General features: G+C 39.6%; 2 protein-coding genes and 2 non-coding genes across 7 annotated transcripts; all 4 read right to left on the bottom strand.

Annotated features, from left to right (window-relative positions):
• Nucleotides 1-1,944: 1,944 nt before the first annotated feature.
• HAUS6 (HAUS augmin like complex subunit 6) lies at nucleotides 1,945-41,075 on the bottom strand. The gene is made up of 17 exons (XM_043891065.1): nucleotides 40,663-41,075; nucleotides 36,961-37,056; nucleotides 34,058-34,136; nucleotides 33,233-33,365; nucleotides 30,264-30,411; nucleotides 29,209-29,274; nucleotides 28,853-28,901; nucleotides 25,972-26,142; nucleotides 23,085-23,278; nucleotides 22,232-22,358; nucleotides 21,656-21,758; nucleotides 14,734-14,815; nucleotides 8,666-8,732; nucleotides 8,168-8,353; nucleotides 6,147-6,282; nucleotides 3,538-4,581; nucleotides 1,945-2,084 (listed from the first exon to the last, which is right to left on the bottom strand). The coding sequence occupies exons 1-17, from the start codon at nucleotides 40,788-40,790 to the stop codon at nucleotides 2,023-2,025; spliced, it is 2,871 nt and encodes a 956-aa protein (XP_043747000.1). The 5' UTR covers nucleotides 40,791-41,075; the 3' UTR covers nucleotides 1,945-2,022.
• On the bottom strand, nucleotides 5,158-5,229 carry TRNAC-GCA. The gene has a single exon. It is a non-coding gene; the product is annotated as a tRNA-Cys (tRNA).
• LOC122686358 lies at nucleotides 8,814-8,947 on the bottom strand. The gene has a single exon (XR_006338726.1).
• A 5,879-nt stretch (nucleotides 41,076-46,954) lies between the features above and the next one.
• On the bottom strand, nucleotides 46,955-61,655 carry PLIN2 (perilipin 2). Of its 4 annotated transcripts, XM_043891056.1 has the most exons (9): nucleotides 61,547-61,651; nucleotides 60,523-60,577; nucleotides 60,239-60,434; nucleotides 58,329-58,411; nucleotides 57,241-57,526; nucleotides 56,096-56,277; nucleotides 54,846-54,980; nucleotides 53,297-53,587; nucleotides 46,955-47,348 (listed from the first exon to the last, which is right to left on the bottom strand). In XM_043891056.1, the coding sequence occupies exons 2-9, from the start codon at nucleotides 60,550-60,552 to the stop codon at nucleotides 47,208-47,210; spliced, it is 1,344 nt and encodes a 447-aa protein (XP_043746991.1). In that variant the 5' UTR covers nucleotides 60,553-60,577; nucleotides 61,547-61,651; the 3' UTR covers nucleotides 46,955-47,207. The 4 variants fall into 4 exon arrangements, with proteins under 4 accessions (XP_043746991.1, XP_043746988.1, XP_043746987.1 ...); XM_043891053.1 differs by lacking the exon at nucleotides 46,955-47,348 and having other exon boundaries at nucleotides 52,757-53,587; nucleotides 61,561-61,655; XM_043891052.1 differs by lacking the exon at nucleotides 46,955-47,348 and having other exon boundaries at nucleotides 52,757-53,587.
• Between the last annotated feature and the right edge of the window lie 51,392 nt (nucleotides 61,656-113,047).

The raw sequence follows: 113,047 nt of genomic DNA, 5'->3' as shown, positions 1-113,047 counted from the left end.
ATAAAATAAGTACAATATCACTATCTTACACAGGTTTAAGAATTAAATGATATAATTTGTATTATTAAGTATCTAATACATATTATTAGGTATCTGGGCTTCCCAGGTGATGCTAGTGGTAAAGAACCCACCTGCCAATGCAGAGTACATGAGAGACTCGGGTTCAATCTCTGGGTGCGGAAGATCGCCTGGAGGAGGGAATGGCAATCCACTCCGGTATTCTTGCCTGGAGAATCCCACAGACAGAGAAGCCTGATGGGCTGCAGTCCATAGGGTCACAGGAGTCTGATATGACTGAAGCAACTTAACATGCACACATATGAAGTATCTAGGACGGCCCTGGCAATTTGTAGATGCTAGTATGATAGCTGCACCTTCTCCTTAACATGTTAATTTTGAGCTTACCAGTACTGGGTTTCTTAAGACTAGAGAACAGTTTCCTAGCAGACCTGCAGAGTCCCTATTTGTTCTATTAACTAATAAAAGAATATGGCACCTGAGGAGAAGCTTTTCTCTTCCACTTTCTTTTCCACTGCTAATAAAGTAATTGTAGGTACTTTTCTTCTGTCTTTTCTCTCTCTCACACACACATGACTGGCCTTCAAACTTGGATCAAACAAGCAACACAAAAGAAAATAAGCCAAGATGAGTAATGAAAGATGAACTATTAAGCCCATCTACTTCCAGAACTCTCTCCTTCAACTTTTCTCCTCTTCTGGCCAATTTCTTGGCAAATGGACAAAGCTGTGATGGTTAAGAGCTGGCGTTAGACACAGGGGTGCTGTAGGTGCTATAACCCTTCCAGCATGTACTTAACCTCCTGGTTCACAGAGGGTAATGGCATGTATTCACCTGAATGCTAAAGACAAGCCTTTCTCTTGGCTGCGAGGCCTGACTAAATCAGGCAGGACACTGTACAAGAGACCTCACATCTGACTCCCATTTAGAGTCCATAAGGCCCACTCCTGCAGCCATATCCTACACCTTGGCCTTTTAGTTCTGAGAGGTCTTGTTGGTTTATTAAGGAAGGAAAATAGGGTCAAACCCTAGCTTCATCACTGACTTAGCTGTATAACACTGAACAAGTTATTTAACCCCAAATTCAGTTTTTTCAAGTTAATTTGAAGCTATTCTATAGGTAGTTGGGGAACTTATGGTTTTTGAGGAGGAAAGTAACAATACAAATTAGCTCCCCCCAAAATGGTGCCCCTCCAAAAAAATAAACACAAACTAATTTTTTAATTTTTTCTGTTAAAATAAAAAACTAGAGTTAAATTCTTAAAGTCTAAATTAGACTAAACATAAAACAGCTATACAACCCACTGAATGGATTTATAGTTATTGTCCCTCAAAAATATCTAGTCATCTTCCACCTTTGTCTTTTTTTCTAAATTCATTCTACCCCAGTTTTCACTATTATCACATGCACTTTATTCCATCAAACATCATTTTCAGGATCAACCTACTTGAATAATCATTAAGCCTCTTTAGAGCTTTCCCAAACTTAAACTTTGTCATTTTGACTATACATTACTCTCCTCACTTAATAAAAGTTATTTCCCTAAAAAGAAAGATCAGTATATCTAATAGCTATTAAGTTAACCACTTGATAAAATTACATCAAAAACTACTCATCTTTATGTTAATTAACTGAATTAGGACATAATAAATTAGCCTACTACCTTGTCATTTACTTCATGCTTACAATATTACTCGGGCTTCCTGGGTAGCTCAAATGATAAAGAATCTCAAGATTAGTCAAGAAACCAAAATGGCTTCACATAACTTGATATTTGCTTTCCAATACTTCACATTTCAACCCCCTATCCATACAAAGAAAGAAAATCCAAACACACTCTCCTTACCTAAAAACAGTAGAAAAGGCTAACATGCGTTATTTAAGACTTTTTAGACCTTGAAAAACAGTTACACTTCCCATGTGTATTTAAACTGCAAATTAGTTTTTATTTTGTGACATTGCTTCAACTTGTGCATCATAGTTAAACTGACTGGACTACTGCTTCATCTTGTCGAGTCAGATGGAGATACTTTTGCATCAAGGCTCTTATTCAAGATTTCTTCTTCTGCAAAATTGATTTTAAAAAGAGAAAAAAAGGATAAACATTATAAAGAAAAAGTATGTCAAATTCCATGTAATAGCAAACTTCAGTCTTCAGAAAAAGTTCACAGGCATATACGTAACTGTGATAAAATTACCATTATTCTCACTGAGGTACCTCTTTGCCAGAGGTACATCTCTCCTAGAATACTTTTAAACACACTAGTGTTTAATTATCATGGGCAAATCAGAATGATTTATAATCTGTCTTACCAGATCTATATCTGTTCTAGCATGCTTTAAGAGCAGTTTTTGTTTTGTTGAAGTACAGGTGATTTACAATATTGTATTAGATGTAGGTGGACAAAGTGATTTATATATTTCTTACTACCTATATTATATTGATTTTCTATTTTTATAACATATACATTATACATATTTTATACTATATTACATATTTTTTTATTATTTCCCATTATAGGTTATCATAAGATATTGAATACAGTTCCAAGAGCAATTGTTTTTAACTTTTTATGATGAGCCAAACTTCTCTGCCATCCAGCTTAAATAATTATTAATACTAATTGTTACAAGTTGAACTGTGTCCTTTCCAAAAGAAGTTCTAACTTCTGTACCTCATGTTGAGGTACAAGTTCTGTACCTGATGTTGAAGTTCTAACCCCTGTACCTCAGAATATGGCTTTATTTGGAAATCGGGTCACTGCAGATATATTCAGTTAAGAGTAGGATGGGAGCACAATGGGCTGTTAGTCTATACGACGAGTATCCTTATAGGAAGGTACATAGAACACAAGGGGAGAATGCCATGTGCAGATGGAGGCAGAGATGAACTATGCTGCCACAAGCTAAAGAACACCTGAGAGTATCAGAAGCTAGAAAAGTCAAGGATCATCCTCTGTGATCTCAGAGGGAACATGGTCATGCCAACACCATGAGCCTGAATACCACCCTCCAAAACTTGTTTCCTCCAGAGACAAAAAAATTTCTGTTGTCTTAAGCCACCAAGTTGTGGTACTTTGTTATGGCAGTCCTAGGAAAGTAGTACACTGACCCATCTTGTCACCACACCCCCATCAAATTACTTCAAAGCAAATCATAGATACTGTAAGTTTTGAGATATTTCTCAACATTTTTCGAACCATCTTCCATTAGCAAAGATTTTGACATGATCTATTTTCAGTAGTTTGTATTACAAAAGCAACAGGTTCCAGGTTTTTGGTTTTGTTTTCCATCCCTGTCCCATAGCAGTTGTAAGCTATATACATCATCTCATCACAAGAGATTCTGAAAGTACCCATAAAAATGATGGGTTCACTTTTCTCATCCTGACTGAAGGAATAAGGAATATATTCTGTCACATTAACAAGATTGTGTCACATTCATAGAATACTATTTTTACAAGAAACTGAGAGAAAACTTTCAGCAGGTCAATATGCCCACATCTAGTTAAATCTTACCTGTTAAATCAGGTAGAAGTTCTCCAAGGTTACATGGTATTGTGGTCTTCAATCTTTGTTCCACTGGAGAAAACTTAATTAGTGGTGAAAGAGACCGTTTTCTTTCACCAAGGGACATGCGTGAAGATGGTTTTGTATAGTCAATGTGCAAATCATGAATGCCCAAAAAATTAAGCATATCATCAGTCTGCATGTTTTGGGGAGTAAGGTTCAATTCTGGTTTGTGTCTTTCAAGTATTTCAGGATTAGAGAGGTAAATTTCCTCCCTTTGCTTGGACGGAGAATTCTTCAGAGCCTCATATCCACTGCAAGTAGCCTGTAAATTGAAGTCTGATTCTGGAGTAGTCTTTCTTTCTCCCACAACATCTTCTGTGAAAATGCCACTGTGAATAGGACTGTTTGGTTCCAGTTCAAAAGTGGCCTCTGTACTACTGGGGCTAATAAGACTTATGCGACCAACTTCTGGAAGAGTTTCATGTAATATGCCAAAATCACCATCTTTAAAACTGGAACTAATTCCACTTGATACCTGAAAACAGCTCCATAACATACTGTTATGCATGGAAAAGTCTTCGTAAGAAGCTTTCGATTGGTCTAATATTTTAATATTATCTTCTTCACTGCTACCTAACACATTTCTTCTATTGCCTACAGCAGGGGAAAATGTCTCTATTTGTCTAGTTTCTAAAAGTTTGTTCTGTAAAGTTGTACAGTCCAAATCTTGTATACAAATTATATCCTTATTTAACAAATCTGATGGATCTTGTGTTGTTTGTTCACCTATGCAAGTGGTCACCACAGGTTTCTGAGGCACACACTCGAGACAACCTGAAACAACTTTCTCTTCAGGCAAATGAGAATGACTAGAATCGGATACAGTGGCTGCTGACAAGAAACTGGCCATGCTAAACTCTTTTTGATTATGCACCACAGGTAAGGATTCTGGCAATTCTTCTCTATGTTCAGTATCCACTTGGATTGGTTCTGTACTTCTGTTATCTTCTGTTTCAACAGCTTTTCTCCATGAGCTCCGAATTTCACTTACTAATTAAATGAAGAGGGAAAGAACACAAGTTGCTAATAAATTCCCAAACAGAACATGCAATTAAACATTTCATTTCTAGTGCTCACGATAAAGCTGCTGACTCAGTATATGTTCATAGGTACGCCAGCTGAATGACAAGACTCCACAATATGCCAAAGCCCAACAACATCAAAGAACCCCATCTCCAAATGATCACACAAAAAACAAAAGCTGTTCCTGAAATATGTATATACTTTCACACAGCACACACAAATTACATGTGTTAAAAAGATATGTTCTTGTCCATCTAGGCCAGGGCTCAGCAAACTTTTTCTATAAAGGGCCAAATAGTAATACATCAGGTTTTGCACAGCATCTTGTCAGTGGCAACTCTTCAGTTCTGTCACTGTTGTGTGTGCGAAAGCAGCCATAAAAGATATGCTGACAAATGAACAAAGAAACAAAGAAAGTGAAGTCGCTCAATCGTATCCGACTCTTTGCGACCCCATGGACTGTAGCCCACCAGGCTTCTCCGTCCATGGGATTCTCCAGGCAAGAATACTGGAGTGGGTTGCCATTTCCTTCTCCAGGGGATCTTCCCAACCCAGGGATCGAACCCGGGTCTCCCGCATTGCAGGCAGACGCTTTAACCTCTGAGCCACCCGGGAAGCCCAGCAAATGAACAAGGTTGTGTTCAAAACAACTTTATTTATAAAAACATACAGTGGGCCAATGCGGTTTGCAAGATGTAGTTTGCCAAACACCAACCTATACAGTGGCTAGGTTCAACCTGAACTGAATCCATTTAACTTTCAATATGTCATTTCTAGTAGTATAATGGAAATTACACTTACTCACCCAGGATGATGTGCCTACATGAGGACAGGAATATCAGAACTTTGCCCACACAACATAGGTTGTTAAGAAGAGACTACTGGAGAGTCTGCCTAGCTCGGGAACAGTAGATGGGCTCTCTGTACACACAGTTTTTGGCTGATGCTGCTGGTTGTTGACTAGAAGAATATAGCCTCCATACTCTCTAAGTGGGCTTCCCAAGTGACTCAGTGGTAAAGAATCTGCCAATGCAGGAGACACGGGTTTGATCCCGGGTCAAGGAGATCCCCTGGAGAAGGAAATGGCAACCTACTCCAGTATCCTTGCCTGGGAGATCCCATGGACAGAGGAGCCTAGCAGGCAACAGTCCAGAGGTCACACAAAAGAGTCAGACACCACTTAGCAACTAAACACCTCTATAAATGTTGATCACAAATCAGATGTGGAGGCAGAGGATTTTTTTTAAGTAATCAACTAAAATATTTTCCAGGAAAAAGCCAAGTAAAACAACAAAAACAAAACTGTATAGTTATCAGGGCAAAATAATACTGCTGAAGGACCGCCATATAAGTGACAGTGCTCACAGTATTTCAATAAAAGTTCCCCACATCAAAACAAACAGAGCCAATGCCACTAAACTGAAAGATACAGAAAACAATTTTAAAAGTGAATTTCAGCAGATCTGTCAAACCATGGTTCTAACAATAGTATATCGAAGAAAGAAAAATAACCAAAAGCATTATTAACTTACTCAAGTTTTCTGGAGTTCGAGGAATTTGACTCCTTGTTATGAATGGGTTAGATATTAGAGAGTCAACTAGTTCCTCTAATTTTACTTCTTTTCCTTCAGAGAGCTGTGGTGAATTAGATAAAACTGCCCTTGCAACCTAAAACAGAAAAGAAAAAGTAAAGCAAAAATATAAAGCCCACTGGTAGACTACAACAAAAGCCATAATAACAGCAACATGCACAAAAATAAGCTCAACAATGTAGCTCCCAGACACTTCATAAAGACTATATAGGCACAATCCTATAAGGTGAAATCAAACCCCAAACCCATTTCCTCCTTTCTTATCTTAAATGAATATCCTGTTACACTGAGAAAAAGATAAATGTTTATACCTAGAAAGATTTAGACAGAGATAGTTCTGACTGCAGTGATCTGAGCTATCTGCCACACTTATGAGCTTCACAATTCCATATCTGCTAAAATGACTAGTTCTAAAGCATACAGGTTCTTCTTAAAGTCCACTGAACAGCAGCATCTCTATTAACAGAGTACATTATGGTGACAACATACTTCTTTCCCAGTAACCTCATCATCAGACATAAATTAGTGAACAAAACATAGGAATATATTTTTAAAATAAAGAAAAGTACAATATGAAAATAGCACTCTATACTAAATTTTAATAAAACCAGAAAACAAAAATAAGCAAAATAAAATCTCTGTGCCCTGAGATCCCTAAAAAAGAAACTGCCTACAACCATAATCAAACTGACTCCAGTTCACCCTCCTCCCTGAAAACAGATGGCTTCTTAGAATTCTAACACTAAATATTCCTTGTCTTAAATACCACAATGGTTGTTGTTTAGTCACTAAGTTGTGTCTGACTCTTCTGCAACCCCCTGGACTGTAGCCCACCAGGCTCCTCTATCCGTGCGATTTCCCGAGCAAGAATACTAGAGTGGGTTGTCATTTTCTTCTCCAGGGGATCTTCCCAATCCAGAGATTGAACCCGCGTCTCCTGCATCGGCAGGCAGATTCTTTACCACTGAGACACCAGGGAAGCCCTGTCATAAACACTATTAGAAGTAATTTCACTTTTCAGAGCTTTATGAGATGTTAGGACTCTCCTCTTCCATCCCTTCTCATACCACTGCTACTATCAATTCCTTTAGCCAAAAAACATGCCTTTCCTCCCACATTAGGAAAGAAAAAAAGAATGACTAATCATCTGTTCTTTAGTACAGAGTCAATCATCTAATACAGAGAAACAACAGAATTTTAGAGATTTAAAAATATTTAGAGACCATGAAACAATGAATGAATCAATATGCACTAAACCAAAATTTTCTTTCAGATGCTCAGGAATGTAAAATAGCTGATATACTTTCTGTCTGTTTATCCAAATTCAAATAATGGGAAATATGTAACAAAAATAACATTAAAGAATAGCCTAGCCATTTAATTTATGTAAACTGAGTTCTAATACTCAGCATTAGTAGTATTATATGGTCACTTACCAGTGAAAAGTAGAAAAGTATTAAGGAACAGAGCTAGTTAAGAAAACTGAGATCATAAACAATCATGTATTTATTCACTTCTGAAATATTTGAAAAGCAGAACAAAACCTTTGCTTAGTGATAATATATACTGTATAGCCTTTGTTCTAAAATTCAAAAACAGACGAAGCTCAGCTAAGAAAGAGATAACAGAGTAATTTAATAAAGTATAATCATCAGGTGTTATCTATCCAATAATTTACATAATGATTAATTCAAAAAATATTATACATGTATTATTTTTACACTTTTGAATAGTTATAGAATGGAACATTCTATACCATGAATGTAATCTTAACTAAGTAAGTTTACTTCATTATATCTTTCCTACTTTAGGAGAGGACAAACTTTGCTTTTTTTATTATCTGTGACCTCCTTTCCAAAAATACCCCCAGTAAATCAATAATTAACTATATTTCACTTATAATTCCAACACCATCAAGAAAATAACATATTTCAGTATACTTATTACAATCTTTTTCTAACCTCTTCTACCAGATGATCTTGCTCTTTCTGGAATGGATTGCTTTTTTTAGCTGGCAGAGACCTTCCACATGCACTACTATCTGTATTCTTTGCAATATTTGATGATGAAGAGTATTCCACTTTAAATTCTGGTGTTTTCTTAAGAACTGTTTCATTTTTCTCTCTAAGAGTTATCAACTTCGTGTCCTGAAAAAGATAGATGTGTAATGTTAAAAACTTAATAATGGTACCTGATCTTGATTAGAGGTTCTAGAGTTATCATGAACCTATAAAAAGTTGTTAACGTTACTATAAAAACTATGTTCACTAATGCAATTTAAAAATTCCAATATTCCCATTTAGAAGTAATAAAAAATGTATAAATAGGAATGGTACATAATGTTCACAAACAGGGAAGTGTGAAAACAGAAATTTAATTTGAGAGATCAACAAAAGTAAATAATATTTTATCGTAAATAATTATGGTCAGAATTAATTTTAAATTGTTTTAAAACATACCTTTGCAAGTAATGTAACAATGTCTCCACCTAATGGTGAAACCGGCTGTAACAGAAAAGAAGCAGGGCTAAAAGGAAAAATATTATTAAATCCAAGTTATGAATAAGAAAGAATTCCATTCACTTGATATATCTGAATATTCTAAAGAAACTGTCTGCCCCGTATCTGTCCGTTACGATTTCTCTCAATTCGTCCCGGTCATCAAAAGGCAGTGTGTTATTCTAGGGAGGTATAGTGACAATTAGAGCAGTACTTCAGCCCAATTTGTGTATCAGCCTCCCAAATTTGAACATTTTCCTTACCCATTATGTATTTTAAGCCAATAGCATTTTTTACACAGGTTAGATGACTTGATGAACACTCAGAAACTTGAGTACAGGGTAAAAACAAATTCAGTTAACTAGAATCACATTATTACCATGTCCTCAGGCTTCAGATAACAGAAGGATTGTAGCAGAGACTGTAAGCTTCTTTGGATATTTCAGGTCCAAAAGCAATTTCTCTTATGTTGAATTTTCTATGGCAAATGTATTATAGTAAAGTCATAAAACCTTAATTTGTGACATTCTACACTTGTGTGCATGCTAAGTTGCTTCAATTGGATCCAACTCTTTGTGACCCCGTGGACTGTAGCCTGCCAGGCTCCTCTGTCCACGGGATTCTCCAGGCAAGAATACTGGAGTGGGTTGCCATGCCCTCCTCCAGGGGGATATTACCAAACCAGGGATCAAACCAGCATCTCTTAATGTCTTCTGCATTGGCAGGTGAGTTCTTTACCACCGAGCCACTTGGGAAGTCCTATTCTACATGTTTTGGCTTGTCTCAGGTCAGATTTGGAGAAGGAAATGGCAACCCACTCCTGTATTCTTGCCTGGAGAATCCCATGGACAGAGGAACCTGACAGGTCATGGCCCATAGGGTTGCAGAGAGTTGGACACAGCTGAAGCGACTAAGCATGCAAGCACTCATTCTACACATAGTGTTCCTTAATCTCTTAGATTCTCTTGCTCCTTTTGGTAAACATGAAAACCTTACGTATCTTTTCACTACAATTACAAAAGAGGGTAATAAATATTTTTTAAGCCTTCAAAGTAATGATAACTTTAATCATTTATCTTCATCTTGAAAGTGCTTTCAAATTCAATCATGGATTGGGTCTGCTCACTGACCAAAAGCTTTACAGGTAAAATGAAAGGTAGGATTACCACTTTCAATATCAAGCATGCTAATTTTTTCCTTTCTGTTCATAGAAAAGGACAAAACTAACAGCTTTGCAAATATTTTACAAAATAGCAAATATACCTTTCAAACTTTTTCAAATGTGCCCTTCTCGAAATCTACCTTCCAAACATAATTCAAAAAAATCACTGAAATTGCTCAAGCTTCAACTTTGTCTTGACAGGATATAATCTAGATATCTAGAGCAAAAGATGAGTAACTACTATCTAGTGTGACTTCATCCAAATTCTTCACCAAACTTGACATGAAAATGATCAGAAAGCCCTTTAAAGCATGGCCAGCAAGTTATGGACAAACACCACTAAGATGCCACCAAAAGACTGGTGAGCTCCTTGAGGACAAGACTATGTCTTACCAAAGGCTATTCCCAAGTCCTAACATAGTGCCTGGTACTTGGTAGTACCACACATACTTGTAACTGATTAATGGATGGATTGATCAATGAATAAATGCCACTTGAAGATGAGGTTCTATAGATGCCACCAAATTTTTCTACTTGAATCATTCTTGCAGAGTCTCATAATAGAGAAAAATGGAACCACATTCTATACCTCCTCTCTCTGATTTCTGAAGTGGCAACATGCTGTTAGTCTTGCTAATACCTCAATTCAACTTTAAATTGAATTGAGCCCTGGCTCAGTCCTTACTCTCTACCCACTTGCAATGCCAAAAGTGAGGCCCAAGAAATCCAGATAAAAAGCGTACTGACCCCGTTGTGGAAATTTACCCTAAAAGCACTTCCAAAAGAAAAAAGACACACTTTTTTAAGGAAAACCTAAAGTCTAAAAATAAATGAAATATTACAAAGCTATTTTAAGTGGTTATATAATGTTAAGCACATACACAAACTTTAAAAAATGCATTTATGCTATGATAATGTTGAGAAAATTTTGTATTTTAGAATACAAGACTATATTCATGCTTTGATTAGAACTAAAATTATAAGTAAAGTCTAAAAAGAACTTGGGAAAGAATCTGAAAAGTGATTTGTTAGAAATTTTAGCTAGTTTTTTACAATTTTCATTTGTTGTTGTTATTCCAATATGTCTACAATTAACAGAGAAATAACTAAAGAAGGAAATAATAAAATGAGATTAGAATTCAATTTCTAACTCTAAGGATGTTCATTTGAAATGCATGCAATATCACACTGCCCTATCTTTGAAATGCAATAAAGGAGAAACTCTAGAGGTTAAAGGTCTAGAAGAACTGCATCACCACCACTAGAAATATCATGGAAACCTCCTTTCCAGAAACCATTGCAAAGAAAGATACTACCCACAGTGTGCAGCAAAGGCATCACCAATTATTGAATTCTGATTGTAGGTATAGTGAAGCCTCCATCACTCTGATCAAAACCAAGCCAGGAGATTCATGGAGAGACTCCTTATATTTTAGTATTTGTGAAAAGTCAAACAACACACTTACTCTAAAAACTACATTCATTTCATGTTTTTTAAGTGACTAGCTTAACCATTTTCACATATGAATTTCCCAATTAACTACATTGACATTGATGTAAGATGATGCCTCTATAAATATTTAGTGTAACAGCTGTTCTCTATGCCCAAAAGGGGTATTTCTTTAAGTGCAATCTACCCTCATTACACATGAAACATTTTATTACAAAATACCTTTTTTAATAAACAATCTTCTGAGAAGAAATTTTACTTCTACATCTCAGTAACTCAACTCTTCACCTCTCTTCTGTTCCTCTGTTAAGCAGTAATAAACTTTCATTTCCCATTAAGCATTTATCCTTCATCACCAAAAGCCTTCCTCTACCTTCTTTTAATATCCCAACCTATAAGTAAAATTAAGTATCACAAGACAGTTAAAAGCTCCAGTAGCTTGAAAGAGGATAAATGAGGAACTGAAAATTATTTAAAACAACTTTTTCCTATTTTAAGAGAATTCTATTTGAATCAAATTTTTAAGGGCTAAGTGTCTGGCTCCTGTAGAATTCTGATAGTACATCTTAGTACAAAATTCTACCTCAAGAAAGAATTTTAAGGTTCATGTTGTTCAAAAATAAAATCAGATTTGTAAATTAATCTACTAACTCCATAATCTTTAAGTCCAGCAAGAGACATTAATCAAAATTAATTTGCTCTCTCAAGAAAAGACATGAAAAAAATAACAGACTGGGAGCACCAACTATTTCCCTCTAAGAGGCAGGCTTTAGAACAATTGTGATAAGAGGGTAAAATTAGCAAGCCCAATAACTTCAGTTTCTTCAATACCAGGTCTTCACTGAATATTTCATTATATTTCATTAGGTACTTAGAAAATCAACATCACATCCATATGTAAAAACAAAAATAAAATTCTTTCACAAGTAGCCCTGACCTTCTATGAACAGAAAATTACTGCAGAGGAAACTGCCAATAGCATAATTTCACATTTAAGTTTTGACTCTGGTTATGGTGTTTTCTTTGACTGTGTGGATCACAATAAACTGTGGAAAATTCTGAAGGAGATGGGAATACCAGACCATCTGACCTGCCTCTTAAGAAACCTGTATGCAGGTCAGGAAGCAACAGTTAGAATTGGACATGGAACAACAGACTGGTTCCAAATAAGAAAAAGAGTACGTCAAAGCTGTATACTGTCACCCTGCTTATTTAACTTATATGCAGAGTACATCATGAGAAACGCTGGGCTGGAAGAAGCACAAGCTGGAATCAAGATTGCCAGTAGAAATATCAATAACCTCAGATATGCAGATGACACCACCCTTATGGCAGAAAGTGAAGAGGAACTGAAGAGCCTCTTGATGAAAGTGAAAGAGGAGAGTGAAAATGCTGGCTTAAAGCTCAACATTCAGAAAACTAAGATCATGGCATCTGGTCCCATCATTTCATGGGAAATAGATGGGGAAACAGTGGAAACAGTGGCTGACTATTTTTTGGGGCTCCAAAATCACTGCAGATAGTGACTGCAGCCATGAAATTAAAAGACGCTGACTCCTTGGAAGGAAGGTTATGACCAACCTAGACAGCATATTAAAAAGCAGAGACTTTACTTTGCCAACAAAGGTCCGTCTAGTCAAGGCTATGGTTTTTCCAGTGGTCATGTATGGATGTGAGAGTTGGAATGTGAAGAAAGATGAGCGCCGAAGAATTGATGCTTTTGAACTGTGGTGTTGGAGAAGACTCTTGAGAGTCCCTTGGACTGCAAGGAGATCCAACCAGTCCATCCTAAAGGAGATCAGTCCTGGGTGTTCATTGGAAGGACTGATGCTGAAGCTGAAACTCCAATCCTTTGGCCACCTCATGCAAAGAGTTGACTCATTGGAAAAGACTCTGATGCTGGGAGGGATTGGGGGCAGGAGGAGAAGGGGACGACAGAGGATGAGATGGCTGGGGCATCACCGACTCAATGGACATGAGTTTGAGTAAACTCCAGGAGTTGGGGATGGACAGGGAGGCCTGGCGTGCTGTGATTCATGCGGTCGCAAAGAGTTGGACACGACTGAGCAACTGAACTGAACAGATGGTGTTTTTGAACTGAGAGTCCCTTGGATGGCAAGGAGATCAAACCCGTCAATCCTAAAGGAAATCAGTCCTGAATATTCACTGAAAGGACTGATGCTGAAGCTGAAACTCCAGTATTTTGGCCACCTGATGCGAAGAACTGAAAAGACCCTGATGCTGGGAAAGACTGAAGGCAGAAGGAGAAGGGGACGACAGAGGATGAGATGGCTGGATGGCATCACCGACTTGATGGACACGAGTTTGAGCAAGTTCCGGGAGTTGGTAATGGACAGGGAAACCTGGCCTGCTGCAATCCATGGGGTCGCAAAGAGTCAGACACGACTGCACAACTGAACTGATGGTGTTTTAATTTATTATAACTTACTAAGAGCATACAAAATGCAGGAGGCCTGAAGTCTCTTAAAATTTAGAATCTTATTTTTAGAATTATTCTAAGTATTTTGTTTCCGTACCTGTGCCTCATTAATATGGGGAAAGTGAACTAAAAGACACCCATTTAAATCAAATGGTAATCAGAAAAACAATAAAAAAGGAATCTGTCTAGCATGTCGTGTTTGACTACTAGTTAATAATGTTTATTTAAGGAGAAACATATACACATTTAGAGATTTTTGCTTTTATAATCTGACGTCAGTTTATTTAAGGGCCAAAATAGAATAATACAGAAAAAAGGCAATAAATAAAATAAGACTACTATTAGTTAGCTACAATAAACTAACTAGGTTCAGCTTAATCATGCTAAACTTGGGGATTAGATTAAATCAGAAGTCTTCCCCCCCAAAAAAAATTTTTAAGCATAGAACTCTTTTTATCAAATGGCATATAAAACCCCAATATACAATACAGATAAGAGTAAGCTGCTCAGGTTGAAGTGGCAAAGGATGGAAAAGCCACAGACTAAGTCTGACTCATCCTTAGCATCAGAGGGCGCTGCAGAACACAGACTGAAAACCACCAACCAGGTAATTTCAGAAGTCCCTAAACACTTGGATTTAGTCAACAGTCACAAGTGATTTCAAAGTTCACAGACACAAAAATGCAAAAATTCCCAAACTTGTATTAGATAATTTTCATATATATCTTTCTCTTCAAAAATTAGGTAACCCCCATGAGTCTCAACATTTAGATAAGAATAGAAAAGGAAAAATTGCCCATGCATCAGAAATGTTGACTCTTTCCAGAAAAAGGGGATCCACAGTGGGAAAACACCGTCTGATTAAGAGAAGAAAGTTATAAGCTATCCCATACTAGCGAAGCTTGAAAACTGGCTGAAGATGGAACTAAAACTAATGAAGATGAAAAAAATCAATACGAAAATCAAATCTGTTTTACCTGTTGGCTGGATCAGATTTAGTTTCCAGGGTATCACTTGCTCTTCTGCAATTATTTTCCTGGATATGTTGCTTAGGTGTAACTAAAGGAATAGAAAAATTAATTACTCTTTAATTACACTTGTACATTCTAATATTTAGAGCTCTCTTAAAGTTCTAAACAGAAGAAAATAAAAAAATATATAAATGTTAATAGGAAAAGATAATTATTCAATTATTAACTATAAAGTAATACACATGACAGTGATGGAGAATATGTACAATAGGCTCTCCTAAAAAGATAGCTCAAAGTATCCCCAAAAGGGACAATCCTCAACTCTTTAGTGTTATATATAGCCATGTTTCATGTTTAAGTACACAAACAATGCACTTATCAAATAAACCAGTCAAAAAGTTACAATACTTAGCACATTTTAGCTCAGCACCTACAACATCAACTGCTATGTATTTATTCTACAACATACCATTTAATAACTATGTCACTGCAATACTAACAATGGGGAAAAAATTTTTTTTAATGGAGACCTGCCTTCAAGAAATCAGTAGAGGAGAGACTATTGATAAGAAAAGCATTATGACATACTGTTACAGTATTATAATACAAGTATGCACAGAATGCAAGAAGGCAGAAAGGCACCTGGTCCAGAGTAGGGAACGTGAAGAAGCCACGAAAGTACCAGGAGAATAAGGTGCACGTTTGGTGTACCAGAGCATAGCATATATCTAGTGGAGAAGCATGACAGGAAATAAAATTGAAGGAAGTCATGGCTATATTTCAGAGGATTAGATATTCCAGAAGCTCCTCTTCTTTCAACATGTTTGATTCTGAAAGATTATACATGTCCAAAGTGTTACTGTATAAGAAACCAATGTGTATTGTAAAGTTTTCTTTTAATTCATCATAATGCCACCTTTTAACATTTTCAATATCCTAAGCTTTTGAACTTACTAATGATGATGTAGCTTCTGTTATTTATAAAACATTCCAGGGTTTCCCTGGTGGTTCAGCAGTTAAGAATCTGCCTTCCAATGCAGGGGACATTGGTTTGAGCCCTGGTCTAGCAAGATCCCTGGTCCAGGAAGATCCTACATGTTGTGAGGTAACTAAGCCTGTGTGCCACAACTACTAAACCCACCCTCTAGAGCCCATGAGCAACAACTGCTGAGATAATGTGCTGCAACCACTGAAACCCACATGCCCTATGGCCTGTGCTCCACAACAAAGAGTAGCCCCTGTTCACTGTAACTGGAGAAAGCCAACACAGCAACAAAGACCAAATGCAGCCATAAATAAATAAACAGACAGATAGAAAACTCTTTTAAAAAATAAATAAATGAAAGTCTTAAAAGCAACCAGAGATCAAAAATTACCTACAAATGAATGACAATTAGACTGACAGCAAATGTTTCAAACAGAAGGCATTAAGTAATGATGGCATATTATCAAAGTCTCAAGGAAAAATTAGTCCTTGATCTTGAATCCTATAACCGATCTATCATTCCTGAGTAAGTAAAGACATTTCTCCAAAGAAGACATAAAGATAGTCTATAATAGACACATGAAAAGATGCTCAACATTGCTAATTATTAGAGAAATGCAAATCAAAACAACAATATCAACCTCACACTGGTTAGAATGGCTACCATAAAAAAATCTACAAATAATAAATGCTGGAGAGGATGTGGACACAAAGGAACCCTCCTACACAGGGGAATGTAAACTGGTGCAGCGACTATAGAAAATATATGGAGATTCCTTACAAATCTAAAAGCAAAACTACCATTTGATCCAGCAACTCCACTCCTGGATATATATGCAGAAAAAACAAAAATTCTAATTTGAAAAAACACATGCACTTCAATGTTCATAGCAGCACTATTTATAATAATTAAGACACGGAAGCAAACCAAGTGTCCATCAACAGATTACTGGCTTAAGAAGTGGTATAAATGTGCATATATATGTATATATGTGTGTGTGTGTGTGTGTATGTGTATATATGTATATATACATGTATAGTGGATATTTTGGGCTTCCCCAGTGGCTCAGCAGTAAAGAATCCGCCTGCAACGCAAGAGCCGCAGGAGACTCAGGTTCATATCCTGGGTGGGGAAGATCCCCTGGAGGAGGGCATGGCAACCCACTCCAGTATTCTTGCCTGGAGAATCCCATGGACAGAGGAGCCTGGCAAGCTACAGTCCATAGTGTTGCAGAGTCAGGCACAACTGAAGCAACACAGCACACACACAGACATAATGGATATTTATATGAATATTTCTCAGCCATAAATGAGTGAAACATTGCCATTTCCACAACATGGATGGACCTAAAGAATATTAGGTTTAGTAAAATTAGTCAGAGAAAGACAAATACTATATACTATCACTTACATGTGATTTCTAAAAAGTAATGGAAATTTCGTCTAACTCAATGAAACTATGAGCCATGCCGTGTGGGGCCACACCACTGGAGAAGGGAATGCAAATCACTTCAGTATTCTTGCCTTGAGAACCCCATGAACAGTATGAAAAGGCAAAAAGATACAACACTGAAGGATGAACTCTGCAGGTCAGTAAACGCCCACAGAAGTGTGGAGAATAACACCAGAAAGAATGAAGAGACAGAGACAAAGCAAAAACAACACCCAGTTGTGGATGTGACTGGTGATGGGAGAAAAGTCCAATGCTGTAAAAAACAATATTGCATAGGAACCTGGAATGTTAGGTCCATGAATCGAGGTAAATTGGAAGTGGTCAAACAGAAGATGGCAAGAGTAAACATCATTTTAGAAATCAGAGAACTAAAATGGACTGGAATGGGCGAATTTAATTTAGATGACCATTGTATCTACTACTGTGGGCAAGAATCCCTTAGAAGAAATGGAGTAGCCATCATAGTCAATAAAAGAGTCCAAAATGCAGTCCTTGGGTGCACTCTCAAAAACCACAGAATGATCTCTGTTCATTTCCAAGGCAAACCTTAAATGTCACATTAATCCAAGTCTATGCCCCAACCAGTAATGCTGAAGAAGCTGAAATTAAACAGTTCTATGAAGACCTACAAGACCTTCTAGAGCTAACAACCAAAACAGATGTCCTTTTCATTACAGGGACTGGAATGCAAATTAGTAAGTCAAGAGATACCTGGTCTAACAGGCAAATTTGGCCTTAAAGTACAACATGAAGCAGGGCAAAGGCTAACAGAGTTTTGCCAAGAGAATGCACTGGTCACAGCAAACACCCTCTTCCAACAACACAAGAGACAACTCTACACATGGACATCACCAGATGCTCAATACTGAAATCAGATTCATTCTATTCTTTGCAGCCGAAGATGGAGAAATGCTATACAGTCAGCAAAAACAAGACTGGGAGCTGACTGTGGCTCATATCATGAACTCCTTATTGCCAAATTCAGACTGAAATTGAACAAAGGGAAAACCACTAGACCATTCAGGTATGACCTAAATCAAATCCCTTACGATTATACAGTGGAAATGACAAATGGATCAAGGGATTAGATCTGATAGAGTATCTGAAGAACTAAGGATGGAGGTTCGTGACATTGTACAGGAGGCAGTGATCAAGACCATTTCCAAGAAAAAGAAACACAAAAAGGCAAAATGGTTGTCTGGGGAAGCCTTACAAATAGCTGAGAAAAGAAGAGAAGCCAAAGGCAAAGGAGAAAAGTAAAGATATACCCATCTGAATGCAGAGTTCCAAAGAATAGCAAGGAGATAAGAAAGTCTTCCTCAGCGATCAATGCAACGAAATAGAGGAAAAACAACAGAATGGCAAAGACTAGAGATCTCTTCAAAAAAATTAGAGATAGCAAGGGAACATTTCATGCAAAGATGGGCTCAATAAAGGACAGAAATGGTATGGTCCTAACAGAAGCAGAAGATATTAAGAGGCGCCAAGAATACACAGAAGAACTATACAAAAAAGATCTTCATGACCCAGATAACCACGATGGTGTGATCATTCACCTAGAGCCAGACATCCTGGAATACGAAGTCAAGTGGGCCTTAGGAATCAACACTACGAACAAAGCTAGTGGAGGTGGTGGAATTCTAGTTGAGCTATTTCAAATCCTAAAAGATGATGCTTTTTAAAGTGCTGCGTTCAATATGACAGCAAAGTTGGTAAACTCAGCAGTGGCCACAGGACTGGAAAAGCTCAGTTTTCATTCCAATCCCAAAGAAAGGCAATGCCAAAGAATGCTCAAACTACTGCACAATTGCACTCATCTCACACACTAGCAAAGTAAGACTCAAAATTTTCCAAGCCAGGCCTCAACAGTATGTGAACTTCCAGGTGTTCAAGCTGGACTTAGAAAAGGCAGAGGAACCTGAAATCAAATTGCCAAAAACTGCTGGGTCACAGAAAAAGCAAGAGAGTTCCAGAAAAACATCTATTTCTGCTTTATTGACTACACCAAATCCTTTGACTGTGTGGATCACAACAAACTGTGGAAAATTCTTAAAGAGATGGGAATACCAGACCACCTGACCTGCCTCTTGAGAAATGTGTATGCAGGTCAAGAAGCAACAGCTAGAACAGGACATGAAACAACAGACTGGTTCAAAACTGGGAAAGAAGTACATTAAGGCTGTATATTGTCACCCTGCTTATTTAATTTATATGCAGAGTACATCATGCAAAATGTCAGTGTGGATGAAAACACAAGCTGGAATCAAGATTGCCAGGAGAAATATCAATAACCTCAGATAGGCAGATGACACTACTCTTGTGGCAGAAAGCAAAGAAGAACTAAAGAGCCTCTTGATGAAAGTGAAAGAGGAGAGTGAAAAAGCTGTCTGAAAACTGAACATTCAAAAAACAAAGATCATGGCATCCAGTCCCATCACTGCATGGCAAATAGGTAGGGAAACAATGGAAACAGTGGCTGACTTTATTTTCTGGGGTTCCAAAATCTCTGCAGATGGTTAACTACAGCCATGAAATTAAAAGACACTTGCTCCTTGTAAGAAAAGCTATGACCCTCCTAGACAGCATATTAAAAAGCAGAGACATAAAAAAAAAAAAAAAAGCAGAGACATTACTTTGCCAACAAAGGTCTGTCTAGTCAAAGCTATGGTTTTTCCAGTAGTCAAGTATGGATGTGATAGCTGGACCATAAAGAAAGCTGAGTGCCGAAGAATTGATTATTTTGAACTGTGGTGCTGGAGAGGACTCTTGAGCGTCCCTTGGACTGTAAGGAGATTAAACCATCAATCCTAAAGGAAATCAGTCCTGAATATTCATTGGAAGGACTGATGCTGAAGCTGAAGCTCCAATCCTTTGGCCACCTGATGCAAAGACCTGACTCACTGGAAAAGACCCTGATGCTGGGAAAGATTGAAGGCAGGAGGAAAAGGAGACGAGGGAGGATGAGATGGTTGGATAGCATCATCAACTCAATGGACATGAGTTTGAGCAGGCTCTGGGAGTTGGTGATGGATAGAGAAGCCTGGCATGCTGTAGTTCATGAGGTCGCAAAAAGTTGGACACGACTGTACAACTTTCACTCAAACTAAGTATGCCGAGAGTAAAAAGGCCCTTTCCAAGCTGAAGTGAGAACATAATGCCAACCAAATATGTCAAGAACTATCAAAGTAATTCTGTCGTCATGAATAATGCTCTGAATCTGAAAGTCTTTATTCATCAAACTATGAAGTCTTTTCTGTCTACACTTCTGCTGGCTCCTATCCTTGACCCATGCTCTCCGGTCTATGATGTTTCCCAATTAGTGTCCTCCTCACATACACCTGACTCTCAAACAAATCACCTATGCTAGTTGTGGTTATCCTTTTCTTCCTAAGTCCTGTGCTGATTGCTGCCATGATCGAATAGCTGCCTGAACTCCCCTGTGACCTACTCCTCACTGGCTACATATTTCAACGTTTTTTTATACACTTATTCCTCTACCTATCTATCTTACATTTACTGAACCCAGTAACAATTTCTTGTACACAAGCAGCAGACAACTGGGGAGACTAAGTATGAAATGGCTATTAGATATTGCAGAGAAATTAACTTTGAGGTGTGACAATGGTATGATATTTGAGGAAACTGGATGAGATATTATAGAACTATTATTAATTTGAAGTATAAAATTAATGGTAATTAAACAGGAAAAAGTCCTTATTTTCATGGGAGTGCATGCTAAAACACTTAAGAGTCAAGTGTTAACATTTCAAATGGTTTAGCAAAGAAAAATACATATTTAAAGCAAAAATCTCAACTGCAGAAACAGGCAATGGTTAGGTATTCAAGTAATTACTGAACTATTCTTTCATGTTAAAAAACTGTGGGCTTCTACACAAAAACTTATAAACGACTATTAATAGCAGCATTACTCATAGTAGCCAAATGGTGGAAACAATACAAATGCCCATCAAAAGACAAATGGATAAACAAAATACAATTAAATCATACAAAAGAATGTATTCACACATAGTAATGAAGTATAGATAAATGCTACAACTTGGATGAACCTTGAAAACATTGTGCAAAGTAAAAAACTGTGCAAGTAAAGAAAGGAGACACAATAAGCCTCCTATTATATGATGTTCTTTACATGAAATATCCAGAATAGGCAAATTCACAGAGACTGGAAGTATTTAGTCATTATCAGGGCCTGGGAGAGGGGAAAATGAGGAGTGATCGCACAATAGGTACCAAGTTTTCTTTTGAGGTAATAAAAATCCTCAGAATTAATTAGTGGTAATGGTTGCACACTTTTGCAAATTTACTAAATGCCACCGAGTTGGACACTTTGCAATGACCGAAATGCTATATGCATTTCATCACAAAATATAACTGGGAAAAAAACATGAAAGAATATGTAAGAACTATTATTATAGTGAGAAACATTAATGAGAGGCAAGTCTAAAAGAGAAAAAAAGTAAAAAACCAACCTGGAAGTGAAGCAGGATACTGTAAAAGAATGCTCCTCGCATATGCTTCTTCTGAGGCAGGGTCAAACGAAAGTGGAGACATAGGCGGTAAAAGATCCACAGCCTCAAAACAAAGAATTTGTTATTTTGAAATATACACACTTTACTCAGTACCACAATAACAATACTAAATTAACCTATGAAAGGATGATTTTTTTTCCATAATAAAGATAGAATTACCAAACATACAAATTATACTATAACTGTTTTAAACTAAAGAATACAATATTAGGAATAAGAAGACTACTTTGTCCTCAACTATGCCTCAAATGTAACAGAACCTAACATAAAGAGAAATGTCTCATTTTCTTTTTAACACAATCCATTGAATCTAAAAATATTAACCATATCATAACAACACCTTGATGAACATTCTAATATGTATTTAGAAAAATCAGAGAAACCAAAATATTTGAAATTTAGGCTCAGATGCAAAGCATACACACATACTGCATTTCTAAGTCACTTGTTACATGATAAATCAAGAGATTACAAGAGATTAAACTATTCTCCAAAAGGCAAGTCAATATTACTTACTGGAGTAGAACTCTTAATTATACTGAAAGGAGATAGGCCGAGAAACTCTTTCCACTTTTTATGCCATTCTTCTTGTTTTTCAACAATAGAATGTCTTATAGTTTTGAGATCTTCTGTTATTTTATACCTATGACGGAATAAAAAATAACTTCATTCAAAACATAAATATATAAAAAGAAGGACTAAGAAAAAGTACTGAAATAAGAATTTGTGGTGTATCTGGGAAACCTCTGTAACTTCTCCTCAGTTTTGCTGTGAACCTTAAACTCTTCTTTAAAAACATCAATTTAAAAAATTTAAGAGCCAATTTTAAAAATCGAAAAAAATGAACAAAAATAAAAAAGAATACAGTGGGGCATTCCAGGTGACACAGTGATAAAGAATCCACCTAATAATGCAAGAGGCGCAAGAGACGCAGGTTCGATCGATCCCTGCGTCGGGATGATCCCGGGGAGTAAAAAATGGCAACCTGCTCCACTAATCTTGTCTGCGAAATCCCAAGGACAGAGGAGCCTGGCGGGCTACAGTCCATGGGATGGCAAAAGAGTCAGACACAACTTAGTGACTAAATACCACACCACCACCACAAAACAAAGCTAGAGAAAAGCTTAAATTATTTCATTAAGAATTATCATTCAGTGCAAGTATTATACACCAGATAAAAGAAAACTACATTAATTTTCCTTTCTACTTCATGTGTCTCTCTAGGAGTTGATGATATGGTTTTTGAGTACCAGTAAAATTTTCACATTTGTTTGCCAAAACTACAGAGGTGTTAACTAGAGTTGTGCTGAGAAATTATCAAAACCACCCTACTCTTCCCCAAATGAAATAACAGGTCTTTTTAGTGTACCTCATATGCTTCAGATCTGACAGTCTTTCTCTCTGAAATCTGGTCTCTTTTTCAAGGAAGTGTAGGTCTACTGTCAGTCTTGCTTGGTCAGTCTGACAACATTCACATTTCATTACTTTCAAGACTTCATTTAATAACCAAAAAACTGTTAAGATGTTCAATTTTCCAGCCTCATAAATATTTCCTATGTGCAACTAAGGATTCAGAAAGGAAAAAAAGTGGTGAATTATAGATTCTTAAAATAATAAAATGCTATAAGAACATATTTATGTCTTTCACTAATATATAAAAAAGCTACAAGAGTGAAAAAAAAAGCTATACAAAAATGAAATTATGTAAATACTTCTGATCCAAAGAAAACTACTGTGGAAGAATTAACACACTGTTTTTTATATCATGCAAAAAAAGTTGAAAACTAGAATAAAAGAAATGCAAAGAAATGGAAAGTAAAATAAAGATTGAGGAGAAAGATAAAGCTTAGATAAAGATAATAAATTCATGTTTTAACAAAAGTTGCAAAATTGAAGGGCCCCTAAAGACTGATTCCAAACTTAGACATTTTTATTTGGCTTGCACAGTTTCAAAGTTTTAAAATCATTTGAATTAGTTACCAATATTTCTAAAAAAGACTTCATCATTTCCTGGTGCTTCCCTGGTGGCTCAGTGCTTAAGAATCCGCTTGCCAATGCAAGAGATACGGGTTTGATCCCTGGGTCGGGAAGATCCCCTGGAGAAGGAAATGGCAACCCACTCTGGTATAATTGCCTGGAGAACCCCATGGACAGAGTAGCCTGGTGGGCTACAGTCCATGGGGTTGCAAAAGAGCCAGACATGACTTAGCAACTATACAACAACTTATATAAATTTATATAAAATTATATACAATTATATATAAATATATAATTTATATATATTTGTAATATATATAATAGTTATATATTATATAATGTATTAATATAATATATTCATATATATTATATAATTATAATATATATTATAATTATATATTTATAATATATAAATTTATATATAAATATATATAAACTTATATAAATTTAACTTTATCCCTATTGTTACACATAATTTTGTACTTAATTTATATATTACCTGCCTAGCCCCTATAGGAATCTGTGTTTACAGATCCTAATTTTTTATGTACTCTGAATTTGAAGTGCCTGACATGTTACCCGTTAAAGTTCTTCAGGGTCACAATATTTTATCTTTACATCCCCTTGTTGTGTTGTTTAATCGCTAAGTTATGTCCAACTCTTTGCAACCCCATGGACTGTAGCCTGCCAGGCTCCTCTGTCAAGGGGATTTCCCAGGCAAGAATATTGGAGTGGGTTGCCATTTCCTTTTCCAGGGGATCTTTCCAATCCAGGGATCAAACCCAAGTCTTCTGCATTGGCTGGAAGGTTCCTTACCACTGAGTCACCTGGGAAGCCCTTATATCCGCTACAAGACAATAAAGTCAATGCTTAATAAATTTTAATTTACTAAGAAAAAAAAAAGTAGTGATTCAGATGTAAATGTCCCATAAGCAAGTGGAAAAATTTGATACAGTTTGCATTGAAGGGGAGGGACTGGAAATAACAATTTGGTAATATTATTGTATAGGAGGCTGATGAGACCATGGAACTGGGTAAGAATTTACAGATGAATTTATAACATGAGGAAGAAATGAGATCATTAAAGGAATAATAGGGAACACACTCACTTAAAAGTGAGAGAAAAAGAAACCACTGGAAAAATGGAAACAGTAGTCTGAAACACCACAGGAGGGCACCGACACTAAGGTAACAAAAGCTAAAAAAAAAGACTTTAAAATAACAGAATCAAGATCAAAGGAAAATAAGAAAATGGAGAGTTTTTAAAAAGAAATTTTTAAAGAATTCATTTGAATCAGTTCTAATGAGATGGATGAAACTGGAGCCCATTATACAGAGTGAAGTAGCCAGAAAGATAAAGACCATTACAGTATACTAACACATATATATGGAATTTAGAAAGATGGTAATGATAATCCTATATGCAAAACAGAAAAAGAGACACAGATGTACAGAACAGACTTTTGGACTCTGTGGGAGAAGGTGAGGGTGGGATGTTTCGAGATAATAGCATCGAAACATGTATATTATCTATGGTGAAACAGATCACCAGCCCAGGTTGGGTGCATGAGACAAGTGCTCGGGCCTGGTGCACTGGGAAGACCCAGAGGGATTGGGTAGAGAGGGAGGTGGGAGGGGGGATAGGGATGGGGAATACATGTAAATCCATGGCTGATTCATGTTAATGTATGACAAAAACCACTACAATATTGTAAAATAATTAACCTCCAACTAATAAAAATAAATGAAAAAAAAAATTTAACAAACTAGTGAATAAAAAAAATAGAAATTTTTCAAAAAAATAAATAAATAAAAAGAAATTTAGCTATCAGAGATCATTATTGCCCTCTTTGAGAATTTATAAAGAATTATGTACCATATCATCTTCCTATTAAGTACCTCCTACTCTCTACACTGTACAATGTAGTACCATAAAGTGAAAGTGAAGTCGCTCAGTCGTATCCGACTCATTGCGACCCCGTGGACTGTAGCCCACCAGGCTCCTCCATCCATGGGATTCTCCAGGCAAGAATACTGGAGTGGGTTGCCATCTCCTTCTCCAAGTACCATAAAAGGTATGGACAATTAATAAAAGTTGATAGATATAAATATACACACCCTTAACAGTACCCCTCGTTATGAAAGATTCACCAGATACACGCACAAAAGTAAATTCTGAAGACAGTAGAAAAAGACTGTAAGAAAAATAATATACAATACATAAAATAATTAAGTGAAAGGAGTTTTCTCAAAAGCTTCCTTAATTATCAAATGCTTACCTGACACACTTGTTTCTCAATTTTATCAAGTAAGAGGCTTGGAATATTGATAGCAATGTTAGTTCCATCTAAAGTATAATTGTTATCAAGACTAAGAACTGAACTAACAATTTCTCTCTCTTTTTCCAAAAACCTAAGTGTTTCATTCACTGAAGTCCACAAAGACCGAACCTTTGAAAACAGAGACAAACAAATATTAAAGTCTACATATAATCAGTCTATACATACATTAAAGAAATGTAAAACACAAATATATGTTTTTTCCCAGGAACAAATGAAATATTCCTGGAATGGCTTCTGATAAAAAAATTAACTATTTTAACAGTCCAAAAGCACTGATACTACTTTCAACATCACTTTAAAGAATTTCTAAGGAGAATCTAGACCATTATGATTTGGAAAACATACCTAAGAAACCTTACATTATCAAGATGCAATTAGCATTTCCTGTATTCTGATATGCCATCAATCTAAATATTTTTCAAGAAGAGTCGAAGATTTTCAGGAGAAAAAAGAAAACACTATATATCAACTTTTAAGAGTCATTCAAGTTTCAAAGAGTTAAAATGTCCAAAACTATGTATTAACCTGTGTTTATTAAATTAATTATAAGAATGTTCATAGCACTCATTTGTAATAGTCAAAAACTGTAATAAATTCAAAGAATTACCTTGAGTAAAAAGAGTATATTTTGCTATACTCATAAAATAGAAAATTAGACAGCAAAGAGAATGAACACATACAACAGCATGGATAAAACAGCATTAAGTGAAAGAAGCTGAATACAAAAGAATGTATTTTATACACGCCCATTTATGGGTCAAAGAGGCAAAACTAATCTTTAGTGTAAGAAGTGAGGACAGCCGTTTATTCTTGGAAGGAAACAGCCGTGAATGAAAGAGGGTTCAATGATCCTGGGATGATGATAACATTCTGTTCCTTAAGTTAAATGCTGGTTACATGGATGTGTTTCGCTTTGCAAAATTTTGTCAAGCTACATGCAACGATTTTTGCACGTTTTTGCATGTATGTTATTATGCCTCAAAAGAATTTACAAAAGTAGAGAGGAGGAGGGAAAATATAATAATTATATTTGTGTTAGTGTCTGTGTCTTCTCACAGCACAAAGAAAAGCTGTTCCACAAAGGAAGTCCCATTGACTGGCCAACTAGAGATCTCACAGGATGGCATTTTCTTGGTGAATGTACAAAGATCCAGGATCCGGGTCTCAGATTTTTCAAGTCTAGAAATTTTATCTTGTCAATGGCTCAAAGTTGACTCAGGGAAACTAAATATTACCTAAACTCAAGAGAGATAGCTGTGAATTTAAGACTCTGCACTCCCAATACAGGACCCCAGGTTCAATCCCTGGTCAGGGAGCTAGATATCAAAGCCACAACTAAAGATTTTACATTCCACAACTAAGACAAATAAATATATAAATTTTTTTGCTATGAAAACTCTTAATGGATTTCATACCAACCAAACCTATTAAGCTTACAATCAAAGATACTACATTCAACAACAGGAATATTCATATTCACTGAACTAGAAGCTCCATAAAGGAAGTGACTCTGCCTGTTTTCTTCAATGCTCTAGCCCATAATATCTAGAAGAATGTCTAGCAAGTGATCAATAAATAGTCACTGAATTAATGAATAATTATTTCCTATTGTTGTTTAGTCACTAAGTTGTGTCTGACTCTGCAATTCCATGGACTGCAGCACGCCAGGCTTCCCTGTCCTTCACTATCACCTGGAGTTTCCTCGGATTCATATCCATTGAGTCAGAGATGCCACCCCAGTCTCCTTTGCCATCAATCTTTCCCAGCATCAGAGTCTTTTCCAGTGAGTCAGCTCTTTGCACTATGGGGTCAAATTACTGGAGCTTCAGCTTCAGTCCTTCCAGTGAATATTCAGAGTTGATTTCCCTTAGGATTGACTAACTTGATCTCCTTGTAGTCCAAGGGACTCTCAAGAGTCTTCTCCAACATCACAGTTCAAAAGCATTAATTCTTCAGCGCTCAGCCTTCTTTATCCTCCAACTCTCACATCCATACATGACTACTGGAAAAACCACAGCTTTGACTATCCAAATCTGTGTTGGCAAAGTAATGTCTCTGCTTTTTAATATACTGTCTAGGTTTATCATAGCTTTTCTTCCAAGGAGCAAGTGTCTTAATTTCATGGCTGCAGTCACCATCTGCAATGATTTTGAAGCCCAAGAAAATAAAATCTGATACTGCTTCCACTTTTCCCCCTTCTATTTGCCATGAAGTGATGGGACCAGATTCATGATCCCGAGGAGGGCACTCACCTCTTCCAATGAAAAACTGCCTAAAAAGTCAAATCAATACTCCAAAGCAGCTTGGTGACCACAGAATAAGAACAAAGAGCTTGGGAGAGATTTCATCCAAATACAAAGACCTAAGAAAACACTCCTACCGCACATTTGTTAAAGCCAACCTCTGAAAGCCTCAGATCATCTATATCTACCAGATTCCTCATGCCAGTCTCAATGTGACTTCTCATTTTTCTTCCAAACTTACCACTATCCTCCTTCAAATCAAGTATTTTTTGCTTAGATAAATATTACTGATTAAGTTACAATCAAACTGAACCTTCCTTGTTAGAGTGAAGATTTTAAATTAACCAAATTTAAAACTGTGTTGTATACGTTTAGTCTGATTGATTATAAGCTAATTTTTTCCATTATATTCAAGTGTCTGAAAGGCACCTGATACTTTTATGTCCATACAACTTATGAGTTAAAAAAAAGTATAACACTGTTACAAAAAGACACATACATGAGTTCAGTTAAGTAAGTAAACACTGCATATCACAAAAGCAAGATTAAATTTCTCCCTTCAAAAGTTGTCTCACCTTTTGAATTTTCTCTTGTATATTACTTTGGTCATCACAGGGTTCCATTCTAGTTAAAAATTAAATAATCTCATTAGTCAATTAAAAAAATAATGGTAACTTACCATCCAAAGAGCTAATTAATCTGCAAACCCAGCCACTAACCACCATTCCTATTGAAAGCAAAAATAAAACTCAACCTCAAAGCTACCATAATTTATTAGAAGAACTGGACTAGGAATCTGTTTTTGTCTTATTATCAACTAGGTATTGAAATGTTATTTTAACTAATCTCATTTTTTTTTTTTAACCTATAACATGCAGGAGGTTAAACTAATAAATACTTCAGGCAACTTTCAGTTCTAGAAGTCACTTACTTGTTTATTTGGTTTTGCAGTCCCATACATTCTGATCTCAAATTTCGTACCTGTTTAACTGACAATCTGCAACAAAACATACAAAATGACAGCTATAATTCTACTACAACAGTATAGCCCACTTTGATATTTCCCCCCATTTCATATCTTTACTCAAGGCCTCTAAGGGCTACTCTTCCAAATATACTAGTAACTAGTCTTAAAGGGGCTCTAGACTCCCTTTAAGAATTACAAGAGTGATTTAACATATAGGCAGGACTATTGAGATAAACCAGAACTTCTTGGTTCATAAACTCTGGCTTCAGGTAAAAATGCTGGAGGTAAGACTGCTCTCTTATCACATTCTTAGGGGATAAATTTAAATGTTACCTAAGGGAGGCAACGTTGCAGTTTTAAGGAGATTTAAAAGGATTTTTTAGCTTTCATAATAGATAAGACAGCATTTAAAAAGCTATCTTACTACAGTTGTTTACAATTATTAAAAATCTGACATAATCTATGTCTTGGGAGTAAGAACCTTGCCTCTTTGTTTAATGCTGTAGAACCAGTGTACAACCAATATCTGGCACACAGAGGTACAAATTAAAAAAAAGTGCTGAATAAATGAACATAAATAAATATAAGACAATATAAAATGGCTAAAGAAACCAGTATACCTTCTCAACAGATGCTAAGTAGACATTAAAAGTAATACATTAAAGCAATATGGAAAAATTTACAGAATAAAATATCAAGAGAAAAGAGGATACAAATTAGAATGAGCACTATAATTACAGCTTAAAATTTTATTTCCACGTTTAAAAGAAAAAACATCTGAAGAAACTGAATTTTTGAACAAAAATGATACCGTCCTTTTCTCTAAACTTTCATTTACAGCATGCCTGAAATGACAGCATACTTTATTCAGAAGTGATCAGGCTTTAAAATGGAAAGATAAAAGGTAGTTGCCAAGAGATTTTGAGGTATTCATGAATTACAGCCACCGAAGGGATACTGATGACATTTGTTCAAAAAGAAAGGAATTTTCATTTTCTAACTATCAAAGTATTACTTACTGTGCATTTTCTTGATATTTTCGGATAACACAATCTTCTCTTTGCAAAACTTGTAAAAATCTATTACGTGTTACAAGGCATCTGGCAAGGCATATGTGCAAATCTTGTGGTTTCACATTAAATGTCTCTGTAAAACGTATAGAAGAATCTACATGGAAGATAAAATACAGAAAACTTAGACTTGTGCTGTGCTGTGCTTAGTTGCTCAGCCATGTCTGACTCTGCAACCCATGGACTGTAGCCCGCCAGGCTCCTCTGTCCGTGGGGATTCTCCATGCAAGAATACTCAAGTGGGTTGCCATGCCTTCCTCCAGGGGAGCTCCCCAATCCAGGGATCGAACCCAGGTCTCCAACATTACAGGCAGATTTTTTACCATCTGAGCCACAAGGAAAGCCCAAACTTAGACTTACAAGCTAATAAATACAAAAAATGTGAGACTGTTGAGAAATTAACAACCTCACTTAACTAACAACTCCTTAACAGCTGGTATGACAATACACACAAAGATACAACTCATTTCAGTAAAAGCAAGGATGACCTGTTTTTTAAAGAAGGCAACTAAAAAAGGATTGGGGACTTCCCAGATGGTACAGTGGTAAAGAATCTGCCTGCCAATGCACAAGATATAAGAGAGAAGAGTTCGATCCCTGGGTCAGGAAGATAACCTGGTGTAGGAAATGGCAACCCACTCCAGTATTTTTGCCTGGAAAATTCCATGGACAGAGAGAGCCTGGCAGACTATGGTCCATGGGGTCGCAAAGAGTGTGACATAACTAAATGACTGAACATACACAAAAAAGGATTATCTGAAGTTGAGTTATTTTACATAACTAAAAATTTTTAGAATCCATCTGCCCAAAATAATTCTTATTATCACAGCACAAAACATCCATGAACAAATATGCTGTTACACGTAAGCAACTTCTTAACACACCTTTTAACAACAAAGGAAGAAAATTAGAAGGGATGAGATGAGATCACATCACCTTCATTGCTGCCAACAGCCTACTTTTCTTCCTAGTAAGACCAACAGGACAAGACAACCAAATAAAACCAATCTCCATTTCTCAAGTAATTCTTGGCTATGTTACTAATGATCAAAGCAGACCCTGAGAAAAATCCATCCAAACATTTTAGAGTTAGGGTTTTCACATGCAATAAAATGTAATAAATCCTACTTTAAGATGGCTAATACAATAAAGATAGGTATGCTGGAAAACAATGGCCTCACACCATACTTAACATGACAAATCCATGTGCTAGATCACCCACAAAAAATAATCAAAAATTCTAAATATTTAACAGGAGATGAGTTTATTGGATTTAGAAGTCATCCATAAACTGAATATGATCAATGAAACTGCCTTAAATAAGAAATCGAAAAAAAAAAAAAGAAAAAAAAATCGAAAAAAATAAATAAATAAGAAATCGGATAACCCATGCCTAAAAGTTTTATGTACAATAAACTCTTGCCAAATCCAAATACACATGATTCACATAAAATAGTTTGGGTTACATGTAACTAAAAAGAATCATCTAATAGAAAAACTGGTAAAGTGCTCATGCCACATTAAATTTAAAATATGCAAATACTTACAAATGAGATTACATGTACATGTTTTAAAAAACCATGCAGGGAAGATAAACTAGAAAAAATGTACTGTACATATATATATACACACAAATACATATACGCACAAACACAATATGTACCTTGAACACACACAAAATGATATATGTATAAAGTTTGTCATTGTACAATTGTTTTTATAGCAAAATATTAGGGGCGGGGGGAAGCCAAATTTCTGTCAGAACAAACGTGTGATAAATACACTATGACACACCCATTCAAATACCCAGGTATTTGAAGTTCCAAATACATTGTATTTGGAAAGATACAATGAGAGAAAAAGAATAAGATCTATGAACTGATATGTGATGATCTCCAATATACACTGTTACATAAAAAACACAAGACTGAAAACCATCACCATTTAGGGTTTAAAAAGAATATATACATATTTGCCAGAATTACTGATTCCAATGGCTGTTTCTGAAAAGGGTATCCAGGTAACCTAGATTATAGATAGCACCTCCATAGATATCACTAGACAGTCAGAGGTGCAAGACACTTTTCACTTTCTGAATTTTGAATCATGAGAATGTATTACTTACTCAAAATAATTAAAATGTACAATATGACACTAAAAAAACAAACAACAAAAACAAACACCTAAAAGAAATCAAAATGTCAGCAGTGGTTATCTCTAGAAACTGGAAGATGGGATTGTACTGTACCAACGTTTTCATCTTTTTCCTCCCATGTTTTAAGAGCATAACTCAATTAAACAGAGCAGCTTATTTAATAAGCTACAAATGGCATTAAGTCTTAGCGTAAAAATCCAGTATTTTGTTTCTAAGATTTAGCAAATAGATAAAATCCCTTTAAAACATAATTTCAAACCAAAATATTCCAACACATTGCCAGTAGCCAAACTAAATCTCTAACAAATTCAATACAGCATTTAATACAATGTATTACAGGCAAACTATAACCTGTAGGTCTAACGTGGCCCATTTTTGTGAGGTCAGCAAACTAGGCCTGCTTTCTACATTTTTAAAGAGTTATATTACAAAAAAAAATTTTTTTAATTCACAGAGAGGTGTATGTTACAGAGACTCTTATGTGGTCCACAAAGTGTAAAATATTCACTGTCAGATCTCACATAGAAAATGTTCCCCAACCCTGTATTAGAACATAATAATCCATATTGCTACTTATGTACATTATGACGGGATTTCAAACTGCAGTTCCAATAAAATATTAACTATTTGCCTTTTGAGATAAAGTAATATCTTTATCTTCCCTTATTTTATTAAACTCTCTTGATGATTTACAAATTATAAGAAATAATAAAAACCAAGAATCAAAGTGAAAAAAAAAAATCTTACCATAAGCTTAACTTACTTTTAGAATGGGTTTTTATATATTTTACTGCAACAAATCTTGCAAAGTGATACATTATATGAATAAACTTAGGACCAACCGGAAATAGAAATAGTGAACCAACAACTTGAGGAAAGCTACTTCCACATTCGGCCTATGATAAAAGGAAATAAGGCAATTTGAAGACATTATCAACGATAACCTTTATATTTACATCATACTGTTTTTGAAGCACAACAGGATTTATCAGAATTATTCCATTTGAACCACAAGTTAAATTTTTGAATCTTTCTAAGCTCTTGGTAGATTCAGTCACAAAAAGTAATTAAAATTTAAAGTCACAATTATTGATACTATTTGGGGACACAAACTAAAATAATCTACAGTCAAAATTATTTCTTTAAATAAAAACTGTTATATAAATTCCTAAGAACTCAAAAACCTATTTCCAAGGCACTTAGTCAAAAAACTGGTTTCCCAGAAACAGAGTCCCAATCAAAACCACCAGAAAGTATTATTCTGATATTTCTTATTTATACTGTTAGCATAAAAGCATTAAGAAGACTTCACCTTTAAAAAAATTAATGTACCTCAATAAAGCCAGACCAAAAATTGCAGTTTTCAACTGCTCAAAAGTTTGCATCTTTTATGGAGAAGGAAACAGCAACCCACTCCAGTATTCTTGCCTGTAAAGGTCCATGGACAGAGGAGCCTGGCAGGCTGCAGTCCATGGGGTTACATGACTGAGCACGTGTGCATGAGGGTGGAGGGAGATGGGTTGGTAGCAATAAACTGGTAGAACTTAAAAAAGAAAAAGTTTGCATCTTTTAGAAAGAGAATACTTACAGAAATCTTTTTTAACCATTCACAGAAAAGTTTTCGGAATTCAACATCACGTTTTTGATCAAATGGAGGCCAACAATGTCTTTAAAACAAAAATAAAAATTAGAATTATGAACAAAAAAACAAACTCAGCAAAACTTTAAAATATCAAATTTATCTCCTAGCTCAGCTGATAAAGAATCTGCCTGCAACGCAGGAGATCCTGGTTCAAGTCCTGGGTCAGGAAGATCCACTGAAAAAGGGATAGGCTACTGACTCCAGTATTCTTGGGCTTCCCTGGTGGCTCAGCTGGTAAAGAATCCACCTGCAATGTGGGAGACCTGGGTTTGATCCCTGGATTGGGAAGATCCCCTGGAGAAGGGAATGGCCACCCACTTCAGTATTCTTGCCTAGAGAATTACATGGACTACAGTCCATGGGTTACAAAGAGTCAGACACAACTGAGTGACTTTCACTCACTCACTCACTAGAAACATTATTGCTAAATCAAGGTTAACATTGTTGGCTTAAAACTCAACATTCAGAAAACAAAAGATCATGGCATCCTGTCCCATTACTTCATGGCAAATAGATAGGAAAACAACGGCAACAGTGACAGACTTTATTTTCTTGGGCTCCAAAATCACTACAGATAGTTACTACAGCCATGAAATTAAAAGACACTGCTCCTTGGAAGAAAAGCTATGACCAACCTAGACAGCATATTAAAAAGCAGAGACATTACTTTACCAACATAGGGCCATCCAGTCACAGCTATGGTTTTTCCAATAGTCATGTATGGATGTAAGAGTTGGATAATAAAGAAAGTTGAGTGCCAAAGAATAGATGCTTTTGAACTATGGTGTTGGAGAACACTCTTGAGAGTCCCTTGGACTGCAAGGAGATCCAACCAGTCAATCCTAAAAGAAATCAGTACTGAATATTCATTGGAAGGACTGATACTGAAGCTGAAACTCGAATACTTTGGCCACCTGAGGCAAAGAACTGACTCACTGGAAAAAAACCCTGATGCTGGGAGGGATTGGGGGCAGGAGGAGAAGGGGACGACAGAGGATGAGACAGTTGGATGGCATCACCAACTCGATGGACATGAGTTTGAGCAGGCTCCAGGAGTTGGTGATGGACAGGGAAGCCTGGCATGCTGCAGTCCATGGGGTCATAAAGAGTCAGACACGACTGCATGACTGAACTGAACTGAAGGCTAACATTTCATAAATTTCAACTAAAGAGAGACGAACCTGTAAGAAATGAGGTCTTTTTCTTTATAAACATCTACAGGGTTAAACTCCGTTTAGTGTGAATAATCAGTGAATACATAGGGATGAATACAGGAATGAATCACTATTAAAATTACTGAAAATTAGTTAAAGAAGACAACACGCTCAATGAATTTAGTAGGCTAACACATAAAGATAGTGTAAATAAATTAGTATGTTAAGCCTGGGGCAAAAGAGAGAAACATAATGGTTACACATGAAAAGCACAAGAAGAATGGCCTAAGAGATCATGACCCCTAGGGATAACCCATATCACAGTCAGCAAGTGCTACTGTTTTGTGGACAAACAAGATATAAAATTATTAAAAATTCAGTTTTAGTAGAAAATAATGGATTTTAAAATTTGCCTTTTGCTTCCCACTGATAATCAATTTTATCTAAATTTTTATCCTGAGGCATAATTATTTGCTGAGGGTCCCATATTTTTCATATTTCTATAGCATAACATACCTTGTGTATTCACAGAAAAAAAATTAAGTATGCATAGAAAAAAGATTAAAAGGCTGAAATAACAACAGTGATATTCTCTAGTTGGGTTTAGGAATGATTTTTACTTCTTTAACTTTTTCTGTATTTGCTGAATTGCTTTAAATAAGCTCTATTTTGTTTATAATGAGGGAAAAAATCCAAAAATCTATTTTTATCTGAGCAGGGGAAGCCCTATAACTTAGCAATGCCTGAATGCCTGCTAAGTTGCTTCAGTTGTGTCTGACTCTTTATAACCCTCTGGACTATAGCCTGCCAGGCTCCTCTGTCCATGGATTCTCCAGGCAAGAATACTGGAGTGGGTTGCCATGCCCTCCTCCAGGGGATCTTCTCAACCCAGGGATTGAATCCCCATCTCCTGCATTGCAGTCAGATTCTTTACTGCTAAACCACCAGGGAAGCCCATAACATAGTGATAGGGATTTCCAAAATATGTTTCAAATATACTTGTTCTCTTGGTCACTCAAAACTTTAACTGAAGGCAAGACTATTAAATTATCATAAGTAAAAACAATGGTCTTACTATTTAAGAGAATGATGATGCAACATAAATATCTGAACATTTTTTACAACAGATGAAACCCACCTACAAAATAACTTGGAATCAAGGTTAGTGATTATTCATTTTTATCTCTTCTTATACTATTTAATATACAACAGTATAGGACAATAGGCTAAACTTAATAGGAATGATCTTTGTCTATAGCACTTGACACTTCTTTATATCATGACAAAAATAATAACGATTTACAGAGATTTTAGGAAATAAAAACAAGACAAAACAAACAATACTGCCTATTAAAAAAAGGAGTAAAGGAGTAAACAACAAAAATTAAAACATAATTAAGTGCATGTCTAGATTAGTATCAATTAAGTATTCTAATAATTAAGACTATGAAGAAGTTAGGAATTATATATGTATAAAATGAAATCCATGTTACTTATGAAATCTACCATGAATTCAAGTACTGAAAAAAAGGACTCAGATTAATAAAGGTTAAGTACTAAATCTGTAAGACCCAAACCTAACGTTTTTAACATACATTAAATAGTTGAAAGCCAAAGTTGAAATTTTCACCATATCAAGTGATAATCCCTTTTTTAAGTCCCTTACAAAAATAAAATGAAATAACTTTTACTCACTTGAAAACTTCTTTGGTGAGAGACTTGTCAAGTGTTTGAAACAAAAAATAAGAAACTATGTGAAAGGCATCACGGTTCAGCTTGTCAAACATGTTCCTATGGTTTAAAAGGAAATAAAGGCAGGAAAAAAGAAAAGGTTAATAAAACTAAGTATCACAAAAAGCTGTGTAAGAGTTTGACACAAATTAGTTTTCATTCTGTTCAGAGGTCAAAACAAATTAATTTTTCTATTTCATGTATACATTTATAACCAATTAAGAAACACATGCAAGTTTTTATATTTTGGTTCTGAAAATAATGATCAAATAGAAGAAAACTGGTAGAACTTTATTTCAATGAACACATTCTACAAAAAAAAAAAAAAAAGGAAAGTCTAATTAGGCGAAGAGAAAACCATGGCTAAGATAAGTGAAGATGTGATACCAACCAACATTTTCTGAAAATAAAAGACTTAAAATTTATTGACTTTATTAGTCAGGTATTATTTTAACTAAGCCTTTTACAAGCAGTAACTCAGCTAATCTCCACTAGTCATATGAAGTTACTAACTGTACTTGCAGTTTTAACATGAAGTATTTTATTTAATCTCAACAACATTAGAAAGTAGTTTGATTTTCCTCATAATACAGATGACATAACAAATAGATTTAAGTACCTCGGTGAACACAAAAAGCTATTTTCCTGAAATAAACTTTTTAAGTTGAAAAAATGTTCACATTAAAATTCCCACACTTAACATTTTGTCAAACAACTCTTATCCTTGGAATGTTTCTATTCCTCAAAAAAATACAAATAAAGTTCCTACCTCCTTATCATCTCTCAAACCTGTTATTTTTTTTTCCACAGAGTACCCTGTTCTCTTCAACACTTCTAATTTTTAAAAAGATAACCTTTAAAGAAAGGTTTGTTCACCCACTAGACTAAAATTTTATAAGGTAAAAGTTTATGTTTGCTCTGTTCACCACTGTATACCCAGGTCCAATACTGTGTTCAATTAATATCTGTTGAGTAAACAAGTGAATGAATCACTTTTTCTTTCCATTCCCACTGCCTTCCGTAGTTTAGGTCCACCTAACTGCAAAGCCATTCTAATCCATTCTCTGTAATGCAACCAGCATGATTTTTCCAAAATGCAAATCTCTGGGGCAAATATCTAGCAATGGAATTACTTGATCATATGTTAAGTGTACATTTAACTTTACAAGCAAAGTGACTATGCAATTCCATGCTCACAGAAACTAGGAACACATAAAATTTTGCACCAACATATATAAGTGAATCTGGGACTTCCCTGATGGTCCAGTGATTAAGACTCCACACCCCACTGCACAGGGTGTGAGTTCAATTCCTGGCCAGGAAACTAAGATCCCTGCATGCTTCATGATACACACAGCACAGCCTCTATATGGATGTGTGTGTGTATGGATATGTGTGTGTGTGTGTGTGTGTGTGTGTGTGTGTGTGTGTGTGTGTGTGTGTGTGTGTGTGTGTGTGTGTGTGTGTGTGTGCGTGCGCACGCGCATATTAAAAAGCAAAGACATTACTTTGCCAACAAAGTTCCATCTAGTCAAAGCTATGGCTTTTTCCAGTAGTCATGTATGAATGTGAGAGTTGGACTATAAAGAAAGCTAAGTGGCAAAGAATTGATGCTTTTGAACTGTGGTGTTGGATAAGACTCTTGAGAGTCCCTTGGATGGTATGGAGATCAAACCAGTCAATCCTAAAGGAAATCAGTCCTGAATATTCATTGAAAGGACTGATGCTAAAGCTGAAGCTCCAATACTCTGGTCACCTGATGAGAAGATCTGACCCTGACCCTAATGCTAGGAAAGACTGAAGGCAGGAGGAGAAGGGGACGACAAGAGGATGAGATGGCTGGATGGCATCACCGACTCAATGGACATGAGCTTGAGCAGGCTCTGGGAGTTGGTGATGGATAGGGAAGCCTGGCACACTACAGTCCATGGGGTCACAAAGAGTTGAACACGACTGAGTGACTGGGCTGAACTGAACTGACATGTGTGTGTGAGAATCAAATAAGTGAATCAAATTTTTCTAAATTTGCTTTAAAGCAAATTTGATGCCACATTCATGCTTAAAGAATTTTAAAGGGGATGTCTGTTTCAAAAGAGTAGATTCCTCCCACTAACCAACTGAGATGACTCTAAAGACATGGTGGGGGAGGTGGGGGGTGGAAATCTATGACAATGTTTTAAAAAAAAAAAAAGATCATCACTGAACCAAAACTTGACTGATTTTAGTTAATTTTCAAAGGCAGAAAGCAGACTGCAATTGTATAAACCAGAACAGAGAAAAAACTAAGATTGCCAAAAGAATAGAGAGGATACACTGACAATGGGAATCATTCTCAGTGGAGGCCTCAAGAAGATTTAAACTTCTCTGCCATATTTTGGGGCATCAAATTATGTGAGATAAATGGAACATTTATTAATACATAATCATAACTTGATAAATGCTACCCAATGGATGTCAATTTTTAGGCTAGAGGAAGCATTTCTATATATAAATAGTAGTAACTTCTAAACAAATAGTTCCCAAGCAAAACTATTATAATTACAGCTCTAAACCTTGACAGCAGGTGCTCACTTGTATCCCACCAACTGGAGCCCTGTCAGGCTCCTGTCCATGGGACTCTCCAGGCAAGAAGGCTGGAGTGGGTTGCCATTTCCTTCTCCAGGGGATCTTTCCCAGCCAGGGTTCCAACCAGTGTCTCTTACATTGGCGGGCAGACTCAACCACTGAGCCACCAGGGAAGCCCTACACCCATTTTACTGATGAGGAAACTAAGGCACAGAGAGGTTAGGAGTCCCTAAACCTTGACAGTAAAACAATTTTAATACAGCTGAAAAAGTCAAGAAAAGGGAGAAGGCAAAAGAGGGAAGGTTAAGTGTAGATGAACTAATTGTCGTGTAAAGAAAAAGCTACCTTCATTGTGAAATTACTTAGCGGGAAATCAAGAGATATTTTTAAGAATAATACATCAAGAAATAGAGGACTAAGCACATTATTTAAATATTGACACAAGGAGGATATAAATAACGTAATTACAAAAGTCAAGAAGATTGAGAATAGGAAATAGTCTACGTATCCCAAATTTTCGTTGGCCTTCAGTGGGAAAGATAATACTGGGTAAAGTTGCTAAGACACAGAAATATAAACAAAGTTTCTTTTTATAATGAGACTGTAACATTTGTAGCAGAGTAGGAAGGAGCGTTTACTTTTCAGCTTAGTACCACTCTCCACCGTTTTTTTGCTAACTGTGGCGTCCTTCAGTCTAATCCAAGAAGTAAAAAGTATAAACTAAAGAGCAACTAATTTAAAAGGCCGCCTTGAGTCCTAACGGCGTTTCTATACAATGGAAGGCGTTGGCTCTCCGTTACCAAATCGCCACCTCTCCCTCGACTTAACAGACCAACCAGCTTCACGACCAAACCAGGCCTAAGCCGCCCCTCCAGTTTCGCCCCAGCGGCAGACTCTACTCCCTACAAAGTGCTCCCGGCAAGGTTCCATAACGGTCAGTCCCTGCCACCATGTCAGCTGCCGCTGGGAGCAGAGGCTTTGTAGCCAGTGACGGACCACAGTAACCGACTACTTAATTATCAACCCGCCGGTCGCAACAGGGCGGGCTGCGCCAGCGGAACCAGTCTCAGACTCCCCCGCCGCCAGCCCAGTCCTCCTTACACTCCGAAGTGCGCGTGTGACACGGTATTTCCACAGGCTATGGTCTCCAGACAAGGCTCGAAGCCGAGCGCCTGCAGGTACATCCACAGACGCGCCTTTTCGAAAGAAGTGACCCAGGCCGAGCTCATCTTCGCGGTAGGCAGGGCCCGGCAAAGGAAGAAAGCACAGGCTCCAGAGACTGAGAGGGCCCTTCAGGCTTCTTCCCTATGGGCAGCCTAAGGTGGCGGCGGCCCCTCCATTGCCACCACTTGATCCTCTCTCGTTCGGAGCCATTTCGCCTCAAATGGCCTCAAGTAGCCTGAAATTCTAAAGTCTCGGGAAAATAGAACCTCTAACTGTAGTACCGCACAGCGGCCAGAGCGAAGACACCACAAACCGAGCGTCCCGCGCTTCCGGAAGACGCCGCCTGGCTGCCGGGGGAGGACGGGCTTCCGGGGAGGATTGTATCTCCCGCCATGCAATGCGCCCTCCCCTCGGTCTTTTCCGCGCAAGACCGGCGGAGAACAATAAGACCCACAAGGCTTTGTGGGGCTGGCGAACTTTCTCGCGCTTGCACGGCATTCTTTGGCTTCGCGCTTTCTGACTCTTTTTGTCTGAGCTCTGTGGTTCCTTTTGCTCGTATATGCCTACTACGTCAGATAAAAACCACAAGCCGTAAAAAAAAAAAAACAAACCACAGGCCGTTATTCAGTGTAGTAGAAAAAGCACTGGATTTCTTCCTCAGCTATTCTCAGTATATGTGTAACGCTGAGCATGTCGCCTTATTTCTGAGCGTCGGGTCTATTATTAACAAAATATTCTATGCCCTAAAGTGCTGAATGTTCCTTTCAGCTCCTTGCTTTAAGAAATCTGGCTCTCCCCTACGCATATACCTTTCCACTGCAGCCCTGTCAATTGATGATTGCTTTCTCCTCTACATGCCATATATCAATACAACGGGACCTGGAAATGGAATGGGTATCCTACTTATTTCTGATCACCAGTTTAGGCATTATTGCCTCACTAAAACCACCAGCTTATTTGAAATGTATGCTGTCACCCTCAACTCTTCCTTGTGGAGGTCAAGTATAATAAGATCTCCAGGTTGCTGGACCTCGTTCTGAAATTTCGCATTTAATTCTGTCTCTCCAATGTTACTACTGTATAATATTTGATGATTTCAGTATCCATGTAGGTGACCTTTCCAATGCCCTGGCCTCTCAGTTTCTTGACCTCTTCTCAGCACCCTCGCCCCCTTCTCTTTGCCAGGTTTATCTGGCAGAAAACAAATCGCTGTTAAATCAGTTTTCCGCCTACTCCATATCTAAAGATTAGCAGTTAAATGCAATCATGATGCCTGGTGCCATCCAAAATTCATGACAACTGAATTTTGTAGACTCAGGCCTGCCCGCTCCACCCTACTATTTTTCCCAAATCTCACTCTCCATACAATTATACCTATATTCTTCCCTCTCTTAATCTTCCAGTAACCTTCTTCCTCCTCACTCTCAATGATGAACTTTGTTCTTAGTTGATAGATGCTTCCCAAAAAGAACCTCCATCAACAATTTACCAGTCTGCCTGTATCTATGCCCATATAGACTTCCTTGTCTCATTAATCTGGGTGATTCAGAGTGTAGCTACCTAAGACCAAGCCACTCCTCATTCGATATGCTGTATTCCTTTTCTCACACTCAAGGAATTTGCTCCAGTATTTGTCCTCTACTCTCTCCCGCATCATCAGTTCTCCCCTCAGTATATAAACATGCTGTTAATATCTTTCATCATTTAAAAAAAAATTTCCTTTGACTTCAGTGGCTTTCAAGCTGCCAGTCCATTTCTTATCACAGTGAAATGTCTTCAAAAAGTTACCTATATGCACCTCACTGCTAGTGGTAAGTTACAAAAGCCACTTGAATCAATTAGTGTTCTTTTGCTGCAGGCAGCAAAAATGACTCTGAAGGGGTTTTATTGGGGGAATATTGAAGAGCATATATAAAGAATGGAAAGACTAAATATTAATAAGGCTCAGGAAATGGCAGGCCCATGTGTCACTTCAGTCAAGATTTATATCCCAGGCAGTCCAATTTACTTTTTAAAAATAGTTTAATGTGTTTATATAGGTGAACATCCTCATAAATCAAATGAGAAATAAATGTTTTCCATCTATTCCAGAAACTTCTCCTTTCCTGAAAAGTCATCACTATCCTCATTTTTTAAATAATAACTTCCTAGCATTTTCTTGTAGTTTGACTGTTCATCCTTCCCTAGACACTATAATTCAGTCTTGCTTTTTTTAATTTGTCTTGCCTTTTTTTAAAATGAGTCTTTCCAGGGTTTTTTGTTTTAAATTTTTATTGGATTATAGTTGATTTACATTGTTGTGTTAGTTTCAGATATTCAGCTAAGTGATTCAGTTATACATATACATATATCCATTGTTTTTCTTAGATTCTTTTCTTTTCTTTTTTTTTTTAGATTCTTTTCTCATATAGGCCATTACAGAGTATCGAATAGAGTTCCCTCTGCTGTACAACAGGTTTTTATTAGCTACCTATTTTATATATAAGGGCTTCCCCTTGTGGCTCAAGCAGGAGATGCAGGTTTGACCCACGGGTCCAGACGATCCCCTGGAAAAGGAAATGGCAACCCTCTTCAGTTTTCTTGCCTGGGAAATCCCGTGGACAGAGGAGCCTAGTGGGCTACAGACTATGAAGTTGCAAAGAGTCGGACATGACTTAGTGACAGACTTTCACTGTCACTTTTTACTTAATTTTATATATCAGTTCAGTTCAGTTCAGTCGCTCAGTCGTGTCCAACTCTTTTCGACCCCATGAATCGCAGCATGCCAGGCCTCCCTGTCCATCACCAACTCCCAGAGTTTACTCAACCTCATGTCAATCGAGTTGGTGATGCCATCCAGCCATCTCATCCTCTGCTGTCCCCTTCTCCTCCTGCCCCCAATCCCTCCCAGCATCAGGGTTTTTCCAATGAGTCAACTCTTCGCATGAGGTGGTCAAAGTATTGGAGTTTCAGCTTCAGCATCAGTCCTTCCAATGAACACCCAGGACTGATCTCCTTTAGGATGGACTGGTTGGATCTCATTGCAGTCCAGGGGACTCTCAAGAGTCTTCTCCAACACCACAGTTCAAAAGCATCAATTCTTCAGTGCTCAGCTTTCTTCACAGTCCAATTTTCACATCCATACATGACCACTGGAAAAACCATAGATTTGACTAGACAGACCTTTGTTGGCAAAGTAATGTCTCTGCTTTTTAATATGCTGTCTAGGAGGGTCATAGCTTTCCTTCCAAGGAGTAAGCGTCTTTTAATTTCATGGCTGCAATCACCATCTGCAGTGATTTTGGAGCCCAAAAAAATAAAGTCTGGCACTGTTTCCACTGTTTCCCCATCTGTTTGCCATGAAGTGATGGGACCAGATGCCATGATCTTAGTTTTCTGAATGTTGAGCTTTAAGCCAACTTTTTCACTCTCCTCTTTCACTTTCATCAAAAGGTTCCTCTTCTCTTTCTGCCATAAGGGTGTTGTCATCTGCATATCTGAGGTTATTGATATTTCTCCTGGCATTCTTGATTCCAGCTTGTGCTTCCTCCAGCCCAGCGTTTCTCATGATGTACTCTGCATATAAGTTAAATAAGCAGGGTGACAATATACAGCCTTGATGTACTCCTTTTCCTGTTTGGAACCAGTCTGTTGTTCCATGTCCAGTTCTAACTGTTGCTTCCTGACCTGCATGCAGGTTTCTCAAGAGGCAGATCAGGTAGTCTGGTATGCCCATCTCTTTCAGAATTTTCCACAGTTTACTGTGATCCACACAGTCGAAGGCTTTGGCATAGTCAATAAAGCAGAAATAGATGTTTTTCTGGAACTCTGTTGCTTTTTCGATGATCCAGTGGATGTTGGCAATTTGATCTCTGGTTCCTCGGCCTTTTCTAAAACCAGCTTGAACATCTGGAAGTTCACGGTTCACGTATTGCTGAAGCCTAGTTTGGAGAATTTTGAGCATTACTTTACTAGCATGTGAGATGAATGCAATTGCGCGGTAGTTTGAGCATTCTTGGGGCTTGCCTTTCTTTGGGAATTTTATATATAGGTGTGTATATTTCAGTCCCAGTCTCCCAGTTTATCCCACCCCTCCCTTGTCCCCTGGTAACTACACGTTTCTTTTCTACATCTGTGAGTCTACTTCTGCTCTGTAAGTTCATTTGTAGTCTTTTTTTTTAGGGTTCATATATGTGATATCATATGGTATTTGTATCTGACTTATTTAATATGACAATCTCTAGGTCCATCCATGTTGCTGCAAATGGCATTATACTGTTCTTTTTTGTGACTAATATTCCATTGTATATATGTACATCTTCTTTATCCATTCCCCTGTAAATGGACATTTAGATTGCCTCCATGTTCTGGCTACTGAAAGTTGGGATGCATGTATCTTTTCGTTTTTAGTAATACAATTTTTTTTTAATTTGCAAGTCCTTTTATTCTTAATTATTTGGCTGTACCTGGTCTCAGCTGCAGCATGTGAGATCTAGTTCCCTGACCAGGACTAGAACCCAGGGTCCCTGCACTGGAAGCATGGAGTCCTACCCACTGGACACCCAGGAAAATCCCTGTTTTTAATAATATAATTTAATTGCAGGTTTTTCTCATTTCCCCTCCTCTTTTTCTTACAAGTAATCTGTTGAAGAAGCAGGGCTACTTGACCTGAGTGACTTTCCCTGGTCTGGATTTCACTGATTGCATCCTCATGATACAGTTCAATATGTCCCACTGTCCCTGTCCTCCATATTTCCTTCAAATTGACACCTGGCTCCAGAGGATTGACCAGACTCATGTATGATGCCTTTGGTAGGACTAGATGATGGTTGGAGTAGGCTTCTTCATCGGAAGTATGTAATATCTGTTTATGCCATTGACAGGCATTAATGCTAAGTGCCTAGATCCATAATTCACAGATGGTTGCAAAATGTTGAAATTCTAATTTACCATTTGTTATGAGCTGAATGTTTGTGTCCCCCTGCCAAAAATGTGTATGTTCAAACCCTGTTGCTCAATGTGATAGTATTAGAAGGTTGGGTCTTTGGGATGTAATTAGGATTAGATGCAGTCATAAGGGTAAAGCCCTCATGAATGGAACTACAAGAGGGTTTGTTTCCTGTCTCTGCTCTTCCCACTACATAATACACCGAGAAGTCAACTCTCTGCAATCCAGAAGGGCCTTCACCAAAACCTGACTCTGCTGCACCCTGATCTCAGACTTCCAGCCTCCAGAACTGTGGGAAATAAATGTTTGTTGTTTTAACCACTCAGTCTAAGGTAATTGGTAATGGCAGTCCCAACTAAGATACCATTTCTTTTTCATCTGTCGGAGGGAATAGGAATACTTTCATGAGAGATGTTTTCCCTCATTTACTATTTATTTACCTAGGAGTAAAGACATAAATAAGGATAAATTCTTGATTCTTTCATTTACCAGTTTTCAAGATAATGGGTTGGTTTGCTATCATTCCCCGAAAGTGACCAATTAGGTTATTAGGTTGTGTGTGTGTATATATAATGATATCTTTGAATCCCATCAAATGTGAGCACCATCAAATATTCAATCTACTGCAATTATTCTTATTGAAGTTCAGATTGTTCCATCTTTAGTCAATGGGAACTTCTTCAAATCAGCTTCTTTTCTACCTGAAATAGCAAGAAGTTCAAGATTCATTTTGTACATTTCCTGCCCCAGACCTGGAATCAGCCATTTCTCCAAGACACACTGCTTTCTCTTAGTGGGAAAAGGTATTTCAGAATTGCAATCTAGACACTAGGGATGTTCCTCAATACTGGGCTAGCCATTGTTTGTACAATTTACTTAACTAATACTTATGTAATGCTGTTCTGTGCCAGGCATTGCTCTAAGGTTTTGCAAAGGTTTATGCTTCATAATAAACCTACAATTATCCTTACTATTGTCCTTATAGATGAGGAACTTGAGGTACAGAGAAACTAAGTTTAAGGTCATATAGCTAGTAAGTGACAGGGCCAAGATTAGAACCCAGAGTCTGAGCCTTTACCCATCATGATATGCTTCCTCTCATTTGACCTGTTTTTGGTCATATGCCTACCCCCAGGCCAGGGGAAAACAAAAACACCTTGACTAACAGACCCACTGAGACAACCCCTTCTCCCCCTGCCAAAAGACATAAAGGTGCTGTTACCAGAAGAAACAGGAATGAATTCGAGGAGGAAAAGAAAACAGTCCAATATATCAGTTTGAAAAAAAAAAAAACCACTCTGATTCAAGAGCCCATTTTTTATTATAGGCATTTTGATGATTACACTTTGAAGAATTATATAAAATATATGATGCAGAACTAGAATCTGTTACAAAAGATTGGGTCAATCAGGGTTTCATTACAATTAAGACCAAGTAGTCAAAAAAAGAGATTAACCCCTAACAATCAATCCCTAAAGTCACAGGAATGAACACAAGCAAACACGAAGTTTAATGTGACACAAACTGTGTATTCAGCAAATGGAGATTTTTCTTGTTAGTTATTCAACATTTTGCCCTGAGAAGGCTCAGGGCCATTAGCATGAGAATGATTTGGTCCATCCTCCTCTTCCAAAGCTATAATATCTGGAATTTCATCAGTCTCAGATGTCAAGTCTGTGATACTGAAATCAAGTGCCTGTAAAAAAAGAATCTTGGATATTAAACCAAACACTAAAGAAATGAGCTGTCAATTCCAGGTGAGCTCTTAGAAACACAAATTAATACATGAACTTTACTTTCTCAATAACTATGCTTTCTTCAAGATGTTTATAGTCTTATCCCCACAATTCATTCATATTATAACTAAGAAACGTCTCTTTAGAAGGAAACCAACTAGTGGTAAAACATATGAAATGAAAGTTTTTGAAATTACAAGCTATAAAGCATTTCTGGCTATTCATCTTTCTATTACTCTCTTAAAAACAGTAATATTCCACTTTTCCATATTCTGATTTCCAATACTATAAACAGTTTGGAAAATGTCTAGGAACTGAGGAAGCAAAAGGTCTTTGAACAGTTTAAATAGCTATCACAAAGCCCTAGCTCTTGTCTGCATAGAGGAGGCTTTTAGAGATAAGAAGTTCGATTAACTCTTACTTTACATACAATTATGATAAGCAAAGTAATATTTCTTAACTAACAGATGACTAGAAGCAGAAAAGGTATAGTAAGTTCAGTTCAGTCGCTCAGTCGTGTCCAACTCTTTGCGACCCCATGAATCGCAGCACACCAGGCCTCCCTGTCCATCACCAACTCCCGGGGTTTACTCAAACTCATGCCCATCGAGTCGGTGGTGCCATCCAGCCATCTCATCCTCTGTCTGAAGGCTAAATCTTGATAGCAGAGGAAAAAAGCTAGCTGATTACCTAATGGAGACAAAATAACTACCAACAACAACAAAAACCCATCAAAAAACAGATGGAAGGGAGAATGAGGAGTTATTGCCTAATGGGTACAACGTTTATGCTTGGGATAATGATATAGTTCTGGAAATGGGGAGTGGTGATGGCTGCAGAACACTGCAAATGTACTTAATACCAATGAACTGTACACTTAAGAATGGCTAAAATGGTAAACTTGATGGTATGTATGCATGTGTGCTAAGTCACTTCAGTTGTGTCCAACTCCATGCAAACCAATAGACCCTTTAGCCCATCAGGGTCCTCTGTCCATGGAATTCTGCAGGCAAGAATACTGGAGTGGGTTGCCATGCCCTCTTCCAGGGGATCTTCCTGACCCAGCAATTGAACTCAAGTCTCTTAGGTCTCATGCATTGGCGGACAGTTTCCTTACTGCTAGCACCACCTGGGAAGCCCTATGTTATACATATTTTGCCACAATATTTTTTAAAATAGTTTTTAAAAATACATGAAGAGAGAATCTTTCTTTTTATTGGATCTCTTACCTGGCTGTCTGTGGCCTGTACTACACTTTTCCCTAAAAACCCAGGTGCTCAGACGACAATCCAGACTGAGGTAAGAAGACTTCCACTATTTATTCCTGAGGCTATTTGGGGAAATCAAACTACATTCCAGATCTTCATGAATTTTCACTTTGCAAAGATTATACCCAACCTGACATCCATAAAAGCCAACAACAATGATACACTGATGATGACAACAACTGATAAACTGATGCGGGGCGTCAGCCAGGCAGGTCAACGACTGCAATTTTATTCTTTCTAGGTTAAAAGATGTACCTTGCTCAGCTCTCTCTTCTGATCTATTTCTATTAAATGTATATTTTAATATCCACTATCAGTATTTTTAATAAATGTAGAATAGAACAGGAAGCTACAACACAAGAAAATAGAGAGGGATTTTTTTGAGTCCTAAGCAAGCAGGAGTTTTCTCCTATCAGAGACTAGATTGCTAGAATAGAAAAAACAAGCACTTTGACATCAGTAACACATTGGACTAAATCCCTACTCTGCCACTTGTCTCTTTTCAACCTCAGTTTTCTCACCTGTCAAGTGAGGAAAATTCCTAATTGATTGTGTTGCCAAGTGAGGAGTAAAGATAGTATGAGCCTAGCTTGTAAAAGGTACTCAATAAATAGTAGCTTTAATTCTCTTTAGTTTCTTAAATACCACCCTGTCACACATATAAACCTCCAAAGTCACCTACAGATCAGGAACTACTGGCCTAAGGTAGAGTTCTTTGCAGAAGATTGGAGATTCCACACTTGTGGGTTAGGAAAAAAGCCTCCACCACCACCAAAAAGGGGGCTCTAGTCCGTGAGATGTTCTGGGAGAACCATATGAATAATCCACCTTCCATATATCCAGAATGAGTCAGAGTATTTAATTTTCATTATTCTCGACCATCACCAAAACCTATTTGGCGGGCTTGGGGAAGAAAAGGGTGGGGCAGTTAAGAGGGAGCCATAGTCTATCAAGTTTATTCAGTGAGTTTAATTTAAAATGAGGTGGTTGGGACTGCCCTGGTGGTCCAGTGGCTAAGACACTGTGCTTCCACTGCAAGGGACTCAGGTTTGATCCCACATGACACATGGAGCGGCCAAAAATTTTTTTTAATTAAAAGAATGTAGTGATTGTGCTTGACCATCTTCATAGGGTTTTTATAAATGTGGAACAAGAGAAATCACTTTGCAGATTTATAAAATAAATTCCTTTTCACTGACATAAAAAACTAGTTTGGAAGGAGTGTGAGGAGACTCTTGCCCATCAGGCATTCTGAGGCCAAACTCAGAATAACACGCTTACTATGAAACAAATGAGATAATAACAGTCTCTCCCTGCAAAGACATTCAAGAAAACGAAGTGACCGTGCCAGGGTTCCAGGGAGTTACATCATTTTTGCAGGTTGTTGGGCTTCCCTGGTGGCTCAGAGGTTAAAGCGTCTGCCTGCGGGAGACCCGGGTTCGATCCCGGGGTCTGGAAGATCCCCTGGAGAAGGAAATGGCAACTCATTCCAGTATTCTTGCCTGGAGAATCCCAGGGACGGAGGAGCCTGATGGGCTACAGCCCACAGGGTCGCAAAGAGTCGGAAACTGAGCGACTTCATTATCACTATCACTATCACCATCACCATACAACCATAAGAGGGCACCATTCATTCATAAGCCTGCTTGATTTCCGTATTTACAATGATAATTTTCCAGAAGGTGGCGCTGTAGGTGGGGCTACTATAGAAATGAAAACAACATCTGAGGGAATTTTACTTAGTGGTAAACGTGTATGTACAGGCAGTGCTCATAAACATGACACACAGTCAGGAAAACAGACTGATTTTGAACTAGAAAATAATCGTGGCTCAGATGTAAAGAGTCTGCCCGCAATGCAGGAGACCCAGGTTCGATCCCTGGATAGGGAAGGTCCCCTGAAGAAGGAAATGGCAACCCACTCCAGTATTCTTGTCTGGAGAATTCCATGGATGGAAGAGCCTGGTGGGCTACAGTCCATGGGTTGCAATGAGTCGGACACAACTGAGTGACTAACACATATGCCTATGTTTCCCTGACATCAGTCTTAGTATTACTTTCTTTGATCCGTCTCTTTAGGCAAAGACAACAAAAGCAAAAGTAAACAAATGGGATCAAATCAAACTAAAAATGCTTTTGCATAGTGAAGGAAACTTTCAACAAAATTTCAACAAAATTAAAAAGCAACCTGTTGAATGGGAGAAGATACTGGCTTGGCCAAAATGTTCATTTGAGTTTTTCTGTAATATCTAGGCTTAGTCAGTTTTTTTCCCTCAAAATAATTGCCCTCCTTGGGGCAAAGTCTGTTAAACTAAAACTGCTAGTTTATCCAACAATAAAGCAAGGAAACCATGCGTTTTGAGACATGTAGACAACCAAGGGACATGCATGTAGGCACAAACTTGAGACACAGACAGATAAAAGCATGACTCATGGTAAAAAGCAGGGTGTGCTCATGGTAAAAGCAAAGTCAGGGGTAGTCTTCCAGAAGCTAAGAGAAGTCTGCTTTATATTCTGTCTTGCTCACTTAGAACAGCTTTGAGATCTGTCTCCTTTTCATAAGCAATTCAGTAGGTACGATTACTATTAGGAACAGGAAACAGCAAGTTCACGTTCAGTATAAGGAAGTCTGTGTACAGCTGTAGTAAATGAACTTTCCAGCCAATCACAATCAGCCATAAAATACCACCCGTGAAGTTCTGAGGCAAATGACAGCAGGGTCCTGTCCAATTTGGACTAAAAAAGAAAAAAATTTTAAGAGGTAGAGTCTCTAGAAAAGCCACTCACTAGGGACAGGCAGGCGAAGGCATGCATTGGCTCCACCCTGGAAGCCCATCAATCATGACAGTCCACTTTTCCAGAAACCAGAAGCTCCTTCACTTCAAGTGTCTCAGGGACTCCCTCTAACTGAGCTCACGTCTACTGACTCCTGGAGTTACCTCAGGGGAAAAAAATTAGTTCTCTGACTTAGGAAGGTTTGATAGCTCATTCACGTAAGTGCATGTAAGGTTGTATGCTGCTTCCTTGTTTTCATGGGGAGACAGTGGCGAAGCAGGGTAGAAAAAGGAGACACATTTGACTTAGACTTCAGTTCTGCTGAAGGGCAGGTCAGGCCTTCAGTATTTAGCTCTATTTCAAAGTTCTAAGATTGGCTTTTTTTGAAAAGGTTTGGCATACTGCAGCTTTGTTATGCTGCTGCTGCTAAGTCACTTCAGTCGTGTCCAACTCTGTGTGATCCCATAGACGGCAGCCCACCAGGCTCCCCTGTCCCTGGGATTCTCCAGGCAAGAGTACTGGAGTGGGTTGCCATTTCCTTCTCCAATGTAAGAAAGTGAAAAGTGAAAGTGAAGTCGCTCAGTCGTGTCTGACTCTTAGCAACCCCAGGGACTGCAGCCCACCAGGCTCCTCCTTCCATGGGATTTTTCAGGCAAGAGTACTGGAGTGGGCTTTGTTATGAGGAGGTCCATATTCCCTACATAATCAACTCATGCTAAGCGGATTAGAAGCCTAAACACCCTAGGCAGGAGGTAGTAGGAACTCCTTTCTACAGGGGATCCAAAGTCTTTTTTTTTTTTTTTTTCGAATTATCTTCATGCAGTCTTCTAAAGGTACCTCACCCACCACTGAGGTTAGTGCCTCTCTACCAAAGTGACAACATGGTACATTAAGTCCAGCTGGGACTGGACATTGAACAATCTCATTCCTTACATGTGAGATGGCCCCTTAGCAAGAAATGCTGCTACTTTCACATGAGACTGATGCAACAGTCACTCATGTGCTTCCTCTCAGCTGATTTCTCCTCAGCAAGGCAGTCAGGTACTTATGTACCTCCTTCTACTGGTTTAAGAACGCGCTTTCAGGGGTCCAGTAAACAGTCAGATGAAAGGAACCACCACCACCCCCTAATACCATTCTTAAAGGAACATTAGCTTTTGTTATCAAACATTCCATTTTTAACATTAGTCTTCCAATGTCTGTACAAACTGCCCCCTGCCCCCAGGCCATTTGAATTCATATGTATTAAAAACCCTGTCAAGGAGGCGAAGCAGTTCAGAGAAAGCCACACAAAAAGCACATGTAACACATAGCATAAAACCGATCTATTCTGCAGTGAATTTTATTGAATTCAAAGGAGGCACTCCTTTATGAAAAAATTAAAAAACCCAGGGTACACAAGCATGCACTGTGAGACAAACCAGAGTTGAGGCCTGCTCAGAGCAGACCCCAATTCATACAACAGCCTACATGAAGGTGTTTTTATTCAGTACAAACAGCAACAGTAGCAAAAGAATGAGGCCATAAAACGCTCTGAAACATGTGCGAGTTCTGGACAGGCTGTGACCACTCTATTATTCTTTTCTTTCCAGCCAGGTAAGTAACAGAACTTATGCACTAATGCAGAAACTTTATAGCTCTTATGTCAGCTGGAAATGACTGAAGTGGAGACCTTTTTGCCTCATTAGCTGCCTGCCTACTTTGGAGCCGTCTAGCTCAAGAGGAGCTGTCATCTGGCTGGCTGCCCTGTGCGTTGCTGACAGGGACGGGTTTAGGGTGTTTTGTACTCCGCCTGCCAGGCCTCCTGGCTGTACCTGGGGCCTGAGCACTCTCAGACTCGGTCACCTGGGGATAAAAGGGACCTACCAGCCAGTTGAGGGGTGTGTTGTTAACAAGATAATCCATCACATCATCTAAAGACTCCTTCATTTTCTGCAGCTGCCCCTTGCTGGAAGCGAGGAGGCCATCAGACACTTCTTTAAAGGAGGCAGCATTGCGAAACACAGCGTAGATGTCACCAGCCATCACCCCCAAGTGCTTGGCCCGATCTTGAATGTTCTGTGGTAACCCCTGGATGTTGGACAGGAGGGTGTGGCACGTGGTCTGGAGCTGCTGAGTCAGGTTCCGGGCAATAGCAAGAGTACGTGACTCAATGTGCTGAAAGTAAGACAAGTTTAAGAATGAGCAGTGGATTCAACAGTGGTATGTGTGACTTAGTTCACGTACATCCGGCTGGGATATGTCCACCACACATGTGGATTCTTTAACTTTTTAAAATTCTCACAACATCCCTGAGTGCGGCAGTTATTATTTCACATTTCATAGGCAGAACATAGGGCTTCCGGGGTAACTCAACTGATAAAGAATCTGCCTGCAATGCAGGAGACCCTGGTTCGATTCCTGGGTGGGGAAGTTCCTCTGGAGAAGGGATAAGCAACCCACTCCAGTATTCTTGGGCTTCCCTTGTGGCTCAGACGGTAAAGAATCCGCCGGCAATGCAGGAGACCTGGGTTCAATCCCTGGGTTGGAAAGATCCCCTGGAGGAGGGCATGGCAACACAGGCCAATATTCTTGCCTGGAGAATCCCCATGGACAGAGGAGCCTGGTGGGCTACAGTCCATGGGGTCGCAGAGTTGGACTTGACTGAGTGACTAGGTACAGCACAGGTAGAACATAAGCTAAGCCCCAGATAACAGCTGGAAAATGGCTGAGCTGGGATTTGAACTAGTGCCTGAGTCTTTGAAGTTCATGGTCTTAAGCAGAAGAAACATAACAGGGGAGACTGGACAGAAAGAAAATACCCTCCATATTAGTAGGGCAACTGGGATGTTCTTTCTTCAAGTGAGATATGATATAAATAAATAACTAATGTTACTTTCAAGGGCAAGTGTATATTAGCTTCTGGAAGATAAAAAACCGTTTTCTAGGACTACAATATGATATTTCTTCTGTCTGGAACACTCACCCCTTTAATGCCCTTTCACCTAGTTTATTCACCCCTTAGGTCTCAACTGACCACTCATCTCTTCCAGCAAACCATCTGACTCACCCATCCTTACTCCAAGGTTGAGTTAGTACCCTTCCTACAAAGCATTCTCACAGCAACTCTATTTATACTATCAAAAAAACCCACTATGGCAGTAAAGATACCTGTATTCACTTAGCTTGTACCTTTCATGAGGGAAATGCCTGTTCCTCAGGTAGTTGTGTCCTGACTGGGGCAATATACCTGCCGGTAAGTTGTTAAAGTCACTGCACAGTTTTGCTTCTATCATATAACAAGCAACTTATGTACCCTGTATTGTTCAACTTTTGCTAGAGAAGAGTATTCTAAGAGGAATAATAAGAACACTGCGATGCCTGGTAGGAATTTCTACACAATCTTTGGTGGATGACCCTGTCCCAGTTGTCTCACCTCAGCACAGTGGGATTCATCTGTATCATCATAGCCGATGCTTCTCTTCCACTCCAGCCAGGACAGATAGAGCTTATCCTGAGCATCCTGAATTTTCTGGTTGGCATTATGCACATTCTTCCTGGCAAGTTCAATCTAGAATATGTTGGAAGAAGACAAAGAACAAACTATTAACAGATATTCATATTAGCCTGTTCTCAGGTCTATGATGTAAACCAGCCATCATCAATTCTTACAGAAAATCTTGGTATTTAAGGAGATATCTCTGATAGCCTATCAGAGATAGCATTGTTCTGTTTTGCCCTGTGTTAGTTGCTCAATCATGTCGGACTATTTAAGACCCTGTGAACTGTAGCCTGCTGGCTTCCTCTGTCCATGGGATTTTCCAGGCAAAAATACTAGAGTGGGTTGCCATTCCCTACTCCAGGGGATATTCCCAACCCAGGGATTGAACCTGGGTCTCCTGTATTGCAAACAGATTCTTTACCATCTGAGACACCAGGGAACCCCAAGAGCATTGTTACTTGTTATCAATATGTGTAAGTCAGCCAAGCAGTCATAGGACTTTACTGCCTCTTATTTATTAAACCACTATCTCCAATTTCCCTCCAGTTTAACACAAGTACAGCAACTGAAACTTAACGTGTGTATAAAATTATAAAAGAGAAAGGAACTTAAACTTCCTCTTTCCTGTTGCCAGCCACCTACTTCCCCTTCCAAGAGTAAACTGGTCTCTAATGGCCGAACAACGCATACTGTTCTGTAACTTGGCAATCCTTCAAGGCTACTCAGTAGTCTTTTGTGATGTATCAATGGAATCAGTCTATTAGTTGATGTGCATTGTTTACACTCTTTTGCAACTCTGAATGAATATACATTTCTAGAAGAAAAGCTGCTCCAGGCATAGGGGTGTCTCTAACTTTCCTATTTCCCTTGAATCCTCCAAAAGTGCAAAAACACAAGTATATCTCTCCTCTACACCATCGCCCACAGAATCTAGCTTTGCAAATGCCACCAGACAGGAAAGGAAATCAGTAATCTGACCACTCAGAGTAAGATTAACACCGCTTCATGTATTCAGCTAATTATATACTTCCTTTTCTGTGAGTTTTCTATATACTCTTGGCCCATTTTTCTACTGGATTGTTCATAAGGTAAGATTAAAATTCTTGGATTTTATGATTACGTTTATCCTAATCCTGGAGTTAAATGAACTCACTTCAGCTGCCTTTAAATGAAGTTGTACTCACCAGGTTGACGGTGGAATGGAGCTGAGAAATGGTCTCCTGGCCTTTTTGCTTAGCTTCTTCAACCCTGCAGAGGGCCTGCTGGTAGGCCCGTGAGCGCAGCTTGGCGGACAGAGATCCCAGTCTAACATAGTAACTTGGCTTCTGAACTGTATCGAAACCTTCCACTTTTTTGGCTTCTTTTTCTGAAGTTATAAAGAAGGGGGGAAAAAAAAAAGAAGTCTTAGGGATCACAGCTCTAAGTGCTCCAAGTGACAAGGCCTAAACTCTTTTTTTTTTTTAAGGCCTAAACTCTTAACTTGGATCTCGTCTTTGTTGATTCCACCCACCCATCTGGTAACTATGCACCCCTTTGCTCAAGATGGCTCCTATCTGCTGCTGGGCTTGGCAACCCAGAACATATCACTGTGACACGTCATCTACACAGGTCTCTTTCCATCAGAGTGTCTTACCTGGCACACAGTAAGCACTGAATATTTAATAATCCCATACAGTAGCCTACAAAGGGCAATCCATTTGTAGAAAGTATTTCTTTAGGTTAATTTCTCTGGAAGTTTCAAAACTCACTATGTACAAAAGAATCTGCCTGCAATGCAGGAGACCCAGGTTTGATCCCTGGGTTGAGAAGATCCCCTGGAGAAGGGAAGGGCAACCCACTCCAGTATTCTTGCCTAGAGAATCCCATCATCAGAGGAGCCTAATGGGCTACAGTCCATGGGGTCACAAAGCATTGGACACAACACATGCAGACAGAGGGGGTGGGATGGGGGAATGGAGACTGACTGTCAACAGGCATGAAAGATCATGAACTTTACTCTTTGGGGGTCACAGAACTTTTATCTTTGGGGGTGATAAAAATATTCTACAACTGGATTGTGGTGAGGCTCATGCAACCAAAAACGTAAAAGGAAAACAGGTGAATTTTTTTGGTATATAAAAGTATATCTCAAGGAAGCTGTTTAGAAAAACTGCTTAAAGATATAAAACACTGAAAGAAGTTCCTTGGTGGCCTCGTAATTAGGGTTCTAGACTTTCACTGCCATGGCCCGGGTTTGATTCTTGGTCAGGGAACTGAAATCCCATAAGCTGCATGGCATGGCAAAAAAGGAAAGATACAAAACATTATTTCAAGGCAAAAACCCAATTACCTAGTTCATCCTTGGTAAGAGGAAGGTACTGGTCTACCAGCAACTCCGATTTGGTGAGTGCATTTTCCATTCCACTGCTCATCAGCTGCATCACCCGACTTCCCATGACTGTGTGAATGCTGCCATTGACCACGGACTTGGTCTTCTCCACACTACCAGTCACAGCTCCCTTGGTCCTGTCCACCACCCCAGTGATTGTGCTGGCCACAGAATCCCTGGCCCCAGTCACAGTAGTCGTCACAGCATCTCTTGCCCCCGTCATAGCCCCTTTGGCATTGGCCACAACCTATGGGGAAAAAAAGCAGGCCATCTGGCTGGTGAGAAACATGGGCATAGACACCTATATAAAGGTCTTAACTAAGGCAGCACAGTTGAAGAGTTAAAGGATGAATCTGGCCCTTTTACTTTCTAGTCGTGGGTCTTGGACAAGTATATGAGAGTTGATGAGCCTCAATTTCCTTAACAGGTATAAACGCCCTACCTGCCACCACCCAAAGGTTGTCGGAAGACCAGAAAAGGGAAACGGATAAAAAATTTGTCAAAGTTTTTTCTTTGTTTTAAACTAGATACACCTGCAGCAAGGAACAAGTGGGACCCTAGAGAAAAATGGCATTTTCCATTGACATGCTTCTTACTGAGCACCTCATACACGCCTGTAAGCACAGACACAGGTACCCATGCACGCTACCCCAGGCTGACACACAGGCAGATGTACCAGTTCTCCACTCCACTGGCTGTGCTCTCAAATACCAAGCAAGAAAAGGTTCTATTCACCACCTCTGCATTTATCCAATACCACATAGGACTCGGTGATTTAACAAAGCAATTTCACCTGCAGAGATGAAGCCACACATTTAACAGAGATCAGACTAAAGTCTGGCCCAAAGGTGGATAGCTCGTCTCTGCTTCCCAAGACAACCTAACAACAGTTCAGGAAGTAAGAGAGTGGTCATTAGTCTTTCAAAAAATATATCCAAGGTTGGAACAAATAAGTACTGCCTGTTTGTGACCTGCAACAGTCTGTATGAAACAGATAAAACTTAAAAAATGTGCGGTGGCAAGCCTCAGCACTCTTGTCCCAAGCTCACCTGGTTTGTTGGCTGATTCAGAATAGGCAGCTTCTCCTCAATCTTGTCTAGCCCCTTACAGGCATAGGTATTGGCAACAGCAACTAGAAGAATCACAAATGGTGAAAATGTCAATAGTCTGGTAAGAGTGACACGTAACTTGAACCTTTATTCTTACTATGGAAAAACAGCAAAAAATATCTAATTTACCACACCATGCTTTGTCTGGTTTCTCTAGTTCAGAAAGGAGATCCTTGCCAGATTTCCAGCAGCTTCCTTCTACTGACAGGGAAATAACGATGTGTATGTGTGTGGTGGGGGTGGGGGAGCAGCAAGCTGAGGCAGTGACAAGCCAAGAAGGAAGCTGGTCAGGAAGCCTCTTCCTCATCAGTTGTCCCCTAAGGTTAAGGGAAGCCAGGCTTCACCAGAATCCTCATTCAAGGAATGAGGTATCTGAAAATCCTCAAAATTTGCATTTCCATGCTTCTTTAATCTCTGCTGCTGCCAAGTCGCTTCAGTTGTGTCTGACTCTGTGCGACCCCACAGACGGCAGCCCACCAGGCTCTGCTGTCCCTGGGATTCTCCAGGCAAGAATACTGGAGTGGGTTGCCATTTCCTTCTCCAAGTCTAATCTCTACCTACACTTAATTCAGTAGGTTGCAATATATTTGGGGTTATCACCAGGAAACAGTGTGCTAACAGGACCCTGGATCTCCCTAACAAGACCCAGATTTTAGTCCAAGCTCCCCCACCAACTCCCAACATTTGGGGAGTAGCAGAGTTGGAAAGCTGATTTCTAAAAGCCTCCCCATAATCCTGAAAGTCCATGATGTAATAATTTGAGAGAATGATTTAATCCCTTATTCCAAAGCAGATAATAATGCAGAGAAACTGAAAATTCCACTCCTAGGTATATATGTGAAAGAACATATGTCCACACAAAAACTTATGTACAAATGAATGCATTAGCATTCATTGATGATGACAGGCAAAAGTTAGAAGCAACCCAAACATCAACTGATGCATGAAAATGACACCCACACAACAGAATATTAAATTATTCCATATTAAAAAGAAATGAAATACTGAGATGATGCTACTATTTGGATGAAATTTGGAAATATTATGCTAAGTGAAAACTAGCCAGTCACAAAAGACCACATGTTTTATGATTCCATTTATATTACATGTCCAGGATATGCAAATCTATAAAGAGAAAATAGATTACTAGTTGCCTAAGGTTGGGGAAGGGGGGGGTTGGTGGAGTGACTGAGAATGAGTATAAGGTTTCTCTTTAAAAAGAAAAAAAAATGGTAAAATATACAAAACAAATGTCACCATTTAAACTATTTTTAGGTGTACAATTCACTGGGACTCACAATACTGTTCATTCAGAATATTGTGCAACCATTACCACTCTCATTTCCAGGACTTCTTCCTCATACCAAACAGAAAGTGGTATGAGGTTTCTTTCTGGAGAGATGACAATGTTCTACAATTGATCATGGTGATGCCTAAACAACACTGTGAATATACTAAAAGCCACTGAATGGTACACTTTAAGTGGGCTATTTGTATATTGATTTCTTTTAAAAGCAGTTCATGTCTACTGTGTAGTCCCAAGGAAGTCAGTTATTTCAGTTTACTCACTGATTCCCCATTTGATCTCACTTGCCAACACAGAAACATCTCTGGGGAATTTTCTTTTCTTTTAATATCATATTTGCCATTGCTCTGAAGCAGGCCTTCTATAACAATGAGCATCACTTGGCAGTTCTCAGAAAAGGCAGTATGTGTCTCAGGAAAGGCTGAGGATTCCCTGACTGATGAAAGCTCAGGGTGTAAGGCTAGCCTTCATTATTCAAACCAGCTTTGGGCTCACTCGCAATGACTATATGGGACTAAATTTTGAGGCCAAAATGAAAACTCACTTTGTGGCTCTAGCTTTTGGATGATTGGCAGTGCGCTGGTCACAGCCACAGAAGTGATGGTCTTCATGCCCTTCTCTGCCATCTCACACAGAGACTTCAAGTAAGGATACTGATCCTTTGTACTGATGTAAGCCGAGGAGACCAGATCACACGTGGAGCTCACCAAGGGGAGGCTGGCCACCCTGGTCACCACACTCTGCAATCAACAGGGAGGGAGGGGTTAACTTCTACAAAGCAGGGCGGGTGGGGAAAGGAATCAAGAATCGGCTATTTATAAATCATACCAGTTGTGGTTCAACTGAAACAGATGCCATCTTTCTTGCTGGAGAAAGAAGAAATCTGCAGAAAAGAAGCTTATTTCAGAACACTGTGATAAGATCCCCAGATTAATTCTCCAACCCCAGGTTTCAAGTGAGCAAAATTCAAGGTACAGTCAGTGGAATCTGCATTGCTCCCACCTTCTGGCTCTCAGAGGTCTCCCCTGTGCAAACAAGTCTTGAAAGAAGGCTTCAGAGCTCACAGGTACAATATACCAACTTGGAAGTGTTCAATTCAATGCTTTCCCCACCAGGACATTAGAGACGCCTTTTGAAGTAAAAGATCTATCCACAAAAATGCTAACCAGGTAACATCCATGTAAAAATTAGCGAGAGATTTCAAGGAAAAGATATCTTGGGCAGTCAGGCCGATCAAGATGGAGCACTTCGGGGTGGGGGTGGGGGGAGTCAAACTTTTCTTGTCAAAGAACCGAAACTAGTTCAGGGGACATTAAGCACAGGGGGTAAGGAGGTACTCCGACGATCGAAAAACTTTTCAAGGAGTTTTTAAATGTCACTTTAGTGTCCCCAACGACCCACACCTACACAAAACAGCCTCACTGGTAAGCAGCAGGGCTGGGAAGGCAAGAACCCACCCCTTCGGAGCCACCCTGCGGCCGAGGGTCCCAATTTTACAAGAAATAAGAACCACGCCAAAGGCGGAAATCAGGCGCCACTTATCAATAGCCCGTCTGCGTACCCCCACAAAATTCTGCTTTAAGACGATTTTCTCACGCGTTTCCTTTTAACTAACGTCCTTTGGGGTCGATTGGAAACTGCTAGCCCCAACCCAACCAAGAAGCTACAAACGCACTAAGGCAGCGAGCAGAAAAGCAAGCCTCGAACAAGGAACAAAAGCGAGGGTGGAAACGCAGGCCCCAGACACCTCCCCTTCCCAGCCGGGGCCCCGAAACCGCCGCGAGGCCGCGAGCGTCCGGCCCGAAGCCCGCGTGGGCCGAGCCACAGGGGCCGCTGAGGATCGCGCACCCACCCGCAAGCAGATACCAGAGGGCGAGGGTCCGGCGAGTCTGTGCGGCGTTCACAGCTCACCGCCCGGCGCGCCGGAATATATGCCCGCCCCGCCCCCGCCCGCCCCCGTGCCACGTGACCCCCGGCCCGCGGGGCTTGGGGGGCGGCCCTGCAAGGATCAGGAGTGCTGGGGATGCCCGTGCAAAAATGTGGCGGGTGCCCACGCTGGCTTCGTAAAAGGAAGTGGGGCCCCGGTGGCTCAGCGGTAAAGAATCCGCCTCTAATTCGGAAGATTCGGGTTCAATCCCTGGGTCGGGAAGATGCCCTGGAAAAGGAAATGGCAACCCACTCCAGTGTTCTTGCCTGGAGAATCCCATGGACAGAGGAGCCTGGCGGGCTACAGTCTATGGTGTCACAAAGAGTCGGACACGAGTAAACGACTCAGCCACCAAAAGGCAGTGGAGGAGTTGCCCCGAGGGACTCACCGTAACTAACCTGTTGATTTCCACCATTTCTGGGAATAGAATTGTCTTTAAAAATGGAAACAATGGCGTTTGGACTGCTATTTATAGCTAACAAATAACTTCCAACGTTTTGTGAAATTCTAAAGGATGACAGACCTGTTGGGAGGGCTGTCCTGTTGCTCTTTTGACTTTAAAGTCAGTTTCTCCAACATCTGTCTAATTTAAAGTTGAATTGGAATTTCCAGAAAGGTCTTGAGAATATACTCTTCCAGCAAGACTAAAACCCTGCGGTCTGATAGGTGCCTCCGTTTACTATGCAAAATAGCTTTTTGTTTGTTTTTAATTAAAGGATAATTGCTTTACAATATTGGGCTGGTTTCTGCCCTACATCAACATGAATCAGCCATAGGTACACACAAGCCCCATCCCTCTTGAACCTCACTCCCCAAAATGGCTTTTTTTTTTAAGTTGAGAGATAAGGGCTCTTTTTTGTTTGTTTTTGTTTGGGGGTATGCAGAGTACATCATGAGAAAAGCTGGGCTGGAGGAAGCACAAGCTGGGATCAAGATTGCTGGGAGAAATATCAATAAGCTCAGATATGCAGATGACACCACCCTTATGGCAGAAAGTGAAGAGGAACTAAGGAGCCTCTTGATGAAAGTGAAAGAAGAGAGTGAAAAAGTTGGCTTAAAGCTCAACATTCAGAAAACTAAGATCATGGCATCCGGTCCCATCACTTCATGGAAAATAGTGGCCTCCAAAATCACTGCAGATGGTGATTGCAGCCATGAAATTAAAAGACGCTTACTCCTTGGAAGGAAAGTTATGACCAACCTAGACAGCATATTAAAAAGCAGAGACATTACATTGCCAAAAAAGGTCCTACTAGTCAAGGCTATGGTTTTTCCAGTGGTCATGTATGGATGTGAGAGTTGGACTGTGAAGAAAGCTGAGCGCCGAAGAATTGATGCTTTTGAACTGTGGTGTTGGAGAAGACTCTTGAGAGTCCCTTGGACTGCAAGGAGATCCAATCAGTCTATCCTAAAGAGATCAGTCCAGGGTGTTCATTGGAAGGACTGATGTTGAAGCTGAAACTCCAATACTTTGGCCACCTCATGCGAAGAGTTGACTCATTGGAAAAGACCCTGATGCTGGGACGGATTGGGGGCAGGAGGAGAAGGGGATGGCAGAGGAGGAGAAGGGGATGGCAGAGGATGAGATGGTTGGATGGCATCACAGACTCAATGGACATGGGTTTGGGTAGACGCCGGGAGTTGGTGATGCACAGGGAGGCCTGGCGTGCTGCAATTCATGGGGTCGCAAAGAGTCGGACACGAGTGAGCGACTGAACTGAAGTGAACTTGTTTGGGGGAGTACTTTGCCTTGTTTGTTTGTTTGTTTTTTTAAGAAACAAATCTTCAGCATCTGAGTCCTGGTGTTTTCTTGTGTAAAAAGCAAGGACTTGAATCATGATGTGAGTGTGCAACTGCCCCAAGCCGGGTAGGGGGTTGGTTCTCTGGACCTTTCCCGGAGTGAGTGGGCTGGTATCTGATGACATTGCCAGAGGTCTCAGCCTCCCAGCTCTTTCCCAGGGAAGATATAGGAGAAAGGAGAGGTGGGAGGTGCGAGGGAGAGCTGGGGCCAGGTCCTCAGCCCCTGGAATCTAGAGCAAGAGGAGGCGGCTGGTGAGTACGCAGGAGCCTGGAGGCATGCTGTGTTTGTCAAGCTCCAGAGTTTGAACTGTGGGAAACACTCAAAGGCATTTACCTTAATTACTTAACTGATGTTACAGGTACAGAGATACTGTGCATATTTAAAGTTCCAAACTGACCCATGGAAAAAATGTATCCCTCATACAGGACTAAAGACATCGAGAGGCCCCCAGCAAGAAAAACTAAATATTGTGTCTTCTTTCCCCTCCTACACACACCAGGTCATTCAAAACAAAATACAGTACTATCATAAAATAACTGTTAGGAAGTCCAAAATTTTTATGTCCCCCTCTTCCCTGCTGTATTGACATTTTCAATGCTTCAGTCAGTTCAGTTCAGTTCAGTTCAGTCGCTCAGTCTTGTCCGACTCTTTGCGACTCCATGGACTGCAGCACACCAGGCCTCCCTGTCCATCACCAACTCCTGGAGTTTAGTTAAACTCATGTCCATTGAGTTGGTGATGCCATCCAACCATCTCATCCTCTGTCATCCCCTTCTCCTCCCGCTTTCAATCTTTCTCAGCATCAGGGTCTTTTCAGATGAGTCAGTTCTTCACATCAGGTGGCCAAAGGATTGGAGTTTGAGCTTTAGCATCAGTCCTTCCAATGAATATTCAGGACTGATTTCCTTTAGGATGGACTGGTTGGATCTCCCTGCTGTCCAAGGGACTCTCAAGGATCTTCTCCAACACCACAGTTCAAAGGCATCAATTCTTTGGTGCTCCGCTTTCTTAATCGTCCAACTCTCACATCCATACATGACCACTGGAAAAACCATAGCTTTGACTAGACGGACTTTTGTTGGCAAAGTAATGTCTCTGCTTTTTAATATGCTGTCTAGGTTGGTCATAACTTTCCTTCCAAGGAGCAAGCATCTTTTAATTTCATGGCTGCAGTCACCATCTGCAGTGATTTTGGAGCCCCAAAAATAAAGTCTCTCACTGTTTGCACTGTTTCCCCATCTATTTGTTATGAAGTGATGGGACCGGATGCTGTGATCTTAGTTTTCTGAATGTTGAGTTTTAAGCCAGCTTTTTCACTCTCCTCTTTCACTGCTTTGAGCACTCAACTTATCTTTTTCTTTTCTTTTTGCTGTTCCATTTTAGTTGGTGCGCTAAGCAGATGCTTAGTGTTCCTCTTGTTAATCTATCCCCATCCTGATGTAAAAACAGCAGAAATCTGTGTGATGATGGTGAGGTGTTTTTTTGTGTTTGTTTTTTAACTTCTCATTAGTCTGAGCTCTTATTTTGCAACAGAAAACTTTTGCCCTTTCACCTACATACGCCTCCATCTTTTTTTTTATTTTATTTTTAATTGTAGGATAACTGCTTTACAATATTGTTGGTTTCTGCCATACATCAACATGAATGAGCCATAGATATACATATGTCCCTTCCCTCCCACCTCCTACCCTGTTTGTTTTAAACCTGGGAGTCACTTGCCCTCTTAAAGGATAAGCTTTTCTGTACCCGAGAAGGAGAGGGCTCGAGAGACTAATGTTGGGAGCAAGATTCTTCAAGTTCCCAGAGGATAAAGCACACCAAATTCTGCACCTGCTGCACTTTCATCTTCATGAGTCTGGGAGAACATGGAGCTATGGGCAATAATAACACCCAGGTCCTCTAGGTGATTCTGATAGTCTCTGGAAGTTTGAGAACCTTTGTTTTACAGAAGTGGTTTTCACAGTTGGTCTCAGACTAGTGCATCAGAATTACTTAGGGTGCTTGTTAAATGTTCTGTCACCTACACAAGGCCTACTGAGTTAGGAGCTACAGTGGGGAGGCCCAGGAGTCTATATTTTTAAAAATACTTTTTTTTAGTAACACCACTTTATACTTCACAAAGTGCTTTCATATGTTCCTTATTGCTTGAGCCTCACAACAATCCGGCAACTCAGTGCAATGGGGATAATTACTTCCATTTTATTAATGAGGAAGAGTCTCAGAAAAGTTACCTGATTTTGCCCACAGCCATGACTGACTAAGTAGCAAGGTAAGTAAGACTAGATCCCAGGGAAATAATCTGAACCAGTTACCTAATTGCTCTTTGCCTTAGTTCCTTCATTTATAAAATAAATATTATCCACCAATTTGAGAAAATAAACAGGCCTGTAACTACATGCCATGTTAGTGAAAGAAGCTGCATACAAATAATACTATACAAAACAAATTAAGTTGTCAGAAGTAAGGCTGGTAGTTGCTTTGGGGAGTGGGGAGGGCTAGTGACTGGATGGGGCTTTGAGGGGGCCTTTCATGTGCAGGTAATTTTCTTGTTCTGGGTACTAGTTACGTATGTCTGTTCTTGTGAAAATTCATTAACTGAACATTTTATTTTTTAAATGCTATACTTCTATTCTTTAAAGTTTTGAGAAGTTGAGAAAAGAAAAAAGTAGTGGTGCTTACTTCATAAGATTTTTGTGAGGATTACATGAATTGATACATTCAACAGAATAATGCCAGGTACATGGAAATGGCAGTTGTTATTACTGTTTTCTAACCCACCCAGAGCCTCTCTGCCCAAGAAAGCTTTGCTCACAGGGGAGGCAGAAGGGGCTCCAGGGAACCAGTAATATCCCAGGTCCCACCTAATCTTTTTTTTTTCTGGACTAGGAAGTACAAGAGACTTGGCTGAAGGAGACACATTTCTTCGAGTTTGTAGCAACTCAACCTGTGTGTATTAATGATACAAAATAATAGTAAAAAAGAAGGAAAAAGAACATCTGCCTTGAAGTTTCCTTTTCCAGAAGTGGGGCAACTGCCTCCTTCCCCATGCTATGGTTTTCCTTCCCTCCCTCTAAAGAGCTGTATGCTCTTGCAGCCACCTGTATCCCCCACTCCATGCTGCGCTCTCCCCCTCACAGACCTCTTTCTCTCTCTCTGGACAAACCCTCGTTCCCTCTGCCTGGAGTGGTTGCCCATCTGGCAAGCTCTTCTCTGTACCACTCAGCTCTTTACTTCTGTGAGGCCCTCAGCCCCAAGGTTACTAACTAGTGAGCAGTAGAACTGGGTCTCAAACTAGGTATGTCTGACTGTAGAATTGACACTTAATCATTACTTGGTGTGTGCTTAGGCAGTAAATACACTTGACCCTCAATGCCTGTAAGATGTAGGAGTTAGATGACATCTAGGGTTCCTTTCAGCTGTCCAAAAACTAACAATACCTTACCTTGTTTATAGCTTTATAATGTCCTTCAATAAACATCTCAACCCAGACAGGTGCCTTTTCCTATTCCCTTGTCACAAGACAGCCTCATCCAAACACAGGGGAAACATTACTCTGTTCATTTCTTCTTTTTACTTGAGCTTGAAATTAGATAAAACTACCTTTCTCATTGTGGCTTCCCTGGTGGCTGAGACGGTGAAGAATCCACCTGCGATGCAGGAGACCTGGGTTTGATCCCTGGGTTGGGGCAATCCCCTGGAGAAAGGAATGGAAACCTACTCCAGTATTCTTGCCTGGAGAATCCCCACGGACAGAGGAGCCTGGCAGGCTACAGTCCATGGGGTCGCAAAGAATCGGACACAACTGAACGACTAAGCACACCTTTCTCATAGCCCAGAGACAAAGATAGTGGGTCACAAGTAATGAGTCATGAAGGCAGATGATTTCTATTTCAAACAGTTCAAACTCCATGCAATCCGGTCACCAACAGGAAGTTACTTGGATGACCCAATTAATCTACCTTCTTACTCACCCCTGAACTTGATACTCCACCATCCTTTATTCTCCTCCAAGTACCTTTGGGTGGAAAACGCAATTCCTTTTTCACATGGACTTCATCCTGAGTTGGTTTCCAAACAGACCACCCTCCTCCTCCTGCCCAACTGAACTTCACATCTTTTAGCCTGCCAGGGTCCTTTCCCTGTTCTCCCTTAAATAGGTAACTCAAGAAGAAGCAAGAAGGTTGATCAAATTTCAAGTCTATTTCTCATCTAACTTATTTATTTCCCCCTCCATCTTGTATCTCCTTATAGGTTTGAGAGTTTATAAATGGAAATTATCCTGGGATGTCACAATTTCAAGCATTCTTATTCCCTTTCAGTGAATATAATTAAGTGAATTTAGAATATAGCTTACTTTCTGTTTTGTATTTATATCCAGTTTACTCCCCACCACACACAAAGTACATAAATTGCCTTACAAATTTCATAAAATACAGGAAGAATACATTTCAAATAAGTAAAAAAAATTATAATATTAAGGCAAACAGAAATTAAGATGAAGCTTCTTGCTTTTATTTTATCTTTATATCAGGTAATTAATGCTTATATTAGGAAAAACTCAGTGATTCCCCACAAGTGAAGAAATGGTTTCCAAGATAGTAATCTATTGTATGGGGAGCTTATCAGTTACAATAAGCTCTTTTGTATACAGCATGATACCATGGGGAAAAAACATTGAATTCAGAATCCCAACTGTTTTGTTTTCAATGTTACTGAGATACTATAAACATATAACATTGTTTAAGTTTAAAGTATACAATGTAGTGATTTTATATATGTATATACTGAAAAAGAATTACCACAATAAGGTTAGTTAATATATCCATCACCTCATATAGTTAGAATTTCTGTGTTGAGAAATTTTTTTTTTTTGGCTTTACCTCACAGCACGTGGGATCTTAGTTGCTGGATCAGACCAGTGCTGGAACCCCTGCCCCCTGCAGTAGAAGTGCAGAATTTTAACCACTGGACCACCAGGGAATTCCCAAGAACTTAAAAAATCTATAGTAGGGGAGCAAAACTTACCACACCAAAACATGTTTATTTGTCATGAGGACTGATTTAGGCTGATTTTTTTTTTTTTTTGCCTGATTATTTTTAAGACTCAGAATACTCAGAAGACTCACTCTTGTTCTACCTCTCCCTTCTGTGAAGTCACTCAGTCGTGTGTGACTCTTGGTGACCCCATGGACTATAGCCTACCAGGCTACTCAGTCCGTGGGATTTTCCAGGCAAGACTACTTGAGTGGGTTGCCATCTGCCTCTCCCTTAGCTGCCTATAAAGAAAGCTGAGCACTAAAGAATTGATGCTTTTGAACTGTGGTGTTGGAGAAGACTCTTGAGAGTCCCTTGGTTTGCAAGGAGATCAAACCTGTCAAACCTAAAGGAAATCAGTCCTGAATATTCATTGGAAAGACTGATGCTGAAGCTAAAACTCCAATACTTTGGCCACCTGATGCAAAGAACTGACTCACTGGAAAAAACCCTGATGCTGGGAAAGATTGAAGGCGGGAGGAGAAGGGGATGACAGAGGATGAGATGGTTGGATGGCATCACTAAATTTGATGGACATGAGTTTGAGTAAGCTCTGGGAGTTGGTGATGGACAGAGAAGCCTGGCAGGCTACAGTCCAGGGGTCACAAAGAGTCAGACATGATGGAACAGCTAAACAACAACAAATATATATATAAATGCTCAGTCACTGAGAAAGTCACTCAACTTCTCAGTCAAAGAAAGTCAGTTCCCAACTTCAAGGCCTAATAACCCCAAGAACATACAATTTGGGAGTTTCGAGAGTATGGCAGTTTGCTTTGCAGGATGAGTGCCCTCTGTCCTTGTTAACCTAAGTAGCTCTGCTTGGAGGCCATGATCCACTGTGTATTCAGGTCAGGAACAGTCAGAGCTTGACCACAGGAAGATAAAAGCAGGTGAATTATTTTCTGTGGGCCCCCCACCTACTCTTTGAACCCCCTTTCTCCTCCTGAGAGAATCCTCCTTTCCCTGGGTGCTTGGAGTCTCCCTTCTGTAGTATCCTCCCCAATACACACTCCAATCCTAACAAGCCTGTGCTCTCAACTGAAAATTCAAATGCATTTTATTTTCAAAAAAGTTTTTATCTCATTTATTTATTATTTATTTATTTGGCTGCTTGGGTTCTTCATTGCAACCCAAGGGATCTTTGATCTTCATTGCAGCATGCGGGATCTTTAGTTGCAGCATGTGAACTCTTAATTTCAGCACATGAGATCTAGTTCTGACCAGGGATTGAACCCAGGCCCGTTGCATTGGGAGTGTGGAGTCTTAGCCACTGGACCACCAGGGAAATTCCCTCAAATGCATTTTGTAAATGTATTCAAACTTAAATTCTAAAGACTAATTTATTAAGTGTCCTCTCCTAGGGGCATTTACAAGTTAATAAAAATCTATTTTTTTAAACAATTTACAAAATATGTTCTCATGTAAAGTAGGAAGGACATGCTGTTCCTATTCTGTGCTCTGACTCAGAGTCACTTGTCCAAGTTTACTCAGTTTGTATGCAATAGAATTAAGTCATAGATCCTGTCTACAACCTTGTGGCTATATCATGCTATCTCTGAAGGATAAATGTGTAAAGGTCTCCAGTGTTTGTTAAATGAATATTAAAATAAAGAACAAGAGGGAATGAGATAGTAAGAAAGAAAGAAGGAAAAGAAAAACAAAAGAGAGATCAGGGGCATTTCTTTAAGGGACTAGAAAGGAATTGTTTTTGGTAAATGGGGAAGCAGGCTATGTGAAATTATGAAAGTCTGCCCCCAATACACATACACACACTTCCATATACTATCTATGTGTCAGGCCTCAGGCTTGAGCAGTTCCCAAAGAACATCAAGCCTGTGGATAAAATGTTTATTTCTCCTTTGCTCTTTCTCAGGAATTAAGAATCATAGGCCATTTTAACTTTGGATCATCAAGTCCAGATGATAAACCTAGAATTTTATTTTCTTCATTTTTTAAATAACTTTAGAATGTTTTTTATTTATTCATTTATATTTTTTGGCCTCACTGCACTGGAGGTAGGATCTTAGTTCCCTGACCAGGGACTGAACCTGCACTCCCTGCAGTGGAAGCACAGAATCTTAACCACAGGACCACCAGGGAAGTCCCAACCCTAGAACTTTAGAGTAGGAAGAGATTCTACTGATCCAGTGGGTCTATGTGCAATAGCTTGGGGTACAGGTCTTTAACCAAGCACCTTTCCCTGGGGTGGCTCCTTCATCAGTTTTGTTGGAGGCAAAAGGTGTGGGGCCAGCTTCCCTTGGAAAGTGGTCCTTTGGGCCTGGCTTCATCTTTGTAAAGATGTCTGATCCTTCCATTTCTTTGAGTTCTCTATTGGTTGAGAGCAGGGAGGGAAGTAAAGTAGGAAAGGAGTGGTTTTGTGTTTTGTTTACATATGCTAATTTTGGAAAGATGACTGAGCCAAAAGTTTTGGGAGTAACAGCTATTATATTTAGGGTCAACCTCCACATTCCAGTTCTAGAATTAGATTTGGCAAAGATGCTTTTCCTAGGTTGGCTTTTGACAGAGCCAACATGAGCAGTCCTTAATGACTCGACAAACAACTGAAGAAATCGTGGGAAACATGGCTTTACCAGCCAGGGCCACTGCCATTTCCAGAATCCCCACACTCTGAGCTGCAGAATGAAACCCGCAAGATCAGGATCCATTTTGTCAGCCAACTACAAGTCAGTTCTTTTATCTGAGCCAATTAATCAAAGTTCCGCATTTCATTTAATATTTCTTTACAGAAAAATCCAAAAAGCTTCACTGAGTAAAGACAGGATATATCATGATCCAAACTTCAGCCGACATGCACAGCTACACTACTATAAATGTTACAAAATCCATCAAGGATTCAAAACTGATCTTTGAAAATTTAAGACCACACTGATAGGAGTAGTCCTGATATTATTTTAACAGATTTGTAAAAAAAGAAATAATAATAAGAATAAAGCAATCTGTCTTTGATGATCTTTACATGTTAGAATACTGAAATTTAAAAAAAAAAAAGGAAAATAGACATGTGACCCAAAGTTATGCTGTTGAGAATCGCATCTGTGGTAGCAACATCACTTTTCCAGTACTCTAGAAATTTTCATTTCTGGCTTTAGCAAACTGAAATCACGCTAGTCTACAGTCCAAGGAGAAGAAAAGTGAAAGTGAAAGTCGCTCAGTCGTGTCCGACTCTTTTCTACCCCATGGAATAGTCAATGGAATTCTCCAGGCCAGAATACTGGAGTGGGTAGCCATTCCCTTCTCCAGAGGATCTTCCCAACCCAGGGACTGAACCCAGGTCTCCCACATTGCAGGCAGATTCTTTACCAGCTGAGCCACCGGGGAAGACCAGGAGAAGAAAAGGAAGGCCATTTTTCTGAAACTGAAATACAGATCAGCTAGCTACTGCCACCCACCCTAAACCCTTACACTGATCTCTTAAATTTTGATTAGATATAAAAGGAAGATATAAATGAACTCAAAACTGTCCCCACTCCCTAGGTTAAGGAGCTTCAGGCTGGCTTTACAGGTCATAATATATAACCTTGGAAATATATGTATGTCGGTAATACAGAGCTAAATTAAATTGAATGTCATACATATAAGACATGTTGGTTTTTTATTCCTCTTCCCACTCAAGTTTCCTCAAAAAATGTAAGTAAAAAAGAATATCATTTGACAGAATGTGCCTTTAAATAAGCAAACTAATTTATTATCTCCTCAATCTGTAGTTAACAGAATGTATTTTCATATTTTCATAAAGAAACCTCATAGCTCTATGTTTGTTTATACAGAAGATAAGGACTACAGATATCTAAAACCGTCAAGCTTGCCAAGAAGATTGAATAAAAATAATTCACGGTCAAATGTTTTTGAAAAACACAGATGATAGAGTATTTCTGTGAAGAAAAAAGAAAAACATCATAGCTAGCCCTAAGTTGAAATAAAAGGAGAAAGGAAAACTTTCTCAAACAACTATATGATATCTATTTAATGAAAGTTTATTAAAGTAAGAGGATTTAAGAGGAAAATATGCCTGCCTGCCAATACAGGCGATGCAGGAATCTTGGGTTTGATCCCTGGGTGGGGAAGATGCCCTGGAAAAGGAAATGGCAATCTGCTCCAGTATTCTTGCCTGGGAAATCTCATGGACAGAGGAGCCTGGCAGGCTACAGTCCATGGGGTTGCAAAGAGTCAGACACTACTGAGCAACCTGGGCACACAAACACACACCAAAATGTTAATTATATGTATCATTTATAGGAGGACTATAGCTCATCTTTTCTTAGTATTGCTCTGTATTCTCTCAAATGAATATTACTTGTGGCAGGAAAAGCTTTTTTTGTAGTAAGTTTTTCATAAGGCTATACTTAATGCTTAAAAACAAAACAATCAGCCAGAAAAGTCATTAATGATGGCTAAATTTTACCTAGCAACTGGATTACAGAAACTTAATAATTGAATACAACTTACTTGTTCCAGAAAATCCAACTGTGAGCTTTTATACTCATAGATGAGTCAGAAACTCCCACAGCTCCTTAGAGATGGCCAGTTAAGGAGTTTCAAAATTACGACATATTCTCTGAAATGTTCTGGAAAAGTGTGGGTGTTGATGTGGGAACACAGCCACAGGATCACAGGACCCCTTCCTAGAGGAGACTTAGGCCTTTAAACCTACCTTTTCCAAGCAACATGTATCCCCAGTTACCCAGCATCAGTTTCTGGAACTTCTTGGTGGATGGTGCATTCCTAAAGGCCCATGGTTTCATGTCCATGAAGGCGTTCAAGTTAAAACTGCAGGTTCCTAAACAATCATTTACAAAAGGACTTCCCAACCCATCATTCCAGGGTGTATTTGCTAAGCATCTAGGATACAGTCCCTTCCTTTATGTGTTTCTAAGAATGTCAGGTATCCTTGGGTAGAAATCACATCTAAGCCACCATGTTCTTGATAGCTCTTCAACAGGTAAGCACTTATCATAGCTCATAACTATTCCATTCATTCCTTCATGTTTGGGGGATAATTCTGATTGAATCATTCTGTGACTGAACTAAATTTTAACATATTCATGCAAAATAAATGATTGTTGTTCAGTCAATAAGTCTTTTCAGCACCATGGCCTGCAGTATGCCAGGTTCCCCTGTCCCTGTCCAGGTGGGTTCTTCACAAGTGCCACCTGGAAAGTCCTAATTCATAACACAGTTTCTTATGAAAGATAAAAATCAAGAACTAAAGAGCATTTCCCAGAAATGGAGCAGGGCTGATTTTATCACATTTATTCCAGTTGGCTGTCTGTCTTTCACATACAAACATACACAGTCTGGTTACATATCCCCAGGAATCTCAGTTTATAGTGGGTGCAGTTTGGCAGGGGGGCGGGGGCGATGGTCAGAGACATTGTGTATTAAGACACAGTCTGTCAGGGAAAGATAAATTCTGTATGATATCACATGCATGTGGAACCTAAAAAATACAAGAAACAAGTGAATGTTAGAAAAATGAAACAGACTCACAGATACAGAGAACAAATTGGTGGTTACCATAGTGAAGAGGGGAGATGCAATATTGGGATAGGGGATTAAAAGCTACAAACTACTATGTATAAAATAAACCACAAGGATATATTGTACAACACAGGGAATATAGTCAATATTTTATAACTATAAGTGGTATAGTGTGTTCGTGCTCAGTCATGTCCGACTCTTTGCAACCACATGGACTGTACAGGCTCCTCTGTCCATGCGATTTCTCAGGCAAAAATACTGGAGTGGGTTGCCGTTTCCTTGTCCAGGGGATCTTCCCAGCCCAGGGATCAAACCCATCTATCCTGCATTGGCAGGTGAATTCTTTACCATTAGTGCCACCTGGGAAGCCTATAAGTGATAAATAGCCTTTAAAAATTGTAAATTACTATATTGTACACCTCTGACATATAATATTGTACATTAAATATACTTCAATAAAAATGAAAAACAAATTATCAAATTAAAAAAAACTGTTACAAAAACTAGAACATAGGGAAAAAAACACACAAGATGCTTTAAAATCACAAAGTATATTATCTTCAGAAACATACCAAACAACTGCCAATGGCAATTTGGAGTAGGCATGAAGAGATTGTAAAAAAAAAAAATTCTATTTTCATATGTATTTATTACAACACTTAAAAATGTTTAATGAGCTGTATTTCCATCTTTGTAAACAAAAAACATAAAATAGAAAATTTAAAAACAAAATCATCATAGCAGTGTGGGAAACTTGAAGCTTTCCCACCAAAATCAGGTACAAGACAAAGATGTTCCCTTTCACCCATCTTTCTCAACACACCCTGAAGGTTTTAACTAATGTAATAAAAGAAGAAAAGGAAAGAAAATGTATATAGATTGGGAAGGAAGATATAAAACCATCTTTGTTCACAGACAACATGATAGTCTGGTAGAAAGTTGAAAAGAATGGATAAAAGAATTGCTGGAACTAATAAGTATATAATAATAGCTAAGATTATTGCAGGATACAAGGTTAATATACAAAAAAGCAATATGCATATCCCTTGGTAATAGATAACACATCATCACCACTAGCTTCAGACCAGTCTTTCTTGTGACCATACAGCCTATCATTGAGAATCCTTAATATAATCTCCAAGCAGTTGTGGAAGTCCCCGAGAAGACTTGGCAGTTTCTTCCCTATCATGTGGTTAGGTAGGAACCTATGTAGATACAAATCTTGGAAAAAGTAGAAGCCCCCGGGGTTCCTCTTCCTGTGAGTCCTTCTCTTGAAGGACTCTGTCTTCACCCATCAGAATGGGCAGTTTCCCTTCAGGGCCTTGCCCCCAACCTCTCCTCCCCTACCTTTTGTTTACATCTGATTCTCCAAGCTACTCAGAAAATGGCTAGTGGCCATAAGGGTTTATGGACTCTTGGAAGCAACAAACTATGCTTAGTCAAAGACGGGTGTTAGAACTGGACTGTTAGGTAGAGCTCTCAAAATGTGCGGATGAAGAATGCTGGAAGTGAGGTGAGGAACTTATGTGCTTTTAGATATGCAAATCATTTAGCCCAGTGCACGCTGCCAGGAAGCCAAGAACCCATTTCCCACGATGCCCGAAGTACAATACACTCTATTCAAGGAGGCCCTGCCATGCAACAGACATACCAGAGGGAAAATTCATGCCTCCCGTTCTTGAAGAAACAAACCTAAATAGTTAATGTCTGAGGGTTCTGACTATTGGAAAGGGGCAAGGTAATGTCGTTCCTTATGTTTCTTTCATTCTCTCTCGCTCTGAGCACTCCTACACATAGGGTACCGATTCCTGTTAGCCACCCGTCTGCTTACAAACATACACAGTTCCTTAACAACATTCTTCATTTCTTCACCAGATCACGTACTGCCGCTCGAACTCTCTCCTTTTGCCTTTCTGAGTTTGGCATCCTCCTCCTCTCCAGCCACTCTTCCTGTCGCCACAGGGGCACGTGAGCAGGAGATGAGCATTAACAATGCTCCAGTCTGCTGCCTCTGGGGCTTGCTTCCATCAGACTCAGTTTTTTCCAGCTTCTTCAGAATCCTCTCCACCATCCTTACTCTCTAGCCCTTCTGTGCATCATGCCAGGGTCAAACACTCCAAGAATATTGGCCCCTGATGGGTTCCTTCTTTCTTTCCTAGTCAAGCACACACAAAAGGAAGCCCTAATCATTCCGACAAAAGATTCTGTGCATTCAGAATAAACTCTTGATGGAGTCCTGGAAACTTGTGCAAACAGCTAGCCAGACTACTGCCAGTCAATTCCAGGAAGAACCAAGTAAGAGTCTGCCAGTTCCTCTGCCTCCTCATTCCTTCCCCTTCCATGTTAAATGGCCTCTTGCCCACAGCTTACAATGTCCCCATTCTCCTGGTGACACCATTTCAAGAGACTTAAACAGCTTCCTCCTTAGACTAGCATCTATGTGTTTATTATATTCCCTGCCAAGACATAAGGGCAGCCAGCAAATTGTAGGTAGCTCTTCAGGCCTGCAGAAATTCTGAGAATTTCTAGGCTGGCCATCATAAACAAACCTCAGAGCGTTAATAAAGGGCAACGAGAAGTGGAGATAGAGAATGGTAGGAAACAAATCATTTCCAAAAGAACAGCTAAAGAAACCTCATGTGTGATGTCACTTTAGTCTCGTGTCTGACCCTTTGCAGCCCTATGGACCATAGCCCACCAGCCTATTCTGTCCATGGGATTCTCCAGGCAAGAATACTGAAGTGGGTTGCTGTGCCCTCCTCTAGGGGACCTTCCCCACCCAGGGATCAAATCTGAGACTCCTGCATCTCCTGCAGAGCAAGCAGATTCTTTACTGCTGAGCCACTGGGGAAGCCCAAAGAAACCTCAAAATCTGCATGTAAACCAATCAGAAAGTTTTGTTCATTTACAGCCTATGTGATATGCCAGATAATCACACATATATAAATATTTTAATAATAAAAGTATGAAATATGACAGCAAATTGATAGGAAGAAGGATGTGCCCATTTAGTGACTCAAATTGAAATAAATTTCATGAAAAGAAAGACAACGTAGTGCACTGATTAGAAGCACAGCCTGGAATCACCCAGATCTATGTTTGATGCCAAAAAGCATTAAACCTTCAGGAAATGCCTCTAAGAGAAAATGGGAGGGAGCTAGGAGAGGCTGGGAGAGCCATGAGCCTGTGATGCAGGCCTGCCCAGGAGTGAAGAAGTGAAGGAAGAAAGGCTGCCACAAAACATGTTAGATTGCAATGTACTAAAAGGAAAGTTCGGCAAGGCTGCTGGGTCCACTCAAGCCATCAGAGTCCCAAAGAATGAGCCTGCCTTGATATCACTGCTGCACTTAACTACTGGCTGTGAGCAGCCCATGGAAAGCATGGGCTCAACTCAAACACGCAGATGAATTTCAGAACCCAGGAGGGGGCCCTTGGTCAGTTACCTTGCAGTTGGAAAGATATCTGAGAGGTGAATCTTGTGGCCACTGTACTTAGTTTCCGCTTCAGTTAAAATAGGACAAAATCCATGCCTACTCATCTTGTAGGGGAGTTGTGTAGCTCAGAGGAAGTGATGTTTATGAACACTTTGTAAAGTATGGAATATGCAGTTATTTACACAGGACTATGCCCCTGTCATCAGTTGTAATTCTTCACCCCTGCAGCAGTGGGGTCCACCATCCCTCCAGTCTGCCTCTGAACCCCTCCTTCTTCAGAGCTACCCAACCGAGTTACTTCCTCAGCTCAGGCCCATCTGGGAAGCAGGAATGGAAAAGGCAGTCCTTTGTGCTAAAAATGTCCTCAGACAGAGCCCGCTGGTTGCTGTTGGACTGGTCTAGCCCACTTCATGAAGCTGGACGTTGACTTTGCTAACTAAGAGCCATACACAGCAAGTTGTGTTTATTTTACATTTATTCTATTACTTTGAAAAAAGGCAGACTATTAGACTCTGAGAGCTTTATATTTTTAATTTATTTTTGAATAGGTATTGTTTTCGTTGTTCAGTCCCTCAGTTGTGTCCAACTCTTTGTGACCCCATGGACTGTGGCACGCCAGGCTTCCCTGTCCTTCACCATTTCCCGGAGCTTGCTCAAACTCATGTCCATTGAGTCAGTGATGCCATCCAACCATCTTATCCTCTGTCATCCTCTTCTCCTCCTGACTTCAATCATTCCCAACATTGGAGTCTTTTCTAATGAGTCAGCTCTTCGCATTAGGTGGCCAAAGTATAGGTGTTACATACATTCAATCTGATATTCAAAACTTAAAAAAGAGAATTTAAGAAAGTCTCCCCTCTATTCTTGTCCTCTAGCCACAGAGTTTCCCCTCCTTGGAGGAAATGCTATTATTTCCTGGTGTATCCTTCCATGAGATATTTTATGAGTAGTTATGCTTATAAAATAATTTCCAACTTTGTTAAGAGAAACTCCCTCAGAGAGGGACGGATGGTTCAGACTAGGCTAATGCTATTTAGCTATATCTACTGTATTCTAATTGTCCCATTTCTACATTTTGGAAACTCTTAGAGGTAGGAAGCAAGAGGTCTTTCAACTTTATTTTTTTTTTGGCTGTGCCATAGTCACTTGTGGAATCTCAATTCTCTGATTAGGGATGAATCTGGGCCACAACAGGGAAAGCCTAGAATCCTAACCAGTAGCCCACCAACATTTTCAACATTTTATTATGAAGATTTTCAACATTTTATTATGAAGATTTTCAAAGATAGGAAGTTGAAAGAATTGTTCAGTGAATACCCACCACCTAAATTCTACCATTAATAATTTGCTATATTTGCTGTAGTTATTATTCCCATTATATTGCCAGGAAACTGTGTCAGACGGTATAGGTACTTTAACTAGTCACTCAGGTGACACTGTGTACAGTGCTTTTTCCAACTCATCACACTACTTCACTAGGGGATAAAGGTATTAATAGTTTGTTGCAAAGGCCCTATGTGCTCTCTTGCCCTTCATTTACTTCTATTCTATTCCAGCATTTCAGGCAGGATCCAAAGAGATACAAGTTCCCTGAAAAAAACTGAAGTCCAGTTTCTTGTGTCTGAATATGATCTGCAGAAAAGCCACAGAGAACAGATGTCCTCTTTTTCACTTGTAATCTCCCTACCCACTTTGGCCCTCTCATCCAATGTGGTGCTGCTTTCCCTAACAGACTTTAGCCTCCCTTAGCTGACCTCATTCTTCTCAAAAATTCAGGACTTTTTAGACATGTGAGGGACGCAGACCAGGCAGCCTAGCAGATCCATTCATCCTTCTTTACCCCAATAGCCTTGGATAACCACCTTGCTACTCACAGAGTGGTTCAGGGACCAGGAGCATCAGTACCACCCTCACAGACCAGCAGCATGACATCATAAATGTCCAATCTCAGGCCCGCCCAGACCTACTGAATGAAAGCTTGCATGTTACTGGATCCCCAGGTGATTCCTATGTACATGCCAGATGACTACACTCTCACTTCAGTTATTGTTAAAAGCAAGGCCAATGTGAGGAGCAGGATAAATTCCAGGTGGAAAAAAAAAATAGCAATTAAAGACATTTATCCTAAGAACTACATTCTCCTGGGTTTTTTGTTTGTTTGTTTGTTTTTAAATTTATTTGGCCAAGCCAGGTCTTAGTTGCGGTATGTGGAATCTCCATTGTGGTGTGTGGGATTAATTCCCAGAGCAGGGATGCAACCCGGTCCCCCTTGCATTGGGAGCATGGAATCTTAACCACTAGACTGCCAGGGAAGTTCCCCTCTTGGTTTTTTGTTGTTTTTTTTTTTCCGCCTCTTCACTCCCCCTTCTTCATAACCTATACCACTTGTTGAGCCCTTATTCTGTACCAGAGACATTATTTCTAAACTTCAAAAAATATTTTTATTCTTAACATGCATATGAGGCTTAGAAGGTTAGAAATCTACCCAAAGTTAAGTGGTTGTACATTTGAAACATAAATGCATTCCTTTCCAAGGCCCACTGCCCTCTTCCCACTTCACGACAGTGTCTCTCAAAACCCCAGCAGATGCCTCAGTCCAGACCTTGCCCACCTGAGCCAGAGGTCTTAGGTTTGCCTGTCACCCGGGCTTCTGGACTTGTTTGCTCCTCTCAATCTGATCTGTATGTCCTTTCACTGATAGTTTTTCTGGATCTTGTTCTCTCAGCTCCCAAGTATCAGTCAGGTCCTCTTATCATCTAAGAATGATGGGAAAAAAAAAAAAGAATCATGGGAGTCACCCGTGCGCTGTTAACTGTGGTCTTCCGCAGGCAATGGGGGAGGGAGAAGTGAGAGGATGGGAGGCCAGTGAAGAAGTGTTTGGGCAAGTAGGATGCACTCTGTCAGGGCATGCCCTGTTTTAATCCCAATAAAGAGATCAAAAGGTTCCTAAGGATGGCTGTGCCTGCGTGGGCTAGAAAGATCCCTAAAATGTGATTCCTTCCCTTAAGGAACATTCTAGCAGGGGAGCTGGAACCAGAACACAAAAGCCCCATGAACAACATACATCAGGATATAGACAAGACTGCTTCTGGGTGATGAAGTTACAGGTGATTCCTCAGAGCAAGTAGCATTTGCAGATAACCCAGTGGGAAGATGAGAGGGAGAAGGCATCCAGGCAAGGGGAGAACATGCAGAAGGACAGAAGGAAAAGCATCTTTGGGGAATGTCATACATAGAGTCCTGTGTGGCTAATCTAGAAAGTATATTTGAAGCCGGTAGTGGAGAGATTAAGGAGGTAGGTTGGGAAAGGAATCACTGAATTCTGAGAAGTGATTAGGTCTGAAGTGGGCACTTGTATTACTATTTTGCAAAGAAGATGGATCAGAGGAGACGGTGACCAGAGTGAGTGAGGTGACAGATTGATCCTGAGAATGAACGTGAGAGAACATGGAGATGTGTGCATGCTAAATCGCTTCAGTCATACCTGACTCTTTGCAACCGTGAGGACTGTAGCCTGGCTGGCTCCTCTGTCCATGGGATTCTCCAGGCAAGGATACTGGAGTGGGTTGCTATGCCTTCCTCCAGGGGATCTTCCCCAACCCAGGTCTCCCACCCTGCAGGCAGATTCTTTACCAGCTGAGCCACAAGGGAAGCCCCACATGTAGATAACTGACTTTCAAACATTTTGACTATGAAACCCTTTGTGCAAATGAGATCTCGCTCAACAATGTAAACAAAATGGATGAAAGTTAAACCTCTTCCGACTGGAGTGACTGGGAGGAGGGTGCTCAGTTTCTCCCTCCCTCTCATCCCCTGCTTTCTCTCCAAGTGGACTGTGAAGGGGCTTCTTGCTTGAAAATCTGTACATAACAAGGATCGGCAACCGATAACCAAATCCTGCCTGCCTCTTGTTTTTGAAGAGAAAGCCCTGCCGGAACACAGCCATGCCTGTTCGGTTCGGTGTTGTCTGTGGCTGCTTCTGTGCCGCAGTGACAGAGTTGAGCAGCTGGGACAGAGACTGTCTGGCACTTCACAGAGAAGGTTTGCCAACCCCTCATCTAGAGCCTCGATACCTCACCATATGTTCCTTAGACCAGCTGCGCAGGCCGGCACACACTTTGTCACGTATGCAGGGAGCTTGAGCGGGGAAGGCTGATTCAGAGGTCGTTCCTGTGGAGGGAGTAATCGGAGTTTGTGTGATATGGCTGGGGGCTAAGGGAGAAAAACCATAAGGAAAAGAAAGGAGGGTCTGAGAAAACTTTTGAGGAATACCAAGATTTAGGGAGCAGGCCAAGTCAAGAGACATCACTGGGCAAAGTATCAGTTCCCAAGTTTTTGATGAAAAGCCTGAAACAGTCTGTGCTGTGCTGTCTCAGCACAGCTTAGTCACTCAGCTTAGTCACTCAGTCGTGTCCAACTCTTTGTGACCCCATGGACTGCAGCCCACCAGGCTCCTCTGTCCGTGGGGACTCTCCAGGCAAGAATACTGGAGTGGGTTGCCGCGCCCTCCTCCAGGGGAACCTTCCCAACCCAGGGATCAAACCTAGGTCTCCAGCATTGCAGGCAGATTCTTCACCATCTGAGCCACCAGGAAGCCCCTGAAGTATTCTACTCTCCTTCAAATGCCTTGAAAAGTTCACATCTTAGCAATCCAAGATGTATATTGTCTTGCTTCTCACTGTACACAGTGTCCCTGTAGAAACCCCTGTTTGCCTTCTTGCAAGCAGTGTTTGAAGCCATTACTATTTATTCTTAAAATGTAAACTCCTCTCTGAGAAGAAATGTATATGATGATGTGTTTATCAGATGTCTGGAAGCATATGGTCAATTCCTTCTCTCATTTAAAGGCATATCCTACTTTTTTGAGGGGGAGGGTAGGCAGGCTGCATGTTTTACAGGGTTGCAGGATCCCAGTTTCCCAACCAGGAACTGAATCTGGGCCCCCAGCAGTGGAAGCGCAAAGTCCTCATCACTGGACTGCCAGGAATTCTCCATATCCTACTTTTTAACTTGACATACATGACAGGAAAATTTCCATCCAACTCAAGCAATGAGCACCCTTTTACAATCCCAGCTTTTATATGCCTATCTGCAGACAATCTCTTTCTTTTTTCCTTCAGGGTCTGTGCATGACAGACAGAAAGAGCTCAGAGTGAACTGGAAATCCATAGTTGCCTGTGTTACTGGTTTATAAGAAATAATTTTGTCCAAGTGTACCTCTGGAATTGCTTTTTTGACTCATTTTAACCTCTTGATAGAGAGATTTTTTTTTTTTTTTGGAAGTGTCAAGATGATGAGCTGAAATAAGAGCTGGCCTTTTGGTGGGACCAATTTTCTAAGATTAAAAATAAATAAATATGTATTTTATTTTGTATATCTTCATTTGTTTTTTTACTCTATATATTTTGGAAAAGGCCTAGGGAGATATACTTTTAAACAATTGTTGTTTTAAGATACAGCATTCTGATTCCTAAGATCTTCCTCAAAGCAATTTTCTAACATGTTTTACTAAATGCTTCTTTCTTCTTTCTCTTCTATCACTGAGTCACTGTCCAAATGTTAAACATTCCAAAGGTAAAGCATTAACAAATAGTCTTCAAGATGATGTTACTATCAGTGTTAGGCTAACATCTCACAAGAATAGCTTTTTTAATATATATATACATATATAAATATATCATTATCTCCTGGAGTTTACTCAAATCCATGTCTATTGAGTTGGTGATGCCATCCAACCATCTCACCCTCTGCCACCCGCTTCTCCTCCTGTCCTCAATCTTTCCCAACATCGGGGCCTCTTCCAATGAGTCAGCTCTTTGCCAAAGTATTGGAGCCTCAGCTTCAGCATCAGTCCTTCCAATGAATATTCAGGGTTAATTTCCTTTAGGATTGACTGGTTTGATCTCCATGCTGTCCAAGGAACTCTCAAGAGTCTTCTCCAGCACAATAATTTGGCCACCTGATTGGAAGAGCCAACTCACTGGAAAAGACCCTGATGCTGAGAAAGATTGAAGACAGGAGGAGAAGGGGATGACAGAGGATGAGATGGTTGGATGGCGTCACCGACTAATGAGTTTGAGCAAACTCCAGGAGATGGTGATGGACAGGGAAGCCTGGTGTGCTGCAGCCAATGGAGTCACAAAGAGTCAGACACAACTGAGCAACAACAACAAAGTGAGAAAAAATAATTTTTAGGTAAACTCTTTCTTACAGACATAAATTAGTTTCTCCAGATTTTGGTAATTGAAATTAAATGAAGTCAAATGAAGAGAATTCTTTGACTATCTGGGTCATTTCAAATAGGATAAAATAATGGAACTTTAATTGCTGGATGGGTGTAAGTTAACCTACCCTTGCCTTCTTAGGAGAGGAAGGCTAAATCAAAAGTTTCCAATCAAGAAATGCACAATTACTTGCTTCTTGGTTTTTACCAGAGGTTAAGGTTTTTAAGGGTTAAAGTCATAATCAGTCATAACTCTAGTTATTGTAACCAAGTTTCTTTATCGACTACATTGTAATCAGGTGCTTAACTGTGACTTTTTAAGTCTTTTGTCATTTACAGGCAATTTTTGTTGTACTCTGATGCTTTTGCAAAAGTGCTTCATCTTCAAGAAGATTAGCAGGAATAACCTTTGGACAGTGACAGGTCTCTGATAAATTTGATTATACTGCCGAACAGTGTAAAAAATAAAGGAATCCTAATGGAAAACTGTTGGGGATAGGGATGGGGAGACAATGGAAACAGTGAGAGACTTTATTTTGGGGGGCTCCAAAATCACTGCAGATGGTGACTGCAGTCATGAAATTAAAAGACGCTTCCAAGCTTTTCCTGGAAGAAAAGCTATGACCAACCTAGACACCCTATTAGAAAGCAGAGACATTACTTTGCCAACAAAGGTCCATCTAGTCAAAGCTATGGTTTTCCCAGTAGTCATGTATGGATGTGAGAGTTGGACTAAAAAGAAAGATGAGTGCCAAAGAATTGATGCTTTTGAACTGTGGTGTTGGATAAGACTCTTGAGAGTCCTTGGACTCTCCTTGCAGGACTCCTTGGAGAGTCCTTGCAGTCCTTGGACTGCAAGGAGATCCAACCAGTCCATCCTAAAGGAGATCAGTCCTGAATATTCATTGGAAGGACTGATGCTGAAGCTGAAACTCCAATACTTTGGCCACCAGATGCAAAGAACTGACTCACTGGAAAAGACCCTTGTGCTAAGATTGAAGGCGGGAGGAGAAGGGGATGACAGAGGATGAGATGGTTGGATGGCATCACTGACTCAATGGACATGAGTTTGAGCAAGCTCTGGGAGTTGTTGATGGACAGGGAAGCCTGGTGTGCTGCAGTCCATGGGGTTGCAAAGAGTCGGACACAACAGAGCAATTGAACCGAACTGAACGGGAAACCTGATGGTTTCATAAAAAAGATATCAAAAGGATTGGCTACTGAGTGAACTGGTGAATGTAGTTATAATTTGCATGGGTTTTGTCTGGAATATTACTGGTTTTTATCTCTATTTTCCAGATAGAGGGAAGCCCTTCCCCTTAAGTTGGTTATGATTTTTTTTTTTTTAAGTTGGTATTGATTTATAACAATTTGGTAAACTACACCTGTAGAACTGAAACATTTTTCTTTTCTTACTGCCTGGTCCTTCCAGAAATTGAGGTCTCTTAGGTTCTGAGCATACTTTCAGATGAATGGGAAAGACCGTCTTCTGGGATGGGACAGGATCTCAGTATCTGGGGGACTGAGAAATCCACTCAGGCAAAGCCTGATAGCAGGCCTTGGGCATGATTTTCCTGGCTCTGAGGAACCTGTTGGGAAATCAGTCTGGACTCCTTCTGCAGAGTTCCCCCTCAGCCAGTTTGGAGGAACCTATACAGTCAACTGACAGACTTGTTTTGCAAACAAATGAGTCTTGATTTGGCTGTGTTTGGATCTAGTGAAATTGCCACAGAGTGTACTCTTGCCTGGAAAAATCCCATGGACGGAGGAGCCTGGTGGGCTGCAGTCCATGGGGTTGCTAAGAGTCGGACATGAATGAGCGACTTCACTTTCACTTTTCACTTTCATGCATTGGAGAAAGAAATGGCAACCCACTCCAGTATACTTGCCTGGAGAATCCCAGGGACAGGGGAGCCTGGTGGGCTGCCGTCTATGGGGTCGCACAGAGTTGGACACGACTGACGCGACTTAGCAGCAGCAGCAGCAGCATACTCATGAAGTGTGACTCTGCTTGCTTTAAGTCTGCTGTTAAAAACACATGTACAATGCTCGTGTGACAATTGGGTATAAGTGATAAAATGTATAGCTTATAAAGTATTTTTCCATTGACATACTTCTGAGTCTGTTCATGAAATCTGAGTAATCTTTCCTCAACACGAATGACTAGGTGAATATAAAGGAGGCCTAGCATCAAGGGACATGATCTGAACCTGGGGTAGGAGTCAACACCCCAGCATGGATGCTCTGATCATCAGTGGAAAAGGAAATGGCAACCCACTCCACTGTTCCTGCCTGGGAAATCCCATGGACAGAGGAGCCTGTCGGGCTACAGTCCAGAGAGTCGCAAGAGTCGGATATGACTTAGCGACTAAATCATCAAAGGGCTGATATTAATACCTAGCATGTAGTAAGGGTTCAATAAGTATTATCATTATTACCACAGGATGAAAAAAATAGGCAAGGGCCATTTTCTAATGCTGAGATGGAAGAATGGTTTTAACTTTAAACCTATGTGTTACTATTTATGATGTATTTAGAGATCTCAAATATCAATACATTAAAAAGAATTATTAGGCTCACTGCAATACTAGTAACGATTTCAGGCAATCAGGTGTCTAGGTGAAAGTTCACAGAGGAGTATGTTTTGTTGCAACACAAACTAGGCCAAAGTTCAGAGCTACAGTTGCAAAGCTTTTGATTCATCTTATCACACTACCAGTAAAACTTTTAGCACCACAAAGTGGACACAAAGTTCAACAGAAAACAACTCAAATCTAGAACAAAGTTCACCCCATGAACAATGAAAAGTTGTACAAGGCCAAAAGGATGCGTGTTGAGGGCCACACAGGATATGACGATATACTGCTCAAGATACTTGTGGGCAATCAGTCTTGGCAAGAGTCAGATCATCCTCTCACTTTAGAAAAGCTTTTCCATTTGCCCTAGATAATTTTATTCTCTGGGCTACTTCCCCAAGTATGTTTCCCTTAAACCAACAAGGAAAGGAAAAATGTTTCAAGTGCTCTGAGTTTATTATTCCCTTTTTCTAGAATCTGTCATCAGGGTCTAGCCTACTGTGTACCCTCCTTGCCTGGCAAAGAAATAAAGCCATTCTTTCTTTCTCCTCCATAACTCTGCCTCTGTATTTCTGTCCTGCATCAATGCACAGAGAGCCAAGATTTTGGCATCAGTTGGTGGTAATTAGAACTTCAAAGTATTTAAGGAAACCTATTTGTGTGTTTCCTCTAAATGTTCTTCACATTGATCAACATATAGTAAAGACCAGCAGAAAGGAAAATGATGGGGGAGCCACAGGAAAAAATAGCAGGTCTTCCACGGATAGAGTGTGATAACAGGGATAAAAATAAGGGCAGCCAAGTAAACAACAGAGAGAAAGAGTGGGAGTCAGGCAAAATGTGGGCTATAGGAAGGAAAAAGGCAGGAAGAATGGGAAGCCACTTAAAATGAAAGCTTAATGAGGTGTCAGGCCTACAATAGTGCCTGACACAAAGGGTGCATAGTATCCAAATAAATTTATTAACTAGAAAGCAAGAGGAAAATTAAACGAGGGAATTCCCTGGAGGTCTGTGCTACCACTGGAAGGGGCACAGGTTCAATCTCTGGTGATCAGGAAATAAAATCCTGCAAGCTGCCCAGGGTGGCCAAAAAAGAAAAGGGAAATTAAAGGAAAGGCCAGATATTCAATGTTTCCCTCTTTTTTTTTTTTCCCAGTAACTGTTTCTTAAATAAATATGTAGCTGCTCTGATGACATATAAAAAAAATCGGTTGCAGGTATTCTGAGCTAAATTCACATTGCATTTTTTTCATAGTTCTATTTTATTTTAGCCCGCTATTGTTCTAGGTCTAGCAGCAAGGAATTTCAGGATGTAACTGAGTTTCTCATTTTCTGGCAATGATCATATGAGAGGCAAATGAGAGCCTTTTACTGAAGGACTTTCTTAATGTGCAAAAATGATAAAAAATATTAAAAGGATTAAGTAATCCATAGTGGTTAAATAAAAATTGCAGTGTGGAAATTCACTCTTCATCTGATGAAACCAAAGTTCACTGTGAAACCAGGATTACACATGAGGTTCTATACTGAATTGTGGCATTAGGCCAGAATGCTTACTTCATGGTTGAGTCTCGGACTGTGCCTCAGTTCCCCTGTGCTGGTTGTGAAATACACAACCAATGAAAAGTGATTTCAAAGCACTTCTTGGGAATTCCCTGGTTGTCCAGTGGTTAGGACTTGGTGCTTTTGCTGCCAGGGCTGGGTTCAATCCCTGGTGGGGAAATAAGATCCTGACAAGCTTCATGGCGGAGCCAAAAAAAAAAAAAAAAAACTAAAGCATTTCTCAAGAAAGATAAGAACTGGGGGTGGTGAATGCCAGGACTTTTTTTTCGCAAGTGGAGAAAGAAATGTGACAGAGGATGCCAATATAATGCTCAAGAAGTCACCTGCTGTGGGGATGGTGGGAATCACCGACGGGTCTCAGGCATGTAAGTGGGACTTTGATCACCCACCTGCCTGCTGTCATACTCAGCACCACCCAGCCTCTCAGGCCAATGTTCCCCTTCCCCTATTCAGGTCAGCCAAAAATGCATCATGCCACTGTTACTCCTCCTCCTTCCAAATCTTAACAGTTTGTTAACTTATGACCTATTAATCATTGATCAGGCAAGAACTTTTCTTCCCTTGGATATCTGGATGTGTGTCCTACTCTATCCCTAGTAAAGCTTTCAGTGGAGTTTTCTGGAAAGCCCATCTTTAGCTGTTGTACGTCAATAAAACAGAATTGTTAGTGATGAATGTAAATCATTTCTGAAAGTGCTTTGTGTATAAATTGCTAACTTCTCAGAGTTATCAGCTCTTTTGTACTATGACATCACAGAGATGTGAAGAAGAGATATGATGAAGGAGGGAGGAATGAAAATGTCAGGAGCATAAAAATAAAATAAATTTAAATAATTTTGTTGGCAACTCTCTTAGCAAGAAACAGATATAGCTGACAAATCTACAGTGTATTAAGGTGATATAAGGCCAGAAAACTTTTTGTATTATTATAAGACCCCGATGCTGGCAAAGACAGAAGGCAGGAGAAGAAGCGGGGGATGACAGAGGATGAGATGGTTGGATGGCATCACTGACTCAATGGACATGAGTTTGAGAAAGCTCTGGGAGATGGTGAAGGACAGGGAAGCCTGGCGTGCTGCAGTCCATGGGGTCACAAAGAGTCAGACACGACTCAGCGACTAAACAACCAGAAAATAAACTCACATAAAGATTATATCAGGTCGTAGCTAATCTGTCAATTAACACATACACATTATGGGTTTTTGGTAAAAACTATATGGTTTTTATTTTGGTCATGTCACACAGCTTGTAGGATCTCAGTTTCCCGAACAGGGATTGAACCGGGGCCACAGCAGTAAAAGTGTGGAATCCTAACCACTAGGCCACCAGTGAACTCCCTGAAACTATGTTTTGTTTTTGCTAAATTAACCAGTCTCAAGTATTTAGAGAAAGAATTCTTAACACAATAAAATAATGTGTCAACTAGGAAACTATGTTCTCCTGAGACCTGTGTCAGAAGACACAACGCTCCCTGTGAAATTCTTTTTAAAGTAAGACTTGCTATTGTTTTTTTTAAAAAAAAAAGGGTAAAGGGTTTTGAGAGTGATTCTTAATGCCAACTTCTCATTTGAATCACCTGGGAAGTTTTGAAAACAATGTCAGCGCCAGGGCCCTTCTCTCAGATTGTCACCTACTTGATGTTAAAATGGGCACAGGGAAGAGTATTTTTAAGAGTTTCCAGGCAATTTTAATATTCAACCAAGGCTGAGAACCACTTGTGTAGAATGGGAAAAAAAAAAACTCCCTTTTCAAACGCAGCAGAATTCTATGGTCTTTGCCCCCTCCCCACCCCACTCCAGAGTCCTCTGCCTGCCTTTTGTCTGTAGAAAACTTTAGTCAAAGAATAAGTTTAATCAGAGAAATAAGAATAAAAAAAAAAAAAAAGAAAACAGTCAAAGGAAACCAAATAATAATAATGTAATCATTAAGCATGGTCAAGGACCTTTAGTTCTTTCTCAAGGGCTATAGATGATATTCTGAGCCACATCCTGTGAGCTGTCTTATAGTTACTAAAACACCAGGGTGATGACCAGACAGTACCCACGACTTAAGATGCCACATTCTAAGAACTGGCTTCAAAGAAATGGGAACAAAAGGATCCTAGAACTAAAGATTAACTATACCTAAAATAACCAAGATGATGCTGGTCAGACCACCAACGATCAATTTGAAGATGACCGTCAGAGCCAACTGTGCTGTTTCTGCATGTAGCCCCCTCCTTCTGTCTGTAAACGCTCTTGCCCCACTGGTTCCTGGGCCAGGAGTCAGCCTTTGGACAGATGTCCGCCCTTCCTCCAGTTGCCAGCATCTGAAATAAAGCAAACCTTCCTTTCCACCAACCTGGCCTGTTTATTGGTTTTTGGGCAGTGAGCAGCTGGACCTCACAAACTCTTTCGGTAACACTTTAACCCTTTGAACCACTGGCCCTCAATTCTCCTGCCAGAGGCAGCCACTGCTGCCAGGCTGTTATGAAATCCTTGTGGTGCCTATACACACCCTACCTTTAAGAAATATGGCACCTATATGTATATCCCAATGGCAACTCCCTCCAGCATTCTTGCCAGGAGAATCCCATGGACAGAGGAGCCTGGCGGGCTACAGCCCATGGGGTTGCAAAGATTTGGACATGACTGAGTGAAGCACGTTGGCACATTGGCCCATAAACGTGGTATGGTGATTAAGAACAAAGGCCATGAAATCCAGACTACTGATTTACGTATCAACTTTTCCAAGCAGTAGCTAAAATTTGGACAAATGATTTAACTTCTCTCAGCCTGTTTGCTCATCTATACCTTAGTGATAAGTACCTACCTCTGAGGGTTTTTATGAAGGTGAAATGAGAAACTCCATTTTAAAGTGCTCAACAAATGTTAACCGCTACAACTTCCTTCACTTTTCTGCACCTAGCAGTTTTCTAATAACTTATCTTCCAGATAATTTTGTATCAGTTCCTATAAACATACTCTTTTCTTTTAATAGCTGCTGTAATTCACTGTAAGATGTGAATATTTAATCAGTGCCTGTTGACTGGCCTTTAGGTCACTTCTAGTCTTTTGCTACCACCAACAATTGTGCAGTGAGTATCTCCTTACACAGATATTTGTGCATGTGTGCAAGTACCCTGGTAGTTCAGTAGCTAAGTTCCACGTTCCCAATGCAGGGGGCCCAGGTTCAAGCCCTGGTCAGGGAATTAGATTCCACATGCAACTAATACCCAGAGCAGCCAAATAAACAAATATTTTGAGCTTCCCTCACGACTCAGACGGTAAAGAGTCTGCCTTGTTGCAGGAGACCCAGGTTCAATCCCTGAGTTAGGAAGATCCCCTGGAGAAGGGAATGGCTACCCACTTCAGTATTCTTGCCTGGAGAATTCCAGGGACAGAGGAGCCTGGTGGGCTACAGTCCACAGGGTTGCAAAGAGTCAGACACGATTGAGCGACTAATATGAAAGCTGAAAGTATTATACATCTTCAGGAAAAATGTCTAGGAGAACAACTGCTGTGTTTAAAATTTGACAGATTTCCAAACTGTCTTTCCAGAAAGTATAAACAAGTGTACACTTCCAGTAAGAACATATAAAAATGCCTACTACCCTGAACCTACTATCAATTTTGTGGATATCTGCTAATCTCCTAAATGAAAACAGATTTCTTTATAGTTTTAGTGTGCATTTCTTTTATTAAGAAGATTTTGAATCTTTTCTAGAATTTGGGGAGACATTTGTAAACAAACATGATACAAAAGTATCGTGACAGAGATTTGCCTACAATGCTCCAGGTTAAGGAAGAGAGGGTCAGATAAAGCACCATAGAGCAGGTGGCATTTGAAGGAGGCCTTGAAGGATGAATGGGAATTCTGCCATGTGAATGCTTTGATCTTGGTACATCATAAACAAAAGGCTTAACTACTGCATGTTGACTTAATTGGCAAAATTACGACATTCGCAGAATACATGTTTTGGATAGCTGAGATATCTGATGACACATGGCAAGAAAACTAATGCACAAATACCAATACAAGACTAAGCAAACCACAGGTTCAGACAGTGAGAGGTGGCAGGCCTTGGAGTTCCAAACAGGAGCTTTATAATTCACAGCTGGTTTCTTATACTTCCTGCATGTTGAGCGACACCTAATGGCCAAATAGAAAAAAGTCTATTTCCAGTATTTCATTTTCAAGAAAAAAATCCCTTTTAGTAACATGAACATAATGAAAAAACAAACAAAACACTTTACTTCCAGATTTATGGAAAGACAAAGTCTTATTTTTCCCTTTGAACAGGGGGGAAGATGAACAAAAATTAATTTGTTTGATATGGTGCACCAAATGATACTGGGTGTGGAGGGGAAGATATTAGAATTAGAAGACATCTTAGACCTGAATTCAAGGTTTTCATTTTATCAATAAGGAAATTTACTTTCAGAAAAAAATTATTTGCCCAAAGCTATGCAGCTAGTGAGTTATTGGTGCTCTAATATAGTTATGATTTGGGTACAACAAAGTGAATAAGAGTGAATAACTACCAATCCATTTGCAAAGCATAAGATGAAAAAGACAAACACTTTTCATTACACTAACACCTACTAATCCATAGTGTGGGCAATGTGTGGGATTTAGAGCTATCTGTAACATTTGAGATAATGAAGTAGTCGGTTATTGGTATTTGGTTTTTCAGACCATTTTTTTAGATCAAAAATAGTCAAGTTCCTATGGATGCCAGACTATGTTTCAAAAAATCCAAGTAAAAATTTGACCTCCAGGGACTTCCCTGGTGGTCCAGTGGTTAGAATTCCATGCTTCTAATGTAGGGGGTGCAGGTTCAATCCCTGGCTCGGGATCTAGGATCCCCCCCCCATGCTGTGGGATGTGGCCAAAAAGGAAAAACAAACAAACAAAAAAAACCAGCAGGAAGACAGGCAAAGTTGAGTGAGGAAATGAGGATCAACCCACAACATACAATCAGTCAATCTCTAAACATTTATTGACCCCTTGTGTGGGGCCACCATCATAGAGATGTTGAGGAACACAACACTCTACAGAGCAAAGAACAAGTCACAGCAAACTCACTTCTCAAACCTGTTGATCTGAGTTAAGTAAAAGGCAGCTTAAAGATGGAAAAATTCAAAAAAAAAAAAAAAGATGGAAAAATTCACAACACTATAACCACAACCCTGGGAAATTCACCGATTATTTATTGAATGAGTATTTATTGCGTATCCATTATGTACTAGCGTAGGATACTGCAGGAAGCAAGACCCAAACTCTCAGGTAACTTGTAACATGGTAATTATATGCCAACAGCTATGACAAGTTCTACTAAGAGAAAGTACAAGTGCCATAATTACAAAACATCGATGATTTACTGAGTACTTGCTATGTACCATGCGCTACTCTTGGTATTTTACACCTTAAGTCCTTTAATACTCACAAGCAATCCTATAACACAAATTCTTTATCCTCATTTTATGGATGAGAAAATTGAGAACCAGAGAAGCTTGTTTAACTTGCTCAAGGATACACAGATGGGGCAAGTGTATCCTTGACTGTGTATTCTTGGACAAAAAGAGAATATCGTGGAGATTTAACCTAGTCACAAGAATTCAGGTGTATGTAAAGAAGAAGCGTAATTACTATCCATTGGAGATACATCCACTTCAGAACTCTGCTGAGCTCCAGATCCATAAATGCCTACAGACCAACTCCATCTGGATGTCCAATAAATAGGCAGCTGAAATCAATATATCCAACATTAAAGTCTTCCCCTCCACGTAGGTTATTCTTCCTATGTTTTCTATTTCAATAAATTCACTTAGTTACCTGGGCCATCAATTTTACCCAACATTGATTTTGGACAAGGGGAGCAAAAATCAACACATGAAAAAGACAAATAAAATCTTTGTATTATTATGAAAACATTTTCAATATTACAAACCTCCTGAAAATTGTGAGACCCCATGGGTTCAGAGACTACACTTTGAAAACTGCTGTTCTAGCTATGAAATCTCCTGTTAGTTGTGGACATTGCAAATGTCTTTCTTTTCCAGTCTGTCTTTGCTCCAGGAAATTAAACAAGTGATATCTTAATGTGTCCCCTGATAAATTTGCTTTAGAATGGGGAGAAGGGGAGATTTGCATTTTTAACAACTTTTGAGGAGGATTTTTAAGTATTCTGGTCCATTGTTTTCTAAAATCAATCCTTTTAGAAATGCTTATTTTTAAGGTGTTGATGAAATCACTTTTTCTTCTTTGTTTGGGCTAAGTAGCTTATTAGGGAACACCAGGATTACAAAGAACTTGAATTTGGCATTGGAGCCCTGCTTCTAGCCAAAGTGAAAGTGAAGTCCTCAGTTGTGTCCGAGTCTTTGCGACCTCATGGATTGTAGCCTACTAGGTTCCTCCATCTGTGGGATTTTTCAGGCAAGAATACTGGAGTGGGTTGCCATTTCCTTCTCCAGGAGATCTTCCCAACCCAGGGATTGAACCCAGGTCTCCAGCATTGTAGGCAGACACTTTACCGTCTGAGCCACCGGGGGAGTCCAACAGCGGGACAATGCTGAGAAAGCCCTGGATGTACTGCATCGGCCATCTAGATCAGCCTGTCTCCTTTTTCTTCCATTTGGCCACGTTGGGCGTCTAACCTCTCACATTCCCAGCACAGGCCAGGGAACTGTGGACAGAGAATGTTGTCTGGCATTCCAATGAACAAAGAATGTTGCCTACCATCCAGTTCTACAAGGATCAAGCCATTGGCCACTGTAGCTAACCACCAAGGACAGTGCGCCCCATGGGGAATTCAAGATACAGAAAAACAGGAAGTATTCTGTGCTTTGGATCCTGGCCCTAGATAGTTAAGATGCATACCTAAGAAATAATTTTAATGAACCCAGATCCTTGTATCTTCTCATACATGTATACCTAGAAAAGCACTAAAATCATTAACTTGAGATGTCTGTTGAGATTAGCAGTAATCTTTTGAGGTTCAACCACATTTTTTTTCCCAGAAAAAAAAAAAAAAAAGAAACCCCCTAAATATCCTGGCTCCTCCTTTACTTCTTGGGAGCAGTTCCTCAGAATTATCCAAGAAATAGTCTCCCAGGCTACAGTCCTCAGTAAGATCCAGGAATAAAACTTAACTTGCAACTTTCAGATTATGAGGTTTTTCTTCAGTCGACAGAACCATTCCCACACTAGCACAATCGAGGAAGAACATGGGCTATTTCCTTAGCTCTTCTTTCCTCTCTTTCCTTCTATAATGACCATGCAATGTTTTCAGAAATGGCATTTCGGCAGGGATAGAAGGAAAAAGAGATGTAAAAACAGGGCAGGCATTAGCAAAAACCCTCTTCCCCAGGACTGTCTCCTTTGGTGTTACCAATGAAGGCCTGTGAATTCCGACTTAGCTGAGTTAATTTCATGCATAAAAATGAGTTATAAGAGAAAAGGGAACCCTCTGGCACTCTTTGTGGAAATGTAAACTGGTATAGTCATTATGGAGAACAGTATGGAGGTGCCTTAAAAAAAAAAAAAACCACTAAAAAAACTACCATATGACCCAGCAATCCCACTCTTGGGCAAGTATCTGGAGAAAACCGTAGTTCAAAAAGACAATTGTACCCCAGTGTTCACTGCAGCACTATTTACAATAGCCGGGACGTGGAAGCAACCTAAATGTCCATCAACAGATGAACAGATGAAGATATGGTACATCTGTATATATGTGATACATATATACAAAGGAATAGTACTTAGGCATAAAAAGGAATAAAATTGGGTCATTTGTAGTGATGGGGTTGGACCTAGAGTTTGTCATACAGAGTGAAGTAAGTCAGAAAGAGTAAAACAAATATTGTATATTAACGCATATGTATGGAATCTGGAAAGATGGGTTCAGATGAGCCTGTTTGCAGGGAGGGATAGAGACACAGCAGTAGAGGATGGTCATGTGGACATGGGAGGGAAGAGGAAGATGAGACTAACTGGGAGAGTAGAACTGACATATAAACACTACGGTGTATAAAACGGAGAGCTAGTGGGAAGCGTCTGTAGGGCATAGGTAGCACAGCTTGGTGCTCTGTGATGACCTAGACAAGTAGGAGCGGGGAGCGGGGGAAGGGACGTTTGAGAGAGAAGGGACATGTGTATACATATAGCTGATTCACTTCACCATATAGCAGAAACTAACATAACATTGTAAACCAATTATACTCCAATAAAAATAAAAACGAGCTGTGTGTGTTGAAATGCTTGTTAAAAATCACAGACTATTGGATCCTTCCCTAGCACTAATGATTCCTTAACCTTCATGATTCTAATGTAGGTGGCCCTCAGGCCACACTTTGGGAAACAATGGCTTAAACCTGGCCAAGAAAAACTGCATGAAACTGTGAGGACATGTGGTCTCTTTTGAAATCTAGTGGTTGGTGACTGAATATTGATAGCTTTGTTTTTCCAATTAGTGGAAATTATCCCTGCTGGAAGGAACTGATTCATTTTGGAAAGAGGGTGTTCAGTAATCTTTGAAGCACAGAAACATTTTTTCCATTCTTTGTGTGCAAACAGATTGTTGGCCTTCTTCAGGGGTGCAGGCCCAGACAACATCTCGGCAGGCCCTTTCAGATGGCATTTTTTCACAGATGAAATTAGGTCAAGGAGAAAATTCAGAGCAGTTTGAAGCAGGAGAGAAAGAAAAAAAAAAAAATCCAGAAATGCACCATAAAGCTGAGGGCCGCCGGAGACGTCCATCTGCTTTGTTTGCCCTGGTGAAGGCCAATGGTTTGTCACATGAATCTCAGGCCTTCCTGTTCTCGGCAGCTGCCTTCTGAGTCACTGCGGGTGACCAGGGAGGGTGCCCTAACTGTCAGAGAACATAAGGCCAGCCGACTGACCGTATGACTTTTAGGTGAGGCCATTGTGTCAGGCCAATTTTGAAATTAAAGAGCAACTGCATCATCGCCTATTCTCATTCAAGAATTTCTTTAGTCTAGATTTGTCTATGACTGCAAATCAGCAGACGGCACAAAAAACGAGCTGCTAAGTGGAATTTGCATCTGGTTAAGTGAGAACTGGTTCCAGTCCTATTAGTCACCAAGATCATTTAAGGGTGGAGTTCACTAGCAGGATAAACATTAAACCAAAAGCAACACTTCCTTATAACAGTTGGTGTTTCCTAAGAAGTCTGTAAAATGAAAACCCAGATGCCTAGGTAGGCAATATTATAGTTAGAAAAGCCAACCTTTACTTTTCTTTTTCCTCTGGCTTCAGCTCTTGCAGAATAGTGTTGAGTATATTATGCGTGCTCAGTCACTCAGCTGTGTCCGACTCTTTGTGAATCCATGGCTTGTAATCTGCCAGGCTCCTCTGTTCATGGCATTTTTCAGGCAAGAATACTGGAGTGGGTTGCCATTTCCTCCTCCAGGGGATCTTTCCGATCCAGGGATCGAACCAGCTTCCCCTGTGGCTCCTCCATTGGCAGATGGATTCTTTACCACTTGAGCCAACTGGGAAGCTATGGGTATATTATACTCATGAATCAAGATTTCTCTATTAATCACATTTACATTGTATGAAAGCCTCCCCCAAACTAACCAAGATACAATACATTTGAGCATAGAGTCCTGTCTCTATCCCTCAACCCAATACCTGGATGTAAGGGGTGATTAATAAAGCCCTGACTGTGTGATCCACTTATTAGTTGTACAACAGAGTCATAATAATTGATTCACTTCTCTGAGCCTCCATTTTCATTTCTGTGATCAGGAAGGAAACCTTCTGTCTTGTCTACCTTGCACAATTTTTGTGAGGATCAAATAAAATAGTAAGTACTGAAGATTTGCTTTCTTATAGCAGAAAAATGCATTAAGTATCACTGAAACGCTAGATAAGAAACTGTGACTAGTGGTTATCTCTGGGAGACAGAACACAGACAGGGGTCAAGGCTAGGCAAAAGATTTTATTGTATATACAGTACTTTCCATTGCATAAAAACAATGCATATGTAAGAATGATTAGTATGAAATTTAGGCTTTAATAAAATCTTTATGAAAATCCAGAGGCATGTTATTTCATTTACACTCAGATCCATTGTTTTGACTGCAATGCCTTGTAACAGAGTCAGAGAATTAAAATTGCACAATAGAAAGTTGCACATCTTTTAGAGTTACATTTCTCTTCCTTTTGTTTTTCAATTAAAGCATAGTTGCTTTATAATATTGTGTTAGTTTCAGATATATAGCAAAGTGATTCAGTTATACATATAGATACATTTTTTTTTTCAGATTCTTTTCCATTATAGGTTATTATAAGATATTGAATACACTTCCCTGTGCTTTACAATAAATCCTGGTAGTTTATTTTATATATACTGGTATGTATCTGTTAGTCCCATACTCCTACTAATTTATCCACCCTCCCTTCCCCTTTGGTAGCCATAAGTTTGCTTTCTGCATTTGTGGGTCTGTTTCTGTTTTATAAATAAATTCATTTGTATTATTTTTAAGATTCAACATTTTAGTGATATCATGTAATTCTCTTTTTCTGTCTGACTTATTTCACTAAGCCTAATACTCTCTAGGGCCATGTTCCTGTAAATGGCAATATGTTACTCTTTTATGGCTGAGTAATATTCCATTGGGATATATATATATTAATATATGCACACCACATCTTCTTAAGCCAATAAGCTGCTGATGGGCACTTAGGTTGATGGGCACTTGACTATTGTAAATAGTGTTGCTATGAACATTGGGGTGGAGTTACATTTCTTATCTGATGAAAATCAATGCCCTTTAACTTTCTTATACAATAGAACATTAGTTCAAAGACTCTTGAAAAAGCAAAATTGAAAGAACAGCATGGAATTTATATACTGGAATCTGATACAGTCAGTACATATAAATCATTGGACCATAAAGAAAGCTGAGCACTGAAGAATTGATGCTTTTGAACTGTGGTGTTGGAGAAGACTCTTAAGAGTCCCTTGGACTGCAAGGAGATCCAACCAGTTCCTCCTAAAGGAGATCAGTCCTGAATGTTCTTTAGAAGGACTGATGTTGAAGCTGAAACTCCAGTACTTTGGCCATCTGATGCAAAGAGCTGACTCATCTGAAAAGACCCCGAAGCTGGGAAAGATTGAAGGCAAGAGGAGAAGGGGACGACAGAGGATGATATGGTTGGATGGCAAAACCGACTCAATGGACATGAGTTTGAGTAAACTCTGGGAGTTTACTCAAATAAACAGGGAGGCCAGGCATGCTGCAGTCCATGGGGTTGCAAAGAGTTGGACACGACTCAGCGACTGAACTGAACTGAAGCACTTTTTATCCTGAGAAAGTCTGAACAGAAAACAAGACTATTGCAGTAACTTAATCCAATGGAAAACATATCATAAGCTTATTGTGTACCAACAAAATTTGCTTATTTAATATTTTTATATACTTACAAACTCTTTTTTGATTAGACCATTGAAATTGGGGTAAGATCTCTGAAAATTAGAACTATATCAGAGAATTGCATCTGAAATATACAAATCCTCGCCTGGCTATTTCAATAGTATGGCAATAACTATAATCTTTTAAATCTGAATAGAAGTGATGGTCAATATACAGTACTACATATAAAATAGATAACTAATAAGGACCTACTATATAGTACAGGGAACTCTACTCAATACCCTATAATGGCCTACATGGGAAAATAATCTAAAAAAGAGTGGATATATGTTTATGTATAACTGATTCACTTTGTTGTAGACCTGAAACTAATACAACATTGTAAATCAACTATACCCCACTTAAAAAGTCTTAAAAACGAAGTGATGGTAAAATGTCTCCTTAAATTTCTCTTTCCAGTAAACTTTAATTCAGCACTTTGAATCTTTAGTTACCCAGAAAAGGATTGGGTAATAAATGTAGCAATCACAGACTAGTCATCGGCACTGTTAAGGAGAATAAGCATTCCTTAAACAACTAAAGAGGAAACTAAGAAGGAAAAAGGCAGCATCTGTTTCCTCATAAGGAAGATACAAGAACATCCATAACCATTACTGAATCTTTATTATTTGAGTAGCTCCTTCCCATTAACCTCAAAAGATTATCATGTCTCTTCCTTAAGGTCAGGAGACCTTAGGGTTCTGTCCTGCCTCTGTGCCTAAAGTCACAAGTTGATGTTATCCTCAAAACTTTAAAATCCTTGTCTTTATTTTGAAATAATAATAATAGGGGGACACAGTGTGCTTGTTGCAAAACCATAGAATCTTGAACTGAAAGAAGCTTAAAGATGATTTCAATATGTAGTTACTAAATTTTTTTTGCAGAACTCTTTTACTCAAACAAAAATATAAATAAGATGAAAGCTAAACAGCTTTGGTAGAAGGAAGGTAAGTGTTTGAATGCCTGCCTACCGGTCTCCTATCCTCTCCCTTGCAGTCCTTCAGAGGAGCACTAGGACTCCACAGAGTAACTTGAACACTGACTGAATCCAACCTCATTTCACACATGGGGAAAACTCAGGAACTTTCTGAGTTCATTGCAAATTAATAGCAGATTCAGGGGTTTCTCTGGTAGCTCAGTGGTAAAGAATGTGCCTACCAAGGCAGGAGACACAGGTTCGATCCCTGATCCTGGAAGATCCCACATGCCATGGAGCAACTAAGCCCATGCGCCTCAAGTATTGAGCCTGTGCTCTAGAGCCCTGGAACCACAACTACTGAGCCCCCAAGCCACTACTATTGAAGCTCATGAGACCTGAAGCTTGTGCTCTGCCACAAGAGAAGTCACTGCAATGAGAAGCCCAATGAGCACCGCAACTAGAGAAAGTAGCCCCCGCTCAATGCAACTAGAGAAAAGCCTGAGCAGCACGGAAGACCCAGCACAGCCAAAAATAAATCAAATAAAATGAAAAAACAGCAGACTCAGGACCCCTTATTTCATTGTTATATCTTTGTAATCACAACATTTATTGAGTGATATATTTGAGCTTAATACAGCTTTAAATTTTTCACTTGCATTATTTCATTTATTCCTTACAATAACAATCTGAGGTACTGCTAAGATTTATCTATTTTAATTGAAGTATAGTTGATTTACCATTTTTGGGGTATATATATACATACACACACAATCTTTTTCAGATTCTTTTCCATTATAGGTTATTATAAGATATTGAATATACTTTCCTGTGCCATACAGTAAACCCTTGTTACTTATCTGTGTTATGTATTAGTGGTATGTATCTGTTAATTCCATACTTTTAATTTACCCTCCTCCCCCTCCCCCTCTGGTAACCATAAGTTTGTTTTCTTTTTTTTTTTTTTTTATAAGTTTGTTTTCTATGTCTGTGAGTCTATTTCTGTTTTGCAATTAAGTTTGTGTCATTTTTTTTTAGATTCCATATGTAAGTGATATCATATGATATTTGCCTTTGTCTGATTTATTTCACTCAGTATGATAATCTCTAGGTTCATCCATATTGATATAAATGACATTATTTCATTCTTTTTATGGCTGAGTAATATTCCATTGTGTGTTCCCATCTTCTCTAGCCATTCATCTGTTGATCGACATTTAGGTTGCTTCCATGTCTTGGCTATTGTAAATAGTGCTGATAAGAACACTAGCATGCACATATCTTTCCAACTGACAGCTTTCATTTTTTCCAGACAGTTACCCAGGAGTGGGATTGCTGGATCATATGGCAACTCTATTTTTAGTTTTTTAAGGAACCTCCATGCTGTTCTCCATAGTAGCTGCACTAATTTATTCATTTTTTGCTGCACCAATTTATAATCCCACCAACAGTATAAGAGGGTTTCCCTTTTCTCCACACTCTAAGATCTATTTAATAGATAAGAAAAGTGAAGCAAGAGAAAATAAGTAAATTGCCCAAGGTCTCAAGGATACTATGTTGTCTTCCTAGACTTCAGTTACTTCATCTGTAAGGAGCTGGATAATTTCTGAAATGCAGGCTGGTGTGTACCTCTAACATTTCATTGTTTTAGGATTCCAAGTTGTGAGACAGGTTCTTCCACCATAAATTGTTCCTTGAGAAGGAATTACATTCTTTTGAGACTTAAATGTTTGATGTGTACAGAGGGAAATTTAAAACGTTCTTTATTGATTGATTTATTTTGGGCTGTGTTAGGTTTTTATTTCTGTGTGTGGGCTTTCTCTGCTTGTGGCAAGTGGGAGCTACTCTAGCTTTAGTGCTGGGCTTCTCATTGTGTGGCTTCTCTTGTTGCAGGGTGTGATCTCCAGAACACAGGCTCAGCAGTTGTGGTGTATGGGCTTAGTTGCCCAGAGGCAAGTGGAATCTTCCCGGAACAGGGATTGAAACCACGTCCCCTGCACTGGCAGGCAGATTCTTAAGCACAGGACCACCAGGGAAGTCCAACAGAGGAACATTTTAAGATGCAATTGTTTCAATTCTTCAGTCTAATAACCTTTCACCTGTGATCAAGTACCGCCATTGACCCAGGGTCTGTTGATGCAGTAAATGCTATACAGGTGGGTGGGTGCTTTGTAGTTAGAGAACAATGAGCTGGTAGGAAGAGGTGAGACAAAAACCTTTCTTTCAGAAGATTATTTAGTAGTAGTAAAAAGATGCTGATTGTGCCTGTTAAACTTCTATGAGTTCGAAAACAGGCAAGTGGCAGCGACAGCATAATCTGATTGAGTCAATATGTTAATGGCAAATCTGCAGCAATTTTTGCTATGCAAACGGCATAAATCTATGAAGACTATGCAAGGTTTTATTTTATGATCAACTTGGTTAAAAGCATAACTTTTTGCATCAGAAACAAAACGTTAGCCAAATAACTCTGGACCCATTGAGAAGACCTTGTAAACAGAAGAGCAGTATTTTTATAAAGATAACAGGTTCTTGAACTTTGACCATATATACATAGACCAATCATACATACATAGACCAACTTTGACCAATCATACATAGAGATGATTACATCTGACATCAAAGTTCCATGACTCATTAATCTTCCTTATTTTACTGTTTCAAATAACATTTAAACTCAAGAATAGTTCACTACTTCCCTTGGCTTGAATCTCCTACACACAGTGTTAGATTTCTTACTTCTCTTATGTATACATCTCAATCTAAAGAACATGTTTCTCAGTCAAGCATTTGACTGAGTCAAGAATTCTTGACTAATCAGTCAAGAATTTGACTGAGAATCAAAATTACTGTGATTTGTTTAAAATATGAATTATAATTTTGTTCTGCCTCTGAACTTACCCTGCCTTCCAGCCTCATCTTCTCCCCCATTTACAGTGTATCCTTTGCTCCAGTAATTTCCAATTTCTTATTGTTCTCTAATATTAAACTTTTCACATCTCTATACTTCGGTACTTGCTGTTTCCTCTAACTGGAAAACCTTCTTCTCTTTCTATTCTTTGCCCAAAAGGCCTGGTTAATCTGTATTCACCTTTTACTATTCAGCTTATATATCTCTTCCTCTTGGTAACCTTTACTATTATAAAACTTCAATGAATATCCTTGTATATGTCTCTCTTTTTTTCTTGTACATATCTTTGCACACATTTGTCACTGTGCCCTTAGTGGAAATTATTAGAGGTGGAGTTACTATGACAAAGATTATTCACTTGAGAGTTTCCTGGTAGTCTAGTGGTAGTCTAAGATTCTGGGCTTTCACTGCTGTGGCCAGGGTTCAATCCCTGGTCAGGGAGCTGAGCTCCCACAAGCCACGTGGTGTGGCCAAAAAAAAAGAAAGAAAGGAAGGAAGATTATTTGCTTGTACATCTTTATATACATCAAAGCTTTTTCTCTTAAAATAGTCAGGTATGATAAAATGTTTATGAAGTCAATCAATTCCTGACTTGCAAATGACAGCACAAACAACCGGCCCTTCTGCTTCACCCTTCCTGCCCCCGAGCTCCCCTGGTGCTGATATTGCTTCCTTTACATAAATGGCCTGGTTTCTGTTTCAGGGGGAGCCTGTAAAGATCTGGCCCGCCTTCCTTCCTTGTGCTGGACACCTTCCTTTCTTCCACTCTGGTGCCTGGAACTGTCCACTTGCCTTACCATCTCCTACCACTCACGCTCCAGGCTGTAGAATACGTTTGTGTGTGTGCCTGCTAAGTCACTTCAGTCATGTTTTACTCTTTGCGACCCTATGGACTGTAGCCCACCAGACTCCTCTGTCCATGGGATTCTCCAAGCAAGAATATTGCAGTGGGTTGTCATGCCCTCCTCCAGGGGATCTTCCCAATCCAGGGACCGAACCCTCATCTCTTACGTCTCCTGCCTTGGCAGGCGGTTCTTTACCACTAGCACCACCTGGGAAGCCCAGAATATAAGTTTAAGAGGAGCCAAATGGTCAGATTTTAGAGGCTTAGAGGCCCTGGCGCTATGATTTACTATATCAGTGGCTTTCAAGGTAATGCCCTAGGGTTTTCAGAGATGCTCTAAGGGCCTCTAAAGGGAGACAGGGAAGGAGGAAAAGGCCAAAACCAAAGCTCCAGGTGCCCTGTCCTGCACATCAACCAGGGTCCAGTTTGTCTGTTTTATATGTATTGTGCTCAGGTAAGTTTTCATTTAAAGAAAAAACAAACAAATCAAAAAATTCCAATGCTTAAAAACAGTTTTAACATGATTTATGATCTTGCCAATCTTTGGTGGACTGGCCTAGTAACCTCACCTCACCATAAAGTTTCAACTTTGGTCTCTTGAAAAATGCATTCATTCATCTCTTCCTAATGTAACCATTTGCCCTGGTTTATCTGAGACTTTCTAGGTTTTAGCACTGAAATTTCTATGTCCTGGGAACCTCACTGATCCCAGGCAATGTTACCTTATTCCATTTATTCTTTCCACCCACTTATTAAAAAAATCACTGAGCAGTTACCATCTGCTGGGCAATGTACTAAGCACTGTTACAGTCCTCTTAGCCCAGGTTTGAGACGCAGCAGTGAAGAAACTTACAGAAAACTCCATTCTAAGTCACCATACAACAGATCCTGAATGAGAACCACCCAGGGAGCTTAGTCATCCCCCCAAACTTTGGACGATGCCAGTGAAGAGCTGTTTTAAGTTATCAAGGCTTAAGGTGGTTGGTAACACAACCGTAAGTGATTGGAATGATACTCACTTCACAGATGAGAAATGGAGAATGCTTAAGTAACTTGTCCAAATCAAAAAGAGCTAGGTGCTTCCCTGGTGGTTTAGTGGTTAGGAGTCCACCTGCCAATGCAGCAAACATGCGTTCTAATCTTTGGTCCAGGAAGATATGAGAAAGGCCATCTCTTAGATGAATTCAGTATTTTGATAGTTTGGTTGACCGGTTGAAACTTCACCTGCAACTCAATGATGCTTCAAGAGTTAGTGCATCACGGCTCCTCTGAAGATAAACAGGTGTTCAAAGCAAAACGAGTATTGAGAACAGAGGTACAGACCAAAGAAGTCAGAGGACCGAATTGCTACAGAGTTTCTAAAAACACAGATACCAAGGCCAGTTTAGTTCAGTTCAGCCGCTCAGTCGTGTCTGACTCTTTGCGACCCCATGAATCGCAGCACCCCAGGCCTCCCTGTCCATCACCAACTCCCGGAGTTTACTCAAACTCATGCCCATCGAGTCGGTGATGCCATCCAGCCATCTCATCCTCTGTCGTCCCATTCTCCTCCTGCCCCTAATCCCTCCCAGCATCAGGGTCTTTTCCAACAAGTCAACTCTTCGCATGAGGTGGCCAAAGTCTTGGTGTTTCAGCTTCAACATCAGTCCTTCCACTGAACACCCAGGACTGATCTCCTTTAGGATGGACTGGTTGGATCTCCTTGCAGTCCAAGGGACTCTCAAGGGTCTTCTCCAACACCACAGTTCAAAAGCATCAATTCTTCAGCGCTCAGCTTTCTTTACCGTCCAACTCTCACATCCATACATGACCACTGGAAAAACCATAGCCTTGACCAGACAGACCTTTGTTGGCAAAGTAATGTCTCTGCTTTTTAATACGCTATTTAGGTTGGTCATAACTTTCCTTCCAAGGAGTAAGTGTCTTTTAATTTCATGGCTGCAATCACCATCTGCAGTGATTTTGGAGCCCCCCAAAATAAAGTCTGACACTGTTTCCACTGTCTCCCCATCTATTTCCCATGAGGTGATGGGACCAGATGCCATGATCTTAGTTTACTGAATGTTGAGCTTTAAGCCAACTTCTTCACTCTCCTCTTTCGCTTTCATCAAGAGACTTTTTAGTTCCTCTTCACTTTCTGCCATAAGGGTGGTGTCCAAGGTCAAACCCTCCTTAATCAGAATTCCTTGGGATAGCACTTGGGAATTTGTACTTTTATAAAGTTCCCCAGATAACTCTGCTTGGCCAAGCTGAAGAACTACCACTCTGAGGGTTCTTCTTTGCCTCTTTATTCATTAAAGGTTGATATTTCCCAAAAGGTCTATCCCCAGTTGTCTTCTCATCCTATGCTCCCTGTCTGGACCATCTCATTAATTTCAACAACTTCAACTATCATCTGAACACTAGGAGTTCCACAAGAAACCCAGATCTTTCTTCTGAGTTTTATCCTATATTTCTACCGTTAGCCTGAACATCTCTACTGGGATATGTGCTGGCATTAGAGAAATAGCTAAAACCCCAAATAACTTCATACTTAATGGTAAAAGAATGCTTTTGCCCCAACACCAGGAGTAAGATAAGGATTTGCACATTAGCTACTGCTATTCTTTCATACCGCTCGTCTCGCAGGATCTTAATTTCTTAACTAGGGATTAAACCTCGGCCCTCAGCAATGAGAGCACCATTGGACTGCCAGGGAATTTCTTTGCCACTGCTATTCAACATTGCATTGGAGGTTCCAGCAAGGGCAATTAGGCTATAAAAAGAAAAAAAGTAACACAATTTCTGTTTGCTGGTGACCTAATCTTGCATATAGAAAATCCTAAGACATCCACTGCAAAAACTATTAATATTAGAACTGGTAAGTTCATCACAGTTGTAGGGGTCAAGATCAATTTTAAAAATAACATGTCTATACACTAGTAGAGAACAATCCAAAAATGAAATTAAGAAAACAATTGCATTTACAATAGCATCAAAAAATAAAATCCTTAGGAATACATTTAACAAAAGAAATGCAAATCATGTACTCTGAAAACTACAAACATTGTTGAAATATATGTTAAAAGGCCCAAATGAATGGAAAGACACCCATGTTCATAGACTGGAAGACTTAATATTGTCAAGATGGCAATACTCCCCAAGCTGATCTACACATTCAACACGACTCCTATCAAATCCTCAAGCGTCTTCTTCACAGAAATAAAAAAGACAATCCTAAAAAAAAGTATGGAAATGCAAGGGATCCAGAAAAGCCAAAACAACCTGGAAAAAGAAGAACAAATTTGGATGACTCATACATCCTGATTTCAAAACTTAATACAAAACTATAATAATCCAGACAGTGGGATACTGGCATAAGGATAGGCACATAAATCAATGGAAAAAAACTGAGAGTCTAGAAACCCTGACATTTACAGTGAACTGATATTTAACAAGGATGCCAGACAATTCAATAGAGAAAGAAGAGTCTTTTCAACAAGTGATGTTGGAACAAATAGATGTCACATGCAAAAGAATAAAGTTGGACCTTTACCTAACAATATATACAATAATTAACTCCAAATGGATCACAGACCTAATCATAAGACCTGAATAAAACTCTTAGAAGAAAATATACGTGTAAAATTTTCAGGACCCTGGATTAGGTTATGTTTTTTTTTTAGATATGACACCAAAAGCACAACAACTTAAGAAAAAAATGTATTAGATATTACAAAATGTATAACTTTTTTGCTTTGAAAGACAACTTCAAGAAAGTGAAAAAACAAAGATAAGCAACAAGGATTGTAGTGTATAACACAGGGAAATACAGCCATTATCTTGTAATAACCTATAAAATAACCTAAATAATAAATAAAATAACCTGCAAAAATACTGAATCACTATGCTCTACATCTGAAACTAATATAATATTGTAAATCGACTATACTTCAATTTAGAAAAGAAAGTGAAAAGATAAACGATAGAAAGAGAAAATACTTGCAAATCTTATTAATAAGGGCATTCTTTATATATTCTAGATATATGACAAGAATGGAGAAAAATTGGAATTCTTGTACATAACTACTGGAGATGTAAAATGATGGAGCCACTGTGGAAAACAATTTGCTAGTTCCTCTAAATGTTAAAGAGAGACTTATCATATGACCTAGCAATTCTGAAAGTGAAGTGAAAGGGAAAGTCACTCAGTCGTGTCTGACTCTTTGTGACCCCATGGACTATACAGTCCACGGAATTCTCCAGGCCAGAATATTGGAGTGGGTAGCCTTTCCCTTCTCCAGGGGATCTTCCCAACCCAGGGTCTCCTGCATTGCAGGAGGATTCTTTACCAGCTGAGCCACAAAGGAAGCCCAAGAATACTGGAGTGGGTAGATAATCCCTTCTCCAGGGGATCTTCCTGACCCAGGAATTGAACTGGGGTCTCCTGAACTGCAGACAGATTCTTTACCAACTGAGCTATCAGGGAAGCCCTACTTGTAGGTATATACCCAAAGAACTGAAAACTAGTACTCACACAAATACTTATATGACATTGTTAACAGCAGTAGTATTCAGATTAGCCAAAAGGTGGAAACAAATGTCCACCAACAGATGAAGAGATAAAAAAAATTAGGTATATCCACACAGTAGAATACAATTCAGCCACCAAAAGGAATGAAATATGGATAAATGCTACAACGTAGATGAACCTTGAAAACATGCTAAGTGAAAGAAGCCAGACACAATATGCAAAAGGTTGCATATTGCACTTATATGAAATAACCAAAGGAGGCAATCCATAGAGACAGGAAGTAGATTAGTAGTTCCCAAGGGTTGGGGGAAAGGGGAACAGGGAGTAATTAGAATACAGGGTGTCTTTTTGGGGTGATGAAAATGTTCTGAAATTAGATAGTGATGATGGTTACACAACTCTGTGAATAAACTAAAAGTCATGAGTTGTATACTTTGAATTGGTGAATTACATGGTGCATTAATCAGGATTCTCCAGAGAAAAAGAATAGGATATATTCATAGATACACAAAGGAGAAAATTTATTATAGGAATTGGCTTATGTAGTTACAAAGGCTGAGAAGTCCCATATCTGCTATCTGCAAGCTGGAGAACCAGGAAAGCCAGTGGTATAATTCAGTCTGAGTCTGAAGGCCTGAGAATCAGGGGAGTCGGTGGTGTAGCTCCTAGTGCGGACATCCCAGCTCAAGAGAAAGGGAAATCACCCTTCCCTCCTCTATTTATTTATATATATATATATGTATATACATACATTTTTTTTCCTTTTTTTGGTTGCCCTGGGTCTTCATTGCCGCACTCAAGCTTTCTCTAGTTGAGGCAACTAAGGGCTATGATCTAGTTGTAATGCACAGGCTTCTCACTGCAGTGGCTTCTCCTGTTGCCAAGCACAGGCTTTAGAATGTGTGGGCTCAGTAGTTGTGGCACAGAAGCTTAGTTGCCCTGCAGCATGTGCAATCTTCCCTGACCAGAGATCGAACCTGTGTCCCCTGCATTGGCAGGCGGACTCTGGACCACCAGGGAAGTCCCTTTCCTCCTCTTTGTGTCCTATTCTGGATCTCAACCTTTTGCATGATGCCCACCTACATTGCTAAGGGCAGATCTTTTCTCAGTCTACTGAATCTAATGCTAATCTCTTCCAGAAACACCCTACAGACACACCCAGAAATGTTTTGCCAGCTATCTAGGCATCCTTTAGCCCAGTTATTGATGCATAAAATTAACCATATGGTGAGTGAAATTTGGGCTTCCCTGGTGGCTCAGTGGTAAAGAATCCTGCCAATGCAGGAGACACAGGTTCGAGTCCTGATCTGGGAAGATCCCACATGCCACAGAGCAACTAAGTCCAGGAGCCACAACTGCAGAACCCACGTGCTACAATTACTGAAGCCTGCTTGCCCTAGAACCCATGGACGACAACAAGAGAAGCCATTGCAACTAGAGAGCAGCGCCTGCTTGCCTCAACTAGAGAAAAGGTCAAGGAGCAACGAAGACCCAGCATACACACACAGACACACACACACAGCAATGAAGACCCAGAAGAGCTAAAAATAAATAAATAATTTTTTAAAATAACAAAAGCTGTTAAATTTAACAAGATTTGAGTGAACATCGTTATTAGCTTCTCAGGTGGTGCTAGTGGTAAAGAACCCACCGACAAATAAAGGAGACACAAAAGACATGGGTTCAGTCCATAGGTCAGGAAGATCCCCTGGAGAAGGGAATGGCAACCCATTCTTACGTGGAGAACTCCATGGACAGAAGAGTCTGGTGGGCTACAGGTCATGGGGTCAGAGTCAGATATGACTGAGCAACTGAGCACAGACTGTACAGACTGTCAATGGCTACATACAATTTCCAAGGTAAGGGTTGGGAAAGTATCAAGAAAATATCACAGAGATTGGATGATGCGTGTTCTATCTTTCTAAGTGTAAATTTCATATTTTCATAGCATGAGTTGATGACTAACATAAAATTCCACTATTAAGGAGTACTTATTATATTTAAATATTCTAAGTGAAACAGGAGAGCAGGGAGCAGGGCTCAACCTTTAAAGGAATGACATAGTCCAAGGATATGACATAAACTGGCTTGAACCAAGCAGGTCCAAGATGGCAGATGAGTCAACTTCCACTAGACCTTGAGCTTCAGTACATGCTCATTGTAACACATCAGCAAGCTAAGTGACATGCCCACAGGCACCATGACAGTTCTAAGATCAAACACAGAGGTAAAAAAGTGGGTGGTGGCCCAATTGCTGGAGGTCTCCACCCCTCCCCACAAATAGCTGGAATACTCCTCCCACACATTCAGTTCAGTTCAGTTCAGTTGCTCACTCGCGTCCGACTCTTTGCGACCCCATGGACTGCAGCATGCCAGGTCTCCCTGTCCAACTCCTGGAGATTGCTCAAACTCATGTCCATCGATTGGTGATGCCATCCAACCATCTCATCCTCTGTCGTCCCCTTTTCCTCCTGCCTTCAGTCTTGTGCAGCATCAGGGTCTTTTCAAATGAGTCAGCTCTTCGTATCAAGAGGCCAAAGTATTGGAGTTTCAGCTTCAGTATCAGTCCTTCCAATGAACACCCTGGACTGATCTCCTTTAGGATGGACTGATTGGATCTCCTTGCAGTTCAAGGGACTCTCAAGAGTCTTCTCCAACACCACAGTTCAAAAGCATCAATTCTTCAGTGCTCAGCTTTCTTTATAGTCCAACTCTCACATCCATACATGACTACTGGAAAAACCATAACCTTGACTAGACGGGCCTTTGATGGCAAAGTAATGTCTCTGCTTCTAAATATGCTGTCTAGGTTGGTCATAGCTTATCTTCCAAGGAGTAAGCGTCTTTTAATTTCATTGCTGCACTCACCATCTGCAGTATTTTGGAGCCTCCAAAAATAAAGTCTGTCACTGTTTCCATTGTTTCCCCATCTATTTGCCATGAAGTGATGGGACCAGATGCCATGATCTTAGTTTTTTGAATGTTGAGTTTTAAGCCAACTGTTTCACTCTCCTCTTTCACTTTCATCAAGAGGCTCTTTAGTTCTTCACTTTCTGCCATAAGGCTGGTGTCATCTGCATATTTGAGGTTATTGATATTTCTCCCAGCAATCTTGATTCCAGCTTGTGCTTCATCCAGCCCAGCATTTCTAATGATGTACTCTGCATATAAGTTAAATAAGCAGTGTGACAATATACAGCCTTGATGTACTCCTTTCCCAATTTGGAACCAGTCTGTTGTTCCATGTTCAGTTCTAACGGTTGCTTCCTGACCTGCATACAGATTTCTCAGGAGGCAGGTCAGGTAGTCTGGTATTCCCATCTCTTTCAGAATTTTCCACAGTTTGTTGTGATCCACACAGTCAAACGCTTTGGCATAGTCAATAAAGCAGAAGTAGATGTTTTTTTGGAACTCTCGTGCTTCTTTGATGATCCAACGGATGTTGGCAATTTGATCTGTATAATCATGAGGGATATGATTTAGGTCATACCCAAATGGTCCAGTGGTTTTCCCTATTTTCTTCAATTTAAGTCTGAATTTTGCAATAAGGAGTTCACCATCTGAGCCACAGTCAGCTCCCAGTCTTGTTTCTGCTGACTGTAGCCTATGAAATTTCCCACCCCTATAAAAACTGATGACTCCATACCCTAGGGCTGCTCTTACTTTCTGAGATGCTCACACTCTGTGGAGTGTGTTTCTCTTCATACCTATCACTTTGTCTTTCACTGAATTCTTTCTGTGATGAGACATCAAGAACGTACATCTCAGACTTCCCCGGTGGTATGGTGGAAAAGAATCTGCCTGCCAATGCAGGGGACACAGCTTCAATCCCTGGTCCAGGAAGATTCCACATGCTATGGGCAACTAAATCCCATGCCCAGAACTACTGAGCCCATGTGCCTAGAGCCTGTGTTCTGCAACAGAAGACACCACAGTGAGAAGCCTGTGCACTGCAGTTAAGAGTAGCCCCTGCTCACTGCAAACTAAAGAAAGCCTATGCAAAGCAATGAAGACCCAGCACAAACAAACAAACAAAAAGACCCTAAGCTTCATTGAGTCCTGAGAAGCAGATGTGGAAGCAGGTGTGATCTCAGTTAAAAGACTGTGGGTTCAGTCTGGGTTTTGGCTGGGTTTGAGTCCCAATCTGAGTTGCATGGTTTCATAAGTGTCAGACTTCCTTTCCTTAGCTTTTCCACAGATGTAGAATTTCAGCTCTGGCTTACACTCTTCAATTAAATGAAAACAAAAATATGACTGTGAATTAAGATTAATTTGCAGGCAGCATGGTGAAATAGAATGATTTAAAACTTTTTGTGCATAATACAACTCATTCTTCAAATAAGATATAAACTGGAAACTTAACATGTGGAACAAATGCAGGTATTATAAATAGAGCTCCTTCGATAGAGGTATGGAGGGAAGAAAGCCTTTTCCTCCTCTCCTCCAAATAAAAGCAACTCAGCACAGCTTAAATGGTGTGGGGGCTCCACATCCCAGTCTTTGGCAAGGTACAGAAACTCCACGGGCTTCTATTTCCTATCTGTCAGATGAAGGGGTTGTCCTGAAACTTGAAAGCCCCTTACTATTCTCAAAGTCTACAATTACATGACCCTAAAACAATTAACACCAAGTCTAGTAGCTCTTGGTTTCTAAGATGTTTACCAGTCACCCAAGAGCTTAAGG

Source organism: Cervus elaphus, chromosome 29 (assembly GCF_910594005.1).
Source record: "Cervus elaphus chromosome 29, mCerEla1.1, whole genome shotgun sequence".
In the NCBI taxonomy this organism is placed as follows: Eukaryota; Metazoa; Chordata; class Mammalia; order Artiodactyla; family Cervidae; genus Cervus; species Cervus elaphus.
The sequence above is the reverse complement of the archived record's forward strand: the minus strand, read 5'-3'. Positions and strand labels throughout refer to the sequence as shown.

Coding starts and splice junctions, on each gene's coding strand:
- HAUS6 (XM_043891065.1), bottom strand. CDS start 40,790: ATGAGCTCGGCCTGGGTCACTTCTTTCGAAAAGGCGCGTCTGTGGATG. Junction 14,816..21,655: donor GTATCCTGCTTCACTTCCAG/GTTGGTTTTTTA, acceptor CTATTCCTTTAG/TTACACCTAAGCAACATATC. Junction 6,283..8,167: donor AAGATCATCTGGTAGAAGAG/GTTAGAAAAAGA, acceptor TTTCTGTTTTAG/GTTGCAAGGGCAGTTTTATC.
- PLIN2 (XM_043891053.1), bottom strand. CDS start 60,552: ATGGCATCTGTTTCAGTTGAACCACAACTG. Junction 56,278..57,240: donor TCTTACCAAGGATGAACTAG/GTAATTGGGTTT, acceptor TTATAACTTCAG/AAAAAGAAGCCAAAAAAGTG. Junction 53,588..54,845: donor ATGAATCCCACTGTGCTGAG/GTGAGACAACTG, acceptor TCTTACTTTCAG/CACATTGAGTCACGTACTCT.